This window comes from Chanodichthys erythropterus, chromosome 18, assembly GCF_024489055.1.
Source record: "Chanodichthys erythropterus isolate Z2021 chromosome 18, ASM2448905v1, whole genome shotgun sequence".
In the NCBI taxonomy this organism is placed as follows: domain Eukaryota; kingdom Metazoa; phylum Chordata; class Actinopteri; order Cypriniformes; family Xenocyprididae; genus Chanodichthys; species Chanodichthys erythropterus.
The window spans coordinates 36,964,391-37,067,209 of NC_090238.1; the positions used below are offsets into that span (position 1 = coordinate 36,964,391).

General features: G+C 33.9%; 3 protein-coding genes across 5 annotated transcripts in view; 1 reads left to right on the forward strand and 2 right to left on the reverse strand.

The window, feature by feature from the left end:
• The window catches only part of plcb4a (phospholipase C, beta 4a), a 60,524-nt gene extending 60,084 nt beyond the window's left edge, over positions 1 to 440 (reverse strand). The window contains exon 1 of the mRNA XM_067368446.1: positions 419 to 440. The gene's annotated coding sequence lies outside the window, so the exon portion shown is untranslated. The remainder of the gene's footprint in view (positions 1 to 418) is intronic.
• Positions 441 to 5,753: 5,313 nt separating this feature from the next.
• Positions 5,754 to 84,833, reverse strand: plcb1 (phospholipase C beta 1). Of its 3 annotated transcripts, XM_067368444.1 has the most exons (32): positions 84,400 to 84,833; positions 79,403 to 79,480; positions 71,610 to 71,678; positions 52,567 to 52,707; positions 52,324 to 52,403; positions 49,847 to 49,900; positions 49,698 to 49,773; positions 48,806 to 48,906; positions 47,687 to 47,853; positions 40,257 to 40,403; positions 38,800 to 38,957; positions 37,377 to 37,459; positions 36,943 to 37,027; positions 36,656 to 36,842; positions 32,904 to 32,977; positions 31,221 to 31,317; positions 31,062 to 31,146; positions 28,566 to 28,690; positions 28,309 to 28,463; positions 26,428 to 26,592; positions 26,242 to 26,341; positions 25,790 to 25,894; positions 22,213 to 22,328; positions 19,661 to 19,796; positions 19,419 to 19,472; positions 17,613 to 17,832; positions 17,340 to 17,520; positions 15,440 to 15,516; positions 15,265 to 15,354; positions 12,945 to 13,002; positions 12,771 to 12,857; positions 5,754 to 10,690 (listed from the first exon to the last, which is right to left on the reverse strand). In XM_067368444.1, the coding sequence occupies exons 1-32, from the start codon at positions 84,496 to 84,498 to the stop codon at positions 10,490 to 10,492; spliced, it is 3,651 nt and encodes a 1,216-aa protein (XP_067224545.1). In that variant the 5' UTR covers positions 84,499 to 84,833; the 3' UTR covers positions 5,754 to 10,489. The 3 variants fall into 3 exon arrangements, 2 of the variants coding, with proteins under 2 accessions (XP_067224545.1, XP_067224546.1); XM_067368445.1 differs by lacking the exons at positions 71,610 to 71,678; positions 79,403 to 79,480; positions 84,400 to 84,833 and having other exon boundaries at positions 49,847 to 50,903; positions 52,567 to 52,625; XR_010892565.1 differs by lacking the exons at positions 5,754 to 10,690; positions 12,771 to 12,857; positions 12,945 to 13,002; positions 15,265 to 15,354 and having other exon boundaries at positions 17,623 to 17,832.
• Positions 84,834 to 89,600: 4,767 nt separating this feature from the next.
• tmx4 (thioredoxin-related transmembrane protein 4) lies at positions 89,601 to 100,576 on the forward strand. The gene is made up of 8 exons (XM_067367499.1): positions 89,601 to 89,794; positions 90,255 to 90,370; positions 93,673 to 93,718; positions 93,858 to 93,986; positions 94,090 to 94,135; positions 96,223 to 96,324; positions 96,776 to 96,839; positions 98,695 to 100,576. Exons 1-8 carry the CDS (start codon positions 89,601 to 89,603, stop codon positions 98,934 to 98,936), a joined length of 939 nt encoding a protein of 312 aa, XP_067223600.1. The 3' UTR covers positions 98,937 to 100,576.
• The last annotated feature ends 2,243 nt before the right edge of the window (positions 100,577 to 102,819 follow it).

Consider the following 102,819-nt stretch of genomic DNA (forward strand, 5'->3'; position numbering starts at 1 on the left):
AATTACTGATGGAAATGTTCAAAAGTTATATCGCGCTTATACAAAAATGACTTTAAAAAAGTAAATTGTAAAAAGTAAACGTGTGACAACTAGCCCCGGTTTTCCCTACAGTATGTTGTGGTGTGGGAATACGCAAGACTTCAAACAATTCCTCATGCATTTGCTGTAACTTATAATGCTCTGAATGTAATCGTTTCACAACATAAAACAAACAAACGACAGATACACAAGAAAAGCGTGAATCAAACGCACTGATTGAATCAGTTTGTCTCAAATCAGCTGATTGAGGGACAGATGTTGATTTAATCTCAATAATCCGAACTAATCTGAGTAATTCAGCGGATATTTAACAGATGATGCCTCATTATTAACGTTTACTTCATTTTATTTGGTAAAAGTTGAGTTTGAGTTCACTCACCCGCTGTACTGCTGCTCCAGTGGGATTGATTTTTCCTTTAATGCCTGATGGGAATGTTAAAACATTTCAGATGATTGAACAGCGACACCCACAGGCCCCCTTCTGCATTACAGCAACACAACTTGACAGACCATAAATAAACCACATGGATTTTCCTCTTTATGTTCTTAAAATATCATTAATAACACTTTATAATATCTATTTAGGGTAATACAAAAATAAATAATGCCTGAAAAGGTCGAAACACACTTTAGTATCAGACTGCTGACTTTTCCTTATCTTAAAAAAAATAATTCAGTTCAATTCTTTGCTTGTTCTCCATGAAATTTCTTACTTGATTTACTGTATCAAAGACCCTAGATACTAAATATGAATAGATATGAAATATGAATATCTGATATGCACACTGTAGTGGGGTAAGATGAGCCATTTTTTACTAATGTGGTCCTCAAGAAAAGGGAAAATGAGGCAGAAGTACAATAAAAGCATTTAAAGTAATTTCAGGATGTTTCCTATCATTTTAAATGATCAGAATACATTTATGACAAAGGTCTCTAAAAATATGGCTTCTTATAAAAAAGTGTTCCTCTGGCTCAATTTCCCCAGGTTAGGGGTAAGTTGAGTCGAGTCAGTAGGTGGGAGTAAACTGGCCATCTAACTGAATCTGAATCAAACCCATGTGAAATTTTAAAGATAATTTTTTAAAGATAACTAAACTAATTTAATAATCAAATCCATTTACAAATATTCTTTGTTGAAATATTTAGCAAATGTTTATTTTTTAAAGCTAAATTAAACAACACAAAACCAACCAAATGAAGTTGAAATTTCAATATCTTTAATTGTTTGCATTGTTTGCACTTACCAAAGTTGTAACCTTCCCATAAACAGACTAAACGGAGAGTTTGTTGAGTAAAATTAAATAAATGTGACTGAAACTAATAAACATTTTAGTCAAAAGGTTCTTAACATGGTACTTTTTCTGCAATGTCGACCATGTTATGCCATTAGAGACTACAGGTGGACAGATATATATGATTAAACATCCTCTGGTTCGTATCAGAGAAGGATTTAGTGTGCTTGTACACTGTTCCCATCAAATAAACTCGAAAATAATGATAAACTAAACCAGTTGCGTAATATTACATTGAAATGACACCAGTTTATACTTCAGATTTAACTTAAATTCAGTGCCTTATGGTGGGGTAAGTTAAAACGCTGGCTCAATTTACCCCACAGCATTTGGCTCACGTTGCCCCATAGCTGGCATTTTAGCAATTCAGAATAATATTTAGCTAAATGACTAGCATGGTTTTATACATTTCTAAATCACCAATATGCATCATAAATAGTTTTAGACCTGGACGAATTTACTTTCATCTGTTCTGTTAAAATTTTACTTTGACAAGCCAAAAACAGTTTTTAAAGTAAATAAGTGACTTCCACTCCTCCCATGTGCTTCTCCTTTTCACAGTCTGGCAGAAATGATGGGTGGTTTTAAAATATATGGTCACATGACAATAAAATGGTACGGTTGCCAAGATACAGGGGGTGGGTCAACTTACCCACTGGCTCAGCTTGCCCCACTCTCCCCTATATATGGCAAGCCGTTTTAACATGTAGGCTAATCCTTAAAACGTACCTACTTATGGAAGCTTGTTTCTGCAAACTGATTAAACAATAAAAAAAAGGTATAATTGCGACTTTTTATCTTGCAATTCTGACTTTATAACACGCAATAGTGAGCTATAAAGTAAGAATTGTGAGTTATAAAGTCAGAATTGGACATATAAACTCATATGACGTTTTTTTCCTCAGAATTGGACTTTGTAACTCGCCATTGCAAGTTTATAACTCGCAATTCTGACTATTTCTCGCAATTCTGAGAAGTCAGAAGTTTGAGATGTAAAATCAGAATTATGAGGAAAAAAATCAGAATTGTGAGATAAAAGGTCACAATTATAAAGGATTAGGGCCAAGCAATAATAAAAAAAAAATAAAACCATCTCGAGATTAAAGTTGTTAAATTACGAGAAAAAACTCGTTAAATTACAAGAACAAATCCGTTAAATTATGAGAAAAATGTTGTTAAATTTCAAGAAAAAAGTCGTTAAATTTCAAGAAAAAGGTCAAGATAAAATGTTGAGAATAAACTCATTAAATTACAAGAAAAAAGTTGTTAAATTACTAGAACAGATTCGTTAAATTATGAGGAAAATGTCATTAAATTTCAAGAAAAAAGTTGTTAAATTTCAAGAACAGATTCATTAAATTATGAGAAAAATGTCGTTAAATTTCGAGAAAAAAATCGTTAAATTTCAAGAAAAAGTTTAAGATAAAATGTTGAGAATAAACTCACTAAATTACGAGAAAAAAGTTGTTAAATTACGAGAACAAATTAGTTAACCTCTTCCACTCTGAGGCATTTTTTAGATTTCCGCCTGAATTTGACAAACCCAAAGTTTAAATGTTCACCCTTCACACATACAGTGAGAGAAATGTAAAATATTGGTGTCATTGTAAAGAAAACCTCTCAAAATAACAAAATCAGACTGTAATACTTCAGAAATTACATTGTATGCATTTAAAATACTGTAATAAGCACTTAAAAAATAGTCGATTTTTTTTTTTTTTTTTGTTTAAAATCCTGTTTTTGAAAATCTGTAAATCAGGTTCTGATTGCTCTAGGGACCTGCTGATTGTTTTCTTTGATTCCACTAGGTGACAGCTTGTACTAGAAAAAAAATATTTTGAATCTATCATCTTCTAAACAGAAGTTATTGAAATGTAACTGAAGGGAGGCAAAATGATATTTTAGCGTATGCAAGTGTTCTTTGGATTGTCCTTTGCAAAAACAGGTTTTACAGACTGCATTACCCCAAAAATCCTATTTTTATTATATGGTATAGCACTTTATTTTATTATTTATTGATTTTCTTCATTTTCATCTTTGTTTCTGAGATGCAAAACAAGTACTATGCTAAAAGGCATAAAAGAATGAGATTTTATTTAGCGTTTTATACTTTTTATTCTCCTTTCAGGTGACACAAGACAGTATAACATATAAAATAAAATGTATGTGGTCTTTAACAATGTAAACATGATCTACATCCTCCACATTTTTATCATTCTGTGCATCACTATAATATTTTGTCCCTTGTGTTGAGAGCATCACCTTCCTCTGGCCTGTCTTGAAGATGTGAAGCTGAGGACCATCTGTGCCGGTGGTCCAGGATCTCATGCAGTATCTGAAACAAAAAATAAAAGTTGTTAGTTAGTTGTTTACAATATAATAATAAACATTTTACGATTTCAAAATGTAGATTTACTCAAATTACGATTTTATTGAAGTCTGCATACTTGTATACTAATATGTATGAGTATGCATACTTATACGCAGTTTCGTCAAATGTTTTGTCAAATGTAACAGTTTATTGGCTTAGTTGCTGTGCTTTCCCATTTCAAAATAATAATTTTATCATTAAATAAGCATTAGCATTGTAAAAACGATTCTTTTGAAGATCGTTCAAATGATGTTGTTAAAACAATAAAATAAACTATATAGCCGAATTCCTGAGAATGAGAGCTTTCTTCTGATATATGACATGTCTGTTTTATGAAATATGCGAAAAATTCATATTCATATTTATATTTCCTCATCGTAGTCAAGGGGAGGGGCGTTTTTGGCATGATTGTATATTTAAGCTTTATCTTACTAATTTGTGTAACATAAACACAGAAGTCATTATATTCTTTGTAAAGATTAGATTCTAAGCTTTCAAATGGTACCATATATGGGTTGGTAGTATCTCCAGAAATTTTAAAACAAAATAAGTGAAAATATTATGACGTCGTTTCGGCCCGCCCACGGGCCGGCAGAGTGGAAGAGGTTAAATTATGAGAAAAAGGTAGTTAAATTTTGAGAAAAAAGTCGAGATAAAATGTTGAGAATAAAGTCATTAAATTACGAGAAAAAAGTCATAAATTATGAGAAAAAAGTCGTTAAATTTCGAGAAAAAAGTAATTAAATTACAAGAACAGATTCATTACATTATGAGAAAAATGTTGTTAAATTTCGAGAAAAAAGTTGAGATAAAATGTTGAGAATAAACTCATTAAATTACAAGAAAAAAGTCGTTAAATTACAAGAACAGATTCGTTAAACTATGACAAAAATGTCGTTACATTTCAAGAAAAAAGTTGTTAAATTACAATAACAGATTCGTTAAATTTCGAGAAAAAGGTCAAGATAAAATGTTGAGAATAAACTCATTAAATTATGAGAAAAAAAGTCATTAAATTACGAGAATAAATTTGTTAAATTACGAATTTGTTCTCATAATTTAACGACTTTTTTCTTGAAATTTAAAGACTTTTTTTCTCATAATTTAATGAATTTGTTCTCATAATCTAACAAGTTTTTTCTCGTAATTTAATGAGTTTATTCTCAAAATTTTATTTAGACTTTTTTCTCGAAATTTAACAATTTTTTTCTCGTAATTTAACGAGTTTATTCTCAACATTTTATTTAGACTTTTTTCTCGAAATTTAACAATTTTTTTCTCGTAATTTAACGAGTTTATTCTCAACATTTTATCTCAACTTTTTTCTCGAAATTTAACGAGTTTTTTCTCAAAATTTAACAACTTTAATCTCGAGATGGTTTTATTTTTTTTATTATTGCTTGGCCCTATTCTTCTTCCGTACAATTACCTTTTTTATTTAGTGGCGGAAACAAGTTTCCATATATGCTAGTATCTATTTTCATGCTATTTATTTTTTAGATAATGTGATTTTTTTGTACTTTTCTTTTAGGTTTTTTTTTTTTTTTTTTCCTGGGGTCAAATTGATCGCAAACAGAAGCAATGTTAAAATCATCTATTTCTGATGCTTACCAACTTTGCTAACAGGGCTAAAGCTTTAATAATATCTATATGTTGTGTTTTTATATGAGGTTTATAAAACGGATAGTTCTGGTCCTTGATTCTGATTGGCTGAGCTGTGTTACCGGTGACCTCATTACATCAGTGTTATTATAAATATGCCTATTAAAATAAATATTTTGATGGACTAACAGTTTTATAAAAGCAATAAGCTCCAACAGTGAATAACAGCAGTTTTAGGCATGAAAATATAAAGGGAAAATAATAGGAACCTTTTGAAATCAATCTCAATAGAACATTTAAATAATTAAAATTTAGAAGTTAGAAATGTCATAAAATATTAATATACATTTGAGAATGCAGGTGTTACACAATCAGTGAGAGTGACAGTCTACTGCATAATAGATCTAAAAGACCACATACACTTTATTTCACACCCATCACACATTAAAGTTACGGCAATTATTGTTCACAGCCCAAAGTTCACAAGAACAATTTTATTAAAACCAATGCACAACACGAGCACAACTTACATTCAACAATATTTGTCTTCCAAAGATCTTGATATTTGTCAAACTAATAACATAAGTGGACAAAATCAAATGTCATTAAATGTTAAATCGGGATCTTTTCTGTCAACAGAAGTTGAAAATAATAAAGTGGCATTCAGTAGCATTCATGATCAATAGTCTGACACGTCATATCTAGCCTATCTAACTCTTTAGTAGTATAAATATCTTAAAAGTGCGCTTACGGTTTATACAAAAATGAGCTCTATTCATCAACACTTTTTACATTCCACATCTAACATAGATTCAACATTCAAAGGCACGGGACTTCACTTCAAAACGATCAAAAATATTCTCGAGTCATAAAAGTAATTCAAGTAATCTTACATTGCAAAAAAGATTTTGGTCGAAAGGAAACGATGGCACAGAATCGTGTTGTAAAAATTCAATAATACTTCTGGAAGTGAATATACAGGGTTCATTTTACATGTAAACTAGTGATCATGGGGAAATTAAGTCATTGAGTAAATGATAAGCGCTCTTTAGTAGCTGCAGCTGCTTCCCAATGACGTCACTCAAATGATCGAGACTCTTTTCAAAGCAAATTGTAAACAGATATTATGCAAGGTTTCAACATTTGTGTTTTAAGATCGTTTAGTCAGACCAATCTGAAAAGAAAGTGAGAAGAAACACATTTTGGCCCTTTTTAGTATTTCACATAGATCAGATTGAACATAATAAATATCAAAACCTTGCAAATATACAGAAAACAAAATGTCAAACTTGGTGTTGATAAACTTGAAATACATAACTAACCCAATTGGAGCAGATTAAAAAGATTTTAAAAAAGTAAAAACTCTTAGTTAAATTATAATCTAGAGAGCAAGTAGAAATAACAGCTAATCAAAGTGCTTAATGAAATCACTAATTAATTATAGATGTATGGCATAAAAGTAGAAAAGAATTAACAATCAAATTTCACTTGGCATAAAAATCCTTAAACATATCCTACATCCAAAACGGAACATAATAAAAAGGAAATATTACATGCTTTCTGACTTATGTAGAAAGATTGCATAATACCTCGGGACACCCAAAGTGCATATCCATATTTTTTTTCTATTTTTTTTATTTTTTGCCTTCATCTGCATTACTAATTTTATTTATTACTGAGGTGAATCTCAAGAAATCTATGCCCAGGTCATGTTTTACCCCAAAATCAATAAGAAATAATATGAGGTATAAAGAAAACAAAGCCTATTTAATGACATTAAAATATTTCATATTATAGCGCCACCAAGTGGCCAGTCGCTGCATCCTTTGTCACGCGATTTTTATGACATTAAGTACATCGCCCCACCCAAAATATTACTGTAATGCAAAATAATAACAATGAAAAATATAGCTGCGAGCAGCAATTATCGGGGTTCAAGCTCTAAAAGGCCTTTAAGCACATGCGCAAAAGGTATTATGTTTCATTTAGAAAGCCTGTAACCTCATTCATAGTTGGAAAAAAACCTTTACAGCAAATACAGGAAATTTAACATACAAATATATGGTTTTAAAAGCTTTTTAACAGTTATCTAGGTTGAGCCAAAAATCTAGGACTAGTTCACCAATGATGGCACCCCCGGTGGCCGATTTCAATCAAATTTCTCACAGGGCTCTAGGGTCGTGAGTCAAACAGGCCCAGCGAGTTTCATTTCGATTAACCTTGTCTGATAGCTGCTCAAACTTCATTGGCTGATGGCGAACATGTTTTTGAGATGCGTCAATGTCCTCATACACAATCATGACACTTTGGACAAAGACACTGCATGCCAATTTTCAAGTCAACAGGACTAACGGTGAAGTAGTTATAGCCATTTTCATGTTTTTTTTTTCCTGTTATAATGCCACCAAGTGGCCAGTCGCCACGTTCTTTGTCACACGGCCACAGAATGAGCTCTTACATAGATGTACCAAATTTGGTGAAAATATCTCATTCCGTTCACGAGTTATAGCCATTTTAGTAAAAGTGGCTCCGCCCACATTGAATGTTTTGGCGGCCTTAAGGGACAGTGAATCGAAATTTCAACTACAAGCTTGAATCCCTAAAAATGGATGCATTATTATTGAATTTTTAATCATAGTGCCTTTAATGCTGAAAAAAATGTGTCACTGATTTTGAGGTGAAAATGACCTGAACATGTTTTGTGAGATTCACTCAGTGATTAAGGTGACCTATCGATGCTAATCGGAAAATTCTGTCTGTACGACAAACTGTAGTAACAAAAGAAAGAATTAAAACAGTTTCCTAAACAGAAACTGGAATTGAAATGGTCCCTTAATACAGCAAATAAAACACTACGCATTTATATACATATTTTTTAAAACAACCCAACTGTGTCTGTTATGAGTTCAAAAAGAAAAAAGCTTCAAATCTTCAAACACATCTTCACAAATTGATAATAGTTCATCACATTACAACACAAGCTATATTGCTGACATGTACAAATGTGTAGAAGCACAAACGCTCGGCTGACTGTAAGCATGCATCCCTGAAACTGTTCCAGGTCAGTGTTGGACAGGGTTTCAGCACCTCCAGACCAGTATATGTTTCATTAGTACAGGTGGAAAAATCATTCCTGTAATATATACAGCAAAACTCAAGCACTCAGCAGCAACTTTTGCAAGAAGATGAATCAAATAATCATCATCTGTTTCAGTGCAAATAAACCGTGAACCTTTCAGGAACTCTCATGTCTGTAGAAGCCCGTTCACACCAACAGCAATAACTATAAAGTAGTGCTGTCAATCGATTCAATATAATTAACAAATTAATCGTGATTTCAATCGCTCCAGTTTTTAATATATTTTTATATTGAAATAATTTCACATTTAATCTGTAGAAACTACATAAATTGGTTTGATCTAACAAGCACTTTACAGTCTTCACCACATAAATTATAAATTAGATGTAGATTAGTCCTTATTAAAGCTACAAAAGTTATTCAGTCAAGAGCAGTGAGTGATTTTCTGTTTCTTTTGTTCTTTGACTAACATTAACGATGCATTCACACGGGGCTTCTCATTTACTTTGAATGGTTGATGTCGTGCTTCTCTGAACTGAATTGTGGGTTGCGTCGCATCACTGGCGTTGCTCGCGGCAGAAGTTGAAAAATGTTCAACTTTTCAAGTGCAAACACAGGCATCAGCCAATCAGATCGCCTTATGCAAATACCCTAGTGCAGATGCTAGCCAATTGCATTCATGCAACACCGGAAAGTAATGTGATTGGCTGTTGTCATTATGATGGTCGCTTCAGCACCACGCTTTAGACACGCCCTCCGCCAAGTGTCAACGCCCCATGTGAATGCAGCATAATGACAGGTTTATCACTTTAAGAGCTGACGCACATGACATGGATCTGACATGCATTTTCTCACGACACTTTACGACTTTATTTAACTCAGTTAAGACCGTGCGTACGAGCACATTCGACAAAAATGGCATTTTGCCTTGTTTTTGTGCAATTCATTCAAGTGCAAAAGAGAACTCAATGCTGTACTTGTGCGCTGTCTAAAGCGGCTTTCTGTGCGCACGAGTCATGAGTGTGTGTGACACACACACAGCAGATTCACAGATGCACGCCAGTACAGACTTGAGTTACTTTTTGCATCTTGAATGGTTTAAAATAGGGATGCATGGTATATCGGCCACCATATCGTTATCGGCCGATACATGTTCATTTTAATGTTATCGTTGTCGGCCCAATAAGAATTTGCCGATATATTAAAGCAGATATATTATTTCCTTCAGCTGAGACACTTCAGATGCACACTGTTCACCATGATGGTTTTGAATAGCTTGAAATATGATTGAAATCACTTCAAAAAGGAAAATACAGTTAAAGGCAATATGTGCAGCGCAAGTCTAGCTACATAAAATTATAATGAGAACATTGGTAAAATATTTGTTTTTGCAATAAAGCTCTCAAAAATTATATAAAAATTTGGATTTAGATTTATCTGCCAATATATATCGGTTATCGGCTTTTAAATAGAAAGAATTATCGGTTATCGGTATCGGCCAAAATGTTCATATCAGTGCATCCCTAGTTTAAATAAGAGCGTGATCATATAATGTAACACTAGAAGTACAGAAGTGTATATAGTGTATAGTGCATCATACACATCTTTATCCTTATCGTCCTTGGTGTGAACGGGCCTTAGAAGTGAAACTCACAAAGCCTGTCGAGAACACATCCAGGTCATATTTCATCCCAAAAACTCCAAGAATGAGGTGAAATATGACTCGGACTGTTTTGAGCAGGATGTTTTTGTGAGATTCATCCGTTAAAGATAATTGATCGCTACAGTATCTCTATACAGCATCATGACCTGCGTTCTCTTCCATTAAAACATTTTTGTTTTCATTCATTATTATGAGATGCACATCAACAGAACATTAGAAATAATTCATATTTAAACCTTAGTGTGTACCCAGTCAAGAAGACTAAACAAACTGAAATAAAATAACTCCAGCATGACACTGATGCGGCGCTTCCACGAACTCTCCTCCGTCAGCTGTCGATATCTCCCGGAGCAAACGCAACCCTTCAAAAAACGTCTAATATGTAAATGAAAGAACGTAAAATGAAGTGGGAAGAAATCCTGAAGGTTTGTGACATGGTCTGATCAGTCTTTCTTCTCCTCTTCTGTGTCGTCTTCAGATTGTGCGCCCTTCTGCATGAGTTTCTCCAGCGTGGAGGAAGAGGGAAGAACTTCCTGCTCTACATCCTCAGTCTTTCTCTTGGTGCTTTCCTGCACAAACTCCTGGATCTCTAATGGAAGCCGCCGGAACTTGTCCTGGTATTCCTGATCCAGGTCGTTCTGAAGCTGTGAACACAGGGCAAAATATTACAGTCTACAGGAAAACAAAACTTACCATTATTGCACATTAAAAGAAAAAAAGAAAAACAAATTGTTTTTATAATTGTTCAAAATGTAATAACTTCCTCCGCCTTACTTTCTTTATCGGCTAACGTCAATAGTTTGATGCGTTTTGAAAACAAAACTTCTTCCCATCACTGAATATAAACTGCAAAAAAATCTGTTTTCATAAACTTGTCCAACAGTGAGGTAATAAGGAGGTTAAACACGAATAGGAAACAAATAAATGATAAAAATGTGGAAATGTCAATATAAAAACCGCATGTTTAATTTCAAGAGTCAGAGTCCTGAAAAATTAAATTCAACTGTTTTTTGATCCAAAAAATCTTGATTAACATTATTAGAGGACTCCAAGCGGAAAAAAGAAACAAAATAAATAATAAAAATAAAAAAAATAAAAAAAGGAAAATAGCATGTTTAATTGTACGAGTCAAAAAGAGAGTGGAAAATTATCCTGAAAAATATAAGTTGGATAAATTTAAATATAACTTAAATTATAACTTATTACACATTTGAAATAAATCTAATGATAAATTAAAAATAAATTATTTATTATTATTAGAAAAAATAAATTATTTATTATTTTTAGAAACAATAAAATGTGGAAAATAACAGCATATTTAATTGTAAGGAGTAGAAAATGACCCTGAAAAAATGAAATTTGACCACTTTTTGTGCAAAAAAAACTTGACTTACATTATTAGAGGAAAAAAAGAAACAACTAAATAATAAAATGTGGAAAAAGTCAGAGAGTGTGGAAAATGGTCCTGAAAATAAAACATTTAAATGTTTTATTAATTTAAAAGATAATGATACTTAAAATATGAAAACTTAAAAATAAATATAAAATAATAATGATATATAAAATAATTATTATTATTATTAACCAAATGCGGAATTGAAATGGTCCCTTAATACAGCAAAAATGTCTTTTTGTCAGCAAATAACTTTATATTTTTACAATAACATTTTTAATTGTAAGTTAGAGAGAGAGAGTGGAAAATGGTCCTGAAAAAAAAAATATTTAAATATAATTTAATAATGAGCTCAAATTTATTATAAATTTAAAATAAATTTGACAATAAGTTTAAAATAAATCTGGTGCAAAAACCTTGACTAACCTCATTAGAGGACTTCAAGAGGAAAAAAAAAAAAAAACTAATTAATAAAATGTGGAAAAAGTCAGAGTGTGGAAAATGGTCCTGAAAATAAAACATTTAAATTTATTTTTAATTTAAAATATAATGATACTTAAAATATGGATACTTAAATATAAATATAAAATAATTTTATATATATATATATTATTAATATTATTATTAACTGAATGCAGAAATGTCTTTAAAAAAGCAAATAACTGCATTTTTAATTGTAAGTTAGAGAGAGACAGTGGAAAATGGTACTGAAAAAAATAGTTTAATATATTTAAATATAATATTAATAATGAGGTCAAATTTATTCTAAATTTAAAATAAATGTGACAATAAGTTTAAAATAAATGTGGCGCAAAAATCATTATTAGAGGAAAAAATGAAGCTGAAAGAACAAAAAATAATAAATGACCCCATCATGAACTGTAAACGTGATGTGGTTGAGTGTGAGTGTCTGTGCGCTGTGACCGCAGGAGAGCCGCAGGAGTCGATGGATGAACGGGGCAGTGATGTGACATGGGACAGTATCGACAGATTCGGATCAATATCCACTAATGCAGCAGCAGATCCAGGCCGATCCGTGCTGCAGCGCTCAGGAATCACAAATCTACACATGTTTCACCAGATTACTTTACAGATAAGAATGCACTCAGATACATTTTGTTATGCACATAAAACACTGAATTTGGAGAGTTATATGCTTGGGAAGGGAGTCTTCATGCAAAATGATTGGTGAGTGACAACTCCTCAACCAATCAAAGAGCTGCAATCCAGACAGTTTTCACATCTGAATCGAGTCTGCTATGTTCAACATTGAAAGGCCTTTTAGTATCCATCTTTATTTGTTCTTGTAGTGCCACACAGCGAACTCTTACCTTGGGTTTCTCATCTAATATTTGTTGCAGAATGCTTTTATGGGTTTCTACAAGCTTCTCATGTCTTTTAGTCTGAGCGTCTTCCAGCTAGAGCCAAAAAAAAAGACAAAAAGTGTAAAGAATCATATTTATTCTCATTAATGATCATCATGAGAAATGGAGAAACTCTTTTACCCTCTTAATGTGCTGCACCACCTCGTTCACATACGAGCGGTTGATTTCCAGCTTCTCCCTAAAATCAGAGAGAGACTGTTATGGATCATGTGATGCATTTATGTTTTATTGCCATCTAGAGGCCACTTTTATAAGGAATAATAAAATTCTTTCCGTTTCTTTAATAGCCTCCCAGAACATTAATGAAACTAACCTGAAATTAATGAGTTTTAATCTGTAAATTGATTCATGATTAGTTTGAAGTAAATGAACTTGAGGCTCATGGATATAAGCATCTTTGTAGCTTAAGAAAGTATTTTAATATCAATTAAGTATATTAATACCAAATATGCTTATAATTCCCCTCACAAATCACCTGAATTAAACCGTCAGTTGCACATTTTACTCATTTAAACACGTCTGCATTACTTTTTATCAATTCATCTCTAATGATCTTTTTGTCAAATATATACATTTACATGTATGCATTTGGCAGACGCATTGGTCTGGAGTGGCTTTCATTGCTTTCAAGTTATATATATATTTTGTAAGACACCAATTTAAAGTCTCTCTGATCTGCTGAAGTGTGTTTCTTTGGAAAGTCTGCACATACAGTTCAACATGTTTTAGACAGGGGCGTTTGCCTCCTCAAAACAGTGGATGAGAAAATAATCCATATTAGAATAATAAAACAACTTGACATTAGAAAAACTAGTGATTTATACATTTTTTTAAAGTAAGACTGTCCAACAGTGACACCTGCAGGTGCCTCCTCTGACCCCATTGACTTAAAACAGACACCCTAAAGCGTGGTGGAGGGTAATCGAGGCTATGACTGAATATGATTGGTTATGGTTGGATATGATTGGTTCGTGCAATAAATATATATATATATATATATATATATATATATATATATATATATATATATATATATATATATATATATATATATATATATATATATATATATATATATATATACAGTACAGTCCAAAAGTTTGGAACCACTAAGATTTTTTAATGTTTTTAAAAGAAGTTTCGTCTGCTCACCAAGGCTACATTTATTTAATTAAAAATACAGTAAAAACAGTAATATTGTGAAATATTATTACAATTTAAAATAACTGTTTTCTATTTGAATATATTTGACAAAGTAATTTATTTCTGTGATGCAAAGCTGAATTTTCAGCATCGTTACTCCAGTCTTCAGTGTCACATGATCCTTCAGAAATCATTCTAATATGCTGATCTGCTGCTCAATAAACATTTAATGTGTACAATTGTACAAAATATTTGTGTACAATATTTTTTTCAGGATTATTTGATGAATAGAAAGTTCAAAAGAACAGTGTTTATCTGAAATCTAATCTTGTGTAACATTATAAATGTCTTTACTGCCACTTTTGATTGATTTAATGCATCCTTGCTGAATAAAAGTATTCATTTCTTTAATTTCTTTTAAAAAACAATAAAAATAAAAATTCTTACTGACCCCAAACTTTTGAACGGTAGTGTATAATGCTACAGAAGCTTTGTATTTCAGATAAATGCTGTTCTTTTGAACTTTCTATTCATCAAGGAATCCTGAAAAAAAAAAGTACACAACTGTTTTCAACATTGAAAATAATCATAAATGTTTCTTGAGCAGCAAATCATCATATTAGAATGATTTCTGAAGGATCATGTGACACTGAAGACTGGAGTAATGATGCTGAAAATTCAGCTTTGATCACAGGAATAAATTACTTTGTCAAATATATTCAAATAGAAAACAGTTATTTTAAATTGTAATAATATTTCACAATATTACTGTTTTTACTGTATTTTTAATTAAATAAATGTAGCCTTGGTGAGCAGACAAAACTTCTTTTAAAAACATAAAAAATCTTAGTGGTTCCAAACTTTTGGACTGTACTGTATATATTATATATATATATATATATATATATATATATATATATATATATATATAAAACTAAGGACATTGAAACGTTAGAAGATGCTGAAACCATCTTATTGTGCATGGCTAAAACTTAAAAAAAAAGCTCAAAATAAAGTCTGGCATGATCACTTTATTAGCAGAATATCTCCAGTTTGAAGTCTATGGCCACTACATGTCTGGTCTAAAACATGCATCATTGTTTTCAGTCCACACTACAATAGGCAAATTAAGTTTTCAAATTTATCCACTTGGGAGAGCAAGAAAAAACTCAAAACAGCGTCTCTGTGTAGACAGAAGGCCAAAACTTTGAGAAAAAGATGCGTTTTCTGGATTAGACAGTCTTATTTCAACCAAAACACACATTTTATACACAAAACCGAGCAGATGAAGTCTTACTCTTCTGTCAAGTGCTTCTCCTTTGATTTGGCTTCATTGATCTTCTCTTGTCTCTTCTTGTCCATTTTCTTTTTCAGCTCTTTCTTTTCTCTGTAAACACAGACGGATCAGCGAGGTTGACGCTACATGACCTTCTGAATTATTAAGACGCTTGTGATATTGATAACAGACTCACTTCTCACACAGCTCCTTGATTTTCTTCATTTGGCTGCTTTGACTTTCCTCAGCGATGCCGGTCAGCTTCTCGATAACCTGTGAACACAGCAGAAACACCCTTACTGACCACTCCATCAGTCTTCCTGACGACACAAGCGTCTCTATACACAAATGTTTCAATCATTTTGATTTGATTTACACATAAAATAAGCAAAAATTTAGACAGACATTTACACTGAACACTTGGCTGGGTTTTTTTATATTTACATTTATGCATTTAGCAGACAAAAGCGACTTACAATAAAGAAAAAAAGCATAAAAAAAAAAACTTATGTACATGTTAAATTACAGAAACAATATTCATATATATGTATTCACACACACATGATGTATATATTAAATATATTTATATAAACATTATTATTTACACACTATATATAGTGTATAATTAATGCTTATAAATATATATTTAATATATATATCGTGTATATGTAGTGTGTGTATATCTAGTGTAAATAATAATGCTAATATAGATATTATAAACACACACACACACACACACACACACACACATATATATATATTTATATGTATAAATATATATATATATATATATATATATATATATATATATATATATATATATATATATATATAATTAATTAATAATAATGCTAATAATATAAATATATACTTAATATAAACACAAACACACAAACACATAATTTATATAATTAATGTTAATTCATAATAATAATTATAATAATACAAATATATATTAAATATAAACACACACACACACACACACAAATATGTATATATATATATATATATATATATATATATATATATATATATATATATATATATATATATATATATGATTATTTAATCATAATTTATATGATTAAAGTTAATGTTAATTCATAATAATAATAATAATAATATAAATATATACTTAATATAAACGAACACACACATATAATTTATATCATTAATGTTAATTCATAATAATAATAATAATAATAGTACAAATATATATGAAATATAAACACACACACACACATATATATATATATATATATATATATATATATATATATATATATATATATATATAAATAATATAATATATAAATAATTAATTAATAATAATGCTAATAATATAAATATATACTTAATATAAACACAAACACACACACACATAATTTATATCATTAATGTTAATTCATAATAATAATGATAATAATACAAATATATATTAAATATAAACACACACAAATATATATATATATATATTTCATTATTTAATCATAATTTATATGATTAAAGTTAATGTTAATTAATAATAATGCTAATAATATAAATATATACTTAATATAAACACAAACACACACATATAATTTATAATTTATGTTAATTCATTATAATAATAATAATACAAATATATATGAAATATAAACACATAAAAATATAAACATATATATATATATATATATATATATATATATATATATATATTTTTTTTTTTTTAGATACAGACATAATTTATATTGCACTCTTGACTGAATTATCTTATTAATGTTTGTGTATTATTTTATGTTAATATATTTTAATTATTATTCTTTAAAAAACTTATTTTGTTTATGCTATTATTTATGTTAAAGCTATAATAAAAATCATTATATATCTGTATATTATTCATATAAATAATTGAATATGCATATAATAATAATATATATATATATATATATATATATATATATATATATATATATATATATATATATATAATATTATTTAAATAATTTAAAGTATTTATCTATAAAGACAGAGTACAGTTTTAAAAAGTCAATTGCAAATGAATCAGCTGTGTGATTTAGTTTCAGCACTCTGTTTTCAGACACACAGCAGCTCACCTGTTTAATGTGTTCCTTCTTCAGGTACTTCTCGCTGTAATACTGTTCCTGACGGAGATTCAGTAGCTGCTGCTGCTGCTGCTCTTTGAGTTCAGACAGTTTCAGTCCGCTGTCCTGATCCAAACTGGCCAGTTCCTGCTCGAAGAACGAGGGTCCGTGTTCAGGACTGGACGACAGACACCTGACGACAGACGCCAGCCTGTGAGACGCTTGTTCTCCTGATGTTTCGCCACACAATCCGAAACACAAGTCGACCAGAGGACGTCTACCTACCTCTTCTTACCATCTCGTTTTGCAGACTTCAGCAGGACGGCCCGTTTGCGGAGGTAGTCGTGCTGGATCTCGTTGTATTTGGCCGTGTGCTCCTTGATCATCTCGGTGGTTTTCTTGTGATGTTTCTTCACCAGGTCCTTCATCTCTTTATAGTGTCGTCTCTGCTCCCGAACGAATCCCTTCTGCTGTTTGAGCTCCTCGATGGTCTGCGCCTCCATCTCTGAGGCAGAAATAGGCAGGGGTTTATGGACTGTAAAATTACTTCTTCATATTCCACCTCCATATTTTATGAACCTTTTCTGAAGCTCAGGTGGATGGATTTACTAAAGCTGTACATCAGAAGTGTTTCAATAATTTATGGTGAACCTTTGAAATGATTTAAACTCAACAGCCACCTAATAAAACCGAATTTTGATTTCATTACTCACATAACTTAAGCAAAATATAGCTTATTTTTAGATACAGACATAATTTATATTGCACACTATCTTATTAATGTTTGTGTATTATTTTATATTAATATATTTTAATATTTGTTTTAAAAATGCTTTTGTTTATTCTATTATTTATGTCAAAACAATAATAAAAATCATTATATATCTGTATATTATTCATATCAATAATTTAATATACAAAATATATAATATTATTTATATAATATGTATATTATTTAAATTAAAATTATATTTAAATAATAATAAACAATATATAAATAATATATATTATATATAATAGATATTTTATTTATTTTATTTTATTTATGTTTACAAAAACAAAATCATATATATATATATATATATATACATATATCTATATATATATATATATATATATATATATATATATATATATATATATATATATATAGTGTATTATTTTATGTTATTATTCTAAAATTAATTTTGAAATAACCTGCTATTGTTTATTCTATATATATATATATATATATATATATATATATATATATATATATATATATATATATATACTATGTATAATATTATTTATAGAATAGTTATATAGTTTAAATTATATATATATATATATATATATATATATATATATATATATATATATATATATATATATATACACACATATATAATTTAAATTATATTATATTTTATATATATAGTCAAGTCAAGTCACCTTTATTGATATAGCGCTTTTTACAATGCAGATTGTGTCAAAGCAGCTTTACATTGTATAAATATAAATATGTATAAAAATAATATATATATATATATATATATATATATATATATATATATATATATATATATATATATATATATATATATATATATATATATATATATATATATATATACATGAATATAAATACACACAATTTTTAATATTATATATATATATATATATAGCTATGGAAAAAATTAAGAGACCACTTAACATTGATTTCTGAACTTGGAGTGGTCTCTTAATTTTTTCCATAGCTGTATATATATATATATGTATGTGTGTGTGTGTGTGTGTGTGTGTGTGTGTGTGTGTGTGTGTGTGTGTGTGTGTGTATTAATAAATTGTATTGCATTAAAATATATTTGTACTGAATATATTGTAATAATTTTTTAATTAACCTGCTTGTTTATTCTATTATTTATGTTTTAAAAAAAATAAATACATTTATTTCTTTTATTTTCTGTATGTGTAATATGACAAAAACATAACTTAAATATATATTAATATAAACCGTGCAAATTATTTCACTGTATTGAGTCTCTTTCAAAGTTTGGACTGCGTCTCTTAAACAGGTGATAAAAGCCACTGGACGTGTTTAACACTGACCGGTGAGGACGCTTTGAATTAGATCTTCAGTCTTCGCCGCTGGTTTCGTTGAGCCTGAAACATATCCAGATAAGATCTCATCAGATAAGATTCATGCATATCTAAAAACATTCATCATTTTTCTCTCCCGTCTGGTTTAATATGTGAGCGCAGCACACGTGAGGAGAAACAGCTTAATACAATCGATAGTCATGAATTACAGTTCAGTATGAAAGCTGTGTGAGATGAGAGGATGGTCTGACCTGTGGATTGAGGCTGTGTGCTGATCTGGGACGCGGGTTTAGGAGCCGCGCTGGGCGTGTGACTCAATCCGTTCTCAACCGGGGCGGGTTTGGGTTCGCTTTTAACCTCGGAGGGGTTTTCAACACCCGGATCCGCCTGAAGAACAAGAAACTTCTGCTAGAAACATCACCAAAAACCTTAAATACCATTCTCTGTCAGTGTAACAGCAACAAACCGTTTTGCAAAATGAAAAACTCATTAGAAAAATGACTTCATTCATTAAGTAAATGAATGGGAATGTGATTAGAGTTTAGACAGAGTAATTATTGCAGTAATCCCATTATAAATCTATCACTAACTGATGGTCATGTATATTACATCTGAGAAATTTGATTTAGTATGACATCAGTACTGCTTTGCCCCTTTTTAAAGAGCTTTTTCTTGCATACATTTTTAAGGCCCATTTCTTATATACATATAATTAAACATGGCCTAGAAAAATTGACATCTTCACCCTTTGTGCAGACATAATTTTTGGTCAGGCTCTCATGGAAAGAAATTATGAACACATGCACAAACAAGAGAGAACCAACAAAACCAACTGATTATGTTGTAGTCAATGTTTTCTATGCTTTTTTTCATAGAGCAAACCACAGCTACAGGTTTGATTTTACTGTTTTAGTGTTTGAGCTTCCCTCATATTTAACCCTTGTGTGTGCTTTTGGACATTTTTGTCTTTTTCAGTTTTGTTTTTTTGATCATTTTTCCTGTGTTAATGCCATCTGCATCAAATTTGGCACAGGTGTGTATTTTTATTGGGATCTTTCTATTTCACCCTCATTTCCTTTAATAAATCTATTTTACACTAGTAACACAAAATAATTCCTCTCAGGACCTTAAGGACAAAAATGTCTCCATTGAAAATGCAATTTTTAATCCCAGGGTCATTTAACTATAAAATGAAGCAGTCTTTGTTAATAGGCTTCAAAATGAAAAGTTTTTTTGTTTTTGTTTTTACCAGATGGTGCCATTTTCTCAGGTTTGGCCTATAAAACAAATACTTGCTTTATTCATGTTATCTGCTTCTGGATATTATAGAGCCAACTGAATTAATTATGCAGCTATAATTGTGTGTGTGTGTGTGTGTGTGTGTGTGTGTGTGTGTGTGTGTGTGTGTGTGTGTGTGTGTGTGTGTGTGTGTGTGTGTGTGTGTGTGTGTGTGTGTGTGTGTGTGTGTGTGTGTGTGTGTGTGTGTAATATTTGAGAGAGAAAAACTCTACTGCTTGTGTGCACCAGTGGAGTTTTGCTGGTATCTAATGGGGAAAATTGGGTACTGCGCCCAAATAAAATCTTACTGAAAGCTAATTTTTTGAGATATCATCCTCAAATATGGAACACAACTTTTTTGATTTATGGCTTTGATTTTATAGAAGTTTTAGAGTTCTACATGTTTCATAAAATATATATTTTATATAAAATAATGTTTGTAAATCATTTTCATAAACATAAACCTCTATATCTTTTTTCTTATTTCACTTTTTAAGCTTTTTTTTTTTTTTCGTTTAACAATAATCTACTCAGGGTCTTTTTAAAAATGAGACCAAACTTAAAAATGAAATTTTTGTCATTAATTATTCACCCTCATGTCGTTCCACACTTCGTTCATCTTCAGAACTCATATTAAGAAATTTTTGATAAAATCTGATGACTCAGCGAGGCCTGCATTGACAGATAATTAACACTTTCAGATGCCCAGAAAGCTACTAAAGGCATATTTAAAACAGGTCATGTGACTACAGTGGTTCAACTTTAATGTTATGAAGTGACGAGAATACTTTTTGTGCGCCAAAAATAACAAAATTACGACTTTATTCAACAATATCTAGTGATGGGCGATTTCATAACACTGCTTCATGAAGCTTTATGATTTTTTTGTTTCGAATCAGTGGTTCAGAGCGTGAATCAAACTGCCAAAGTCACGTGATTTCGGTAAAAGAGGCTTTGTTACATCATGAGTGTTTCAAAATTTCAATAGTTCATGTGACTTTGGCAGTTTGATACGTGATCTGAACTACTGATGCGACAAAAGCTTCATGAAGCAGTGTTTTGAAATCGTCCATCACTAGATATTGTTGAAGAAAGTCATAATTTTGTTATTTTTGGCGCACAAAAAGTATTCTCGTCGCTTCATAACATTAAGGTTGAACCACTGTAGTCACATGATCTGTTTTAAATATGTCTTTAGCAGCTTTCTGGGCACTGAAAGTGTTAATTATCTGTCAGTGGAGGCCTCACTGAGCCATCGGATTTTATCAAAAATTTCTTAATTTGACTTCTGAAGATGAACGAAGGTCTTACGGGTGTAAAACAACATGAGGGTGAGTAATAAATGACAGAATTAATTTTGGGTGAACTAACTCTTTAAGTCTGTACAAATAATATAAATAATTATATATTGTTTTTCAATATATTTTTAATTTCACTTGAGAGTGAAAAAGACCGCAAAATGACCATGTTCGACTGTCAGATCTGTAGATTTGGAGTGAGACAGAAGCAGAATGTGAGTCTGTACCTCTTTGGTGTCTTTCTCCTCTTCTCCTTCCTCTAAAGTGAGAGCCGCCAGCTGTTTGGATCTCTGCTCCATTAGGTTGACGTATCTGATGGGGTTGGACAGCGCTTCGATGACATCTGTTCAGCACAGAAACACACCGTCAGTCACGTCAAACACAACAACCGTTACCAACTCACAAATCTCTGCATCATGCATCTGGTTTAGATACCGCGGCCTAAAGTCATTTTAGTTAGTGTATAGCTATAATGTTTTCACAATATTTTGCAACTTCAAAACCTTATAAATATACATAAAGATTTGATATATGACACAATGTTTTGTCCCTTTAAAAGGCCTTCTTCTTCCAATGACATTTTGCTCATATCTGAAGTTTCATTATAGGTAGAAACCCTTAATTAAGAGACATTTTAGAAAACATTTTCTCCTTGGCATTTTATGGGTCATTTCATCTTTTAAAAAGCCCTTCATTTACATCAACAGAGTGTTAGATTCAACACTTTCTAAAGAAAAGTCTCTGATAATTAGTTGTGACATCTTCTGTGGGGTCTATCTCACTTTTTATATAATATGCATATTTAACAAGCGATTAGCTTTAATTAGGTGAGATCACTTTAATAAGACAAAGTTTCCATTTCAATAAAACACTCTTAAGATCATCTCATCATTATTTGCGTCTGACAGGAAAACAGGCGAGTCAAAACGAACGTGTGAAACACTGCAGAGAAGGTCAGTGCTGTTGAGCCTCTGTGGTGTAACACTTTTTAACTGAAGCACAACACTAACAGGAGCATTCTGGGAACTGAGACGGGAATCTGTCCCATAATCCCCCATCTCATAGTTTCAGTATGCAAATGAGGACCACAAGCGTTTGTAAAAACCACCGCTGGGATGAAGATCGAAAAGCTCCTCACAAAAAGCACTGTGGCAGTGAAGGTAATACTATGGTACTCTGATATATGGGCCATTCTACAGAATTGGTGCAAACTGCTGTCCTACAACCAAAAAACACATATAATATATGAAATATTTAAAATATCAGTGAGGTATATATATATATACATACAATGAATGAATGAAAAATGTTTATTTCGGTTGCATAACATATGAATGTATGATTTACTTACATAAGCATACAAATATAAACAGAATCAACCGAAAAGATGTAGGCTGAAGCTATGGCTTATTACACCTACCCTTATTACAGCATCACATACCCTCCAACTGGTATTAGATGTGCAATAATTCCATTATTACAATTTACAACATTTTTTTACACATTACAACTTAAGCTTCCATCTTATAATACATATATATTTTGGATCTGAACATGTTTTAAAACTGAAAAATAGTGTTACATATCTTAGACCGTTCCACAAATCAACCCCTTGAACAGAAATACAATTCTTTTTTACATTAGTTCTGACCAACTTATCCTTTCCTCTTAAATCATATTTACCTTCCTTAATTTCAAACAAACACAATACATTTGCTGGCATCATTTGTTTTTTAACTTTGTACATGAACAAAGCTGTGTTAAGACTTACTAAATTTGCTTTAAATTTAAGAAATATTAGTTTAGATGAGGAATAATTAACAATCCTAATTGTTTTTAAATAAGTAAATATAAATTTTGTATTTGACTTATAACTATGCCCCCAAATTTCAATGCAATAGGTCATATATGGTACTAAGAGACAACAATACAAAATATACAATGTAAATTTGTTTAGGAAATACTTGATTTTATGTAATATAGCAATGGTTCTTGACATTTTTGAAAATACATGCATTATGTGTGGTTTCCAGGATAATTTGTGATCTATTATTACTCCTAGAAATGTTATTTCCAGAGTATATTTAGTATAATCATCATTTATAGGGTACTTTCAATTGGGAGGTGGCTGTCACGAACCCTAACCCCTAAATTTCAACTTATGAAAATTATTGAAATATTTTTTTGCAATTTTTTTTTTAAAAATATCTTTTTAATTATTATTATTTTTTTTATTTTTTTAAGTGAAGTTCAAATAATATTTATTTTATATTTTCTTTGTAAATCATGGAACTTGATGTAAAAAAAAAAAAAAAAAACGTGTCCCGCATTTTCACGTCACTACCGAAACAGTGTATGTTTTAGTCCATTGGCTGAGACTGATTTTAACACACTTCTACATTTTTGATCAGGAAATATTCCTGTGTTCCTCCGTCTCATAGCCGCTCTTTCACTGTAGATAGGTCCATCATTCTGAGTTTAATGTGTTCAAAAGTCTGAAAATCTGTGTGGAACTTTAAGTTGAAATTAGAATTTAAGTACTGAAATGAGAGTTTTTGCAATCTTTGAGCACTTTTAAATGTTTTTTGTATTCTGCTTTTAAAGAGTCTTGTAAGTGCTTTTCTTGAATTTTTTCCTATTTGATTTGTTGGATTGTTTGTGTTTTTATTATTTGTCTGAAACTATGTGTGCTGCAGTTTTTGACCAGGTCTCCCTGGAAGAAGAGATTATAATACCTCAATGGGATTTTCCTGGATAAATAAAGGATAAATAAATAAATAAATAAATAAATAAAAAGTGCTGTCACTAAAATTGTCATCACCGAAACTTCACCACATGTTTCAGTTGTGACTGTTTCGGTAGTGACATCATTGTTTGGTAGTGACAAAAGGGAACACATAATTGTTTATTTTGGGGAAATAAACTAAAATTTAATACAGTTATGCAAATAATTAGCATTTTAATATGTTTTAGTATGTGAGTTAAATTGTGTAATGTGATGTGATCGCTACCAAAACATTACTGTCACTACCGAAAATGTGCAGTCATGACTGAAACATGGTAAAAAAATAAAGTATACTGAATCATCAGTTAAGATGTTATTATTATGTTTGGCTCAGTGTATATTCAAACTGATGAATCCTTCACTTTGAAATCAGTATGATAAACTTTATGACTTTTACAAAGAAAGATTGGATTCAAAATATAACAAATCTCATAAATTACACTTGAAATATTGCTAAAATTGTAATTGTTATTGATTTACCTGTGAAAACTTTTTAATAAAATAGCAAAAAATATATTTACAAGGTAGATGTAAACAAAATCTTAATAGGTCAATGTAACTCTTTTTATCAAATTATTTATCATTGTGTTTCGGTAGTGACAAATTTTTGGGAGAGGAAAAATATTACAAAACTTTCTGAAAATACAATATGAGAATTAACTGCACAATTACCAGAAATGTGTATAGTGGATATTATACAATTTGCATACATACAAAATTTTTGGAAAAATACATTTTTTTCCAAGATGTTTCCAACTCTGACTTTGAATCAGTTCTGTAGAATGACCCATATACAATATTCAAGTCATAATTCACAAAGAATATTTGTCACATATGCTGTAAATAATGCAAAGTATCATTTCTTGATTAAGATCCAGCTTGTGAGATTCACTCATATTCACCATGTTATTCAAGGTTATTTCAAAGGACGCCACAGTAGCACTAAGGTACTTTTAGTGCTTTCTGCGAGTAGCAGATCCTAAAACAGATGTTTCAGATAATAGAAATAAACTTTTTACCAGCGAATGTATCCGGTACGTAGTCTTTCACCTCAATATACACGAATATAGCAGGAAGAATTAGAGCTTGATTCTTTTCATTTCTCAAACCGATGTAACGATAACCTGTGAGAATATGAGAAAATGATGCTTCATTACAACAAACAAATTCACTGCTGCGGCCTTAAAAGTACATAAATTACTAGAAATATATTAAAATATTCTAAATAAATAAAGTAAATTTGTCTTTTAAGACCCCCCCTAAAAACTCACAATGAAATCACATATGAAATCATATTAGGCTGTTAGAGATGTGGGTTTAGAGAGACCGAATCGAAGCGTTTCAGACACTGTGAGAAAAGAGCTGATGCTGCGGTGGACATATATGTAAAACTATTGTAGGAGACTCCAAAACAACATTAGGAACCATTAAAACTGAATTATACGGGCACTTTAATATACATGATTCTCACCCGGACGAATGGCTGAGACGGGAATGATCCGATGACCAATGAACTTCCCGCCCTCTTCAAACACGGCTATCCTCAGGGAAGCGAGGGTGGGCAACACAACCTGACCAATAAACACCACAGTTATTTATTTCATGCACTCCAACCATCTGATGATAATAATAACAGGACTCTAAAAACACCCCGTACTTTTTTAAAGACGATGGGCTCCTCGTCCCACACAGGGTTGATGGCGTTGCTTTGGGACGTCTTTGTCTTGAAAGCTTTTCGCCTCGTGTCAACTGGAAGTCCAAACATGTCAATCTCCACATAAACGCCCACCTTCTTGTCAGTCAGAAACTGTCCTGATATGATCTAATGGAAGAGACACATAACCAGCGCTCAGGAAACTCGTTTCAAACTACAAACTACAGCTAGCTACAAGAAATTTACTTACAAAAAGTCTGCAACAATTTTATTATTTAGAGTCTCTACTAGTGTTGTCACGATACTGATTTTGAAACTTCGATATGATACCTTGAAAAATATCAATATCCAATGCCATTTTCAATACCGTGGTGAAAACATACATACATACAGCCATACAGACCATTTGTTATTATCTCATAATTTTTTTGATAGTTTGGGTAATTTTGTTGTAACAGTTTACACACAGAACAGGGAGACTTTATTTGAATCATTGAAATAGATTTACAAAAAAAAAAAAAAGACAAGTAAACAGTAATACAGTCATAACAGTAATAAAATAAGAACAAATAATCAATCTGCAACTGACAAAGTAAATAGGCGGGTCTAACAGTAGTATTCAGGTAAGAAATACTACAGAAATTAAAGTAATCAAATATAAAATAAGACTTTATTGTTATAGTCTTCATTGTAAAAATTAAATACAGATTAATTAAAGTTACAAAATGTATTCAGTCAAAAACAGAGAGTGATTTTCTCTCAGTCTTTTGTTCTTTCATTAACATGACAGACAGCAGCAGGTTTATTAGGCTGCTGTCACTTTAAGAGATTCAATATACTGTTACTCAACATTCATTAACTCTCAACTCTTTACGTTCCCAAACTGACTGTATTTACCCGAATACTCACCAAGACCGGGCACTTTGACATCATTTTATATGCATTTGACTGTTTAAGTGCAATAAGCCACGAAAAAGAAGTCAAATTGGTTCTCGGTAGCTGTCTGAGAGGCGGCTTTATGTGCGCGCCACTAATATAGATCAGTGATGCTCATGCTTTTAGTGTGAGCGTGAAACCTGCGGGAATGATTAAAATTATACGCCATACAAGCACTATTCAACTGGAGCGAATGAGATGAGTGAGTGACAGGAATATTGGAATCGTTTCAGATATTTCAGTATGGACACTTATCGAAATATCAATATTTTTGACAACACTAGTCTCTACTATTTTATTACTGTCATGAGAATTGAGCACATTTTATATTTTTACATTATTTTAATGAATCATGAGGGAACAATATATTTTAAATAATAGTCAATTTATATATATATATACACATACACACTACCATTCAAAAGTTTGGGATCGGTAAGATTTTTAATATTTTTAAAAGAAGTTTTGTCTGCTCACCAAGATTGCATTTGTTTATTGTAAAAACAGTAATATTATGAAATATTATTGCAATTTAAAATGACTGTTTTCTATTCAATGATGCTGAAAATTCAGCTTTGCATCACAGGAATAAATTACGTTTTCAAATATTTTCAAATAGAAAACAGTTATTTTAAATTGTAATAATATTTCATAATATTACTGATTTTACTGTATTTTTAATTAAATAAATGTAGCCTTGGTGAGCAGACGAAACTTCTTTATAAAACATTAAAAATGTTACAGATTCCAAACTTTTGAACTGTACTGTATATATATACATACATATATATATAAAACACTAAATTCATCAAATTAAAAAACATGAAGAAATATGTCAAATTATAGATAGCATCACATTAATGCACTGCAAATGAGTTTCCTGCTTCTAATAATTTTGGCAACAGTCTCATGTTCCAGTTAAAAAGCCATAAGCCTAACAACTCTCACCTTTACTGATAAGGTATTTGCTACGATCCCATCCACTGTGCTTTCTGTGAAGGGGTCGAAGTGCTTGTCCGGTCGCCTCATGAACTCTGGTTTGAGCCTGTAGCCACTTTTCCCGTTGTACTCGTACATGCCGAGGTTCAGCTGCATGGACAGATCTGAGAAAGCAAACAAATAGGAAGTGAAATTACAGCTGTCATTTCATATCAAAGTCATGTTTTAATAAGTCTTTCCTGAAGCGTTTTGATTCATCTGCTCACCGATGGTCTGAAAGTTGAGTGCTACAAGCTGACAGCCGGCGTTCCAGAACACCTGCGGCATGTAGTTGGAGGAATCCACCCGGGTTCCTTTGGGATAGATTCTGCTCAGCTGAAATTTGTTGTATCTACATGTACACTGTTAAGGGACTGACGTAATGAACTGAAATCATTCAGTTCCAGCACAACTATATACATCACAAAACATGTCTGTGTAAAATAACATGTAAAATATTAAAGAAATAATTTTTGCTATAATGTGACATTATTTTATTATGGGCATGAGAATTAAGTACATTCGTCCAGATGTTTATATATGTGTAAACATCTTTATATGTATATATGACATATCATTGTTTTTATATATACAGTACCGGTCAAAAGTTTGGACACATTACTATTTTTAATGTTTTTGAAAGAAGTTTCGTCTGCTCATCAAGGCTACAATTATTTGATCAGAAATACAGAAAAAAAAAAACAGTAATATTGTGAAATATTTTTTCAATTTAAAATTATGGTTTTCTATTTTAATATACTTTAAAATGTAATTTATTCCTGTGATGCAAAGCTGAATTTTCAGCATCTTCAGCGTCACATGATCCTTCAGAAATTATTCTAATAGGATTATTTGATACTCAAGAAACATTTCTGATTATTATCAATGTTGGAAACAGTTGTGCTGCTTAATGTTTTTTTATATAACCTGTGATACTTTTTTCAGGATTCTTTGATGAATAAAAAGTAAAAAAAAAAAAAAAACCATTGATCATCAATGAAATCCTGAAAAAAAGTGTATATAATATTTATAATAAGGTGTATTTACTGACCCCAAACTATATTATATTATATTATATTATATTATATTATATATATATATATATATATATATATTTACTGACCCCAAATTATGTTATGTTATATTTTGATCTCATGGTTAGAAAATTGTGTATGTATTCGAGGGAGAATGTATGTCGATATTATATTATATTATATTATATTATATTATATTATATTATATTATATTATATTATATTATATTATATTATATTATATTATATTATATTATATTATATTATATTATATATAAGATTTTATATATATATATATATATATATAATAAGGTATATTTACTGACCCCAAACTATATTAAATTAAATTAAATTAAATTATATTATATTATATTATATTATATTATATTATATTATATTATATTATATTATATTATATTATATTATATTATATTATATTATATTATATTATATTATATTATATTATATTATATTATATTATATTATGATCTCATGGTTAGAAAATTGTGTATGTATTCGAGGGAGAATGTATGTCGACTTCAGCTCCTTTATCTGTTGTTATTCCACAAGGATCTATTTTAGCACCAGTCTTTTTTTCTCTTTATATGCTTCTGTTAGGTCAGATCATGGGTATATATGGTGTGCATCAAGTAAAAAAAATTAGGTATAGTTTGTGATAGTGATTGAAATTTGATAAACAGATAAATTAAGTCGTCAAAATTAGTTTTTCCAGTTGAGACTGATCTCTAAAATTAAGGTTATTCATGCTTTTATTTTCTCAAGATTAGACTATGGTAATGCACTGTACTGTGGTGTTCAACACAAAAGCTTAGAGCGATTACAGCTGGTCCAAAATGCGGCTGCAAGACTTCTGACAGGCACTCGGAAAAATGAGCATATTACTCCTGTATTAAGAGAACTACTGTACATTGGCTGCCGGTTTCCTATAGGATTGATTTTAAAATACGATTATTTGTTTTTAAAGCCTTACATAGTACTGCTCCAACATATATAGCTGATCTGATCCAGGTAAAGAAACCAAAGAGAACGTTACGCTCTGAGTCATTAAATCTCCTGCGGACGTACCGGATAATGAGAGGAAACCGCTCCTTTGCGGCCGCCGCTCCTAGGCTGTGGAACAGTTTACCTCATTATATCCGGCAGTGCTCCACTCTTAGAGAGCTTAAACGCCATTTAAAATTGGATTTTTTTTCTGTAGCGTTTGATCATTCATGAGTGTTGTGTTAGTGGTGTAATGGGTTTTTATTAATGCCTCTTTGAATTTGAGGTTGATTTTGAGTAATGAGAATTTGGGGTGAAAATGTACATTAAAAGGCCCTAAAAATAGGCTCCGTTTTATTTAATCCAAATGTTTATTTTTATTTGTATACGTGGTGAAATGTGACCCAAACTTGTATTGGCAGGTTTTCTGAGATGCACTCAATAAAATGGCAAAAAATGAAAACAATATTCTTTCATAAGACTTGAAACAGTGCATATGGACTAGAGTTCTGAAATGTTCCTGCCAGATTCGATTATTTGGGTCATAAGTTATGACATGAATAATAGATGCACTTGTCCTGGTTTCCTGTCATGTGTCTGATGGGATATGCGAGTTGTGTGTGAAGTCGCTACAGACGAGCAGAAGAACAAAACACACTCATCCTGGAGTTCTTCAGGTAAAGGATGCTCTACAAACTCCACCGGTGTCTTCGTGAGCTGCTCCAGGGCTTTGGTCTCCACAAACGATGACATCTGATAACTGCGCTTGGTTTCTGAAAGCAGACAAATCGAGTTTTAATAAGATCTTCAAATCAGAGCACACATTATCGCATGCGGTCATACTCACTCTTGGAAACCTCAAAGGAGTGGAACTTGGTCGGCTGGATGTAATTGACCAGAGTGGACATTTCTTCTGTGGCAAAGGCTTCAGATCCTGCTGTACCCTGAAAAAACACACAAAACCACCTCATTAGATGGATAAACTGCTTTTTATGAAGGTTAAGATCTGCATTTGACACTCTGTTGAGAAAAATCATCATTTTTTATGAGTTTCAAGCTCTGTTTTGTACTGTATTGGTGGGCAAATACCTGGAACTGACACAATAGAGTTAACATTTTATTTACAGAGAAATCTGTTAATAAAATGTCAATATTTTACTGTAATCAGTTCAACTGATTTATCCTAGTGTTGTTAATGTCAACTAGAACAAAACTATCATTTCGATCATTTAAATAAAGATTAAACAAAATATAAATATAAGAGGAAAAACTAGAAATGAGGGAAAATGTTAGAAATTTGAAAAAAAAATAGAAATGTTGGGGAAAAAATTGCAAATGTTGCCTTGGCAACTAACTGAAATAAATGAATGAATAAATGTAAGTACTAAATTTGTTAAAACTAAAACTGAAATAAAAATAAAGTATAAAATGTAAAAAAAAAAAAAAAAGAGAAAAAAAAATAGAAATTAGAAACATTGCCATGGCAACTATATTGAAGTACTAAAATTACAAAAATAAAACAGATTTTTTTAATATATAAAATTAATGAATACATTAAAGCTAAACAGACATGTTTTAAAAGAAACCAACAAAAAATAGAAAAAGGAAATGTTGCCTTGACACCTAACAAATAAATAAATAAATAAATAAATGTAAGTACTAAAATTGCTAAAACTAAAACTAAATAAAAGTAAAGCCATACAAAAATATATTTTTTTAAAAAAATAAATAAAAACTAAAATAAAAAAAATACATTAAATCTATATAGAAATATTTTAAAAGAAACCAACAAAAATAGAAATCAGAAACATTGCCTTGGCAACTATATTGAAATAAGTTTAGGTTGAAGTCCTATAATTACTAAAACTAAAACTAAAACTGAAATAAAAGTAAATTAAAGCTATATAAAAATATAAATAAAATGACAAAAGCACATAACAAAATGACTAAAATTTCAATTAAAATGAAAACTGAAAAATATAAAACAAAAGCAAATATATCTGCAAGCAACAACTATGGGGAAAAGTACTGCAGACAAACAGTCTTAAGAGGTGTAATATGATTTTGTCTACCAACCCAAAACTAGTAACTTTTTGTCAGCACAGTCTGAAGATGATAAGATTTGATTTTGGTGAAAATCGAACGAGTGGTCTAGGAGGAGTAGTAAAATAGTAGGTTCTGAAAGAAAACCAAAAAGGCGGACAGGAAGTTTGACCAAATATGGCAAAATTGAGGGATTGAGGGATTGAGTTAGAGGCTCCAAATCTGCTGTGGTGACAGTTTAGACTGTCCTCTATCTGTGTGCCAAATCTCATAACTGTCCCGCAAGTGCTTCTATGGGCTGCCATAGACTACGAGAGTGGAAGAAGAAGAAGAAACGGAAGAACACAAAGAATGCCAACGATTACAGTAGGTGCCTACACACCTTTGTGCCTGACCCCTAATTATAGCATTAATAAATACTATCATTGTAAATAAATACATATTTATACATACACATCTATCAATAAAAACACAAACTCATACTGACCTCGTCTGACTTCTTACAGTCGTCATCGTCATCATCTTCATCCTCGTCATCCTCAGCCTCCACCTCTGCAGGCGCTAAATGACAAAAATAAACTGATACGTCAATCAAATCCCAAATTTGAGAAGCAAACAGTGATTTGCAAACACATGCACAGCTTAACCAGACGTCCTGAGACTCATTTTTGTCACACGTCTCCATCCACTCAATATATGCAGAGCTGGTGTGAGATAAGATAGAGCTCAGAGACAGGAAGTTCTGTTAATCCCATGATAAAGAGAGCAGATGTGTGTGGCTTTAAGATGCTAAGACATAATCAATGAGTCTGAACACGCGAGACCTTCACCACCTGCTGCTTTAAAGGGATAGTTCACGCTCAAAAGAAAATTCAGACATCATTTACTCAACCTCGTGTTATTGCAAACATGAACTATTTCACACAGCAGACAGTTTAAAGTGACGACATCACTGTCTGCAAAAACGCCATGTGATCCAATGAAAGAGATTCCTACAGGTTTGTAACAACACTGTCATTTCACAACACCAGTCAAATGTTTGGAATAATTAATATTTGGTAAAAGTCTCTTTTTTTAAAGTAATATTTAAAAAAAAAAAAACATTCATATTTTTATTTAATAAGGACACATTAAATTGCCCAAACGTGACAGTAAAGACATTTATGTTAAAAACATTCTATTTCAAATAAATGCTATTCTTTATAGTTATAAAGTAGGAATTATGAGAAATAAAGTCAGAATTGCGAGAAATAAAGTCAGAATTGCGAGAAATAAAGTCAGAATTGCGAGATATAAAGTCAGAATTGCGAGTTATAAAGTCAGAATTGCGAGATATAAAGTCAGAATTGCGAGAAATAAAGTCAGAATTGCGAGTTATAAAGTCAGAATTGCGTGATATAAAGTCAGAATTGTGAGATATAAAGTCAGAATTGCAAGTTATAAAGTCAGAATTGCGAGTTATAAAATCAGAATTGCGAGATATAAAGTCAGAATTGTGAGATATAAAGTCAGAATTGCAAGTTATAAAGTCAGAATTGCGAGTTATAAAATCAGAATTGCGAGATATAAAGTCAGAATTGCGAGAAATAAAGTCAGAATTACGAGAAATAAAGTCAGAATTGCGAGAAATAAAGTCAGAATTGCGAGTTATAAAGTCAGAATTGTGAGATATAAAGTCAGAATTGCGAGTTATAAAGTCAGAATTGCAAGTTATAAAGTCAGAATTGCGAGTTATAAAGTCAGAATTGCGAGATATAAAGTCAGAATTGCAAGTTATAAAGTCTGAATTGCGAGTTATAAAGTCAGAATTGTGAGATATAAAGTCAGAATTGCGAGTTATAAAGTCAGAATTGCAAGTTATAAAGTCAGAATTGCGAGTTATAAAGTCAGAATTGCGAGATATAAAGTCAGAATTGCAAGTTATAAAGTCAGAATTGCGAGAAATAAAGTCAGAATTGCGAGAAATAAAGTCAGAATTACGAGAAATAAAGTCAGAATTGCGAGAAATAAAGTCAGAATTGCGAGAAATAAAGTCAGAATTGCGAGAAATAAAGTCAGAATTACGAGAAATAAAGTCAGAATTACGAGAAATAAAGTCAGAATTGCGAGAAATAAAGTCAGAATTGCATGTTATAAACAATTGCAAGATATAAACGTGCAATTCTGACTTTTTTTCTCACAATTGTGAGATATAAACTTGCAATGGTGAGTTATAATGTCCAATTCTGAGGAAAAAAAGAAGGACTTTATAACTCGCAATTGCGAGTTTATATCATGCAATTCTGACTCTGAAAAAAGTCAGAATTGTGAGATAAAAAGTCGCAATTATACCTTTTTTAATTTTTTTATTCAGTGGTGGAAACAAGCTCCAATAGAAAACAGTTATTTTAAATTGTAATAGTATTTCACAATATTACTTTTTATTGTAATTTTGATCAAATAAATGCATGCTTGGTGAGCAGAAGAGACTTCTTTTAAAAAACATTTAAAAAATCGTAATGCTATCAATCTTTTGACCGATAGTGTATTCTTCTACAAATGAGTCTTTAAGTTGTATTTGGTTCTGAAATAATGCGCATCATTTATTTCCTGATAATGCAGCCATGAATCACTTCAGTCAGCATGAGTTCAGACATGAGTTCAGGTGTCTGTGGTGCTGCAGGTGGAGGTCTCGAGGAATCTACGCCCTGCTGAGGAACCAGCTGTTCAACATCTGCTTTCCGCCTGAATGCTGTCTGGATTCAACCTTTAAAAACCTCTAGCATCCATCACAGGCTCCTGACGCCTCCGTCAGACATAAACGCACACCTCTCCGACCTGCAGAGGGTCTGTCAGCACACCGGCGCTCGAAAATGTCAGACGCTTGACTCTCCACATGCAGCTTTACACAGAGACCAACTCACGGCCCTGGGAACGGCGGCGCTAATCGAGCTGCAGATGAGTTTATGACGTTTGCTGCTGTGCTTTCTTTCTTTCAACTAAAGATCGAGCCTTGAAAGGGAACATATCAAGGGCTTTCATTTCACCTAAGAGAAGTTTCAAATAAGAGGGATGAATACACTACATCGACCAGAAACCAGTTTTCAAATAACACACGTCAGAAATCATATACTGGATCAAGTTATAATTATGGTGTCTGTAATTTAAACTCTAAGGCATTTATGTTGAAAATCTATCAAACCATTAAACAGAGAATATACCAAACGAACCAAGCTCAGAACTGTACACATTTATATATTATATTATATTATATTATATTATATTATATTATATTATATTATATTATATTATATTATATTATATTATATTATATTATATTATATTATATTATATTATATTATATTATATTATATTATATTATATTATATTATATTATATTATATTATATCATTTTTAAACTAATAAAACAATTAATATAAATGAAAAATTTAAAAATAATATAATAATATTATATAAAATTTTTGAACAATTTACTAATTTAACTATTTTTTAAATTGTATATTTACAATTTAGCACCGTATACAATTTTTTTTATAAATACTAAAATAATAATAGTATGGTATATATTATATATAATATAAAATTATATTTTATTAATTTACAAATGTAATATAAAGAATACATATATATATATATATATATATATATAAATAAAATTTACTAGTATATATAATTTACTAGTCTAATTTTCTAATTTTTTATATTATATATTTACAATTTAGAAATGTATACAAAGTTAATATGAATAATATAAAACAAAATGAATTATAATATAGTAATACAACGTATATATGACATAATAATGTAAAATTACACATTATTAACCATTTACAAATTGAATTTTAATTTTTTATATTGCAAATTTACAATTTAGAAATGTATACAAATTGAATATAAATGCTAAAAAAACAATAGTATATTATATATAATAATATAGAATTATATTTTATTATTAATTTACACATTTAATTTGAATATTTTACATAGAATATTTACAATATTGATAAACTATGTCTTGCATGTTTTAAAATCAAACACTGTCAGTCATGTACGTGAACATTTCAATTATTGGCTGATTGTTTGAAAGTTTCGCCCATTTGAGATCTCATCCAATCATCATACACTGTCCAGTCAACATCAATTCTTGCTTCATTGAGTTTCAAGTACTGACTTCACAATCAGTCACACAGATTTCAAGGGAAAACAGTCCAAGCGTGAAGAACAGGAGCCCTTTAATACCTGCAGGTCCAGCGCTGGGTGACGAAGGCTCAAACACGCTGGACGAGTCGCTGTTGGTGTTGGACACCTGCTCGGACAACTTCTTCTTCGTGCTGCCGTCAGATGGTTTCGGGTGAGATTTCTTGTTCTTGATGAGGATCTTTCCCATGAGCTCTTGAGGGCTTGGCAGAGGAACTCCAGATTCGAGCTGAAACGCCACAACAGAATCTGTCTTGAGAACACTGGCTCGGCCGGAATGGACTCGTCCAAAAAAAGAGCACAAACGGATGTGGGAGTGATAAACTTACAGGGTATTTCTCAAGCGGCTCGGTCAGTAGTGCGTCCCCAAATATCGATCTGCAATATTCTGCCATTTTGGCTTGCTGTTTGGGGCTGAGATTCAATATAAACACCATTAGAGCTGTCATAAAACAGCCATTGCAACACGTTAACACAATTCGTTTCTTGCAACGTTTGCATGCATCTCTCACTACATGTCCTTCTGTGACTGGAATGAAATTCCCAGACTGCACGCACATCGTGTCATCTTTGATTTCATGCAGAAAATAAAGCGAGCGTTCAAGCCGCCACATCTCACAAGAGAACAATGATGACTGAAAACAAATTATGCATTTCAGAGACGGTTATAATCGCTCTACTCCTTGTTGCCATAGTTGCAGTCGGCCCCTGAGGAGCCGCGGCGCTACGGGACGAGAGTATTAGCGTGTGCGGCTTCACTTACGAGTCCACATGATTCTCAAAGGACAGGATGACAGGGAAAGGAGACGTTTTGAAAGCGCACTCCGCTATAGCTTCGATCACTTCCTGGAAAACAAGGACAGAATTTAAACGAGAAATATTTAGATAAGTCAATGTGCAATATCTCTATTTACAGTGATTGTTTCTAATGTTTTATTGCAGTTAGAACAGAGAATGCAGTGCTAAATGACTTTTTATTATTGTACAGTACTTTCTGTTTTATTTGTTACTGAATACAATGTATTTTAAAAAACTATATATATATATATATATATATATATATATATATATATATATATATATATATATATATATATATATATATATATATATATATATTTATTTTTTATTTTTTATTTATTTATTTTTTTTTTTTTACTGTAAGTATTTCACCTGTAAATTTTTGGCCACTAAAAACATTTGTGTTTTGCATTCACACCATTAAATATCACCGTTAAGTCCAAGACCAAGAGATATCAGCAGACCCAAATTGTAATTTAATGTTATATTTATATATTTACAATTTAAAAATGTATAAAAATTTATTTTTATTTTGTAATATATTGTATAATTACAATTCAGAAATATATATATATATATATAAACTTTTATAATGAAATATATAACTATTACATATTTATTAAAAATATATATAATTATATTATAAATAAAATAATATATTATTTATAATTTAATTATATATATTATTTATAATTAAATTATAAATAATATATAATAATTTGTTTAGATTTATAATTTATTAAATTATATATATATATATATATATATATATATATATATATATATATATATATATATATATTATATATAGAATAAAATATAAAGCTAAACAAATAATAAATTAATAATTATTAATATTAATTAGCTTAATATTAATAATTATTAATATTAAGTTAAAATTCATTTTATAAATGTATACAGTTTAATTTTTATTAGTTGTATATTGTATCATTACAATTACAATTTTATTTACAATTTACAAATTACATTTTGATTTATAAATAAATAAAACTCTTAGCATGTACAAAACTCTCTCTCTCTCTCTCTCTCTCTCTCTATTATATATATACACACACTCATACATATATAAATAAGCTAACAAATAATGAACTAATAATGAATTAATAATTATTAATAATAATTAGCTTTAATAAAGGTTAAATGAAACAAGCACTCATAAGGCTGCTAACTTCAGCACACAGATTTTGCATTGCCTGTGTATCAGTCAGTGAAAACATGACTCTGTGCACCTAACCAATTATTGGCTATTTTTTTATAGAAAGCAAGTTAAGCACTACTTAACTGCAGGCTCTGATGAAAAGCTGTGTGATAACTCAAAAGTGAACCAGGCTCTCGTGTGAGTGTGGTGGTGGGCTGCGTGTCACCTTGAAGGAGATTTCTGAGGTCATGGTGAAGCCGTGAGTGATGACGGGTTCCTCCTCCGCCGTACGCCCCTTCCAGCAGTCCAGCTCTACACAGCGGCAGCCAGACAGCAGCGTCTGCCGATACATCTCCACCGAGGAGTTACCCGCAAGCTGACCCGCTGACAACACACACACACACACACAAACCCCTTAGCAAATGCTGGGAAGAACGCTGACTTCATGCAGAAACTAATATGCACTCAAGCAACTACTTTGCTTGACTCATATGGACTGAATTATGATACTTTCATGGTGTTTGTCCTTTTTTGAACTTCTCCTCATGCATTTAATGAAAAAACAACAACAACAACAGTATATTGTTGTTCAGCTTGGAACAGCATAAAGATAAAAAAAAAAGAAGACAGGTTTCATTGTGGGGAGAATTTGTATTATATTATATTATATTATATTATATTATATTATATTATATTATATTATATTATATTATTATATTATATTATATTATATTATATTATATTATATTATATTATATTATATTATATTATATTATATTATATTATATTATATTATATTATATTATATTATATTATATTATATTATACATTCATTCTCCAAACTGCATGTCATCTGTAGGGTTGCTGGAGTTATGTTATGATAGGTTCATAATTTCTCAGCTGATTTAGAATGAAATTGTGAAATTCTGCAGAATAGACTTGAATATGGTAATAAATAAAATGTACTATGCGGTATATATTACTACTATTAGTACTATATTTTCCTATATACATTTACATTTAAAATGTATAATATTGTATATTTACAATTTACCAATTTATACAAATTTAAATGTATTATATTTTATTTAAAATTAACAAATGCTAACAACAAGAGATGTACAGCTTGCATATTATTAAATTCAACTGCATTATGATACGTTCATGGTGTTTTTGTCCTTGTTTAAACTATATAAAAAATGAAGAAAGAATTTGATTTTTGGGTGCACTGTTCCTTTAAGAACACAGTTGAGTATGTACTTCAGCAGCTCTGCACTACCTTTTAGATTGATACATTAGCAGAATATTCACCATAATTGCATTTATAATTTATTTTCTTGGTTTTTGAGGCCTATAGCTGAGCATGCGGTGTGTTCTCAGATCTCTTCTGATAATTGGCTCTTATGTAATGTAATGCACTTTACAGTAAGCAGGTTTAAATGTAAATGTACTAATTCATATAAAACATAGCCAAATGTGGAGTTATTACTGTAGAGCTTATAAAGCACTGCTTTGAAATGATTCTTCTTCTCTGCACTTTTATGCAAACCGATTATCATCATTACTTATAGAAGTTCAGTCAGTATGAGGTGTGCAGTCTATTATGAGATTTTGCAACTTTGTTCGGTATTGTTTCTTACATCTTTTTGCATATTGCACCAGGCGATATGTCTGTTGTGGTACCTGTGAGGTAGGTGTTGTGGGAGGAGTTGATGAAGTAATGAGAGAGAGGGAAGGTCATGTCTTCACTCTGGTCCAGTTTTTCTGCAGGAATGACGCTGTTCTCTTGACTGATCAGATACCTGGAGAAGCCCTCGACTGAGATCTGCCCTGTTACACAAATAACACAATACATCAGAAAAAGAGGCACATGCTACAGACACATATATATATAGTATATATAGACATATATATATATATATATATATATATATAGTAAATGTAAACATTTCCAAAGGTCAGCATTCTCACCTAAAAGTGATCGGGCAGACCAAACCGTAAGTCAAAGAGACTTGAAACTTTGAGGGTTGGTAGTACTCACACCGTCTACAACGTCACCAATGCTCACCCTGATCGGCCTGACAGGGGCGCTACAGCGGTCAAAAGTACGAAATGGCTCACAACTCTGAAATTTTCGGGTATTTTGTATTTTTTGAAAAACCTACTTTCGCAAACTAGTCCTATAGTTTTTAGCCCGATCGGAACTAAACCAGTGCAGTGAGATTCTCCGGAGTCTGATTGTCAATAATTATCAAAAAAAAGTTGAAATTTCGATTCACGGTCCCTAAGGGCCGCCAAATGATCAAAGTGCTTTTAATAAGATGGCTCGTGAACAGAATGAGATATTTTCACCAAATTTGGCACAACTATGTATAAGCTCATTCTGTGGTCACGTGAAAAAGGACGTGGAGACTGGCCACTTGGTGGTGCTATAACTGGAAAAAACATGAAAATGGCTATAACTACTTCATCGTTGATCTGATTGACTTGAAAATTGGCATGCAATGTCTTTGTCCGAGTTGACATGATTGTTTATGACGGAGGCCAATCGAAACAATACTCGCTGGGCCTGTTTGACTCACAGCCATAGAGGCCAGTGGAAAATTCGAAAGAAATCGGTCACCTTTGCATTTTTTACGTGCGTAAAGGATTGTATATCCAACGATTATCGCACACGCCCACGACATTCATACTACATGGTAGGACTCCTCATTCTGAGCAACTTTGCCTCTAGGACCGCCACTGCCCATCGAATCGTTCGTTAAATATTGGAAATTTTTAAAAAAACAACTTTGGCGAACTAGTTCTAGGTTTTTGGCTCAACATCAATAACTGTTATAAAGCTTTATAAACCATATATTTTCTATGGTAAATTGCTTGTATTGGCTGTAAATGGTCATTTCCATCTATGATCAAGATGGTTACAGGTGTGCTAAATAAAACATAATACCTTTTTACGCATGTGCTTAAAGGCCTTAAGGCTCTTGAACCCCAATAATTGCAGCTTGCAGCTATATTTTGAAACACAATTCTTTTGGAACACTTTCTTTCTGTCAATTTTAAACAGTTTAATAAGAAATTGCTCTTGAATGGTAGTGTAGTTTTCATAGCAGCATCATTATGGCATCAAAAAGTGATACAATCAAGATCGCACTGTGTTCTATTCACCTACATCTCCTTTCAACAGAGGATATTTCACCTCAGAAAATTATCACTCTCTTTTGCACCTAAAGTAACGACTTGTCTCATCGAGTAAATTAGCACCGCGACTGCAAACAGACTTCAAATTAAACTCAAGCTGGAAGATCAGTGTTCCCTAAACAGCATTCGTGGTTGAAGGGAAGACACTGGGGGACGAGTGTCCCCTGCGACTAATTCTCACCAGCAGTTTACATTAATTAAACTCATTCTTTGCAGAGCTCCAAAGGTAATTAACCGTGGCCCTCTTTACGGCTGGAAGGCAGCGCTCAGGCTCAACGATCGCCGCCGTCTGTGTCACTCCAAAGCAAACAGCCCTTGATTTGCACACCGAAATAACACAAACCACCTCGAAAAGGGAAGTCAAATGGTTTTTAAAGACTACAATTACTGCACACTGCTGAAATTCAGCAATTGTCTTGTCGAGTTCAATGGAGAATGAAAGAACAGGAACGAGATAAGAATATAGATTGTATCTGTTGTCACAGTCTTGCATCCTAAGGTGGCTTTCTAGTTTCAACCAGCCACCAAGATGTTCAGACAGGTCTAGTTTAAAGATTTTACAGGGTTTTTACACTTTGGTCAAGCTGGAAGACCAGAAGCCATTATGTTAAGACTCAAAGGGGTCATGAATTGAGAAATCAACTTCCTTGTTAGTCCAATCAAAGCTTTTACTGACACCAGGCTCAGCGAATGACTCGTACTGGAACGTGCCTATAGATAGGTGAAACCCCGCCTCCACAGAAGAAATCAACTTCATCATTGCCATGTGAGGAGAGAAGAGCGATGCAGGACTAAAATAACAGAAAAAATGAGGAATATGGTTATTTATCATTTTCAACAATGTGAATGTCTCAGTTGAGCTTTATTTATTTGTATTCGGTACATTTCACTGTGGATTCTTTGGTAAATCGATCACATTTCGGTGCAAACAGACTTTTATGATATGGACTCGACAGTAATGCAACAACATGTCAGTAACTGTGTTCATTCTAATGCCTGATCTGATATTAATGATTCATGTACAGTCACGTGTTCTTTGTCTATGTGTCAGTCTATGTGTTAGTTTGTCTATGTGTCAACTTCACGTTGTTTCTCTTAGTAGGATGAAAATAATCTGTTATTTAAATGGTGATTAAATGATAAAAGGAAAGTGATCAAAGAACGCTCCCTTTATAATCGCTGGACCTGTCAATCAAACAGCTCAAGTTTTTTTGGACTTGCGCCAAAATTCACATTTTATTCAACGAATTTCTTAGTTACATCGAGTTTGCACAGTTAGTTATGATGAAAGAATTAATTAGTGTGCAGAAATTGAGTTACAATGACGAGATCACTGCTTTCATGAGCTCAACAACATGTCTGTGATCGACTACAATGTTCATCACTGCAACCTTTCATGCCACAATCTAAATATAATGCTATAATCAACACTTTTCACGATTAGTTAACGTTGCAAGCTGTAATAGTAAAAACGTGCTAAAACACAGTTCATGAGCCCTTTAACATGGAAGTAAAATAATGCCAAATGTATTTTAAACAAAAAAGCTTGTTGAATTGCACTACTTGAAATAAATATGCATTACATTAACCTTACTTGCATTTTAATATGTTTTAAAACCACAGAGATTTGATCATAAAACTAAGCATTTAAACTAAGACATACTATTGGCAGATATAAAGTGACGACTGATATTTATATGCATTTTATTTTAGTATTCGGTTATACTAAAATGATCATTGATTTACAAGCATCAATTTCATCTTACTCTTTTGTCCATATAAATATCAGCATCTGCATCAAATTGCATATTTTTGCTCCATATTCTCACTATATCATAATATATGAGCCATAAAAGCTTGATGGATAAAATATGACACTCAACTAAAAAAATGTTTTTTATACAACATTTTTTTTTTTTTTTTTTCAATAAACTGTTCCATTTCAAAACATTAGTTTTGTCTGACTTATTTCATATGTATACAGTAGATGTTTGCAACTGGTTAAACCAGCAAAGACCAGCAAACCATCTTTAATTTGTTTTTTGTTTTTTTGGGGGTTTTTTTACAGCCATTTCAAATATAAAAATAAGCACCATGTGTCCAGGGTTTATTGACAATCGGATAATGAATGCCGCTCGGACACAATGTAATCCTGCCACCGCAGACCATTTCCGCATTTACAACCAAATCTACAATCAATACTATGCAAATATGTGTGCCTCGCGTGGGCGTTCGACTGTCCACCGCCTGTCTTTGAGATTGGACTGAGAAAATAGAGTCGGTAATCTGTGTGACAGCAGTGTGTCATGCTAGAACCGCGAGCTAAAGAGCCCGATGATCATCCTCATCTATCGCCAGCACTGGCCCCTCTGGACTCAATGTGCCTAATCAATCACCTGTCACAGGCTAACGGCCTCCCGCGCATTATCATCCACTGACCTGATCTCCAGTTTGCCCATGGAGCCTTGTGCTCTGAGAGATATAAATAAACTGGCTCGACTGCGGCGTCGGACTGCATCTCGGGAGTTATTGTTGCTATGGTAATGAGAGGTGGAGAATGTTATGGAGGTTTTGTTTTCTTAGAATAAAAATAAGAAAACTCAAAAGCTCTGTCCAAAAACAAGTGCACTTCCTTGCTGTCTACCTCCTACATGGGCAGCTGCCTTCTAAGGCAACATCCCAACTGACATTGATACTTATAAATTACATAAAATAATACATAATGCACAAAAAAAGTTTGGTAATTGTACACAAAAATGCTGGGTTAAAAACAACCCAAGTTGGGTTAAATATGGACAAACCCAGCAGTTGGGTTAAATGTTTGAAAGAAAAAAAAATACTATATTGCTTGCTTAAAATGAACCCAAAATAGGTTAGAAATTAAAAATCAGACACATAATTACAATATTTTTTATTAATAAGCATTTTAATAAATGTTTATTATTTAATTATTATTTATTAAACATATAAATAAATGTTAATTTATTAAACATTAATAAATGTTCATTTCCAACCTATTTTGGGTACAATTTAAGCAAGCAATACAGTCATTTTTAAACAATAGTTGAGTTAAATAAAACTACCCAGCAGGCTGGGTCAAACATTTTACCCAACCGCTGGGTTTGTCCATTTTTAACCCAACTTGTTTTTTTTTTTTAATAGTATCAATTATACTTTTCAGTTTATAATGAATAGGTATATTAATTAGTATTATTTGTGTATTAATTATTGTATTAATATACTAATTATAAAAATATGCTTATACTAATATACAGTAAATTATATACTGAAATAATTATATGCAAATAATATACTTAATAATCAGCATATTACATTAGTGAATTTACATCGAAGGCATCATCCAATTGAAACAGATCCTTACATATAAGCATAAAAATATACACTGCAGTATTTTTTTTTAATGGGATTAAAATACTTATAGCTATTCTTTTGAGTTTAGAATTAATTAGTATATCAGAATTAGTATATTAATTAGTATATTAATATACTAATTATATACTAAAATTTACTTAAATTAATATAAATAAATATAATATGCTTAATTAGTATACATAATACATTAATTAATATACTAATTGCTATATTAAAAGAGTGAATTTACACAAGCAGTTTCCTTCTAAGGCAATAACTCGACTGAAACAGAGGTTTTAAATGTATATGCACAAAAATATATATACTACACAAAAATGTTGGGTAAAACAATACATTTTAATTGGATAAAACTATTTATATCTATACTTTTCAGTTTAGAATGAATTTGTATATAAGTATTGGTAGGTTAACTAATATAATAATATACTAATTATATACTAAAATGTACTTATATTAATATAAATAAATATAATAAAACTAGTATATTAATTAGTAAACTAATTATTAGTATTTTGTTTTCCCAACGCTACAAAATCTGTATTTTAGCTAATGGATTAAGGCGAACATCGCAATCTAATTAATATTCATGAGCCTGTGTGCTGATTCGCTGAAAGCAAATTTCCTGAGGAGGTTAACGAGATGAATGACTAAGAATATCTGATAAAAAATATACAGTTTGGTTGTTGCAACAAATTTTCAGGCCTAATTAGTACATTTTCATGACTCAAATGTGAATCAAGTTTCTGTAAAACTGATGGGACGGGATAGTTCCTGCACCCCTGGTTAAATCCTGAGGAATTTGCTGTTTGAACCGACAGAGAACATTGAAAGACAGGAATCCATCACTGTTTTAATGTGGCTGTCAATCAACAAGTTGGGTGGAAAAACTAATGAGGGATTAGATTTCATATTAGTATGATGACAGGAACAGACGGCGTTTGATTATAAAGGCCTCATTAAAAAACTCATGGGAACACAGGGCCAAAACCACCCACATAATTATCAGTGATAATCAATTACATTCATTCGAGCTGTCCATCAGCGATCGATAAATAAACACCTCCAAACTGAGCTAATTCTCGTCTGTGGAATCTGTCTTTCTCAGACCACCGGGGATGATGGGATACAGATAAACCATGATTCTGCCAAGACAATCAATAGTCTGTGCTGGTGGATTAAAACATTTACTGCCAGGAAAATTCACTCAAAAATGAGAACTGTCACTGAACAGAGCCACGTTTAATTTAAGAGCTGTGGTGAAGGGGAAGATTTTCAGTGAATAAAGATTACAATTGAGTCTTTTCTCACATAAAGCATCATATGACTTCAGAAGATTTGGAATATAGTAAAATGAGTCATATGAACTTCTGTTATGGTGTTTTTTTATTTAATATTAAACATGCTCTCTAGAGACGGTCCTGTACTGTTTCTCCTGTTTTGTTGTTGCTGGAGTACCCGAGTGTAAAGGCTATGCCCACTTCTGGAATAAGGGGTGGAGTGCATCAGCTCATTTGTATTTAAAGTGGTGGTTGATTATGATTTCACTTTTTTAACTTTAGTTAGTGTATAATGTTTCTGTTTGAGCATAAACAACATCTGCAAAGTTATGACACTAGAAGTTCAATGCAAAGGGAGATATTTTTCTCCACAGCAACTACATAAATGTATCTACTAACCATTCAGAAACGTCTAAAAGTTGTAACTTCTTCCTGAGTCTCTCCATCAGTGTCGACTCCGGTTTGAACAATGTAAGACTGGACACTGTTACTGACAATCCTCATTTTGGCTGCGTGAGATTCTCCAGCTTTGCTGTTGTTGAGCAACTGAAGCATGAGCCGTTAAAGCTACGCCCTCTTTTGGAAAGGAGCAGCTCATTTGCATTTAAAGGGACACACACAAAAACTGCGTGTTTTTGCTCACACCCAAATAGGGGCAAATTTGACAAGCTATAATACATTATCTGTGAGCTATTTTGAGCTGAAACTTCACAGGCAGATTCTGGAGACACCAGAGACTTATATTACATCTTGTGAAAAGGGGCATTATAGGACCCCATTAATAATAAACGAGTTCTCTGGAAACGGCCCATACTGTTTTTCCTGTTTTGTTGTTGCTGGAGTGTCCAATGCATGGGCTGTAAAGGCACTGCCCACTTCTGGAATAAGGGGTGGGCTCAATGGCAACTCATTTGCATTTAAAGATACACACATGAAAACAAATGGGTTTTTGCTTTCAGCCAAAAAGGGGCATTTTGTGCATGGTATAATAAAAGATCTGTGTGGTATTTTGAGCTGAAACTTCAATACTTCAAATGAAACTTCTTGAAACTACATACAAGCATTGAAAACTTAATTAGAGCTCTTTATATATAATCACATTTTAAATAAAAAATTCAATTTTTATCAGAATAAAAAAATCACAATTACTGTGAATGCTGTATGGAAAAAAACTTCATCAAGGTTAGTATTGTTTGGAATGATGTGATGGTTTTGATTTTCAGGCATTTGTCTCAAACAGACCTTTCTGAATCATTCCTGGGTTGGGCTCAAATTTCTCCATGAGGCTCTGGGTTTGTTCAGGCTTCAGCGGCGGGTACAAGATCTCGTTCAGACGAGGATCCCGCTGTTTGTTGTTTATGAATTCCGTCATCTGATCCAGGGTAAGAAAGTTTCTACCCTTTGCGCCACTGGAGAGAGACGGTGAGAGAAAAGAGCGTATGGTTTACAGTGATAATCATAACAGTAATAGAGCAGCAACATATCAGTGTGCAAATTACACAATGACTTTCAGGAGGGTTGTTTTTGTTTTTAATGTCTCGGTTATGATCAATGCCAATTATCTTTCATCATGATTTTTAAAATTGTAACGCCCCCAAATCCAGCCTAATTACAACACTGTGATGGACTCATGTGCGCTCGTCTCATACATATCATTCCAACACGACCTAAAGGCATCATTAGCTAGCTGTAATAAATAAATTAATTAATTAAACATAAAGATTAAAAAAAGAGAAAAAATAAAATAAAAAAAGATAAATAAAAAATGTATAAAATATAAATGTATAAATAAATAAATAAATAAAAGAGATTAAAAAATAAATACATGCATAAAATAGATAAAAAATAAAGATAAAACCAGATCAATTAAATAAATAAATACGTAAAAACAAAAACAAAAACAGGTAAATAAAAACAATGCATAAATAAATAAATAAAACAGAAGAATAAATAAATAAATAAATAAATAAATTGATAAAAACAGATAAATAAAAACATTTTAAAAATAAATACATAAATATATATATAAAACGATTAAAAATAAATACGTAAATAAAATAGATCAAATGCACAGATAATAAATAAATAAATAAATAAATAAATAAATACATTTAAGCAAACAAACAATGATAAAAGAGAAAAGTAAATAAGTAAATGAATCAAATAAATAATAATTGGTAAAAACAGAAAAAATAAACCAATTAATAAAAACAGTGCATAAAATAAATGCATAAATGAATACATATACATAAAAATAAATTAGAAAAAGATAAATAAACAAAATACATAAAAACAGATAAACCAATAAAAATGTATTTTTATGCTATAGCTTCAGCTGAAAACAGCTTCATAAAGACTTACAGATCAGCAAATATTTGGTTAATCTCAGATCGTGGGCAGAGATGGTTGATGAACGATTTATAAACATCAGGGGTCAAATCCTCCAAAGGGATGGAGTCATTCTGCAGGAACGAACAGAAACAGACAATCTAAATAATGAAATACATATCCATATATCTATCTGTCGAAACAACTAATCACCAAAAATACTGGAGCCAAACTTGTTTCTAATAACATGTAGTCTCATATTAATAAAAACAAAAATAAGCTGGCCTCAAAATTAATTAGTTAATTCCATCCTATAAGAACCATCTAGTTAACCCGACACCGAATCAATCGGTTTGTTACGACAAACCCAATAACGCACAAAGCCGTCAGAGAGCAAACATCAGTCAATGTCATCCACATGCTGTTAGACATTCATCTCCCGCAGTAAACATTCAAAACATTCAGTCTGGAAGGCCGCGCCAGTGCCCAAGGCTGATTAATGCTTTGTTGGTCAAAATATAAAGCAACAAAAAAAAAAAAAAAAAACACATGAAAGGATGCGAATGCGAGTGAGTCAGAGGAGGAGGGCAGCGGGAATAACACCATGATGATTTCTCATTAGCTACACTCTTTTTTCCCTCCCGAGTCTCCCGAGGCCTTTTAACATTATGGATTTTGAAAATCTCCCCATGTCTGCCGCTCAACCTTTAGATTTGCCGTAAAACGCTAAGGCAAACAAATAGACTCCCCTTGTTGCTGTGATTGAAAACATAAGATGTCATTTGTCAGGCGTTTAGAAAGGCGACCTGCTTCAATCTGAAAGCACAGGTTTTTGGTGAATCCCTCAAATTCACATCCTCCAGAAATGCGCAGTCTTCCTGTCTGCCAGCGGGTTTCTGGAGCGATTAGCCGAACATATGCTCACCCGGCCGGCCGGAAGATTACAGCTCTCCAGTGCCGTTTCCACGCGCTTCCGGTCAGTCGAGAAAATGCGGAATATGCTGCAGAAAAACAGGGAAACATTAGGATCTGCTCATGTTCTGGTTTATCAGGTGAAAACAGCCGGTGACTTACTTTTTCACAGGGATGCGACCCTCTTGATTGGTCTGCAGCTTGAGTCTCGTGAAGCTGGTGATAAACAAAACAATTTCATTCAAAAGGTACATCAGTCATTCAAGGGGAACGATGCCTTTTTTGGCCTTGTGTCTCCATAACTTACTACTAATGAACTGAACTTCGCAGTAGAACATCTGAAAGTGTATATATCTGGGACTATATTGATACATATTGCTGCACTATTGTTGGTTTGATTTCGTCTACTGTTCTCTTCATTTGTAAGTCACTTTGGATGGATGGATGGATGGATGGATGGATAGATCAATTGATTGATTGATTGATTGATTGATTGAATGATTGATGGGTGGATGGATGAGGATGGATTGACAAACTGACGGATGGACGGATTGACTGATTGATTGATAAACTGATAACAGGATGGATGGATGGATGGATTGACTGATAGATGGATAGATGGATTGACTGATGGATTGACTGTTTGATTGATTGATTGATTGATTGATTGATTGATTGATTGATTGATTGATTGATTGATTGATTGATTGATTGATTGATTGATTGATTGATTGATTGATTGATGCGAGGATGGATTGACAGACTGACGGATGGACGTATTGACTGATTGCTAAATTGACTGATAACAGGATGGATGGATGGATTGACTGATAGATGGATAGATGGATCAACTGTTTGATTGATTGATTGATTGATTGACTGACTGACTGACGGATGGACGGACGGACGGATTGACAGATTGACAGACTGGCGGACGGACGGATTTACTGATTGATTGATTGATAAATTGACTGATAACAGGATGGATGGATGGATGGATTGACCGATGAATGGATGGAATGACCGACAGACAGACAGACAGACAGACAGACAGACAGACAGATAGACAGATAGATAGATAGATAGATAGATAGATAGATAGATAGATAGATAGATAGATAGATAGATAGATAGATAGATAGATAGATAGATAGATAGATAGATAGATAGATAGATAGATAGATAGGATGGACTGATGGATAGATGGATTGACTGATAGCTGGATGGATGGATGGATGGATGGATGGATGGATGGATGGATGGATGGATGGATGGATGGATGGATGGATGGATGATGGATGGATGGATGGATGGATGATGGATGGATGGATGGATGGATGGATGGATGATGGATGGATGGATGGATGATGGATGGATGGTTGGATAAATAGACAGACAATTTTTAAAATAATTAGATAAACACAAATAAGTAGACAAAAAAGATAAATACATTTATTACAATAAATACATTGTTTTTCTCTCATTTCTTAATGTATTAACTAACATGAACTACCACTGAGAAATACATGTTACAGTATTTATTAATCTTTGTTAATAAATACAGTCGTTCATTACTTGTTCATGTTAGTTCACAGTGCATTAACTAATGTTAACAAATACAACTTTTGATTTGATTTTGATTATAATGATGTATTAGTAAATGTTGAAATTAACATTAACTAAGATTATTAAATGCTGTAGAAGTGCAGTTTATTATTAGTTCATGTTAACTCAAATAGATAACCTTATTGTAAAGTCTTATATATTTTTTTCTTTTACTGAAATTAACACTAAATTGTTTTCTTCTTAAAAAATAATAATGGGCCTGTTCAACAGTAGTAATTTTTTTTTTAAATCTGGTACTGTTCCTGAAAATAGTCACTTTTCCACCATCGGCCCGAATGGTTCAAAGAACAGTAAAATTGGTTGTACTTCCACTTGAGATTCAGTTCGGCAAGGCAAAATTACAAACCGTTCTCATCCCAGAATTCTAGAAGAACACACGTAGTGATGTCGCCACTCAGGATTGGTCACTTTTCTGTTGCCTGGAGAAGTGCACTATTTGAGTGAAGTAAACTAAACACTAGTTTAAAACAGAAGTATCTGATCATCCTCCATAACCCAATCGCTATTTACATCTCATACCGTCTGTAAACTGACTGTTTACCGAAGAGCTCTGCTATCAGTCTTACATTGGAAAATGAAACCATATCCGTCATGGTGAATCGGGACCTCCCTCGAAATCGTGTCTCACCAAACTGTCAGTTAATGATTATCCTAAGTCAATACGAATGATATTAATTTAAAATACACATAGCTTACTATATAATGCGCCCGAAAACACATTAGTGCATAATAAAAACAATTGAACTTAACACTTAATTAACTGTTGATCAATAAATAATAATAATATTAGCTTATTAAGTGACCCGATTTCAGGGGGGACCAAATTTGTCACAAAATAGAATGGTTAAGAAAAGAAATCGGTTTGGCACGACACTGGAAAAGTGGCTAATGATTATTGGCTAATGATAAAAATTAATTAATTATGGGGTTAAAAAAGCTCATTTAGATTGTGAACGGCGTCCTGACCCAAGCAGGTGAACGTACACCATGACAGATCATCTGCAGGTACTCACGCTTTCTCCAGACAGGATTCTCTGCCCATGTTCTGAGCGAGTAGGTTGGACGCCAGACTAAACAGCTCATCTGCCCACTCCTTTATGAATGACAAAGCAGAAACAAACAAACAAAAAAAAAGCATTTTCATTAAAAACTATTCAGGTCAAGTATCCTGACTAAAATATGCTGCACAAATCTCTCACTGACAGAAATATACGCTCTACTTATTTAATAAAATGTTATGATGCTGATGAAAACACCTTGGCGACTTCTTCTTGGAAGGCCATGAAGTTCAGGTACTGGATATTGACCATGTCGGGTCCCGTAACCACCGTCAGCATCCGGTTCTCTATCCGTCCCACCAGATTCCCCACATCCAGGAGCTCCCGGAGCTTTGCTTCCTGAGGGAAAACAATAATGAAGCCTCGCTGCCATAAAACATCTGAAATAAACCAGTAAGCCTCTTTACGGCTGCTTAGCTGTTGTGATCTCGCCCACAACCGTTTCCCACGAGCGCTTTTATCTATACGATAAAAACTGCATCTGAGCTTCTGAACACCTGCTGATGATGGAGAAACATTCAACACATCCGCTGATGTTACTTCAGAATCAGAACCCACACACTTTATCGTAGAAAATAAACCAAAAAATGACAAATGGATCCGGCCTGTGTGATGATTTCAGGCGATGGCTTGACGCCACCTTTGGCTCTACAAATAAAAATTACGAACTTATATTGTAATATTATCTTTATATTGTAATCCTTATGAGTACAAGTTGTAATTGCTGCCTATAGAGGCCCGTTCACACAGAGGATGATAACTATAACGATAAAGATATTATCGTTTATGACTATTATGATAACAGTAATGATATGGGATCACGTTCAGAATTATTTTTTTCCAGCTGATGAACGATTAAAACACTGACAGCCAATCAGAATCCATTCTGCTATGAAGAGCTTGTGCATTTAAAGTGGCAGACGACAAAACTGCAGTGTGCGATATCATAGTGTGAATGGGCCTTAAAGGGATAGTTCATCCAATAATGAAAATTATCCAATGATTTACTCACCTTCAAGCCATCCTAGTTGTATATGACTTTCTTCTATCAGACCAGCGCAATCTGAGTTATATTAAAAAATATTTGGGCTCTTCCAAGCGTATAATGGGAGTGAATGAGGATATTTTTTCTTACAAAACCCCATCACTTCGCTTCAGAAGGCCTTTATTAACCCCCTGGAGCCGTATGGATTACTTTTATGATGGATGGATGCACTTTTTTTCACTTGGAAGAGCCAGAATACTTTCTAATTTAACTCTGATTGTGTTCGTCTGAAAGAAGACAGTCATATACACCTAGGATGGCTTGAGGGTGAGTAAATCATGGGATAATTTTCATTTTTGGGTGAACTATCCCTTTTAAAACGTCCATTGTGTCTGAATACATGACTTACCACATGACATGTATTATTCACCTTATATTTCAACGCATAAGTAAAGTGTTTTCTGTGAATGTGCGAGACTTCCGATTTATTAGCTTCTATAGGAAAATAATGAGAGGAATATCAAAGTGCAGTAAACTGAAAAACTGTCTGCGCAACAAAAAGCTGTTTTGTACAGCAAAAAATAACTGAAAGCGAATGTCAGACACATTCAATTTACAAATGGCAGTGCTGCTCTTACCTGAAAAATAAGGTGGATGTTATAACTGCTATTTGGACATTACCTTGACAAACTCATCTCTGGCTGATAACATTCTATGAAAGCTTATTTCTGCAAGGGAATAAACGTGAATGTGACTTTTTAGTGACTCGTTTTCACGTTTTGAGAATCGTGAGGAAAAAAGACAAAATTGCGAGTCATAAACTTAAAGTTGTGAGGTATAAACCAATGTTTTTCTCTCAATTATGAGTTTATATCTAACAAATCTGACTTTTTTTCTCTGAAAAATTCTCTGAATTGTGTGGAAAAAAGTAAAAATTTCCAGTTATAAACTCAAAAAAAAAAGTATAAATGTATACTTTGCATTTCTCTGAATTCTCTCAAAAATGTCTGTTGAAAAAGTTATTATAAGATACAAACTCTTCTTTGAACAATTCTCTGAATTTTGAGTTATAAAACTCAAAAATGCTAAGTATAAATTTTGAGTAATTTTTGAGCAATTTTGACTTTTTTTCCACACAATTCAGAGAATTGTTCTGAGAAAAAAAGTCAGATTTGTGAGATGTAAACTTCAAAAGTTGCAATTACCTTTTTTAGTTTTTTTATTCCATGGCGAAAACAAAAGTCCATAGAATACATCCTAAACCGTAACACTGAAATAAGCATTTTCTGTAAAGCTGCAGTGTACTGAGGAAAGTGCTATGCAAATAAACTTAAAGTGAATTAACATGAAATGCATATGCTGAAAACAGGAATTATTTCATATGAGTCTGAAATGTAAAATAAAACAAAATCTGCCCGTTTGCTTTGAATGCAGATCAGATGCTCTGTTCCTGTTTAAGTGGGCGTTTGTTGGCAAGAATAACCTGCAATGTGGACCCGATTTTATGCCAAAAAAAGCTTTTGCGCCTGTAGCTATGATGCCTGAGAGTGTTGCTCAGGTAGGGAGCCTCTTTAGTTTTGGAGCAGGTCTTTCATCTGACGTGACGCCCAACAAGTGTTTCTCTCGACAGCACATGCAGCTGTGCAACAGGTGTGTTTTGGCCTCTCAGCTGTCAGCGGGTAATTACAACCCAACGCAACGACTCTCCAATCAAGCTCTGATGCGCGAGTGCGATCTCTGCCACAGCAGAACCAATGCTTGAACAAATATAATCAAGCGTAAAAACCACTCTCACTGCCAAACATGCACAAGGACGAGGACGAGAGACGCTGCACCGGCGGCAAAATCCCAAAGAGCACATGAGCGCATCACTGAGAACAAATGGAAAAAGACACCCAACGGTTTTCCATCAAGAAAAATCAAATGTTTTATCAATTTCGGCTGTGACTCACAAAAAACAATATACCTAGAACAACACCCCAGAGGAAAACGAAGCCATTAAAGAGTCTAAATCCATCAGTGCTCACGGAGGGCTTCGGTAATTTCAAAGATGGTTCAATGAGTAATATTACATTTTGAATTGTCTTCTTGCCACTTGAGGGAGCGAATGATTGAATGGCACCACCAATGTCTCGCTCCAAACTAGCATTTAGATGCATTGCTAAATGATGCTCGTAAATATTTTATTCAGTCGCATTCAGTTGAGAAGATGTGCAAACAATGAACACACTGTCACACCCAACACTGAGTGTATCAAAGAATCATTTAAATACAGTTGCTGAAATAACCTACACGCTAATAAATGCTGGGTTAAAAGTAACCCAAGTTGGGTTGAAAATGGACAAACCCAGGGGTTGGGTTAAATGATTAACCTGCTGGGTAGTTTTATTTAACTCAACTATATGTCTGGCTTAAAATGAACCAAAAATAGGCTGGAAATTAAAAATCAGACACAATTACTAGAGGCAACAATCATAATCAAAAGGTGAACATTTATTAATTAGCAATTTAATAAATCTTTATTATTTAATTATTATTCATTAAACTTATTAATAAAAGTTAATTTATTAAGCATATTAATAAATGTTGATTTCCAACAGAATTTGGGTTCATTTTAATCAAGTAATACAGTAATTTTTAAACAATAGTTAAATGAATAGTTAAATAAAACTACCCAGGAGGTTGGGCAAACATTTAACCCAACCACTGGGTTATACCTTAATACCTTTATTTTTTATATAGCACCTTTAAAAGTGGCTTTTTCAAAGCGCTTTACAAGAAAACATAACAGAGAAAACAACACATTTAACTACAAAAAATTCACATCAAAGAAATAGAAACAAAATAAAATGATAAATCAAGTAAAAGCAATCCTAAAATAGTATGTCTTAAGAAGAGATTTAAAAATCGCTAATGTGTTTGCTTCCCTGATGTCAGCTGGGAGAGAGTTCCAAAGCCTAGGAGCATAAGAAGAAAATGCTCTACCACCCCTGGAGCGAAGCCGTGTCTTAGGAACAACTAAGAGTCCACTCTGAGAGGAACGCAGATTTCGACATGGAGTGTAAGGCATTAAAAGATCAGTCAAGTACTGAGGAGCCAGATCATGCAAAGCCTTATATGTTAACATAAGGACTTTAAAATCAATACGATACCTGACAGGAAGCCAGTGCAAAGACTTCAAGACAGGGGTAATATGATCACCAGCCCTGACCCCAGACAGAACTCTAGCAGCCGAATTTTGTAAATACTGAAGTTTGTTGAGTAATGATTTAGAAAACAACCCAATCACTGGGTTAAAACAATCAAAATGTTGGGTTAAAACAGCCCAGTCGCTGGGTTAAAACAACCAAATTGTTGGGTTAAAACAACCCAGTCGCTGGGTTAAAACAACCAAATTGTTGGGTTAAAACAACCCAATTGTTGGGTTAAAACAGCCCAATCGCTGGGTTAAAACAACCAAATTGTTGGGTTAAAACACACAAATTGTTGGGTTAAAACAACCAAATTGTTGGGTTAAAACAACCCAATTGCTGGGTTAAAACAACCAAATTGTTGGGTTAAAACAGCCCAATCGCTGGGTTAAAACAATCAAAATGTTGGGTTAAAACAGCCCAGTCGCTGGGTTAAAACAACCAAATTGTTGGGTTAAAACAACCCAGTTGCTGGGTTAAAACAACCAAATTGTTGGGTTAAAACAACCCAGTCGCTGGGTTAAAACAACCAAATTGTTGGGTTAAAACAACCCAATTGCTGGGTTAAAACAACCAAATTGTTGGGTTAAAACAGCCCAATCGCTTGGTTAAAACAACAAAATTTTTGGGTTAAAACAACCCAATTGTTGGGTTAAAACAACCAAATTGTTGGGTTAAAACAGCCCAATTGTTGGGTTAAAACAGCCCAATTGTTGGGTTAAAACAACCCAATCGCTGGGTTAAAACAACCAAATTGTTGGGTTAAAACAACCAAATTGTTGGGTTAAAACAACCAAATTGTTGGGTTAAAACAGCCCAATAGCTGGGTTAAAACAACCAAATTATTGGATTAAAACAACCCAATCGCTGGGTTAAAACCAAATTGTTGGGTTAAAACAGCCCAATCGCTGGGTTAAAACAACCAAATTGTTGGGTTAAAACAACCCAATTGCTGGGTTAAAACAACCCAATCATTGGGTTAAAACAACACAATTGTTGGGTGAAAACAACCAAATTGTTGGGTTAAGACAACCCAATCACTGGGTTAAAACAACACAATTGTTGGGTTAAAACAACCAAATTGCTGGGTTAAAACAACCCAATCACTGGCTTAAAACAACCAAATTGTTGGGTTAAAACAACCAAATCGTTGGGTTAAAACAACCAAATTGTTGGGTTAAAACAACCAAATTGTTGGGTTAAAACAACCCAATCACCTGGTTAAAACAACCAAATTGTTGGGTTAAAACACCAAATTGTTGGGTTAAAACAACCAAATTGTTGGGTTAAAACAACCCAATTGCTGGGTTAAAACAATCAAATTGCTGAGTTAAAACACCTAATTGTTGGGTTAAAACAACCCAATTGTTGGGTTAAAACAACCCAATTGTTGGGTTAAAACAACCCAATTCCTGGGTTAAAACAACCCAATTGTTGGGTTAAAACAACCCAATTGTTGGGTTAAAACAACCCAATTGTTGGGTTGAAACAACCAAAATTCGCTAAAACAACTAAAACAACCCAATCGCTGGGTTAAAACACCAAATCGCTGGGTTAAAACACCAAATTGTTGGGTTAAAACAACCAAATTGTTGGGTTAAAACAACCCAATCACCTGGTTAAAACAACCAAATTGTTGGGTTAAAACACCAAATTGTTGGGTTAAAACAACCAAATTGTTGGGTTAAAACAACCCAATTGCTGGGTTAAAACAATCAAATTGCTGAGTTAAAACACCTAATTTTTGGGTTAAAACAACCCAATTGTTGGGTTAAAACAACCCAATTGTTGGGTTAAAACAACCCAATTCCTGGGTTAAAACAACCCAATTGTTGGGTTAAAACAACCCAATTGTTGGGTTAAAACAACCCAATTGTTGGGTTGAAACAACCAAAATTCGCTAAAACAACTAAAACAACCCAATCGCTGGGTTAAAACACCAAATCGCTGGGTTAAAACACCAAATTGTTGGGTTAAAACAACCAAATTGTTGGGTTAAAACAACCCAACCACTGGGTCAAAACAACCAAATTGTTGGGTTAAAACAGCCCAATCGCTTGGTTAAAACACCAAATTGTTGGCTTAAAACAACCCAATTGTTGGGTTAAAACAACCCAATCGCTGGGTTAAAACAACCAAATTGTTGGGTTAAAACAACCAAATTGTTGGGTTAAAACAACCCAATAGCTGGGTTAAAACAACCAAATTATTGGATTAAAACAACCCAATCGCTGGGTTAAAACCAAATTGTTGGGTTAAAACAGCCCAATCGCTGGGTTAAAACAACCAAATTGTTGGGTTAAAACAACCCAATTGCTGGGTTAAAACAACCCAATCACTGGGTTAAAACAACACAATTGTTGGGTTAAAACAACCCAATCACTGGGTTAAAACAACCAAATCGTTGGGTTAAAACAACCAAATTGTTGGGTTAAAACAACCAAATTGTTGGGTTAAAACAACCCAATTGCTGGGTTAAAACAACCCAATCACCTGGTTAAAACAACCAAATTGTTGGGTCAAAACAACCCAATTGCTGGGTCAAAACAACCCAATCACCTGGTTAAAACAACCAAATTGTTGGGTTAAAACAACCCAATTGCTGGGTTAAAACAGTCAAATTGCTGAGTTAAAACACCTAATTGTTGGGTTAAAACAACCCAATTGTTGGGTTAAAACAACCCAATTGTTGGGTTGAAACAACCCAATTGTTGGGTTGAAACAACCAAATTTGCTAAAACAACTAAAACAACCCAATCGCTGGGTTAAAACACCAAATCGCTGGGTTAAAACACCAAATTGTTGGGTTAAAACCACCAAATTGTTGGATTAAAACAACCCAACCGCTGGGTCAAAACAACCAAATTGTTGGGTTAAAACTCCAAATTGCTTGTATTGATTGTAAAATAAAGTGCACTGATGATTCACAATTCACAGTTAGATATATGAAATCACATTAAGAAAGTTTTAACTTGTGTGCATTGACTAAATCTTTTGCCTTTGTAAATGATGTGATCTTGATTATTAAAATCTTAGAGCTTAAAATATCATGATTCAGCTAAACAGCTGTTCTGATGGAGAAGTCAATGATACTAGATTAAAAACATTATTTAACATTTATTTCTGTAAACATGTTCCAATGCTGAACATCCAGAATATGCCTGCATGTTTCTGTTAGTGGTGTAAGCAGACTCCTAAGTGAAGTATTCAGCTTCAGCGTGTGAGAGAGGTGTGCTGGTTCTTTACTCAGTTATCAAATACATTATTTTCACCTGTTGGACTATAAAACAGCTGAAAAAATCCCACAGATACACAATGAAAGACCTGAGCCATATCTAGAATGGAAAATCAATTCAGGAGAACAACCTAGCAACTATCTCAGCGACCACAGAGCAACACACTGCATGGGCAACTATGGCTGCACAATCTGTGGAGAAAAAACAAAAAACAAAACTCTAATTGTAATCTATTTGATACAAAACTGTGAATGCATTTAAAAAAAAAAAAAAAAGATATCCAAGTTCGCTCTGCTTGTTTGTAGCACTCTAAATAATGCTGGGTTAAAAAATTACTGTATTGCTTGCTTAAAATAAACCCAAATTATGTTGGAAATTAACATTTATTAATAAGTAGATTTTTTTTATATTTTGGGTTCATTTTAAGCCAGCCATACAGTCATTTTTAAACAATAGTTGAGTTAAATAAAACTACTCAGCATGTTGGGCAAACATTTAACTCAATCACTGGATTTGTCCATTTTCAACCCAACTTGTGTTTTTAACCCAGCTTTTTTTAGAGTGAGGGATGTACAATATGGCCAATTTTTTGCAATACTAAAATTTATGGTTATCTTAATTTCTTCATTTTCAAATGTTCCCGCAGCCATGTGATCGCCCACTAGTGGCTGGATGCAGTATAGGTCATAAACCCCGCCCTCTCCATAAAAACCAATGGGACGTAAGAGAAACAAACAAAAAAAAATCTAAGTACACTTCAAATAATTTTTTTCCGGAGATGGCTCGTGTAAATTTAGGTAGTTGTTATCATGCTGGCATATGTTCAAGTGTTCGTTTTTTTTCCAATAAGCTTGGTTTTAGTTAGTTATTCGACTAAATTCGATGCTATAAAAGTGAGGCGTTACGTCACAGCTGACAGCTGAACCTCTGGCTCCGAATGATGTCACCGTCAATGACCGTTTCTAGGATATTTTGGCTTCATTTTTCGACAACAGAAGGAAGTGAAAACATCCATCTTTTTTACAGTCTATATCTTGCCTTTTTTTCAGACAGGATCTTCCCGTAACCCTCATGACTCATGATTGTGCTCTGTCCCCGGGGCCCCTGCAGACAGACTACTGTTACACTTTTATTTAAAGCAGTTTCCTCCGACAGCATGACAGACGACACAGGTTCATTAGTGAAAGACGCTGTGTGTACTGCAGACATGGGCTCTGAATAGCACATGAATAATACATGCAGTTATTGAATATTAAATGCACTCTTTAAAAGGGGAGTTCTGTATGGAGTTCTGGACAGATGTGTGAGAGATTGGCGCTAAAAAAAGATCAAGCCTGTAAATAGCCTACTTGCTGCATGATTATTTGAATTGCATTTTATTTTTCCGCTTTCCTTTACATTTCGCATGTATTATTTTGAACAATTTCAGGTTGGTTTAGTGTGCAAAATCTCACCGCCATGAACATGCATTTCAACACGTCAAACTCATGAACACTGTCATTATTATCTCTGCGAACTCTTTCACGTGGGCATGTTTCATGCAAATCTCCTTTTATATTCTCTGCATGATGCCTGGGCGAAAAGAAAGGTCCTGTTGAGAGGAAAATAAATTGGATTTAGATTTCTCTGCACACCTGCATATATTACAGCACTCCAGAATCCTGACAGATACAGACGTGCAGACGGCCTTTTGTAATGAGAGACCTCTACATTTTCTATTTGTCTGATGGAACTCAGCGCTGCCTGTAATAAAACAATACATCGTTGATCAGCACAGTGAAGAATCAAGAGCAAGTTAATTGGTTTTTGCAGCATAATCACAAAACGACTGACAATCTCAACCCTTGATCATTTAAACGTGCACTTTAAAAGAATAAGATGAACGCTAGATGAAAATGAGTTGTGCTTGGCCCTGATAAGCTCATTATCATGACGTTACGGTTGCTAAGGATTTCTGGATTGTTGCTAAGGTGTTGGGTGGTTGTTAGGTGTTACTTAATACCAGCCAAATCCAGAAGAGCATCTGTTAAGGTCTGTTCAGCACAAGTATCTCTTTTTCTCATTTTATTGTCTGCCCCTTAGGGAAGCACGATTAATCACAATAAAACTGAAATTGAGATATGGATTAGTACGATTACCAAATCATAAAGGCTGGGATATAATAAAGAAATATATGCGCTGTGTGTTTCAGAGTGAAGCATGGCATTGTGTCCTTTTATACGTGTGCAGCTCATGATCCAGTGCTTTCTATGGAAGCTTGTTTCCGCCAATGGATACAAATTTAAAAAATAATTTATCTCACAATTCTGACTTTTTTTCTCAGAATCGTGTGATATTAAGTCGCATTTGCGAGTTATAAAGCCAGAATTGCGAGATATAAACAAAAAATTGCAATTTATATAGTCTGAATTGCGGAATATAAACTAACAATTGCGAGTTACCTGCTCTTGCAGACACCACACGTTATCCATGCCGAAATGAATCTGCTGCAGTCAGGAATTACAAGTAAGAGCTCTGTAGGCTGTTTGCATTGATTATTATTGTAATGTTACGTGCTATGAGACATGAGGCAATTTGACGGATCAAAACACAGGCAGAAACAAGCGATAAAAGCATTGCTTATTTAGATCTTTAAAAAAAGACTACAATGTTCAAAATGTTGCTTTTTTTAAATGAAACTTACCCACATTTAAGTGCTGATAAAAAAAGAATGCATTAAGCTAACTTTTTTGTTTTTTGTTTAAAAGCAGAGGCTCTGTTCTTTCTTTTGATGTGTAGCATGTTCAGATATTCATAGAACAAAATATTCTGGGGGCCATTAATTTTTGTGAAAATGATGAAAATGGCGGTGAGAGAAAAAAAAGAGTGAGGGGAAAGAGTTAACACTGTTTATTAATGTGAAGCTGCTTTGAACAATCTGTATTTGTGTATGCACTAGAAAAGTAGCTCCGGCTACAATGTTATTACGCAAGACGCGTGCAGTTCTGTTTATTCACCGCTAGAGGGCCAAAAATTGCAGACTGCAGCTTTAAATCACAATTATTATCAGGAAAATCACAATTCATTTATACGTGAGCAGGACATGATCCTGACTTTTAAGTGTCTCAGAGCAGTTCCGTGACGCATGATAATAGGTATCTTTTCCATGTTCATTAATTGGAGTTTTTGTCCTATAGCCGTGACGGCGACGTGATGATTCGATTTTAGAAACGGTTTCTATTTTTCGGTGACGTCGTGGCTGGAACAACACCACAAAGTATGATAATGACAATCTCAGGTAATGTTTAGGTGCTTTATTTAAAGTTAAACACATCTAATGTGAGTTTGAATATCATTTTGTGTGTCTTTTATAGCAATACCGAAAGCAACAATGGACAATTCACCTCAGATCTTCAGAAAGAAAACAAGAACATATAACTGTCAACTCATTGAGAACAGACGGGTGTATTCTATGACAAAGATTGTTTCAGAAACTCAGTATGTCTTTTATAATAAATGGTGTAATATTCATGAATTTGTTCAATAATAATAATAATATTTCATGAGTTTGTTCAAATCACTGAATAGTAACATTGCTGCTTTCCCTAGCAAACACCATTAACAACAGATTTCTCTCAGTACAAGAAGATCCAGACTCACGCACAGTCCACCTACACCTGTGCTAATCAAGGACGCCCCTGTAGTCTTTCTCTCCCTTTGGGCCTGGAAAGAATGCTCCGCAATGCATATTCATGATGATGATGGCGGAGCTGTTAAGGAGGAGGTTTTAAATCAGATGAGTCAGCGTCGATGGGCCCGCAGGCGAGCTGTTTCCTGCTCTCCGCTCCAAAGCCCTTGTCATTGTTGTCACCTTGTCCTCCGCGAGGCTCCTCGCCATGTTGGATGCCCTTTCTCGCAACCTCATTAGCTCCGGTGCCTTTGGCTTTGGTCACATACAGGGAGCCTTTCCACAAGAGTTTCTATGGCAACATGCATCAAGACTTCGTTGCCTTTGGGAGCCGGATTTAACCAAACCATGTCGTATCAAAGTAAAGGGCCACGGTGCATCTGCTCTGACCACAATCATTAGCTTTGAGCTCACTGGATCTCTTTCAACCACCAAAGACGAGTGAATGACCTGCCGGACAATGCGATTCACCGTGACGTTGAGTCAAGCCTTTTCATGTCACTAATAAGCAATTAAAGCAAGCGTGATGTGTCAGATCATGGGTTCAGATGTGTTATTCTGTGAACCTACAACAGCTGCAGTAAAATGAGTAAGAAATAACCAGGTGTCATATTAAACCAGCAGGTAAATGTTGTAATGTTGAAAACATTTATTTACTGATTTAATGTTTTGACACCTCATAATTACACAGGCAAACAACCTCCTGAAAACTGAGATTAGACCACATACTGCAGCAGCGTTTTGCATTCTGAAGAAAATGTAATTTATGATATTTATGTACTTATAAAGTCACATTCACTCTATTTATGTATTTATACATTATCATCACATAATCTTTTTTTTTTTTTTTGCATGGCGCATTTCATAATCATTTCAAAGCTATGTCACTGTGACTATAAATAAATCATGTATAAATACATGCATGAATAAAAAATACATATTTATAAATAATAAATCATTTAAATAATAATAAATAAATAACACTCAAATAGATAAATACATAAAAATATATTTTTTTTTAGATTTGTAAATAAAATAAAATAAAATATCAATACATCTTTGTTCTGGGTTAAAAAATAAAATGTGCCTACAATGTTGTGGCATGAATCATATATTCAGATTTCTAAATTTGTTCAATCCAATGAAGCCGTATGATTATGAATAAATTGAGAATCACAATTTTTTTGTTTCAAACACAGATCACAATTTTCCCACAATTCTGAATTAAACAAAATAACTAAACAAAATGTTAATTTACTAGAGATTCTGAAAAAATGTAGCTGCAGTCTATTTAAAATGTTTAATTAATCTGAATCAATTATTTTTTAAAAATCAGGTTGAATGAATGATTCAATGACTCACTTATAAAGACTTCACTTGTTTCATTACTGGATGAATCAGCGTTTTTAAACGAATCTCTTGAAAGAATGATTCAATGACTCATTATTAACTGTCACTTGTCGCCACCTACTGGTGTAGTGATGTAATCGATACAATTGTTATTTGATGCACCAAGTTACTTTTTAAAGGTGATTTGCTCAATTTTGATCTCTTCCGCGGACATCAGTGTTTATATCTGAACTATAAACTTTTATCCCAGTTCTTCTGTGATGATTTGAATATTTGTAACACAGAAATAACAAAACTGTGTGATTGAAAAGACGCAGAGTGAAGCAGATTCATACATATGTATATGGTAACTCCTCCAGTTATTCTCTATATCAGTGTCAATGTTTCTGAACTCTCTGAAACGCCTCTGTTGTAGTCTTGAGTTTTCTTCGGGAATGAACACATCACAATATTCCTCATTAACATAATTCACATGCAGAATAAAGGGGCGGGGTCTGGTTGAGTTACTTAGTAGTGTGTTGAAAATGGTGGTTATGGTAAGGGGCGGGACATTTCCCCAAACACGCTCAAAGTGCTTGACCAATCACAACACACAGCCGACCAATCAGAGCTCATTGTGCTTTTCAGAAGGAGGGGCTTCATAGAGACAGGAACTAAACAGAGCGTTACTGACAGACTGGGAAGAGAGGAGCTGCAACAATGGAGAATATGAGGAAAATAATCAACATTCAAGCATGAAAACCTGTTCTAGGTGAAAGGAAATCATGACTTTGTAAAAAGGCATATAATATGGCTTCTTTAAGAACTGAAAGATTCTTTGGGGAACCAAAAGTGTTTCTTCTGTCTCATCACTGAGAAAACCTCATTTTGGAAGCGTAATTTTTAAGAGCGTAAGAATGAGCAACAGTGAAGCTTTTCTTAGAAAAGCACTAATTACAGCACATTATCATCTGAGTTTCACATGAGAGCATGTATTGTAAAGTAAATCTGAGAGTGGGTGGAAGTCGTGGACCTCTAAATCTGTGTTCAGATTAAGCGCGCACACAGCTGCTGCAGCAGAAGTGTGTTGGCAGATGGGCGGACTGATTTCATGGCGTTGTGTTGCGGTGCTGATCCTCCTCCAGGCACTTTTTTTGGTTTGAGAGAAAGTGGGCAGGAATCAAAGGCTATCCTCTTCGTTTTGGCTGAAGTCCCAATGGTTCTTCTGTCTGCTTCATGCTTGAATGCTTCATTACCCAAAGCAAAAAGGGGTGGTACCTTTATATGAACTAAAAATATATGCTGTTGCATAGAAAAGAGCAAACTGCACCGGCTGATAGAGCAGCAATGCAGACAGCACAGTCTAACACACCTAAGAAACAAGCGCTGAACACAGCTGAGCACAAGCTCACAGGAAGCAACAGACACACAGTCTTTGAGTAACCATGGATGTGAGAGTGGATTTAGAACAAATTTAGGATCAAATGTGGAATCAACTCAATTCACAAGTACATAAAAACAATTCCTGGTGTTATAAATATTTTATATTTATATAAAGTACTTGATTTATATAAAGAATAGACTGATGGCTTAAGATGATCACATTTGTAATAATAATAATAATAATAATAATAAATATTAATAATAAAAATAATAACAAATGTATTATAATTTACTATATTATTATTATTATTAATAATACTAATATATGTATATATATATATATATATATATATATATATATATATATATATATATATATATATATATATATATATATATATATATATATATATATATATATATATATATATATATATATAAATTATTATTAGAAATGCAATAATCCTAAGTAATGTCTATACTTATAAAATGTTTAAATATATATTTGTTTATATTTGTTACTATATATATAATATATTTGGTTCCCTAAATAATCTTTCAGTTATATATATATATATATATATATATATATATATATATATATATATATATATATATATATATATATATATATATATATATATATATATATATATTTAAACATTATTGAATAATAAATTAAAAAATATAAGTATTAATAAAAAATGAAAAAATATAAGTATTAATAATAGTAATAGTCAATTATTATATATTTATTGTTTAATAATAATTAATTATAATAATAAATATAATATTAATAATAATAATAAACAATAAATATATAATAATTGACTATTACTATTATTAATACTTATATTTTTTAATTTATTATTCAATAATGTTTAAATATATATATATATATATATATATATATATATATATATATATATATATATATATATATATATATATATATATATATATATATGACTTAGGATTATTGCATTTCTAATGATAATGATAAATATAATATTAATAATAATAATAAACAATAAATATATAATTTACTATTACTATTATTAATACTAATATTTTCAATTATTATTAGAAATTCAATAATCCTGTCATAATTCTATACTTATAAATATTATATAATACTTATAAACACTTATTATAAATATAAAACACACACATACAGTGCTCAGCGTAAATAATATTTAAACATTTTGTGTCACATACATTTAAACATATATAAATGTATATTTATATAGGGGTGCACATTTTTTTTTGCCAATTTGCCCTTTAATATTTGGAGATAAATAATGTGGACAAACTACAGAGCACTTCAGAGACTCATATGGCAGAATGGGAACAGCTTTTCCACAAAGCATACGGTCATTAACAACAGCAGTGCCATTAGCAAAGCTCTGATTGCTTGTCAACAGATGGAGGCATGTAAACAACCCACTACTTACTGAGACAATCTGATTGGTTTTAATATGCATCATATACATTTATGACATAAACGTCTCGTTATCTTCTCCACTTTTCAGTGGAGTAATTAACAGCATGTTATTGTTCTTGCTGTGTGCTTTAACGAGAGGCCCAGAAGACTGAACAGTAAAGATCCGGCGAACAAGGGAAAGACGATCAGTTCGGTATTCGCCTGCAACAACTCAATACGGTCCTTCTTCTTTTCAATTAACAACACATCTTTATTGAGTTGCATAAAAAGCAATTCCAAACAAAAGCAGCAGGATATTTTTCATGGTCTCAGTGCACTAGTGATTAAAATCTCATTCAAATTCCTTTCTTATCAAAGCAGTAAAGTTAAACAGCTTGCAATTAGGAGGTACCTGCTACTTTGGGACGAACAAAACCCAAAAGATTAGATTAGAAGAGTTGGTGAACTAACATAAACTTTATATATAAACACCGATCAGGCATAACACTATGACCACCTTCCTAATATTGTGTTGGTCCCTCTTTTGCTGCCAAAACAGCCCTGACCCGTCGAGGCATGGACTCCTCTAGATTTTAGGGCATAGGGGGCGATTTCGGACACAGCATTGGTGTATGTAAAGCCCTCATTTTCAGTTATTGTTTGTCAGATCTCATCTATGGTAAAGTGGTTGTTCAATTTCCTGCATTTGAATTCTTGTATTCCTGAAGAAGTGTTAAACAAACGGTTAAAGCAGAGTTTAGTTTTCAAAAGCACTTCTCCAGCATGCATTAAGTCTTATTGGGTGCTGAGTGGCTCAATCGATCAATTGAGCATCGCTCCTTCAGACAGCATCTCACTCTCTCAGAATGATACAGCGTCTCATCTTCAGTCTGTGGAAATGGCTTCGACCTCTACATCCAAGGGTGGATGGACGGTTTGTTGTGGCTCGTGGATGCCTTCATATAAACGCGCCGCTACAAGATTTATTCAGCTGGCTTTGACACCAGCACACTGCGTTTCCCAGAATCACTCTCAGTCATGACACTCGAGTCACACCGCACTCGCTCACAGAAGATGCTTTATATCATGGTGCAGAAAGAGAGAGAGAGAGAGAGACCGCGGAAATCAGCACTTTCACCACCTCAGTACAAGCAGATGTAGAGAAATTAACAGATAATAATCTATATACACTACTGGTCAAAAGTTTGGAATAAGTTGGAATTTTTACAGTAAAAACAGTTATTTTGTGAAAATTTCAAATAAACGCTGAACTTTTTAGCATCATTTCTCCAGTCTTCAGTGTCACATGATCCTTTCTTTGCTGCTCAAGAAACATTTCTGATTATTATCAATGTTGAAAACAGTTGATGTGGAAACCACTATTCAGAAGTTTGGGCTAAAATATAATGAATAGTTTTATACAGCAAGGATGCATTAAATTGGTAAAGTAAAGACGTTTATAATGTTACAAAAGATTTCTATTTGAAAGAAATGAACTTTCTATCCATCAAAAAATCCTGAATAAAATATACTTAGCACTAAAAACTGTTTTAAACTGATAATAATAAGCACTATTATTAAAAATTGAGCACCAATAATAATTGAGCAGCAAATCATATTAGAATGATTTCTGATGGATCATGTGACACTGAAGACTGGAGTAATGACGCTGAAAATTAACACATCATCACAGAAATAAATTACATTTTACAATATATTACAATAGAAATTGTAATAATATTTCACAATATTACTGTTTTTACTGTATTTGTGAACAAATAAATGGAGGCTTGGTGAGCAGAAGAGACTTGAAAAATGTAATTATTCCTACTGGTAGTGTAGACAAACCAATACTTTATACAAATATTTTAATTTTTAATTTTTCTACTTGAACTGTGTGTTGACCAGGAAACAACATAAAGTAAATCTGTCATGTAAAAAATAAATGTTAAAATTATATATATATACAATCAAACCAAAAATTATTCAGACATATTTGATATTTTTGATATATTTTTACTAGTGGGTTCAGGACACTATAGTTCATTTATGTAAGTGAGGATAGCAAAATACTGTGACATTATTATATATATATATTATACCCAAAATTTCTTCATACAGTGGAATAACAGTAAAACTGATACACATTTGGTACCAAAAATTATTCAGACACTTTGACATGACCATGTTTTGCTTAAGTGTTCACTATTAATTTTTTCTGACACAGTTTAACTCTGAGATCTTGTAATATTTTATTACCATTTTTTAAACTATAGTGAATAAACTGAATGAAATGTTCAAGGTGTCTGAATACATTTTGGTTTGACTGTAAATATGGAAAGCACAACTGAATCACCTAAAACGGATGCGTTAAAATATTCTTACATTTTTGTTGCATGATCAACCTCTTTCACAAACGTTTGCATTTTTCCTCTACATCCTTTTGTTGCACCGTTCACAGCGTAAACTCGGGCTAAAACAGGCCTGCTGTTGCCGACCACTGCGCGGTAGCGCATGGAATGACTCTTCATCGCATTGGTGCGTTTCGTTTGGCACCAGTGTCATTCTCTCGTTTCACAGACACAAATAACGTCCATGGGCGTCAGGAAAGAGTTCACCTGGGAGACCCGCGGCCCACGGGCTCCATATTTAGATCGGAACGGTCCAGATATAGCGTGGGTGCAGATGTCTGTCTGCCTGTGGCCATTCCACACCAGATTGCACAGACCATTACCCTCATAGAGAGATGCTTATCACCCACAAGAGCTATTAACCTATATAAGGCCTGGGAAACAGAGCAGGCTGCCGTAGTAATAGCTAAACCTCCTTTACAAGGACGTACTTATAAACGGATGCAAGCGAATGAAGGGGAATGGAGAGAATGAAGATGCTGGTGTTTCTAGTCCCACCCATCTTTTCTAGCATCCCACAAGTATTTTTCTCATTTATTTACTCCACAGGTATCTCAAAAATGTCTTCAATGAGCTATAAACCAAAGCAACCAGCGCCGAGATTAATCAAAACATTCAAATATTTTATTCTTGATTGCATTTCTTTTCTTGTTGAACAACACCGCTCGTTCATTGCAACATTATCAAAATACATATAAATCCACCTTATTTTGCACTGAGGATTTAGTCTATTTTATGTGAATGTGCAAGACTTATGATTCATTAGCCTTTATTAACTAGAAGAATAACAAAGTGCAGTAAATGGTAAAACTATTTGCGCTTCAAATCAGGCAATACATTAAAATAATAAGAAATACCAGTGTGCAGTATCAAACAGATTACAAGCTGTTTTGCACAGCTATAAGTGTCGCACATTCATGTCACAAATGGCCGCTCCCCTTCTGTTGGCATAAACAGGAAGTTGTGACCGTTTTTCTTCCCTGTTGTGACGTATATCTGAGTGAAATGGCTTCTCAAACAAGAAAAAATGTAGGGCGGGGCTTGATTTTGTCCATTGGGAATTGATTGGATGCACTGTAAACTCTAACGCTCAAAATAATTAATTGGTTTGAGTAGGACAAACTTAAATTAAATTATTTCAGTAAAAATGAACTTTTATGAGTATAAAATTAATATTATGATTATTTCTTTTTCTTTCAAGTTCACAGAACTGATATATTTAAGTAAACTGAACGGTTTCATTGTTTTGAGTTCTATAAACGTGCTTCTTTTAATTTAGACAAACTTAAGTTAAACTGAAACTGGGATGGGATTTCTCATTTCTCGTAAAAATTTTGAGGCAACCAATTGTCTCAATTTTTTGAGTTTTGCCAACTTATTTGGGTTTACAGTGTGGTTGTGGTTTGCAATTGGTCAATCTTGTGTGAGTGACAGGTTGCCCCACCCTCGCCCCAGTGAACAAAGTGTTTTGACTTGAATTAGTGTCACTGCTTCATGGATGTGGTTAAACTTTCCAGTTTTAAAATATGTTGGAAATATAATTGCTATTGTTTAACATGTTGTTTGGCTTAGTTTGTTTGTTTAATAATAGCAGGGTGCATTGAATATAATCTTACCTTTGGCGTTTTGGTGCATTTCCCTGTTCTTGCATCTTTGATGTAGGTGATGTCCAATAGGTCTGTTTCCTGAAAGAAAGAGGGGCAGATATTATGTCACAGATCACAAAGCACAATTGCATGCTGTTGGAGCGAATCAATATTATGTTAAATATCACAAAGGCCATTCAGATGTCACACAAGGTAACAGCACGGGAAATGTTGACAGAGAAAACACTGACGGAAAATCAAGAATTAATAATTAAGCAGACGTAAAACAGTGACTAATTCACACACGCAGATCCAGATCAAAGAAATAATCTAATGACTCTCTTAAAAATACATTCCTAAGGAAATGATGCAGGGCCAGAGCGCCGCATTATTTGCGTCTGCAGTGTGTAATGGACACACTGATAGATATGCTTTCTGACAGCTGCAGCAGAAACGAAAGCTGACGGCATTCGGCTGGCACGACTGAGCTACAACTGAGCTGGAACAAAACAAAGAGGCATTTGCTCTTTATACTCGTTTATGCAACACAGCAATGATTGGAGTATAAAAATAGAACATCATCATTCGTATGATGGTAAAACCTGATGTCCTCATATGCTTCAGGCATGTAACAGTGCCCTGTAGTGACACAAAAAGCATGCATATTGTGATCTCATAATAATCAAGGTATGCTTTTTCCAAATATGAATATCACAAACATTGTGATTGTGATATTCCTTTTCTACAACATTTCAATTAGAGATGCACAATGTACGGCCACCATATCGTTATCGGCCGATATATGCTCATTTTTAATGTTGGCATTATTGGCCCAATAAGAAAATTTGGCTGATATATTAAAGTTGACGAATAATGGATTATTACCTTCAGCTGAGACACTTCAGAAGCACACTGCCCGCCATTATGGATTTGAATTGCTTGAAATATGATTGAAATCATTTTAAAAAGGAAAATACAGTTTAAGTTCAACATGTGCAGCAAGTCTGTCATATAAGCTACATAAAATTATAATGAGAACATTATAATTGTGTGCTTGGGACATTGCTTTTAATGGTGAGACTTTTGTCTTTGTAATCAGGCTCTCAAAAAATATATAAAAAATTGGATTTAGATTTATCCGCCAATATATCGGTTATTGGCTTTCAAATATAAAGATTTATCAGTTATTGGTATCGGGCGAAATTTTCATATCGGTGCATCCCTAATTTCAATAAACAAGAAGTTAATATTGACTAACCTACATTTTAGACACAATATCGCAGGTTATAATCTGTTTTTCCTCCATTCACGAAAACAAACACAACAGATCCGCCGCGAATATCTGAGCAACACACTATGGTGTTTTGTTTTGGGATGATCCAACAAGTTGGTTGAGTGAACAATTCAATGACTCAACACGGTTGAACTTTGTTCCTGAATGAATCAGTATTTTTGAATGAATCGCATACTGCCCTAGTATATAGTAAGTGAAAAAGAGTATGTGACAAAAAAAGTTTAGTACTCATAAAAGAGTATGCAAAAAGTACACGGATGACTTACTACTTTCAACAAGATTTTGAAGCATGCATACGATGTACACTTTACTATCCCATGAGGAAAAGGGAGAAGATCTGTAACTGGTGGGTTTACACCAACTGACATTGGTAGGTCACATAATAATGACAATATTGCAGATGTAGTATATCCAGATTGCATTCATACTACACACATTCATACTATATAGAATGTATGTTTTTAGCAGTCGCAAAGTTATTATTTATTCAAAATATGTACCTACTCAAGAGAGTATGTGATTTCGGACACAGCCCTTTTAATACCTTCCCTTGCTGACATCCCTCCATCTCATTCACTTGGATGTATACTACTGCTTACATGCACGAGTGCCTACTACTGGCGGCAGTAAATGAAACGCCCTAAGCCCTTGATCACAATGGGTTGGTGTAGTGACATAACAATCGTATTGCACTGTGGTCTATGGATCTGCCTAAAGTGTACATATGAGTAGACTCCCTCTGTCAAAATCAAGGGTCTGTCTAAATAAACTTCCCTCGTCCACTTGACGAAGTTGAAGGCACTTCGAAATGGCGGTGCGGACTCCCCTCTCTCCCCCCATCCAACCAACGATTTTTTCGATACATATCGATACTGAAATATCTGAAATGCTCCCAATACTCATTTTCCACAGAACAGATACATGATATTAGCTGCCCTTTCTCTCTCTCATCTCTCCGACAGCGAGTTGACACACAAACCCTCCTCCCCTCACTCACTCGTTTCATTTGTTCCAGATGAATATTGTTGGTGTTACAGGTCTTGAATTACGGCATGGGATTGCACATATTGTGCACAATTTTACTTTTTTTATTTTGAGCACATAAAGCTGCCTCTCAGTACTAAATTGAGTTCTTTTTCACTGCTTTTTGCACCTAAACCATCAAATACACACAAAATAATGTCAAAATGCCGGTCATGGCGAGTATTCATTCATGTAAACACAGTCAGTTTTGTTTTAAGTGACCGTAAACTGTTGAGAAAGAAAACACACGGGTAACAGTATAATAGATGTGTGTGTCAGATCTTAAAGTGACAGCAGCCTAATAAACCTGCTGCCAAATTATGATATAATTATGAGATACCTATGTGGCATTTTTTCCCCATGGTATCGGTTGAATTAAAAAGCCTCTCATAAAAACAGTCACTTGTCGCCACCTACTGGCATAACCTGCAGAAATAATGATTGCAAAATCCCAGCCTCCATGGGTGTCCCAACTCAGTGAACTTGATTTCACCAAGTACAACATTTTCCTGGATCAACATCTTTGTTGATCCTGGAACAACATTCCAATCAAGTTTACAAGTTTACCATTTATGTCAAGTTTAGGCTTACAACTTGGGTTAGGTGCTTCCACAACAGTTTTATTCAACTACCATATCCCTCTGATTTTAGGGATAAGTTATGGGTAGGGATAGGTTTAGGAGTTGGGAAAAGGTTAGGACTAAATTTTCAGATAGGAATGTTGTTCCAGGATCAACAAAATATGCTGATCCAGGAACTTGTCTTACCTGGCAAAATCACAGTGATCGTCCAAACTCGGTCATAGAAGGCCACTGTCCTGCAGAGTTTAGCTCCCACTTACCTCAACATATATCTGCCTGGAAATTTCCTGTATTCCTAAAAACCTTGATTAGCTGGTTCAGGTGTGTTTAATTGGGGTTAGAGCTAAACTCGGCAGCACAGTGGCCCTCCAGGAGCAGGACTGGACACCCATGCCCACCCCTTTAATACACTGACAAACAGTCTGTCTGGAAGAAAAGACAGATATAACAGATTTAATATGTTTTACACATACAGTCCTATATGCGAGTTATTGGCCATTAAAAAACATCCATATAATTACCAATTAAATCTCAAAATGATCATTATTCCTATATTACAATTCTGTTCATTCCTGAAACACATTTTGGATGGACTTCAATCCCCACCCCTCGCTGACACACTTTTGCGGTTGTGACACATTTCTGTGCAGTTGAGGGTGAGGACAGCGGACTCCAGGAGATTATATAAAGACAACCTGGATGTCATTTGTTCAGCGATTTGACCTAAAACACTAACACAGGACGAGAAACACGTCTCCTTTAATATTCACTAGGCCACGAGGTCATTCCCAACTCAACTCACATTTATTTCACTTTGAAACGAAAACACAATCCACAAACGACACGGACGAGAAACCCAACAATGCCTGTAGTGTTACATTTTCTGATCATGTGAAGGTGCCTGTCAGACATGCAACCATGATGCTATGCAAAGCAATGCTCCCCATAATACGACTATATAATATTTATGATAACTGCCAAGGCTATCTGAATAATGAAAGCTTCTCTCTCAGTCAAACGGTTCAACTATGAAAATTCGAGTATGGTGGCGAGCGCTTCACCAGCGCCATGGCAACAGGGGATGGAGGTGGAGTTGGGCTAAAGCAATTTGAAGACAGGCACCAGGCACCTTTGAAATCAGCTTGCAGAAGCCGTCGCCAGCGAGCTGCTCCTGTGAAAATCCATTGAGACTACATGATCAAATATCTGTAGGTCAGCAGAGCAAACCGCAGTCTATTGACTCTCTATCCACAGAAAACTCACAAACGTGCTACAATGTTCAATAGTGGAGCCGGTTGTAAGTGACTATAATGATTTGCTCGTCCCTCGCTGGCGACAATCCGGTCTGTAGCGCATCTAAATATAGAAAATCACGTATTGATTCAATAGACACTTGCTTTGCATAACAATACAGGATGCTATTTTATTACTATTGGCCAGAGGCGCCTGTTCTGGAATTCCTCACGTATTTTATTGACAGGAAAAACTGTCAGGTTTGTTTCCAGTGATTTGCAAGAAGACTAAAAAAACCACAACTGTGAACTCTGGTGTCTGTCCATGTGCCTGTATATTATTCACATGATATCTCACAGAACCTGTCAAGAATGAGTTACCATTTATTTAGTTTTAAGGTAAAGTGTGAGCTGCTTTTGTTTTCATCAATATTTGTAAGCACAGACACTGTTCTTAAGACTATAATCGAATGCAGTTTTGGTGTCCTGCGAGTCCGTCACAATTAGCAACGTTTTATTCAATACCATCTGGTGTCAGAAGATTGAGTCACTCAGATGAATATTATTGTGATATTACTCACTGCTGCTTTCACAAACTCTGCATCCTGACTTACGTGACAAATGATATGATAAAGTTTGCTGGAATACACTCGCACTCGACTGAATCATAATTGATTTTCTTATATAAAAGGGCGAGAGGAGAGGGTGTTACATGCTGCCAAATCCACGCTCAACTTCTATGACCTCACTTCCAGAGATGCGAAGATCAACTTATGTACATTTACACTGTAAAAAATACTGGTCAAAGTTGTAAATGAAACAAAGATTTAAAATAATCCCGGACGAGCCCCCATATTTGTCACGACCGGCTCAAGCCGCAACAAATAAAAGGAAGACTAGTAGGTAATAATAATTAATAATTCAGTGTGTTGCTTGCTGTTTCTTTTAAATTATTTGTGAAATTTAAAGGGGTCATGAACTGTGTTGTTTTATTGTGTTATAATGTTTCCTGGGGTGCACTTACAATGTTAGTATGTTTTTTACATCAAAAATGTACATAATTTAGAAATACAAGGCATTTTTGCTCCCCTGATTTTAGTCCTCTGATTTGAACGCTCTGTTTTAAGGGGCGTATCTGCTGTGAGACTTCAGTATAAATGCCCACTGCTGTGATTGGCTGACATCTTTGCATATGAAATAGCTAAGTATTACTCTCTAGGACGTTTGTACTATTACAGCTCTCAAGGTTAACTAATCATGCAGTGTGTTGACTTATAGCATTAAACTTAAATCTTTGGCATTATTTAGATCGTGGCATGAAAGGTTGCAGTGATGAACATTGTAGTCGATCACAGACATGTTGTTGAGCTCATGAAAGCAGTGATCTCATCAATTTCTGCATTGATTTCCCAAAGAATCCACAGTGAAATGTACCAAATACAAATAAATAAAGCTCAACTGAGACATTCACATTGTTTAAATTAAATAAATAACCATATTCCTCGCATTAGGATCCTTTGAAAGGTAATGTTATATTAGTCCTGTATCGCTCTTCTCTCTCATCTCACTAACACAGTAGTGGGCGGGGCTAAAGCTGCAATGATGAAGTAGGCATTGATTTATTCTGTGGAGGCAGAGTTTCACCTATCTTCACATTATGGGACGAGTCATTCACTGGGCCTGGTGTCAATATAAGCTTTTACTGGACTTACGAGGAAAATTAGAAAAATAGGTCTTAAAATTACAGGATATTCTTATAGTACAATGACCTCTTATATATGAAAAGCTCTAAGAAAAGTTGATTTCTCATTTCATGACCCCTTTAATAGCAATTTCTCAGTGAAAACGTAAAATTTTCAAAGTAAATCCTACACCAACATTAAGACTTTTTTTCCTTGAAACAGCATGCAAAAGCAGGAACATGCATTATGAAAGTGAATAGGATCAGTTTTGAATTCATGTTAAATTGCATATTTCTGTCTTAAAATATATAGTCTCATCAAAAGAGGTGAATTAACATGAAACATGAAGGAGTTTGAAGTATTTTCAACATTCTTTTACAGTTCAAAATCAATGGCAGGTGAGCAGTTCATTTGCTGAAAACATTTACACAGCTCAATGACCTTCATTTTCTATGATAAGATACGATTGTTCTTTCCGACGCCTTCAAAGCTGCTGTAAACGGCAGAATGAACTGATGTTATCTCACCAAATGTGGTTGTGATTCTTGAGTAATTATTGTCTGGCATCCCATTGAGCAGTTCTGCCTTTTAGTACATTGTGACTTCCTGTTCTGCTCCTCACCCACACGTAACTCTATTCAGAATGTTTCAAAGCAATTACTATTGAGCACAATCTATTAGATGCTGTTTATCAAATCAGCAGCTCCAGGTACATAAATCAAGATGAACGCTGACAAAATGGCAAATTTACAATGGCAAAAAGTGACAGAGAGACAAACTATGGAACACTTGAAATTAAAAATGTATCTATACTTCAATGAAAATCTTTCATTTAAAGTGGGACGCCACTATGAGCCAAACTCTGAGGCAATGTGAGCAGTTGGCTGTCAGTGGTCCATCTGGACAATAGACTCAACCTCATTCCCTACAGACAGACTTTGGAAAGTGACACTGCACAAGATAAAATTAACTGTTTTGTTCTGATGAGATGCTCATTTGTTCAGTGTTCTTATTGTTAACTAAAACTAAAAACACTAAAAACATTCACGCTGAATGAAATAAATTACATGATAAAATAAATGAATAAATAAATAAATCTAATGATAAATTATCATTATTTAATATAAATAAAATGTTAAATAAATAACTTAAAATTAACAAAAATAAATGTAATTTTAATTGAAATAAATTAAATGTTAAATAAACAAATACAAACAAATAAATGAATTCAATAATTGAAAGAAAATGCTAGATAAATAAATAAAAATAAATAAACAAAAAATGTATGTTAATTGAAATAAAAGTTGAGTAAATAAAAATAAATAAACATGTAATGTTAATTAAAATAAATTAGATGTTATATAAATAAATAAAATTAAATAAATGAATGCAAAGTTCATTAAAATAAAATGCTAGATAAATAAAAAATACAAAATACATTCATGTTAATTGAAATTAAATGTTAAAACAAAAAATATAAATAAACAAAAATAAAATGTAATTGAAATAAATTAAATGTTAAATAAATACATGTAATGTTAATTGAAATAAATTAAATGTTAAATAAATACATATAATGTTAATTGAAATAAAATGTTAAGTAAATAAAAAAACAACGTAATAGTAAAATAAATAAATAAATGCATATAATGTTAATTGAAATAAATAAATAAGTAAATGTCAAAGGCAAAATTTACTAGTACTAAAATTACTCTAAATTTGAAATAAAAATGAATAACAGGTATTTTAAAAATCTAATCAAAACAACAAAAACACACCAAAATTACTAAAACATTAAAAATTAAAATGAAAACAGAAAATATCTACAAATAAAAGCTAATTAAAAACAAATAACAGATACTAAGATATTAGTAATGATAATAAAATATCACTGAAAATCCAATCAACAAATATTACACACAAAACTGGGAAGCACTTGTGTTTCCAAAATATCAATAATAATCACACGCTTCAATCACGCTGCACTGGATTTTGATTTGAGAGATTTTACCTTATTCTGATCCGTCCAGTACAGGAAGTATCCCTGCGGATCGACGCGTAACGTCACTGGAGTCACAGTAGAAGAATCCTGAGCGGAGAAATTACATTTTTTAGTCTAAACACACAGCAGAAATAATATAAAAATGGCTATAGACAACATATTTACAAAATGCATTACATGAAAAGATCCCTTTTTTCCTGCAAAATTCAGGACATATTGAGAGACATTTTTTTAAATAAAGCCAACAGAGTCCAAAAGTCAGCTTAGGGAAGTAAAAACTTTCAACAGGGAAATTGATTTTTAATAAAAACGTATAAACCTTTAAAGACAGACTGACTGTGAGCTACGAGGTCTGCATTATTTCAACTTTAAATAATCATACTTGTCAGTAAAAAACTACATTACCCATGATGCTATAATGACAATTCCACCAATCAGAGAGTTGCAAGAAGCAACACACTTACAAAATAGCAGTTTAGCTCCGCCCACTCCCATGAAGCACTGCGAATGACATAATCGAATCGATCCATCGTTTTTAATTTGATTATGCTGTTCGCAATGCTTCATGGGATTGTAGTTCTTTTCCTCACTAAAGCCGTTAAGTTCATAGTCTTGTATTTTTGTCCGATTTTCAAACACTTTTTTGCTTCAAATCAAAGTTTATAATGTTAAGATTCTCCTCGTAGCGGGTTGGTTTGGTTCATGGCTTAAAAAAAAAACGTATTTTTTTTAAAATCCCTATCGTAGAAATGAATGGAAAAAATACTTCTACAACCAACGCCGCTGAAAAAGTGGACAGGCACTGTTGCACTCTATAGCCTTTAGTTTACATAAACCATGATTTACTGCTTGCTATCGTGCATATATGGATCTGAATCCCATATGATGTTATCAGTACAGCTGGAGGAGAAGGATGGCACAATTCAAACGCTAAAAGTTTCCTTTTACACCGGCATATAGATGAGCTCAGAGCCAACAGATGAAATAAAACCCATCATTTTGACATTACAGGGTCTGTAAAGTCAACTGCAGGAGTTATTTTAAGTACCCTGAATAAAAAGAGCAGCAAAATCAAAGTCTTCAGTTAAGCGACGTCATGTTTCTGTGGGAGGTAAAGACTAATCTTACCTCGCGCAAGAAAAACACATGGGATTTTTGTGGAAATCCACTTGAAAACATGTTTCTCGATACGGGACGGACCGAAATTCGAGGTTTGACTCAGAGATTGCATAAGTGCTCTATATTAGTGTGATTCACGCTGGCTTGTAATAAAGTCTCAAGCATAAAACGAGACGCCGGTCCTGTTTCAAACATGATGCGGTCGTGTCTTTTTGAGCAGGACATTTGAACAGACAAGCTGGTGAGGAAAGGGGAGCATTTACCCCTCAAGCAGACGGTGCGATCGCGGCATCCCTTTATAAAGAGACCTGTAATTGATTGTGTTATTTTAGATCTTGCGTGGGTCTGCCCACATTCTAACTGCACATCTAAGTTGGGCGGCGCAGCATGTCTTAGCTAATGTAAGGCAGGCAAGGAAGACGGGAATTTAAAGCATGAAAGTTGCCATAGCAACAGGCCAACATTTCCAGTTTTATTTGCAGAGAAAAGCTTTTAAACGTCAACATTTTCAGCATAAGCTCATGTAAGGCTGTATGGCATTACGGTGCTGATAGAAGTCAGACTCCTCCAGAATACTTACTGCATTTATTTAAAGTGAACACAGCTTCTAAAGGACTGCAAAATTCATGAGAACCATCTGGGATTTTTGTTTCTTTTAAACCTTGATTAAGTAAGACTAAGAATAGTAAGAATTATTTCAGATTCTGCACTATTTCTAGGTCAAGACATTGACATTGAAGCTCTTTAGATCATCTCAAATCATTTTGGAGAACATGATGATGCTCAGGTTTTGTTCATGTAGAGAAACACGCCAAATGCATGCTGATTGTTCTTGTCTGTTGATAATTTGTTATGCAAATAAAATGTTTTAAATAAGAAAAATAACTGAAAATGGTATCAGACTTCAAATGCACCACCTAGAGCTTTTTGGACAGAATTTATAGCAGCAGTTTCTAAATGATTAAAGGGCACCTATTATGCATCTTTTTACAAGGTGTAAAATAAAATCCCTAGTGTGCCCAGAATGTGTCTGTGAAGTTTCAGCTCAAAATACCCCACAGATCATTTATTATATCTTGTTAAAATTGCCACTTTTTGGGTGTGAGCAAAAACAGTTTTTGTGTGTCCCTTTAAATGCAAATGAGCTGCTGTTCCCGCCCCCTTTCAGGAAAAGGGCGGAGCTTCAAGAGCTCATGCTCTGGTGTCATGAGAAAAAGAGTCCCATTCCATCAGCAGCGGTTGCTTAAAACCCCCCCTATTATTGCTCATTAAAACGCCTTTTAAACAGTATAAATCATAATGTGATTTTGCAGGAATTATAATCAGGCACTAAAAATACTACCCATTAAAAGTCTGTTGAACCAATGAAATTACCAATGGAATAACCAATGGAGTCCTAAAAGAAGAACCGATTCCTGGGGGGATTCGATTTCTACCATGCCGGCATACAGACAACAACAAAACAGGACAATCTCACGCACTGAAAATGTCAGGAACTGTCAGTATTGGCGTTCATTTCGAACCGGAGTCAGACAATGATGCCTACAGAGCCAGAGAATATATTTTGCATGTTGATAGAACAGGTACAGTTTAGTTTAATCACGGTTATAATTTCACGAACAGTTTGTACTGATCCATCTTTGAGCTGACGACGTTTTAGTGTTTTGTATTGTGCCTCTGTATAAAGCAGTGTGGTGTAAAATGCTTCGCACAAACATAAATGAATTTAGGTATATGGGGGCGCATTCCCTTCAACAGTGAAACTAATCCACTGTGTCTTCAGCGGCTCTGATGTCAGGAGGAAATTAAGACTGTTATGTTCACTCTTACATCCAACAACAAAACACATGAGTTGCTTCGCTACAGCTGCTCCGGCCTGGAGAAAATAGCGGAGAGTGTACAACTCGCTCAGGGTGGGGTCTATGCTAATACGGCAGAGCCCGTCAGCAGTCGTGGGCGGGGCCTGAGCAGTCTGACATAATGAAAACGGCTTGTTCTGAGACACTGCTTATGATTTATGGGGATTAAAAAAGGAGTGGGTGGATTTTATTATTATAGGATGGTTGCGGTTAGCTTTAGAGCATGACATAAAGGACAAGAGTACTGATGTTACCAATAACGACAAATGATTTACTTAAGATAATTTACAAAACCACATCAAAACCTCTTGATAGTTGAGTTACAGTTGATTTTTAAATGAAGGATGTAATCAAATATTTACGCTCTGCATGGACTAAAATTAAAAGTGCAAGAATTGGTCATTAAAAACCCATATTGATCAACCATGAAATGCAATATCATGGAGAACATTCTTAAAGGGATAGTTCACTCAAAAAATAAAAAATTCTGTCATCATTTACTCATGTTTGGAACAACATGATGGTGACTAAATGATGACAGAATTTTTTCATTTTTGAGTGAACTATCCCTTTAAAAGTGTGGTTGATTATGATTTGACTTTTTTTTAACTTTAGTTAGTGTGTAATGTTGCTGTTTGATCATAAACAACATCTGCAAAGTTACGACACTCAAAGTTCAATGAAAAGGAGATATTTTCTTTTACAGAAATCGCTTTTTAAGGACTACAACAAACGGCTGGTAGGAACTACAACAAGCTTCTTCCTGGGTTAGTGACATCACAAACCACAAAATTTACATAATCCCACCCCTGAGAACACACAACAAAGGGGGCGGGGCCATGTTGGGCTGCTATAGAGAAGAGGAAGAGTTGTTGTAGTAGAGTGTTGTTGTCATTTTACACCGGACTGCTTCACAAACGAGGATCAATTCAACACAAAAGATGAACATGACGGCACATGCTAGTGGATGAGTTGAATCAACTCCACAGCAACTACATCAATTTATCCACTAACCATTCAGAAACGTCTAAAAGTTGTAACTTCTTCCTGAGTCTCTCCATCAGTGTCGACTCCGGTTTGAACAATGTAAGGCTGAACACTTTCCTCATTTTGGCTGCGTGAGATTCTCCAGCTTTGTTGTTGTTTAGCTGTTAAAGCTCCGCCCTCTTCTGGAAAGGGGGCAGGAGCAGCAGCTCATTTGCATTTAAATGGACACACAAAAACGGCGTGTTTTTGCTCACACACAAATAGAGGCAAATTTGACAAGTTATAAAAATGATCTGTGGGGGATTTTGAGCTGAAACTTCACACACACATTCTGGGGACACTAATATTACATCTAGCAAAAATGGGCATTATAGGTCCCCTTTTAAAATATCTAGTCCTCTTACAGAATAAAGCACATCTGCAATATAAGGGGAAAAAATGCTTTAAAATAAATGTTTGACAATTATCTTATACCAAAGTGTTGATTCCCAGAGTGCAGCAAGTTTTTTCTTGCTGATCCAACAGGTGAATGTGTAACACCTCAGTGCTGATCCACACTCAATCAATGCTCATGCAGCACTCGCTACAAAATGCGACACATTCGGTCTCCAAATGCATGCTTCTTTTTAAAGGTTTTATATGTTCATATTACATAGTGAGGAATCATCTCGAGCTGGTTGCATTAGGTTTCTGCAAAGTAGCGACAGGGCTGAGATGCAGTGATACATTACTGCACACAAAGTAACCTGATGTCATTCTCATGAGCCTCTGCAGAGACTCTGACACTCAGTCCAGATGGAGTCTGTGAACATGCTGATGGACTTGAGAACTCGAAACTGATCTTAGTGGGCTCGTTTCTCTGTGAATAACATCAATAAAGGTCGACCGAGAGCTGATTGTGAGGGTCTGCGGCGTTTGCTGTTGGATATGTAAACAATGCAACATCCGCGCGGGCAATCCAACAAACAAAACGCCGCACACATTCACCGCAGAAGCGTCATGTGCATTCATTCTCTGACACACCGGCAAATTGTGACTTACCTCATCCCATTTCATAAATCTACTGCCTCGCTTCAGACTCTCGGACACGCGCACCGGCTTGAGTTGAAGCGCATGAACGCCAGGTTGAGCTCCAGCCATTCAAGCTTCAACATTTACACCCAAAACAGCTGTGGGGAGAAAAAAATCAAGTCTCTCTCTTTCTTCTCCGGGAAGAAGCCAAAGCAGAGCGCACAGGATGACAGCGAAACAGTTCTGGTGAATGGAAGCGCTTCTTTACGCACGCGGATGGTCATTTAGAAGCCCTTGGCATATGGACACATCACATGCCTGCGGTATCGTTTCACAAAACGCCGCGGGTTTGTGTTTCAGAACGCAAGGAGTGATCGAAGACGCGGAGCAAATGAGCAGCGGGGAGAAACAGCGATCATAAATGATGGAGAGAGTGAGTGAGTGAGCGAGCGAGCGAGCGCGTGTCCTCCGCACACTGACTCATGTGCGCGCTGAGATCCAGCGCCTCCTAGTGCGCAGCGCTTCCCTCCCCTGCTGAACCAACCGTCACAATTAAACATTTCATAACACCTCTGCAAAGAGAATGCAGGCAGGACACGTTGGAGGATTTTTAATAACTATTTTAGCCCTATGGAATACAGCACTGAAGACTATCTATTACAACAATTACGAATAAATCAAAGTTTGTTCATATGAAAAGCACAATACAGTGAGAAATGAAAGGGATATACAATTTCTTTTTCCTTTTTTTTTTGCATTGTGACAATTTTTCATTGTGACATTTAACCCTCATAAACTTCATTTCCAGTTTACACTCTGGGTGTTTGAGGTCAATATTTAGAGAGCGATTGTATAAAAAAAATATACATTTTTAATAATACAAATGATATATCTTTTTTGGGGGGGTTGTTTAGTTCTCATCTATACATTTATGTTTTGGGAATTTGAATATGATATTATATGAGTATTCCTCAACTATACCATTAGCATGCATATGAAATATTACATTTTTATTTTTTTTAAAAAAGGGCCCGTAAATATGAGTTGTTTCTGGATATTAATATAGGTGTTCGATGCAGAATTCTGTCATCTGCTGGTCAGAGAAAAATCTGTAGGAAATACAGTTTTAGAAAAAAAAAAGTTGTAGTTACCATATACATCCAGCAGAGGCCCATAGAGACTCATTAAAGGTGCCCTAGAACCAGTTTTTATAAGTCTAAGGTGTCCCCTGAATGTGTCTCTGAAGTTTCAGCTCAAAATACCCCATAGATATTTTTTAATTAATTTTTTTAACTGCCTATTTTGGGGCATCATTAACTATGCACCGATTCAGGCTGTGTCCCCTTTAAATCACGTGCTCCCTGCCCCCCTGAGCTCTCGACTATAATACAGTGCATTTACAAAGTTCGCACAGCTAATATAACCCTCAAATGGATCTTTACAAGATGTTCGTCATGCATACTGCATGCATGCATCGGATCATGTGAGTATAGTATTTATTTGGATGTTTACATTTGATTCTGAATGAGTTTGAGGCTGTGCTCTGTGGCTAACGGCTAATGCTACACTGTTGGAGAGATTTATAAAGAATGAAGTTGTGTTTATGAATTATACAGACTGCAAGTGTTTAATAATGAAAATAGCGACGGCTCTTGTCTCCGTGAATACAGTAAGAAACGATGGTAACTTTAACCACATTTAACAGTACATTAGCAACATGCTAACGAAACATTTAGAAAGACAATTTACAAATGTCACTAAAAATATCATGCTATCATGGATCATGTCAGTTATTATCGCTCCATCTGCCATTTTTCGCGATTGTTCTTGCTTGCTTACCTAGTCTGATGATTCAGCTGTGCACAGATCCAGACGTTAATACTGGCTGCCCTTGTGTAATGCCTTGAACATGAGCTGGCATATGCAAATATTGGGGGCGTACATATTAATGATCCCGACTGTTACGTAACAGTCGGTGTTATGTTGAGATTCGCCTGTTCTTCTGAGGTCTTTTAAACAAATGAGATTTACATAAGAAGGAGGAAGGAATGGAGTTTGAGACTCACTGTATGTCATTTCCATGTACTGAACTCTTGTTATTCAACTATGTCAAGATAAATTCAATGTTTGATTCTAGGGCACCTTTAATTTTTCTGAATGTGGCTAAAGCCCAAAGTATACTTCACTTTTTATGTGTATGCGAGGGTTTGCGTACAGTGCACATGACGCAATTTTAGAAGATTACACACGTACTGTACGTGCACCAATGGATTTTTGTAACAGCCCATACTTGTACGTGCAGGTCGGATATGGGCATTAATTTCAATTTAAATTTTTGCATGAATTTTTTTGCTGTAATTAGTTTATCCACAAGGTGGCAACCATGCCCTGGGGGCGTCGATTAACAAGACAGTCAAAGAAAAACTGCATAAACGGAACAGACCGGAACACATGCGAGCTACAGCGACGACATAGGCCTATAGACGAGAGATTGTGTGAAGAGGTTAGAAAGTACCCTCATTTGGACAACTCTAGCATGAAAGAATACAAAGGGTTGTAACTCTTGGCGAGAGACTGTTCAAAACTGCGCATGCGTCGAACGCCTGTGAACACATATGAGTCAAATGAAGTATACTTCATGAAGTATAGCAGGGCTTAACTGCTCATAAACAGCTTTTGTGATGTATATTTTGTGAATATATATTTAAACATTACAAAATACATTAAATCAGTATTTTTGTCCAAGTTTACATTTTGTTTGTTTTTGTTGAGGTCTTGTTTTTGCAATAATGCCACAAAAGTTGCATCTAAAAGACAAGACTTGATTGTAATCACATATTTTTTATTTCAATGATCCAAATGTATGAAAAATTGTAACTTTAGAATAAGAAATTATTTTTAAAAAGTAAATAAAATCAATAAAATAAAAATCAGCAATAAGCAGATATGGACAGGAGCGAACAGTGAACACACACCTGTGTGTGTGTGTGTGTGTGTGTGTGTGTGTGTGTGTGTGTGTGTGTGTGTGTGTGTGTGTGTGTGTGTGTGTGTGTGTGTGTAGATATTGTAAAAAAGTCACAAAATCTTGCCACTCAGATGAAGGGAACCATGTTTTTTAACTAAAGAAAGTTCAAATAGGGTCATATTAACCCCAAACACCCAATTAGGGTTAAGCACTTGTACACCCTATACTTTCAGAACCTATTGTAATGTGAAAATGTTTCATATTTATGTTATAAAGTATTTATATGGTATTTGTTTTCAGTTAATACACTTTTTTTTTTTTTTCTTTTTTTTTTGCTTGGGGAAAAAATACATATGTCCTGACAAAATCATTCTCACTAATGTGATAAGAATATGGCAATAGCAGATAATTGTTTGTTATGGACATCATTATACATTTCTTTTGAAATGAGATCACAATCAAACAAAGAATATGTCCATTTTAAGTCGTTTTTTCCTCTTCCACATCTGAGAATCTTAATCCTATACAATTCAGCACTGAATTCAATGACACATCTCTAGAAGTATATTCATTTCTCATTTTCTTTCATCTCTTATGAAAACAAATACAAGCTTATTTATCAAATGCAAAACAATAGAGCATGTAGGATTAATTTCTAGAAAATGACCTTGTCCTTCATGTTCAGTTAATGAATGTTATTATTAGGCTGCATCAATATTCAGACCAATGATTATAATTAGGCCTATAATATATTAATATTGTCAGATACTCAATATGATTATGATTTATAATTATATAAGCCATATTCATGCATATTGTTTCAGTTCCATGTTTGGGAAACCCACAAGATAATAAAAAAACAGCAATTATGTTACTATTTTATATTGGCTTTAACTGACTGACTAGATGAATTTATCTGTTATATAATAATATATTATGCTATGATTCAGGTGTGATTCAACAGAGTAGTTTAAAAGTCTCAGTGGAGCAAAACATATTAAAATGATTAGGACAAAACCTCATCTGAGCATTTTTGGTTTTTATTATATCTGTAGCAAACAGGTTTTTCAAAGAAATATAGCATGGTGTGTTATGTAAGGCAGTTCCTGAGCTGTGCTCACATATAGAGGAAATAACGTTGTGAAATCCACCCTTTAATTCACAGTGTGTGGGCTAGATTAGATAACACACCCTGAGACAGGTTTCTTTATATACACCGATCAGGCATAACATTATGAGCACGTTCCTAATATTGTGTTGGTCCCAAAACAGCCCTGACCCGTCGAGGCATGGGCTCCTCTAGACCCTTGAAGGTGTGCTGTGGTATCTGACACCAAGATGTTAGCAGCAGATCCTTTAAGTCCTGTAGTTGTGAGGTGGAGCCTCCATGGATCAGACTTGTTTGTTCAGCACATCCCACAGATGCTCGATTGGATTGAGATCTGGGGAATTTGGAGGCCAAGTCAACACCTCAAACTCGTTGTTGTGCTCCTCAATCCATTCCTGAACCATTTTTGCTTTGTGGCAGGAGCATTATCCTGCTGAAAGAGGCCACAGACACCAGGGAATACCGTTTCCATGAAAGGGTGTACATGGTCTGCAGCAATGCTTAGGCAGGTGGTACGTGTCAAAGTAACATCCACATGGATGGCAGGACCCAAGGTTTCACTTTTGATAGATACTGACCACTGCAGACCGGGAAAACCCCACAAGAGCGGCAGTTTTGGTCTAGCCATCACAATTTAGCCCTTGTCAAACTCACTCAAATCCTTATGCTTGCCTATTATTCTTATCTTAAATCCCCCCTGTGGTGAAAATCAAGTTTTTAATGTTGTTTATATGTCTATGTGGTGTTTTTAATATGCTTTAAGACAAACTGTGTGCAAATTCATCACCATTTCTGAGCATTTTCTCTTTAAAACTCTGGCGTCGTGAGTGGAGCCGGGTGTAGTTACATTCACACTATTTTAAGGCATGAAGAAATTAGTTTTAAATATGTTGAGATGAGTTTTAAGGGATAAAATTACTGACTACAGGGGGACTAAGAAAATGTAATGCAGTAATATTCTAATAATAAATGCATTTAATTTATTCTTTATTATTATTGTTATAGTAAATTATTTCAATTGAATTATTATTTATCAATAACATAAAGGTGAATGTGTAATAGTGTATATAGGCTTGTGTGTTTCTGCAGAGGTGCTAATGCACATCTGTCGAGTTCAGCTTTAAGCGCTGCTGCTGTATTTCCTGCTTCTGTTGAATCATGTGCTCCTGCAGCAATATGGCGGGACTGACACGAGCGGACATGCAGAAATATGGCAGAAGTTCATGTTGGATCTCTGCTGTATTTCTGCTGCTCGTGTGTCGTGTAAACGCTCAGACGGAGGTTAATAACGTGCTGACGGTGGCCGATGCGAACTGGACGCTCATCCTGCAGGGCGAGTGGATGATCAAATTGTGAGTATATGTATGTGTGTGTGTGTGTGTGTGTGTGTGTGATCTCATCTGATCCGTGAGCTGCTACTGTGAATGATTGAGATGCGTTGATCAGATCAGCAGCGCGGGATTCTATAACGCTCTGCAACAATGTATCCGTTTATTCTGTTCATGTGTTTGTTATGCAGTGAAGGATGTGCCGAGTTGCAACCGGAAGTGTTTATAAACATCTCTCTTTTTTGCTGCAGTAATATATGCAAATCGTTCCAAATCTTCATGTTATGCATTACGCATCTATATGCACACATATTGTGGATGTTATTGTGTTTATACTGGCTTATGGTGAATATGATCTCATCATTAGGGTCACGCCCACATTTACACACAGCATGCAGGGAGTTAAAAATAAATCGTATATTATTTATGCATGCATGCATGCATGCATCCATGTAAATGAATTGTTTCATGTGTTTTATTACAGTTATGCACCTTGGTGTCCGGCGTGCCAACATTTACAAGCAGACTGGGAGAATCTAGGAAGACAAAGTGAAAGTCTGGGCATATCAGTGGGCAGGGTTGATGTTACACAACAGCCAGGTTTGACTATCTGTCTGTCTCGGTGTCTTGGGGGAAGAATGAAAATAAAAAATAGCATGGACAATTTTATGTCATGCAAACAAAATATATCCCAATGCATTTATTTTACTGCTTTACATATATTATATAATAACCATGTAATGCATATATATTGGCTAATCCACGGAATTAAAATTTTTTTGGAACTCCTCTTCACATTATGCAACAGTAGAGTTAAAACAAAAGACTTAAACAGTGAAGCTAATGCTGTAAAACAGGTTGAGCTGTTGAATATAGTGTAATCATGAGCGTGTGACACTATCAACAGTGTGAACGCCTCGTACGGTTTGATCAACTGCAGCGTGTCTGGCGTTTGAGCAGGAACACTGCTGGATTCTTTGAACACACAGAGCTCTTCACAGACTCTCTTTAAGAGCTGTCATGTGGCTCAAATTAACTCTACTACAGCGGGACTTGAGTTGGGCTTTTAACATGATGACTGTTATAACAGGATGTCACTAAATTTAATTCCTACTGCGGTTATTTTCAGCCATGTTTGTTGTGTGCATCATCACTTAAAGCTGCAGTCCGTAACTTTTTTTGATCCAAAATCAATTTTTGTGCAAGTACATAACCAGCCAGTGTTCAAAACTACCTTAGCCCGATTCACGACAGTAAGCTTGTAATAATGTTCTATAATAAAATCGGCACTGGTAGGTTTCCGTGGGAAATTCGAGCATGCAGCAGTACGTCTTTGCGTTATTACATTACGTCTGTTTACATAAAGAAGGAGTCCCAGCTAGTAGTTATATGGCATTTATAGCCTTTTCTCATTATGTAATAATTAAACTTATCATTTTGATGGCGGATTGTAATCCAGAATGGTTCAAATGACAATCATCAGTGATAGAGATTCACCCGTAGTCAAAAAATAATGCTTTTTTTCCCTCAGTTGGTCAGAACAAAAGTGGCAGAAATGTTACTTACTTGTTCAGATGATATTTTACAGTAAAAATTCTTATTTTGGTCATTCTTCCAAAACTACAATCTGTGATTCTGAAGTTCAGTATCCACACCGATGACTGACAGCAAACATTAGATTCACTCGCGCTGAGAAAAGATGATAATTCCGCAAATAACTGCAATTGCAGGTTTCAAACAAAGATGGCGACAAAGAGGCAAAACGTACAGACTGCAGCTAAAGCATAGGGGTGTTGATATGAATCATTTCTACGATGCTTCGCATCGACATGGACGATTCTGCATCGACGCAGTAATAGACCATAATCGATTATAAGCTACTGACATAAAATGGTGGAGGGAGGCGAAACACAAAAGCGAGTAAAAAAAAAAAATGCACCCACTATTTTATCGAAGGCCAAAAAATTTTAACCACATCAACAACACAAAATGTGTATTTCACACATTACATACGTGTTGTTTGCGCATGGAAAAATCAACACGTTATAATGTATTTTATGTGTTTTTGACGTTAAAATTCACGCGCTGTTTGCTCTTTTGGCCTTCAATACTATTTTAACCTTTACAGCATGTGAGAGAGAGCGTGTACGTGCAAGTGTGTGTGAGCGTTTTTGTAATTTAAGTACACTATTTGACAGTTTCCTGCACTTTAGAATTTACTAGCGTTTATTAGTTCTAAATGCTTCTTTCATCTGCTGTGTTCAGACTTTTTCAGAAGTTTTGTTTGATGTTTGCTACATTCAGGAAGTGTGCTTACTTGGAGTAAGATAAAAAGGAAGTTCATCTATCTGACTGCTTGTATTCATCGATGCAAATGCAGTCAGCCATGTGCAGTAATATTTAAAATTTAGGATGCAACGCATTGTGGAATCAAATCGAATCGTTGACAAGATAAATGTAATCAAATTGAATTGAATCGTGAGACCAGTGAAGATTCATAGTTGCAGCTCCTCTCTTCCCAGTCTGTCAGTAACACTCTCCCAATGTCCATACTATCCATCCTAAATAGTATGTGAGATTAAAAGAAGTGTGTCCCAAAGCATGGTATGTTGAAAAGAGTATGCCAAAAGTCCCCGGATGGTCTACTATTTCCGGTAGATTTTCGGAGTGTGGATCCGTGCACACTATGAAGGCTAATGTTGCCCACAACCCATTGCGCGTTGGACGAGGATTCAGTTCAGAACTACAAACACGAGTAAAAAGTGTTAAAAACTACAAAACATGGCTGATATGCGCGACCGACGGTGAGAGGTTTGACTGATAGAAAATATTTATCTAATGTTATCCATGTTATATTTCATCTGCAATACCAATGTGGACTTTTAAAAAGATCTGATTGACCATTAACTTTTAAATGCATCATTATGCATTAATATGAGGAGAGTTCTCCACATGAAAGACCCGCGACTGCAGATCAACGTGCTGCATTTCTCTCCGATACGGTAGGAAATTAACTAAATGAAATGTGGAGGATGTAAGATGATTGGCAGGCCAGTTTATCGTGACAGGATGTGACAGAGAGAAAAGACGCGATTGTATGACGTAATAGTATGTCCCTACTCTTTTGCTGCACACTCAAAAGTATGTACTTTTCGTTCACAGAAAGAGTACATAGTTTTAAGGCATAGTAGAAGTAGGTGAATTGGGACGCAGCATCTGTTTAGTTCCTGTCTCTATGAAGCCCCGCCTTCTGAGCAGCACAGTGTGCTCTGATTGGTCGGCTGGAGCAGTGTGTTGTGATTGGTGTTTGGGAAATGTGCCGCCCCTGACCATAACCGGCAGTTTCAACTAACTAAACCAGGCCCCGTAAATTAAATAATTCATACATTCTGTGTATGAATCATTTAAATGAGGAATATTGTGACGTGTTCGTTCCCAGAAGAAAACTCAAGACTACAACAGAGGCGTTTCAGAGAGTTCAGAAACACTGACACTGATATAGAGATGAACTCCCGCTGGAGCGACGCTTTCATGCTCAAACATCAACATTACACACTAAAGGAGGATGTAAAAAAGCATAATAGGTCCTCTTTTAATACCATTATATCCAGACCCAATTCCCTTTAAACACTAATTATATTTTAAAAGCAACCAAAGCTACTAATGCTGGTGTTGTCTTGTTCTTCTGAATGGCGTCTCTCTTGTAAATCTCAGCTGCCGGGGAGAAAACGCCTTTTACTGTGTGTCTCTGTCAGGAAGCTGTCAGGCTGTACTCGTATTACAGCTCCGCTATAGACCGTATACTGCCTTCCCATGCCGAAGGGATTCTTTTGCCCAGTATAGGATGTACTCGCTCTTCTCTCTGCATCAATATTTCCGTCCTCTCTTCTTTTGTTCTGCAGGTCTGAGTGGGAGGTTTCTGGTTACAACACTGCCGACTATTTTTCAGTAAGTCCTCAGATGGCTGAATTTACATTCCCTCAGGTGTTCTGACAAAACTCGTTTAAAATCTTCTTTCAGGTTCCTTTTCTTTTCCATTAAAAAAGTTCATTGTGTAATTCAAAGTATAAACCCATCTAACCCACAGCGCTAAAGATGGAAATTTCCGCAAATACGTTTCATCACGGACTATTGAGGATATCCAAGCTTATGTTGTGGACCAAAAGTGGGCGCTGGTTGAGCCGGTGCCAGGATGGAAGTCGCCATCTTCTCTTCTGTAAATAAAACCTTTCCTGTCTGCAAAAGTGCTGATGTGTTTGCTTCATTAAAAATCTCACATGTACATTTTGTAAGCGTAAAATAATTGTATTCTTTTACAGGATGTCAGGGATGGCTAATCTGTTTCGCCTCTCGGTGTGGATCAGAGTAAGAAACATTTTGCAGTTTGTTCTGTAGTTTTGTTTTTAAAATTGTGATCATTTACTCATTCTGAACAATTATGATGTTCATACTGATCCAAAAAGGATGAAAAATATCAGAGTAGTCCATATACTGTGTCCTAACCAGACACGATGCGATTTCAGCGACAAACAATTTTTCTGTCCACACCAGACACGATAAAGTCAATCAAAAGTCACAGCCAATCAGAAGAGAGCATGGGCGGGCTCTCTCTGCAAGCTCCTGGTACTCGCAATAAAATGCATAAGTACATTATCAAAAAATTACTTGTTTATGCTTAAAATAAGAAAATCATCTGCCAATGGGATCAGAATAATAAACTTTAATTCAAAGGGAAAGCAAGATTATTTTTTCTGACTCAACTGGCAGATATTTTTTCTTGTTTTAAGCAAAATTTCACTTCATTTTGATCTTTTTTTTTTTTTTTTGAAAACAAGGCTTAATATAATAATAATCTGTATCAATATCAGTCATTTTGCTCTCAATAAACATATCTTGATTTAACCCCCAATTTTTTGCATAGACATGAATAATGTATTATATAAAATATATATTTTACAAAATTATTTTTTCTCTAAAACTGATATGAAATCAAAGCCATACGGAAGAGGATTAGGGCCAAGCAATAATAAAAAAAATAAAACCATCTCGAGATTAAAGTTGTTAAATTTCGAGAAAAAAGGAGAGATAAAATGGTGAGAATAAACTCGTTAAATTACAAGAAAAAAACTCATTAAATTTCGAGAAAAAAGTTGAGATAAAATGTTGAGAATAAAGTCATTAAATTATGAGAAAAAAGTCATTAAATTAAATTATTATTATGTTCTCGTAATTTAATGACTTTTTCTCGTAATTTAATGACTTTATTTTTATAATTTAATGACTTTATTCTCAACATTTTATCTCGACTTTTTACTCGAAATTTAACAACATTTTTCTCATGATTTAACAAATTTGTTCTTGTAATTTAACGACTTTTTTTCTCGTAATTTACGACTTCTCACAATTTAATGACTTTATTCTTATAATTTAATGACTTTTCTCAACATTTTATCTCGACTTTTTTTCTCGAAATTGAACAACATTTTTCTCATAATTTAACGAATTTGTTCTCGTAATTTAATGACTTTTTTCTCGTAATTTAATGACTTTATTCTCCACATTTTATCTCTGCTTTTTTCTTAAAATTTAACAAGTTTTTTCTCGTAATTTAACGAATTTGTTCTCGTAATTTAACGACATTTTTCTCGTAATTTAATGTTTATTCTCAACATTTTATTTTGACTTTTTTCTCGAAATTTAACAACTTTAATCTCGAGATGGTTTTATTTTTTTATTATTGCTTAGCCCTAATCCTCTTCCGTAAAGCCATATGTCTAACCAAGTTGTGTTCCAAGTTGATATCACAAAAATTAAAGTTCCCATGAGATTTTGTTTAGGCGTTGTACCACAAACAGCCACCAGGTGACCCCACATTACACTGAAATTTATTTGATGCAAATTTCTGTCCAAATATCACTTCTATCACAAAACAGACACCAAATATGGAAGCTTGAGATTCAGACCTTTGACAATTCGTGTTTTGTCAAGATAAGAAAAGTTTTGTAATCAAAATAATTTTTGTAATATGAAACATGACAACGCCCACTAGGGGGAGGAGCCCGCTAAAGGAATTACAGTACTGTTTCCACGGTAAAACAATGTCCAATTTCAAAACGGTTTTCACAGGATGAATTCTGAGTTTATAAGCTTTCGACCTAATTTATGATGATACAAAAAAAGGCAATAAATAAAAACCGTGTCAAGCGTCTGCTTAGATATTTGTACTAGGAAAAAAAAGGCAAAAATACTAAGAACATAATTTTTTTGCAGCGTAACAATGAAAAATACTTCTTGAAGCATTTATTGATAATTTACCAATACATAATTGAAATCAAAAGTTGTACGTTACTGATAATTTCATGTCCTTTTTGGAGCTTTATGCTTTCATTCACTGAATTGAAACCTGTCTTTTAAGTATATTGGATATATCCTTGTTTTTTCGGTTTTTACAGCAAATCCACACGTACCTGACGAACACTCTCAGTATTCCTTCCTGGGGTTCTTATGTGATATTTGCCATCATCACACTCTTTATGGGACTGATTCTCGGCCTGGTAAGTTTAAAAACATAATTTTCACAGTTTAGATAGGTTGATGTATTATTCATGTTCAAAGCATAGAGTGATAAGCTTTACTCTTTGCATGAAAGTATCTCATGCATAAATCTTCCTGCAAACGGACCATCCGCAGTACTGATCTAAAAAGACCATTTACCGAAGGGACCCAACAAAGTGCACTTGACTTCATCGAATGCGAGCGCTCTATGAAGCAGATCGCACGATGCATGATGACTTGCTGCAGAAGGAATTATATAATGCATTTTGAAATAAAGATGTTCCTACATTATACAACGGTGCGTTGTGTAACGCTGGTCGATTCTGTGGCTCTTCTGAGGATACAGTGGGTGGTTCTCTGCTCGCATGTAGTGGATCAAACTTTCAAAAGTGAACTTCCACTGGTGGGTTTGAAATAATCACTCGGTCTAATAATAAATATCTCAATCAGATGCTGGTTCTGATCGCTGACTGCATTTGGCCATCCAGACCAAAGCACAGAGAAGACAAAACAGGTGAGATTAGAAACACTTTCTTTGTACTACACTTTTTAGTTTTAATTAATTGTAAAATGTTTTTACAGATGCTGTAATTTCTTATGTTTACAGATATCAGAGTGTAGCATTCTGCTGTTTCATTATTGTATATTGCATGCTATTTTTGGTATCACAACAGTAAGGTCCTATTAGTATACATTAGTTCAATCATGACAACTCTGACTAGTTTTAGCACGTTATTGAATGTGGCAATGTTAACTCTTTCCCTGCCACTTACGGAATTTTCCAGCTTTCCATGTTTTCACTGTTACACGGTAGGGGGCGCTATTACACATCTTCTGAAAGAGAACAGAATCTCTGGATCAAAACAGGCAAACAATGAGCAGAAACAAGCAATAAAAGCATTGCTTTTTTATTATTTTTTTTAGGAAACTTAGAATAAACTTAGAAAACCCCCATTCAAGTGTTAAAAAAATGAATGCATGAAGCTAAAAGGAAACAGTTTTTGTTGTTGTTTAAAAGCAGATCTCTGTTCTTTCTTTTGATATTGCATGTTCACATATTAATACGTCAAAATATTCTGAAGCCCATGAAATTTTTGTGAAAATGATCAAAAACGCTGGCAACTTTAATAACCCTAAGATACATTTATTTAAGAAGTTTAAGAATTTATTTAAATACACAAGATATTAAGTCTTCTTTTCTGAAGAAAAATAAATAAAGGAATTGAAGCCTAAAGAAAGAAAAATATTTGCCAATGGCATCAGAAAAATGAGCATAATTTAAAAGGAAAATCTTTTTTTTCTGACCTTCTTTTAAGGGAAAAGTCACTTAAGTTTTATAATTTTTTCAGAAAACAAGACTTAAGGTCCTTAAGGTTTCTCATCTGAAATTTTCACACGTTAAAAAATAAATACGACCTCACATTGTGTCAATCACGTTTACACACTGTTTCCATAACTTCCTTTGGTTTTGGTTCAATTTTCTGCATTTTCTGCATCCATGGCAAGCAATTTGAGAGTTTTTTTTGACAATTCAGAGCCACCATAAAAGCGAACAGAATGGATGGCATCTGACAAGTTGATCCACTTCGGCCCTGTCCCAAATGGCACACTTCATATACACTTACCCTACAAGATCATAGAGTGTCCCATTTGTCAATTTTAGGTTTCAGAAGAGAGCGCCCCCTTTGGGGTCGATATGCACACTTGCACACTTTTGAAGCGAGCTCCGCAGCAGATTTCTTCCCGACAGTCAAAGTGGCTTTATATCATGAAAGTGCGGACTTGTAGAAAGACCACAAGTGTTTAGGGTGCCATTAGGGAGCACAAGCACTGTATGACAAACAGAGTGAGGAATACAAAGACACAGAATATAAAGACAGATTATGGCAGAACAGCTTGGAAAACAGGATTGGATGGACCCAATATTTTCTCTCTTTTTCTCTTTTTAAGAAGAGCGAGGACAACAATCATCCTCTGCTCTGCATACATTTTGTATTGTTTTTTGAATTTTTCACAACGGATTAATACGCATCAGACTCAAGTGCACAAGTTTTCTGTCCATGACTAATTTTTAGGATGACGAATATGAAAAAAATTTTGGACTCAGACCGCGGTCACACTAGACTTTGAACGTGATTTTTGTTTTTAATGCACAGAAAAGATTTCAGTCAGCATTAGAGTGGTTTTGAATCGACTGAAATTGACACTTTGAACTGATGAACAGATTGAAATAATTGTAAATATATTGTGCATATCCAATAGTAACGCCCAGCTCTACTTGTAAGTACAACTTTACTTAGTCGAAGTCAAGAGTTGTTATTGAACCTTCCCTAATATAATGAGTAATTTCACTCTTTGTACCTCTGCAGTTGTGATAGTGAAAGAGGAAGTGTCAGAGGAAGAGGTGGAGGACATACTGACGGAGGAGAAACGCGCGTCTGACCTGGACAACGAGAGTGAGAGAGTGTCCGGTGACGAATCGACTGAAGAGGAAGGGCCGCTGACAGACGGAGCAGCTAGTGGCAGTGAGCAGCCGGCGTCAGAGGGGGCAGCAGAGAGCTCAGTGAGGAAACGCAGACCACAGGAGCAGAACACCGCAGAGGGAACCTAATGCGCCCAGGTCAACGGATTGCAGTTGCCACCAAATACAAGAGGAAGCTGCCATAGCTGTAGGATATGCAATGCAAAGCCAGCTATTGGCTGATTTCTGCGCCATTCGTCGTGCAGAACACGGTTTGCCCATGTGTTGCCTTCCTCACATTTACCTGCTTCACGCTGCAATTTAATACATTTACGTTTTTAAGACTAGTTGCTTGAAGTTATGCTCAAAGTTGCCAAACATTCACAGACCTTCTTTAAAGGGATAGATGGCAAAAAAATGAAAATTCTCTCATCATTTGGGGAAAAAAATACTATGGAAGTCAATGGGGACCATTGACAATTTGGTTACAAACATTTTTTTAAATATATTTCTTTTGTGTTCAGCGGAAGAAAGACATTTATACAGGTTTGGAACAACTTTCAATTTTCATTTTTGGGTGAACTATCCCTTTAAGATTTTATATTTTCTATAAACACCAAAAATATGAATCATTTTAATGCTGAAGTTACGCTAAAAAAAAAACGTTTACGATGTATTTGGATGAATCTCTCAAAGTCTGTCAAGAAATATCTGGCTCATATTTCACCTCAAAATCAAAAGAAAAAAATGTTATTAATGTTTTTGACACGATGATTACGCACATAACGGTAGTATTTGTTGTACTGCCTTTATGCTGATTTTAATAATAGTTTAGTATAAGTTGTATAACTCATTTTATATTTGTGCTTCTCTATATATTTTCTGCAGTATCCTGTAAAGTATTTTTTACAGTAATGAAAATTGAGAATTACAGAACTCTAAACTAAATTGTACTGATGCATTACAATAATGAAAATTATTGATATTAATATATTGGGAGAGATGCATAATTGTCACGAAAATGCAAAACATCTTATTTATCTTATAAATATATATTTTAATTATTATTTTAGAGTGAAATATGAAGAACATGTTCTTATCAGGTTTAATGACTCATCCATTACACTGTTGTTTTACCACGATTCCTTAATTATTCTATATTTGCTGTAATGAACGCTTTCACGTTTCACATTCCTGTGCCACAACTGAATTCCTGCATTTACAATCCTGACTGTTTTCAGAAGGAAAGGATCTTAAAGCATGGTAAACATGAAGGGTATTTTTGCACTATTGCATTCATCCACACATGATGCATATAGTGTTGAGCAGCACAATCTGTCCGTAATCATCGTTACATAAACACACGAGATCATCAGAAGGATGTTTTGCGCACCAGGTCTCAGGATAAGTATTTCTCAATGGTAAGAAGACGTTGTTTTGTACAGTGTAGATTTGTAATGTATTCCCAGTAATTGCAAATGAAATTGATAATTTGCACAATAAAACATTGACGATGTCTTTGGTATTAAAATTGGCGGCTCGACGGTCAATTGCCTTTCATTTTTTATACTATTGACAGACTGTTTAAATCTGTGTAGCAAAATGCATATTGGTGATTTTTGTAAGTGGTAACCAGCACAGAAACACACCAGCACATCTGTTAAAAAATGTTTCTGTGTTGTTTATCCTATGCTGATCATCTTGTCAATTTCATTGTATGGTGTGACAGATTGTTATATTGTTCATATTGTGTAATGTGTTTAACTGCTGGTTGTATGTGTTCATTAAAAATTTTGACTTGATATTATTGACTTGATGTCTTGCAAAAAAAAAAAGAAAAAAAGTTGCATTTAATCCCCTTAAAACTGACATTATTGGCCAAGAAACTGCATTGGGATAATCATTAAATACAGTGTTGAAAGTATCACCACAAGATTTAAACATTAAGGCCCAGATTTACAAAAGCTTATGCCAACGTTAACCCTATTTTGACATTAAAAACACACAGTGGAAAAATGAGCAATTTAAAGGATTGGACAGTTATTTTTGCACCTGACCTTATTGCATATGCATTTGTTGGAGTTAGAGATGCAAAATGTAGTATTTAAATCAATAATGCTATGCGATTTACTAAGGTTTGCAGTAATCAATGGCTGCGTTTAACTCAGGGTTTCCAGGTCTGTGCAACAAAAGTAGCCCAAAAACAGCCCAATGCAATTTTCTCCATCGGGTAGCTGAATTCTCCACTGAATTTGTACATCTGGGGTGTGTTTTGGGGGTGTTGAAGCACCGAAATCGTACGTACTGGGGTGTAAATCAACCCGTGGCAACAACTTAAAAGTAGCCCAATTAACACTTTTAGACATGCACTTCCCCTCAGAAGAATCTCCGCCGCCATTTTGAAGTGCGTTAAACTTCGTCAAATTGATGAGGGAAGTTTATTTGGACAGATCCCCTTGACCCCTCGATTTTGACAGAGGGAGCGTGTCTCCTCATATGTACACTTCAGATAGCCCCATAGACCACAATGCAACATGGTTGACGTCACAACAGCAGCTCGCACTGCTTGCACAAGTGATCAAGGGCGTTCCGCTGAAATCAAGTAGTGGGATCTCATGCAACATAAGCAATGCCACATCTGAGTGAACGAAACAGAGGGAACTTAGCCAGGGAAGGGCATCAAACACAGCCATAGTAGTGTCATTTGCACCTTATTTAATGCCCAAATGAAGTCTGACTTAATCACCTGACAGGACATTGAATTTGTGCAGTCAGACAGTAGATCACCCGCAGAACTTTCACACACTAGGAAGTTCACACTGAAGGTCTGTGGATGATGCATCAAGGCATGTCTGAATCCAAAGTTAGCTTCACTTCCTGTCTCCTGAGACACCTTCATCTGAACAATATTTGAAGGCAGCATAGATGTATCATTCGCTGCCTTTGATATCCCACAATCCTGTGCTTTCCATTCTGTGACAGTTGAACTAAAAAATAAAGCCAATGTGTCCTCCGAAGGCAGCATTTTTCAGTTTTGGATGCTGTCATTCCAAATGTGCAGTGTTTCAGGATCCTTCATGAATCCTTTATAGGGGTTCATGAGACTGACAGACAGTACATTGATATGTGGCTATAGACCTCGAGCACCAGAGAAACAAGCCATCACCATCGTCTTTGAACTTCTGTTTTTGCGGTAGCTCTGTAGCTGGTGAAGTGGATGTCATAACAAATATCAGTAGACCGAGAAGATATTAAAACGAGCGGTTCATTCATAAATCCGTAAGATCTTACCTTCATCCTGTGGAAATACAAACCTGAAGACAGAACACAACAAGTGCAGCGCTGAAAAGGAAATAAAAAATAGCAAATAATAAAGTGAATTTGAAAAAAAAAGTTTTTTATTGTTATGAAAAATGCACAAAAATATTTTTTTTTTTCAATTTTTATATGAAATGTACATTTTCTAAAACTGAGAAAATCAAAGCCATAAAACTAGTTGTGTTCCATATTTAAGCTTGATATCTCAAAAAATGAGCTTTCAGTAAAAGTTTGTTTGGGCGCAGTACCAAAAGTTTCCACTAGATAAAATTAGTTTCCCATTCATTTCCAGTTCAAATAATTTTTGACCATGAACAGTACAAGTGTACGGAAGAGGATTAGGGCCAAGCAATAATATAAAATTAAAACCATCTCGAGATTAAAGTTGTTAAATTTCGAGAAAAAAATTGTTAAATTTAGAGAAAAATGTCGAAATAAAATGTTGAGAATAAACATTAAATTTCGAGAAAAAGGTCGAGATAAAATGTTGAAAATAAAGTCATTAAATTACGAGAAAAAAGTCATTCAATTACGAGAACAAATTTGTTAAATTATGAGAAAAAACTCGTTAAATTTCGAGAAAAAAGTCAAGATAAAATGTTGAGAATAAAGTCATAATTTAACTGTTTAATTGAGTTTATTCTCAACATTTTATCTCGATTTTTTTTCTCATAATTTAACAAATTTGTTCTTGTAATTTAACGACTTTTTTCTC

What these genes read in the sequence shown, in the direction of transcription:
- plcb1 (XM_067368444.1), bottom strand. Translation starts at nt 84,498, where the DNA reads ATGGCTGGAGCTCAACCTGGCGTTCATGCGCTTCAACTCAAGCCGGTG. An exon ending in ACCCAGCGCTGGACCTGCAG is followed by an intron (nt 32,978 to 36,655) that starts GTATTAAAGGGC and finishes TTTGTCATTTAG; the next exon opens with CGCCTGCAGAGGTGGAGGCT. An exon ending in ACACCGGTGGAGTTTGTAGA is followed by an intron (nt 28,691 to 31,061) that starts GCATCCTTTACC and finishes GTGTACATGTAG; the next exon opens with ATACAACAAATTTCAGCTGA.
- tmx4 (XM_067367499.1), top strand. Translation starts at nt 89,601, where the DNA reads ATGTGCTCCTGCAGCAATATGGCGGGACTGACACGAGCGGACATGCAG. An exon ending in TGATGTTACACAACAGCCAG is followed by an intron (nt 90,371 to 93,672) that starts GTTTGACTATCT and finishes TTTGTTCTGCAG; the next exon opens with GTCTGAGTGGGAGGTTTCTG. An exon ending in TGGGACTGATTCTCGGCCTG is followed by an intron (nt 96,325 to 96,775) that starts GTAAGTTTAAAA and finishes TATCTCAATCAG; the next exon opens with ATGCTGGTTCTGATCGCTGA.